At 41.1% G+C, this 144,179-nt stretch overlaps 1 protein-coding gene, 1 long non-coding RNA gene and 1 other non-coding gene across 3 annotated transcripts; all 3 read right to left on the reverse strand.

The window, feature by feature from the left end:
* Window positions 1–3,540: 3,540 nt before the first annotated feature.
* LOC139161395 (uncharacterized) lies at window positions 3,541–25,484 on the reverse strand. The gene is made up of 3 exons (XR_011558102.1): window positions 25,310–25,484; window positions 19,384–19,416; window positions 3,541–3,796 (listed from the first exon to the last, which is right to left on the reverse strand). It is a non-coding gene; the product is annotated as an uncharacterized lncRNA (long non-coding RNA).
* On the reverse strand, window positions 24,748–24,819 carry TRNAT-CGU (transfer RNA threonine (anticodon CGU)). The gene has a single exon. It is a non-coding gene; the product is annotated as a tRNA-Thr (tRNA).
* A 5,155-nt stretch (window positions 25,485–30,639) lies between the features above and the next one.
* RAB11FIP4 (RAB11 family interacting protein 4) lies at window positions 30,640–104,888 on the reverse strand. Its single transcript, XM_070740459.1, has 13 exons — window positions 104,770–104,888; window positions 79,059–79,279; window positions 69,008–69,196; window positions 61,827–61,961; window positions 59,208–59,243; window positions 58,481–58,580; window positions 51,849–51,952; window positions 50,617–50,757; window positions 47,696–47,777; window positions 44,598–44,735; window positions 42,363–42,518; window positions 40,820–40,963; window positions 30,640–38,063 (listed from the first exon to the last, which is right to left on the reverse strand). Exons 2-13 carry the CDS (start codon window positions 79,196–79,198, stop codon window positions 37,947–37,949), a joined length of 1,482 nt encoding a protein of 493 aa, XP_070596560.1. The 5' UTR covers window positions 79,199–79,279; window positions 104,770–104,888; the 3' UTR covers window positions 30,640–37,946.
* Between the last annotated feature and the right edge of the window lie 39,291 nt (window positions 104,889–144,179).

The following is a 144,179-nucleotide window of genomic DNA, read 5'->3' on the forward strand; positions in this document are numbered from 1 at the left end:
TGGGCAAGCCCACCCCAGGAATGGGGTGGGGGAGTCTGCCCTGGAAGGAGGTGTGTGACTGGCAGTGGGTTAGCTGGGGGCTAATGCTGGTTGCCCTGGATTTTAAAGCAGAATTTGCTTAACCAGACAACCTTTTTTCTTCTATCCAAACCAGTTCTAAAACCAGTTCTAAAATTTAAAATCCAAAGTAGGCAGACAGTATTTTATTTATTTGTTTGTTTGTTTGTTTAGTCAGGCACATATTAGTTAACATGTATAGGGATAAACATCATTTGAATACATAAAATGAATACGAATAAAAGGGAACATTAGGACAGGGAGGGTAGGTGCACTTATGCACGCTCCTTACAGACCTCTTAGGAATGGAGTGAGGTCAACAGTAGACCGTCTAAGATTAAAATTTTGGGGGTTTGGGGATGAAACCACAGAGTCTGGTAGTGCATTCCAGGTTATGTTTCCCTAGGACATTTCTGTTGGGGTTGCTGTTGTGGAGGCCAGGGTTGGAGTCCAATAGATAGGAAACTGGACCTAACAGTTTTCTCCCTCAAAAGGAAGAGTGGTATCTGGAGAAGAAGGAGGAAGGAGAACTAACCAAATGGACTAAAGGTGACCTCCCCTTGTTTTTCACACCACCAGAGAGCAAAGAGCAACAGAAGTACACAATCACATGATGCTGCCCTGTTGTGAAACTTTTATTGCAGATTGTGCCTATTAATGGCAAATTACTTATAGGGATCACCTTGTAGCTTCAGATGTAATTACAACTGGCACACTGACCAAGTGCTTTTGAAATATTACAACAGGATTAACAACTTGCATATATAAATAATATGCACAGACAAGAACACTCGTTACTGGGGAAGGCCATTATCCTATAATAATCCCAACTTCCTGGAAAGCAACAAAACATGAAGAGGTTATTCACTCTGAGATTTTCTCTGCTGGGGATTTGGGTCTATGAGGTTGTTTATTTAAATACTTTAAAATTGGAATGTGTTTCCCCAAAAGTCAGCATAACACATCATGATTGACATCTACAAAATACTAGTTTATACAAGCTTCTTTTTCATGTCTATATTTCTGGGGGAGACTATTTTATCATGTTAGTGATTTATCCAAGTAAACTGCTGTATGAGCATAGAAAAACTTTTCCAGATCTTTTAATTTCCAATTGAAATGTACATTGAAGAGGTCACCGTTAAAATCAGAATAAGCACCCTAACAGGAACAGGGCACGATTAAAGAATTTTATTTCAGATTTCCTTTAAATTACTCCAAGCCGGTCTATTCCCATCCATATTCTCTTCCTGCTGCAAATCTTTGTGGGAATCGGTCCCTTAATTTCAGTGGATTTAACTTTTGAGATGGCTAGAAAGCTTCCTGGATGAGATGAAGGTTCCAAACAACTTCATCTCCCATAACTTCTGAGCTGAAGCAGAACTCTGAGAAAAGCAATTTCCCTCATTTCTCCCCAAGCGTAATTGGAATTTGGAAACCCCCAGGGTCCCTGTCATATAGAGCTGCAGGGCCAGCCAAGTATTGCTGCATGGTGTGTGAAGAGTATATGAGAGAGAGAGAGAGAGATTGTAAAAGTGGGTGAAGCTAGAATAAAAAAGGAAGAGGCTTAAAACTAAAATTTGTTTCATTCAAGCTTTAACAGAATCAAATGAAAGCAATATGATTACTCCACGTGTATTATAATATTCCTCCTCGGCCACATTAAAAGTTACAATCAACTGGCTGTTTTTGACCAGCAAAATTTTGGTTGTATCCGTCCTCTCTAATGTCCCAGCCTGGAACTAAGTTACCTCAAAACCTATCAGTTTTCCTTGAAGAAATGTGTCTGACCTATTTTTTCCTTTTTTGTACAACATTTATTCAAGAACTATATAAACATTTTAAAGTCATAAATAATAATTAAAACTGAAACAAAAATAAAAAGGCTGATCTTCCCAAAGTTCCCGATTCTTGGCTTGCCTTACTGATTAACTGGAGTTTTAAAAAATTGTTAATTCAATTCAATTCAATTTATTAGATTTGTATGCCGCCCCTCTCCGAAGACTCGGGGTGGCTCACAACAATAATAAAAACAATATTCCAGCGAAAACAAATCTAATATTAAAAAGCACATAAAACCCTATCATATTTAAAAAAGCAAACAACATATACATACCCAAACATAAATATATACAGTATATATACAAAAAATGAGAGTTCTAAATGAATAGTTGACCTTCTTAATAAATCAATTATTGATTTGCAAGCCTGATTATGAAGCACATCTAGAGCCTTTACCAAGTGACAGCAATTTGAGCCTTCTCTGATCCCTCACCTGTCCTTGCCAATCCGTTCTGGTGCTGGTGAAAGGCTTGCTGGAGGAAGGTAGCAGAGAAACACTTTGAACGATTTTTGTTAAGTATTGGCCCTTGTGAGTCTGGCTTCACTTGGGAATTAGGAGTCCTCAATATTTATTATTACAATATTCTACAACTTTGCGTATTTATGACACAGAAATGTGTTAAAACATTGTAAACTGCTGGCTTCCCCTCCATGGAGGATAGGCTGTTATTTTATTCCTTCCTCGTGTAATCAAATCTGATTTGTTAAACCATGTTCAATTTGAAATTATGGAAAAAAGGATAAATTTGGATAATGAAACTGAGTTGGGACAGCTGATGGGACAGTGGGACAAGGTAAGACGATATATGACGAGCAGAATCCGAGACCAAGCTACAAGAAATAAATTGGAATCACTCTATAATATGTAAACAGATATATTGCTCTTGGGTTAAGTGGACTATACAAGAAATACCCCCAATTTGGTGGTGGGGAATGTGTGTATGTCGGGGTGGTGGGCACAATTCGCTACGCACTGTTTTATGTTGTGTGATGTTAAATTGTTAAAAATCAATAAAAAATATTTTTTTTAAAAAATCTGATTTGTTAAACTTGATCAAAGTTTAAGATCCAAGAATCTGCCTGGAAACCCAGAAGTGCTGTGCCTAGGATTCAGAAGAATGGGGTGCTTTGGTAAGATCTTTTGGGAACCTTGGAGGAAGTGGGGCTAGTCGATTCAGCTTCAATCCAGACTTGGACATTCCTTGACAATCTGGTCCTTTCCTCTAGTTCTTTTTTGGGGGGGGGGGCTTTAAAAATTGCTTTCTCAGACAACTGGTGGTACTGAAGGAGACAGGAGTCATGTTCAGGGGCTGGTAGCAATTCAGTGTTCTTTGGAGGGGCCCCGGGAACCTGCATGATACACTTTTCAATGGTTCCTTCTTTCTGCAATTTGGCCTGTTGTTCAGGTTATGGCCTGTTTTAGCTCACTGAGTTTAGTGGTTTTTAAAATGTTATGGAATTGATTGTTTCTTCCTCCAGAAAATCTCCCCTAATTCACTTGATTCTTTTTTTTCATGGAACACCTACTAATATTGGACATTTCAGCCTTCTTTAGCCAAGTTCTTGTTTTATTACTATTGTTATTGGCAATCCTCCCTTTGATTTAATTGTTTATATTTATTGATAATGTCATTCATACAATCTCTTTTTGGTGTTGTCGTACATATTTCTGTGAAAACCATCACCGTTGTGTTTATGTTGGTGCTGAATCTCCCAGGTAGAGTTTTATCCTTACCTCACAGCTTCATGTGGATTGGACTAAACATTCAAATAATTCAGACTGTATTTTCCTGTATTTTCAGGCGTAATATCTTTTTTTTACTTCTAACCTGGCTGCAAGATTGAAAATCTGTGGCAGTAAAAGTCCAGCCCCTCTGGTTATCTGTGGCTTGCAGAGCTGGATAAGGATGCAATGAAAGAGAACATCTTTCAGTACAAGTCCTTCTATTACACAAGTGATGAGTCATTAATAAACATTGATATAATCACTTCCATTTGCACCAAAATCCATCTGTCTGGAATTTGGCAGTGGTTCCCCCACAGGAAAGACTGCATTTGCTGCATTTTAAAAACAAATTATATCCCCAAATAACAGGGCTATAGACACATCCCCCTCACACAGCCAAAGCCAGATTTTAAGGAAGAGTAACTGGAAACGTCCTGCACCAATTTCACAGAAATTTGGCAGGCTGGATTCCATCCAAGAGGCACAGGGTGTCTTTAAATTTCTTCCCCTTCAGTTGAATTTTTTAAAAGTTGCCATGTTCATTTCCTTCATATTCAACAATGGCACAATTTGGTCTAATGGTTAAGGCAGGAGTTGGCAACCCACGGCTCCGGAACTGCATGCGGCTCTTTGGGCTTCCTGCTGGGGCTCCCTGTCCCATCACTAGCTGGCCTTGCCCTCCCCTCCCTCACTTGGCCTGAGAAGGTAAGGGAGATAGCGTGAATGGAGAAGCGACCAGGACTGATTTCTCTGGTGCTGGTTGAAGAACAAAACCATCCTTGGCCGAGGCTTCCCTTCAGGCGACCCTCCTCCCCCTCTCGCGATTCCCTGGCTGGCTCAGAAGGTGGCAACTCGCTTAAGGAGGGTCTTTGGATGCAGCTTCTCTCCTGCCCTAAGGATCTGGCCATTGCCTTGCCGTGTCCCCCCGCCATGCAGCTCTTCGGCCAAGCGGGGTGGGCGTAAGCTCCAGCCCAAAGCAGTAGGAAGCGAAGGCTGCCTTTGTTCTGATGACCCTCCTCCCCTTCCTTCTCTCATACGGGGAGAGACATGGCAAGACGATGGCCAGATCCTTAGGGCAGGAGAGAAGCGGCCCTGTAGATGCCTTCATATGCCACATTTGCGAATAAGGCAGCCTTCATTTCCTGCCGCTCACGCCCTCTTCACTCAGCAGAAGACTGTGGGCAGGGGGGACGGGGGACGGCAAGGCAATGGCTGGGTCCTTAGGGCAGGAGAGAAGCAATGACCAAAGACCCTCTTTAAGCGGGCAGCTGCCCCACCCTCTGTGAGCCTTTGCTGATCAAGGACGCTCCTCGTTTGCGGAGGGTCTCCCCACACGTGCCACAGCCAGCTAGAGGGGGGGAAGAGGGTCACCCGAAAAGAAGCCAGGGGTGGTGATCGTTTCTCAGCACACAGAAAGAGGGAGAAAGAGATGAGAGAAAGGGAGAGATGAGGGAGGGAGAGGGGCAGAGAGAGAGAGTTGACAGAGAAAGATGAGAGGGAGAGATAGGAGAAGGAGAAAGAGCCTTGGTGAAGTGGTTAGAGTGCAGTACTGCAAGCTACTTCTGCTGGTCACCGGCTGCCATCAGTTTGGCAGGTCGAATCTCAGTAGGCTCAAGGTTGACTCAGCCTCCCATCCTTCTGAGGTCGGTAAAATGAGGATCCAGATTGTTGGGAGCGATAGGCTTACTCTCTGTAAACCGCTTAGAGGGGACTGAAAAGCACGGTGAAGTGGTATATAAGTCTAAATGCTATTACTATTGCTAGAAAGAGATGGAGAGAGAGAAAAGAGAAATATACCTTTATCTCATAGAAAGCAGAGCCACAAAACCTGGGTAGGCGTAGCTGTAGGGAAATCATGTGACTCAGTGGGAGCGATGTTGAATTGGCCACGCCTATCCAGGTTTTGTGGCTCCAGGTGTTTTGCTTTCTCTGGGAAATGGGTCCAAATGGTTCTTTTGAGTTTTTAAGGTTGCCAACCCTGGGTTAAGGTATCAGGCTAGAAACTAGGAGACCAGGAGATTTAATCCTGGTCTTAAGCATGAAAAACTGGTAGGGGGATTTTGATCCAGTGACTCTCTCTCAGCCAAACCTATCTCACGGGGTGGTGGTTGTGGGGAAAATAGGAAAAGGAAGGAGGATTAGGTATGTTCTCAGCTTTTAGTTATTTATAGACAATAATAAGAGTGGGATAAAATAAAATAAGTGAAACTAATTTGGTCACAAGATCAAACAAGAAAGTTGATATACACTATGGGACTTGGCTGAAAGAGACTGTCCACTCTTCCTTTTCTTGTAGATGTAGATTTATGTGTATTAGCAGAATTGGGAATAGGATTCCCTTTGAGAGATAGTAGAATAATAGTTGTTAGCTATTGCCCTGTTTGAATCAACCTATATCATAGCATTACCATAAGCAGAAAGTGCTTCTTGTCCAATCATGAACAAAACCAATTAGGTCAAATTCCAGGAGTTCTTGCAAAAGTCCAGCAAATCTTGTGCAAGAGTAGAGGGCTTATTTTATCCTCTCCAGTATTTGCTGCCCTTGTTAGGAATTTGGTAGATTTTAGATAGCCAAATAGCAAAAGCAGAAAGACATACCATATTTTCGGTGTATAAGACGCACCTAGATTTTAGAGGAAGAAAACAAGGAAAAAATATTCTGAACTAAATGGTGTGGTATTATATTGTTTAATAAAATACCAGTGTAGCAGAATACCTTTTACAACCATGTATACTGTTTAACACCATGTAAACTTTTTAAAACCATGTACAGTGATCCCTCGATTTTCGCGGTCTCGATTTTCGCAAAACGCTATACTGTACCACGGTTTTTCAAAAAATAATAATTTAAAAATAGTCCGCGTTTTTTTTTCTACACCACGGTTTTTCCCGCCCGATGATGTCATACATCATCACCAAACTAACGTCTGCCATTGCTGATTGGCCGAAATCTCGGCCAATCAGCTTTGCCATCGCAAAAAAAAAGCAAAAATTTTGCCCGACTGCTGATGGACAGAAATCTCGGCCAATCAGTGTTGTTTGCCCCGCGTGGTTTGGAGCTTTTGGAACTTGTTAAGACTTGTTGGAAGATGGCTCCTAAACGTTGCACGCGGAGCGGAGGTGGCGACGCTAAAAAGAGCAGGAAGATGCTGACAATTAAGGAGAAAATTGAACTTTTGGACATGCTGAAAGAGGGACGCTCTTATGTAGATGTTGGTCGGCATTATGGGATCAACGAATCGACTGTGCGATACATTCGCAAAGACGAAAAGAAGATAAGGCAAACTTCTCTGATGACATTCAACAAGGCTGCAAAAAGAATGGTGACGCCTAGAAACAAACGCCTTATGAAGATGGAAGCTGCTTTGTCCGTGTGGGTACAAGACTGCCGCAAAAAGAGCATTGCTTTGGATACCAACACCATAAGGACAAAGGCACAGCAACTGTACAACCGTCTTGGAAACACAGAAGGAGGCGATGCAGATGAGGGAAACCCAGGTGAGGGCTGGGGTTTTTTATTCTGTCATTATTTAAGTGCTTTTTAAGAAAGGAAGGAGGGAGGGAAGGAGGGAGGGAAGGAGGGAGGGAGGGAAGGAAGGAGGGAAGGAGGGAGGGAAGGAGTTACAGTACTGTATGCTTTCATTCAAGTCACTTCTCTCTCCCTTTCCTGTCATTCTCTGTAGATGAAGGTGCTGGTGACTCTGAAGACCCCCAGCCATCAACATCTTCTGCTTCTTCAGCCCCAGCCACATTCACAGCAAGCAAAGGGTGGTTTGAGAAATTTCAACGGCGCTATGGCCTGAAGAGTGTGTCATTGCATGGAGAAGCTGCCTCAGCAGATACAGGTGCAGCCGAAAACTACGTCCAGGGCACGTTTAAAGACCTAATTGCAGAAGAGGGCTACCTTCCAGAACAAGTGTTCAACATGGATGAAACAGGCCTGTTCTGGAAGAGGATGCCTTCACGGACTTTCTTGATGCAAGATGAAGCCAAAGCCCCTGGCTTTAAGGCCATGAAAGATCGAGTGACTTTGATCATGTGTGGGAATGCAGCAGGCTTTTTGATGAAGCCAGGGCTAATTTATAAGTCACGAAATCCAAGAGCACTCAAGAACAGAAATAAGAATGCATTGCCAGTGTACTGGATGCATAATCCTAAAGCATGGATTACAAAACCCCTCACGCGGGACTGGTTTCATCAGTGCTTCATCCCACAGGTGAAGGATTATTTGGCTGCCAAAGGACTCAATTTCAAAGTGCTTCTCCTAATGGACAATGCTGGAGGCCATGATGACCTGGCACATGAACATGCTGGGGTGCACGTCGAATTCTTGCCACCAAACACCACATCGCTTATCCAGCCGATGGATCAAGGTGTTATCCGCGCATTTAAGGCACTGTACACGCACAATTCTCTTGGAAGCATCGTGGAAGCAATGGATGCTGATGAAAACTTCACATTGAAGGCCTACTGGCGTCAGTACACGATTGCATCTTGTTTGAAGAACATTCAGAATGCCTTAATGGACAATGAATGCCTGCTGGAAGAAATTGTGGCCAGAAGTGGTGCATGATTACAAGGGATTTGCTCCCGAAGAAATTCAAGATGCTGCAGTCCAGAACTCTGTGAAGCTGGCACAGGCACTGGGTGGAGAAGGCTTCGTTGACATGACACCAGAGGAAGTCAATGGTTTGCTTGATGAGCATGGCCTACCACTGACAGACAAAGATCTGGAGGAGCTGACCAGGTCAGCGAGTGAAGAAGAGGAGGAGGAAGCGGAAGCTGACCAAGCTGAGGAAGAAGAAGATGTTGGCCTAACGCTTGAGCGGCTTGCAGAACTGAACAGAGCTGCTGCAAATGTACAACGCATGGTGGAACTTTGGGATCCCAACATGACTCGCTCTATACAGTTTAAGGCCTCCCTTGACAACACCTTTGCACCATACAGAGCCATGTTAGCCCAGAAAAAGAAACTGCGCCAATAACTGCCCATAACTATGTTTGTCACGAAAACCAAGAGGTCTGTCACACCATCACCTGCAGTGTCCATTGTAGAAATGGTGATAGAAGAAGATCCTGAGTTATCCTAGTTATGCTAACCCCCCCCCCCCAAAAAAAATGTAAATATGTAAATAAATATTGTTATCATTTATAATAAGGATGACTAAGTGTCTTATTCAATGTGTACAGTACAGGTACAGGTAGAGGTAATGGGAAGGGGAAATGGTAATTAAGGGGATGGGAAATGGTAATTTGTGGGTTAAAAGTGTTGGGACTGAGTGGCATACAGAAGAATGAATGAATGAGTGAATGAATGAAATTCAAACACAGGTGAGGGCTGGGGGTTTTTATTCTGTCATTGTTTAAGTGCTTTTTAAGAAGGGAAGGAGGGAGGGAAGGAGGGAGGGAAGGAGGGAGGGAAGGAAGGAGGCGGACATTCTAAAAGCCGAGAAGCCGTTGCCGCCAGCGCTGCTGCAGGAGGACTCGTGCCCCAAGAAAGCCGGTGAGAGGGGCGAATCGGGCGGGCGGGGGGTAGCGGCGAGGAGGCCGGAGGCGCTGGGGGGGTGGCTGACATTAAAAAGAACCATTGACAGCCTCCGCACTTTCATCGCTCCCCGGCTCCACCATCTGCGCATGCGCGGCCATGGAAAAAGGGTGCGCATGCGCAGATGGTGTTTTTACTTCCGCACCACTATATCGCGGATTATCGATTTTCGCGGGAGGTCTTGGAACGTAACCCCCGCGAAAATCGAGGGATCACTGTATATACTTTTTTACAAACTTCAAACTTGACAGCTTCAAGACATGTGGACTTCAATTCCCAGAGTTCCTCCTTCAGTCATGCTAGCTCAGAAATGGGAGTTGAAGTCCACAAGCCTTAAACTTTCCAGGTTTGAAGACCCTTGCAATCCTAACCCCTAACTCAGGGGTCTTCAAACTTGCCAGCTTCAAGACTTGTGGACTTCAGCTCCCAGAATTTCTCCTTCAGTCACAAGCCTTAAACTTGCCAGGTTTGAAGACCCTTGCACTCCTAACTCAAGGGTCTTCAAATCTGGAACTTGGTCTTCAAACCTTCACCGAGGCCATGGCGCATGCCTCGGTCACGAGTGAGCAGTCCCCTCTTATCTGCTCCCCCGATGGGGAGACCCACTTTCCCCCAGAGACGGGTGCTTCCGCCATGGCTCAATCGGTCACATCCCTATGAGGACCAGAGGGAGGCGGATCTCTGGGTCAGACTACCTCTGTCTCCCTTGCGACGGCCCGAGATTGGGAGCGGGACACGGGACTGCCCTCCTAGCGGCCAAGGAGCAGCGCTGCCGATGCAGTGGCTCATCTCCGCAGGCTACTTCCCCACGCAGGGTTTGGTGTAAGGATGCCACTGAGGGACAAACAGCGAGCAGATGGATCGGCCTGGACTTCCCTCCGAGCAGATTTGGAAAAGCAAATATAGTTCAAAACTTTTTTAAAGAATTGTATAAAGATGATAATATTGAAGAAGAAGCCGTATTTAAATACTTAGAGAGTGCAGAGTTACCACAAATAACAGAAGAGCAACAAGAAAAGATGGAGAGTCCAATAACAATGGAAGAACTCCTTATAGTTATTAAAAAGCAGAAAAACAACAAAGCCACGGGACCGGACGCTATCCCGGCAGAGTGGTATAAAATAGAAAATGAAGTATTAAGAAATAATATGCTCCAAATTTTTAATGAATGTAGAGTGGATGGTAAAATTCCTAAATCATGGTCGGAATCTTTGATAACTTTAATTCACAAACCAGATACACCAAAAGAAAAAATTAAAAACTATAGACCAATATCTTTATTGAATGTAGACTATAAAATTTTTATAGCAATATATGCAGATAGATTGAAAAATGTGATAAATAGCAAAATTCACTCAGACCAAAATGGTTTCCTTCCAGGTAGACAAATTAAAAATAATCTTAGAACAATTATTAATGTATTAGAGTACTATGAGCAACATTCAGACAAAACATTATCCTTAATGTTCTTAGACGCTCAAAAAGCTTTTGATAACGTGAATTGGACATTTATAAAGATGCAATTAAATAAAATGAGATTCGGCCCCAAATTTGTTAATTTAATAGACGCTATTTACTCAGAACAAACGACAAAAATTATATTAAACAATGAACAATTAGAAGCATTTAAAATAAATAAAGGAGTGCGGCAAGGATGTCCCATATCACCTCTTCTTTTCATTATGACTTTAGAAGCACTCTTAATAAAAATAAGATCAGACCCAAAGATAAAAGGTTTAACAGTTAGAAAAGAGATTTACAAAGTCCAGGCTTTTGCAGATGACTTGACTTTTATAATGGAAGATCCGTTAGTCACAGCACCAAGATTAATCCAAACAATAGAACAATATGGTAAGGTGGCAGGTTTGAAAATAAATAAAAATAAAACAAAAATTATAACTAAAAACATGAGTAAAATACAAGAAAGCAATCTAGAATGTATTACTGGAATGCAAATAGTTAAAAAAGTAAAATATTTGGGAATATGGCTAACAGCCAAAACAATAACATTAAAAAATGATAATTATATAAAATTAATTAATGAAATTAAAAAGGATCTAGAAATATGGAACAATTTAAAAATATCATTTTTGGGAAGAATTGCTACGATCAAGATGAATATCTTACCTAAGGTATTATTTTTATTTCAAGTGATCCCAATTAATCCAGGGGCCAACTTTTTTAAAAACTTAACAAATGTGGTTAAAAAATTTTTATGGCAAGGGAAAAAGGCAAGAATTAAGATAAATATGTTAGAAGACATAAAAGAGAGGGGGGGGTTTGCGCTCCCAAATTGGAAACTATATTATCAGGCAGCCGCTTTAACATGGATTAAAAATTGGATAACTTTAGAGGACATGAGAACATCAATATTAGAAGGACATGATCTCATGCTTGGCTGGCATGCATTTGTGTGGTACGATAAAGATAAAAACCATTCTTACTTTAAAAGACACACGCTGAGAAAATACTTATTTGATGTCTGGAAAGACATAAAGAAAAACCACTTTTTAACAATTCCAGATTGGGTTACCCCCTTGGACGCAATAATACATCCAAATTCCATTAATGATACAAGAAATATAAGATATAAAGACTTGTTAGACAATCAAATGAAATTAAAATCTAGAATTAAACTACAAGATGAAGGGATACAAATTGATTGGTGGCATTATGCACAGATTAGATCCAGATATCAGAAAGATAGTACACTCTACATATTTAACAAAAGTAAAAACCTGTTAAGTGAGTTAATCACTAAAAACCAAAACAGAGTAATTGGAAAAATATATAAATATTTGATTACCCACAAGAATATTGAATTAACATTAAAAGATAGTATGATACATTGGTGTAGAAACATAGGTAAAGAAATTGATTTAGATACATGGGAGAAAGTTTGGATGTGTAACTGGAGAATGACAAAATCAGTTTCTTTGAAAGAGAACCAAATTAAAATGTTTTATAGATGGCATCTCCCACCAAGTAGATTAGCAAAAATGTTCCCAAAGACATCACCTCTGTGCTGGAAATGTAAGAAAGAAATAGGATCCTATTACCATCAATGGTGGACATGTAATAAAGCTAAAATGTATTGGAAAATGATAGAAAAAATGACAAAAGAAATTACAAAGCAGAAAATAGATTTCACCCCGGAGTTTTGTTTGCTAGGAATTACTAACCAAAATTATAAAAAAGAAATTTTGTACTTGATTATACATATTTTTACAGCGGCAAGGATTATATACGCGCAAAACTGGAAAGGGGAAGATATCCCCAAAGAAGAGGGAGTTATTGCAAAAATATTAGACTGCGCGGAAATGGACATGATGACAAGACGCTTGAACGAACAGGAAGAAACCAAATTTTACGCAACATAGAACAATGTTTATGAATGGATAGATAAGAATAAAAAAATAAAGAAAGAAGAGTAGCAAAAAGTATAGATATCTTAGATGATTTTTCCTTATTAAGATTTATATTAGATTTAGTTTACATAGATAGAATAGAAATTTGTTTTTTCTAAAGATTTTTCTTGACTTGAAATTAATTAGAAATTTTTATATGATATTAAATTTTTTACTAGATATTTTTTGTATTAGTAGTATTGAATTAGATATTCAATTGTGTATTCCTTTTTCTGTATCTGCAATTATACTTTTGAGAAGAGCAGGGATGATACATCCCTACATTGTATGTTAAATGTTTGTAAGTTTGTTTGTCATTTTAAAGAAAATCAATAAAAATATTTGGAAAAAAAAATAAACTTGCCAGGTTTGAAGACCCTTGCACTCCTAACTCAAGGGTCTTCAAATCTGGAACTTGGTCTTCAAACCTTCACCGAGGCCATGGCGCATGCCTCGGTCACGAGTGAGGAGTCCCCTCTTATCTGCTCCCCCGATGGGGAGACCCACTTTCCCCCAGAGACGGGTGCTTCCGCCATGGCTCAATCGGTCACATCCCTATGAGGACCAGAGGGAGGCGGATCTCTGGGTCAGACTACCTCTGTCTCCCTTGCGACGGCCCGAGATTGGGAGCGGGACACGGGACTGCCCTCCTAGCGCCCAAGGAGCAGCGCTGCCGATGCAGTGGCTCATCTCCGCAGGCTACTTCCCCACGGAGGGTTTGGTGTAAGGATGCCACTGAGGGACAAACAGCGAGCAGATGGATCGGCCTGGCCTTCCCTCCGAGCAGATTTGGATGATTCTTATTCACACACACACATAAACGGATTTTATCTGTTTAGGGGTCTGCCGGAGGCCACTCTGCAAATGAAATGGGCTTTTTTACCACATTTCCCATTTGAACGGAGAAGCTCCGCACCTGTAGAAACATACCACTGAGGGTCTTATTTTGGGGAGGGGAGACACTGCCTATCCTCGTCTGCAGCCCTAACTAGCCCCCAGCTCACTGGGAGGAATCGCAGCTGTGTTTCACTTACTTTGACCATGTCAAAGAAGGGGAATTCATTGAAGAAAGTTTGGAAGTTAGGCCATCAAAGAACTTGGCGGCTGGGCACCATAAAGATGACACTGCCAACCAGAGCATAGAAAAACTTGAAACAATACAAGATCAAAAGATGTGGAAAGACCTGGCCCATAGAATCGCCAAGATTCAGGCTCGACTCATCATCACCCTAGGGCTACCAAGGACAGTTCAAGGGCAGCTTGAAATTCTGGGGAGATACTATTCCAAAAAGCAGGCATTATAAAAGGGAAAGTGCCCTTCGTGAGTACCATCAGGCAACACTGCTAAACACACTAAACAAAGCATGCCTGCTCTGTTGAAACTTATGCAACAAAGAGAAATGAATAGGAGAGAGGTTCTATAGATATTTTTATTTATTTATCAAAATTTTAAAACTGCCCACCTTTCTCAAAGAAGGACTTCATGGTGTACAAACAAAATACTAAAAATACAGAAGCTACATATAAAATGTAAAAAGATCCAAACAATGTTAAAATTAAAGATGGGAGAAGGGCTTTGAGGCGCTAATCAATCCTACAGACACATTCTTCTCTGCACCCCAAGGAAGACGGTGGAGTCACATTTTAATGCCTTTCCTGAAGGCCAAGAGCAGAACTGCCCTCACTCCAGGCAATGAATGTTCCACAAAGTGGGGGCAACAGTAGAGAAGGCTCTATTCCTGGATCCTACCAATTTGAGTTCTTTGGCTGACAAGGTCCGCAACATACCGTTCTTGCCAAATATCCAGATCCTGTGCCATGAAGGGTTTTATAGGTGGTAACCAGCACCTTGAACTGCATTCAGAATACTTCAAATACTACAAGCATTACACAGGGTCACTGTGATGCATAGTTCCCTCTAAGCTGAGCAGTGAGCAATCGCTCCCTTAAAAATCATCATCAACTCAGAGTTTTCCAAACCTGCCCAGAAGCCGAGAGGGAAAGAGTGAGAGGGAAGGAGAGAGAGAGGAAGAGAGAGAAACAGATAGAAAAAAGAGAGGAAGGAAAAGAAAAAGAATGGGAGTAAGAAAGAGAGAAAGAAAATCAAAATCTAGTTTGAAACTAGCTCAACTACTTAAGTGGCATTTTGATATTGATAGAGTTGCCCTATTATGAGCTCACTGTTAGAGACACACAGTACAGTATTTTATTTTGAAATTCTCGGAGGCAAAACAGGGTGGGTTTTTTGTTTGTTTGTTTGTTTATTATTTATTTATTTAGTATTAATTAATTTATTTATTTATTTATTTATTTATTTATTATTTCTGTGCCGCCCAGTCCCAAAGGGACTGCCGCTCAGACACTATACTTTTCTGCCCACCCCCCCAAAAAAATTAGAGGGAACACTGCTGTGATGGGCTCATAATTGCTCACCCCACCCCATTGTGGACTGGCCACAGCTTCCAAGTGGTCTTCAAGTGCAGACCCATGTAGAGCATATTGCAATACTCTATGCACAAGGTGACCGTGACATCAGTAACTGAGATGCTTTCATTCCCAGAAAGGGTTCCATTTATATGTAACATAATCTCTGCAAATTCTATCCCTTCCCCCTGCTTCAGACCCAACGGTTTCCAATCACTGGGAAAAGGTCTTGACCACAACACCAAGGGTTAAGAAATATAGCAATTACTTTTTTTTAAGCCCTATGGACATTTTTTTTTTTTGGCTGAAAATTGATAAAAATGATTTTATTTAAAAAGTGATTTCTATATTTATTTGTATCCATTAAAAAGGGTTGTGTTTGGGATGAATTGAAAGAGGGGCACAGAATTAATAATAATAATAATTTATTAGATTTGTATGCCGCCCCTCTCTGTAGACTCGGGTATATTAATTATATGCCGTGACTGCTGTAGAGAAAATTGGAAGCAGTTTCTTTGATTTCTCTTTTTCTCAACGCTACGTTTCTTACTTCTATATTTTTCATGCTTATCTTTTAACTTCAATAAAAAATATTTTTTACAAAAAAAGAAAACCAAGAGAGTTGAGCCTTGTGGCACCCTACAGGTTAGGAATCACAGGCTCCAGCTCTCTTTTGTCAACATTGACTGGAATCGGCCGTAATACCAACAACAACACTGGGCCTCTCGTTCTCAAGCCCTGTAGCCGGTTATGGTCAATAGTATCAAAGGTCATTCAGAAATCAAGAAAAACAAGAACAGTTATACCAGCCCTATTCTGGCCCCACCAGAAGTCATCCACAAGCGCAATCAATGCCCTTTTGGTACTATGCCCTGGCCTGAAACTCAAATGAAATTGATTCAAATAATCCATTTCTTCCAGGCCCTCTGAAACTGCAGTCTGGCCATGTTTTCAACAATCTTGCCCTAAAATTGAAGGCTGGAGACAAGCTTCACTTCTTTTTCTTTGCTTCTTTAACTATAATTATTAATTTATTCCTTCCCATCCATTTTAATGGTGCCAGTTTTATATATGCAGACACTCAATAAAATATTATTAAATAAAACTCAAACTGAAAGGAATATTGATGACTATTTTTTCCTGGCACTAGCCATGTAAAATTAACACCTGCTAGGACAGGTGATAGAAATGTATACACAAGGTCCCTTCTCTACCTCACTATAGAAAGACTTTTTCTCTTGTCCTTCCATTCGTGTTTCTATTACAAGCATACAAAGAAGGACTTCCTTACCCTTCTAGCTGGAGGAGACAGCCCCTGCTTCCAAGCTTCACAAGTAGAAGCCTCTCTGACACATGGGTCAGCATTGGAAAAAAAAAGTCCTTTAAGTGATTTCTCCTATTCTAGTAATTTTTTAAGATTATTTGCGTTTGCAAAGCTTTGAGTTTTTTCAGGGTTGTATCTTGATTTCGCCACAAGGAGGCAGGTTTACAAACAACAATACATCTGGGAGAATAGCAGGGTAATGTCCCTCACAATATTTCTTTATGAAAATTGATTGAATATAGCCATTGTAAACCCTTCAAAACCTTTATCCAAGCAATTGAGATAAATTAGACAGCTTCTCTAGACTTGGAAGAATTACCAATTTCATCCTTCATTTTTCATTTCATATTTGTTTGTTTGAAGCTACTGTAATACTTGTATATGTACTTCCAAGGCTATGGCCAACTGTAGCTGATCTTGGAAAAGAAATAGTGACAATCCTGAGTTATATTTGGATGGAGATCCAGCTGTTGATTAGACTAGATTTTTTATTAAAATCCTGGAAGAAGAAAATAAGGATCACTTCTGTAATGGCTGCGAAGAAAACATTAACATGTATGGGCATCATCACTAGGAATCAGGTACTTTATTTTTTTATCCCTGTAACTCTCTTCTTTCACTCAAGCCAATGTTTTTTCCACATTTGCATGATGAAGATAGACATGGCAGCTAGAAAATGCTTAATACATTTGATTAAATGGCTATTTCTCTACTAAAGCTTTGGGCCACAACAACATGTAACTTCTATTCGAACTACACCCCACAGAAGTATACAAGAGAAGAGAATTTGTCCCTCTCCTAATTTGAATTCCGAAAAGTTCCAGCCAGTAGAAACTGGGCTACAACAACATCAAGAGAGTCACAGGTTCCCAGCTGGCTTGACAGCCTCTACTGTCCATTAAGACCCAAGCTTAGCCCAAAGGCAATTTACCTTGAAGAAAGTCCTCTGGATAAGTGGAAATAGAATTTCTGCTCAATATGTGTAGAACATAAGAAGAGCCATGCTGAATCAGGCCAAAGCCTATTGAGTCCAGCCTTCTGTGTCACACAGTGGCCCACCAATTGTCCTTGGGGATCTTGAGCAGAAAGAGAAGGCAAGACCCTCCCTTTCCCCTGACCCCCAACAAATGGTACTCAAGGGAATCCTGCCTGCCTCAACCAACAGAGAGGCGGCACATGGACACCTGTTTCAATAACCACCAATACACTTGGCATCCATGAATCTGTCTAATCCTGCCTTGAAGCTATCAAGGCTGACAGCTGTCATGACCTCTTATGAAAGTGAATTCCATAAACCAACAACCCTCTGGGTGAAGAAATATTTCCCTTGATTTGTCCTCACTTTGTTACCTATGAGCTTTATGGAGTGCTCCCTTGTCCTAGTATTGTGTGATAGAGAAAAGAACTTTTCTCTATCCACCTTTTCTATCCCGTGCATGATTTTATACACTTCGATCAAGTCACCCCTTAAACACCGTCTTTCAAGGCTGAAGAGACCAAGGCATTGTAAGGGAGGTGCTCCATTTCCTTTGCCATTTTTTGCACCTTGTTTCTATACAACAGGCTTAAATGTCTGTCACTACGTTATGTGTTTGTAAACCACAGAAACATATTGTATGGCCATATCACTTATGAAAGGCGATCACAGCAGTCCTCACTGCTATTGTTAACACAATCCCACCAGGGTTGAGGTTGAATTGAATTCTTATTCACCCGGTGTGGATTGGACACACAAGAAATTTGTCTAGGTGCATATGCTCTCAGTGTACATAAAAGAAAACATATATTAATCACAACACTTAATGATTGCCATAGGGTACAAATAAGCAATCAGGAAACAATTGATATTAATATAAATAGTAAGGATACAAGTAACAAGCTACAGTCATACAGTCATAAGTGGGAGGAGATGGGTGACAGGGACGATGAGAAGACTAATAGTAATGTAGCCTTAAATAGTGGGAGGGCCCTGCCCTCCCAAATCCAAGTATTCCTTGTCCCTCCCAGCCTTAATCCTTGGTAAGGATTGGTGAAACAAGAAACTGCCTCCTCTTTAACTCCCCCTCCCAATTTCTCTCATTTTGGCCATCCTGCACAGCGGTACTCCTCTGTGACATCACTAGCACCAAAGTAGACGCCCAGCGCCTTCAACAGTGTCAGCCAGCCCCCTTCGCAACCCTTGCTCATATTTGTGGATGTTTTTCTGGGCTCCGCTGAAGGCCTATCATTTCACTCAGGTCTTCCATGAATAAATGCTAAGGGTTTTTTCCTCCCTCCCTCATGTAAATAAATGCATGCTGTACTATATATGCTTAGTTATTTATCAATATAACTAAATTCATAAATACTGTATTATCAAGTCTATATTTTTGTTGGTTATATTTAAACATTTTTCTTCTTTCAACTTTTTTTCCTGCACTGTATGTGCTGATCATGTGGGAATTCAGTATATTGAATAAGGAATGGTAATAATAAGTTATCCTTACAGATTCTGCTCAGTCGTCTATATTTTAACAAAGAAGTAGCCATAAGCATGTATTTGCATGACACTACACCTGTACGTTATAATATCCCAACAGTTTATCAATCAAATTTAACAGAGCAATTATATAAATAGTATTTGGGGGAAGGAAGAGCCTGAACGTTCTTGAGATTGAATTAAAAAAAGTAATACATTTGTTTTAAAAAGAGTGAATTTCTGTGTCTGCAACACTTTAAGCCCTTGAGCAGTTTAAATCATAAGCCCAGGGCTTTTTTATATCTTTTCCACATTAACCTTTTGCTTCATGCGTGAGGGCTGCAGTTTGGTTGCTTCTGGGCAGACTTTTTATTAATCAGTGATGGGGCAAAGAAAAGGAAGGGGGGCAGCCCAGATCACTGTACAGTACTGAAAACCAGGCAAATTCTAGGCTGTTTTCCAGATTCTCTGCCTTGACGGTGTTTACAGATTGCTTTTGGTCTGCTGAGTCATCCACTCAGAACAAGGTTGGGCTGCAGAGTACAGGGACCAGGGCACCCCACTATCTCTTTAGCCTTTCTCCCATTTTTCAGCACTTACCATTGTTCTGCCGGGCTCTCTGGTAGGAGCCTCCTGAAAATGCAAGGATACAAATTTTAGATACACACACGTTTGAAAATTCAAAACAATGTCCTTTATCACAAAATTCAAAATAAACTAAGCATTCTTTTTGTATTGCAAAGAGCACTCACCCCAAAACAACCGGGCAATCTGTACAATTTCCCCTAATCAGTCCTTACGTACTTAACTAGCAGTTGTGCAGAAACGTCACACCCCTTCTTCTTCCACGAAGTGAAACACCCACACACTTTGCGTTGGTTTCAAAGACGTGAAAAATCAACAAACAAAGTCAAGGCACGATTCTTGAAGAACTGCGATCAGATAATCTTCCACAATGACCAAACTAGCACGCTACTATTTATAGCAGCAGCCCTAATTACTGAAGTCCCACCCAAACTCTCTTATCTCCTGTAATATGTCAATTGGTCTTTTCTACACATAACTCTGCGCCTGCGCGGGTCCAAGACTTCCTCATCCGAAGCGACTGAAGATAAGGAAGATTAACAGCCTGGGCTGTGTGCCAACACCCCCTCTTCCAAGTCACTCTCACCTTCTTCTTCGTCCGAGGAAACTGAACTCCCTGATTCTATTGGCAATAAAACAGGCCTATGACATGTTGAAGTTTCCCCTGCATCCACCTCCACATTCCTTGGGGCAGGAGCTGGGCCAGAGCCAACCACAACAACTATAGTATTTCATCCGAATAAAACTGTCCCTCCAAGCTGATTAAAAACAGGTTACTAAATTGGGTTGGGGTATCACCCTTCTTCATCACTCTGACATTTACTCTTCTCTTTTCTATTCTATTAGAGTGAAACCCAAGTGACCTCTTATAGTCACACCAATTCAGTGGCATAATGAGAAACTTGGAGAAAGTGGTAATCTTTGGGCATTTGAGGGATTTCTTAAGACTATCTATGTGAGTATTTTCCTCCATGTCCATATTTAACCCCTCCTTTAAAAGAAAACAACTCCAGAATTGAAATTTTACACACACATACCTCCAGAGACATCTCCAGATTACAAAGTCCCCCACTGAGTTGCAGATTGTGGATTTTCTAATTGCCCCCTATCTCAAATGTAACCTGAATTCTGTGAATGACAGCCCCACTGTGTTTTTCTTTTTACTATTTTGCCTGAGAAAAAAATCCGGGGAGCTCCAAAACTTGCATGGGATTTTGTGATTTTGACTCTGCCATTCCAGACAAAAAGATTTGCACAGCCACTTGCCTGGAATGGTAGAGAGCAGAGATGTCAAATTTGATTTCATTGAGGGCCACATCAGGGTTGTGTATGACCTCGGGTGGGCCGGGGTGGTCGTGGCCAGCTTGATATCACTCGTGTCAGGGTTGTCTGTGGCGGCCCAAATGCTCTGCCAGCGAAAATGGATTCCTGGGCTCCATTTTTTGCTGTTGTGGCCTCCTGCAACCCTCTGCCAGCAAAAACGGAGCTCATGTTTTTTGATGGCAGCAGCACCCTGTTTTCAAGGTGGCCCAGCGGGCCAGATCTAAGTACCCCGGGCCTTGATTTTGACACCCCTGGTATCGTGTCTCCTGCTTGAGCAGGCAGTGGACTAGAAGACTTCCAATTCTGCTATTCTTTTCTGTTCTGAATTGACCTAATGAAGACAGCACTCTAGTAGGGTTTTGAAAATGGCCAATTCTGGTGATCACATTATCCCGTAAGACCATAAATGCTGATTGGGAGATTCCTTTTTTACACAAACACATATTTTGGAACCGTCTTCTGCCGCACGAATCCCAGCGATCAATAAGGTCCCACAGAGTTGGCCTTCTCCAGGTCCCGTCGACTAAACAATGTCGTCTGGCAGGCCCCAGGGGAAGAGCCTTCTCTGTGGCAGCCCCGGCCCTTTGGAATCAACTCCCCCCCGGAGATCAGAACCGCCCCCACCCTCCTTGCCTTTTGTAAGCTACTGAAGACAGAAGCAAGGGAATGTGCCAGCAAATATAATTTCTCCTTTCATAATACATGAGAATTAAAGCAAGATGTTGCCATTATAGCCAAGCTGGGGTTCAGGATAGAAATATAAATGAAAGTATCCCGAAAGATGGCTGTCCACCATGCTCTTGAACACATCAATCCAGTCAGGGCGGGTTCCTCTTACCTGCTTACCAGTGCGTGCATCATAACAATTCTCATGCGTGCTATGCTTGCACACGTTCCCACCGCATGATTATGCGCAGGAAGCAAAAAGGTGCCAACATCTCATCAGGTGACCCTGTTTTCAAGGTGGCCCCGCGGGCCAGATCTAAGTATCCCGGGCCTTGATTTTGACACCCCTGGTATAGTGTCTCCTGCTTGAGCAGGCAGTGGACTAGAAGACTTCCAATTCTGTTATTTTGGCAACATTTTTTTTCCATGCATGTACGGAAGCTAAAAAGCACTGAAACTGTGCACGCACAAGCGCCCTCTCATGAGATTTTACTTCTGCGCATGCACAGGAAGCAAAATAAAGCCAAAAATTTAAAAAAAAGAGATGGCTCTGCTCAACAGACCTATGAAGACAGCACCAAAGCCGTCACACGCAAATTGTGCAATCCGTGGGGCGCTACCAGAATGGAGCAGGGCACACCAATAGGAACCCACCATTGAATCCAATGTGTCATAAAGTAGGCCCTAACCATATGATCAAAGTTGTGATGCATGTAAAAGGGGCAAGGCTTTTACTGCAGTGTGTCCCCACCTTGACTTTTCTGACCACCCTGAAGGGATGTCCACTCCCTCCCTTTGCAATTTATTGCACTGCTCTTATTCATAGGTATTTCACCTCCTCTTTAATATTAATGAAGTCCTCTTTGTAACTGTCATAAGACACACATCATTAAGGAGTATCATTCTAATAGACAACACTGCCAATTAAAGTTGATTTTTCCACTGACAAATTTTGACCTCCCCTCCCCCCCAGTCCTCTCACAATAATGAAACCGAAAGCAAGCAAGTCATTGCTTTATTTGGAAACCTCCAACTCTTAATGACTATGAAACCCAGGAGAAAAACCTAATCTCAAGTGACACATTTTTACCAACTAGATTTTTGTACTACTGGTACCTTGAGAGACTGAAACAACTCCTTTTCTATCTCTCTGTTATTTTTATTCCTTTGTTTTTACAGTATAAGTAACTCAAGGTGTCCAAAATTGCTTTTTCAAGAAGCAACTTGACTTTTTTTTTTCTTTGAAGACAGTTTCGCTTCTTGTGGAAGAAGCTTCTTCAGTTCTGACTTCAGCCACAACACAAGAACTTTCCTGGATGAGAAGGGAAACGTCTTCAAGGAAACCCAAAGGTACTTTTTCAAATGGCAACTGGGTTTTCTTGTTTTTCTTTGAAGACTTTTCACTTCTTGTCCAAAAACCTTCTTCAATTCTGACAAGAAAATTCAGTTGCCTCTTGAAAAAGCACCTTTGGGACAACCTTGATTGACTTGGATGACTGAGAACCTTCATAGACATGTAACTGAAGTCAGTGAATATACCGAATGTGCCTCCCTCCTCCTAATTTTCCCCACAACCCTGTGAGGAGGGTTGGGATGAGAGTGAGTGATCCAACCAGCTTTCATGGTTTAAAGCAGGAATAGAATTCAAAGTCTCCTAGTTTCTAAGCCAGAGGTCTTCAAACTTGGCAACCTTAAGACTTGTGGACCCCTGTTCTAAGCCAACGGTGTTGTTTAATGTTTTTTTCTGTTGTTGTTTTTTTGCTTTCTGCATTGCATTTTCTTGTTCTTTTTTTTAATGTAAATAATCTACTTTTTTTTAAAGCACCCTTCCCCATTAGACCAAATTGGCCAACATATTCCACAGCTCCCTTGCCGAATTCCGACTCGTGCCTCCCTTTTGCGTACTCGGAAGCATAACTTACCATCTGAAGCATCCTAACCCACTTTTTTAAGCTAACGAGCACCCGAGGGCACAGCGGCTTTCCCCATACCAGAGGTCCCAAAACTTGGCGACTTTAGGACTTGTGGACTTCAACTCCCAGAATTCTCAAGTCAGCTATACTGGCCAGAGAATTCTGGGGCTTGAAGTCCAGAAGTTTTAAAGTTGCCAAGTTTGAAGACCTCTGCCCCATACACACATGTCAGTTTAGCATGTGCGGAACCATCCCGCCTCCGTGGAAAGGCAAATCTTTCCCTTACATAGATCAATCCCTTCATGCAGAGGTCTCCAAGCTTGGCAACGTTTTAAGTCTTGTGGAGCTGAGGAATTCTGGGAGTTGAAGTCTTCAAGTCTTTTTAAGTCTTGTGGAGTTTTTAAGTCTTGTGGACTTCAACTCCCAGAATCCCTCAGCCAGCTTCTGCTTGCTGAGGAATTCTGGGAGTTGAAGTCCACAAGTCTTAAAGTTGCCACAGTCTGAGACCTCCCTGCCTCAATACTTATTTTTTTATTTTATTTTATTTTAGATAGATAGATGATAGATAGATAGATAGATAGATAGATAGATAGATAGATAGATAGATAGATAGATAGATAGATAGATAGATAGATGGGGCACGACCCATTTTTTTCGGATTGAGAAGACGGACAGACACACACACACACACACACACACACACACACACACACACACACAAAGAGAGACAAAGACACAGGAAAGAAAGATGTAATGTTGTGATTTGCCCGAAGGTCCCGCAGCCCCGCCGTGGAGAAATCTATTTTTAGACGCTTGTTACTGTTTTTTAGGAAGTTTTCCGTTATATCTTTTTATCTGTATTTGGCTGTGAGCCGCCCAAAGTCCTTTGGGAGTTGGGCGGCACATAAATTCAAATAAATAAATAAATAAATAAAATCCTAATCCTGTTTTGCAAAAGCAACCCAGCAAGAAAAATCGCCTGGCTGTTCTTCCTTTCAAGAGTCTCGCCGCCACTGAGGGAAAACTAAAAAACCAAGAGCAAATTACGGCTCCTTTTCTTTTTTGGTAACCGCCTAATTTATAAAATCGTCGGTGAGAATCTGCCACCACGGTCAGGCCTGACGTTCTGGCCGTTCGAAATTTGGCAATTGCGCGGACGACCACTAGATGGCAGCGGTGGCTTCCGTTATCTTTTCTGAGTGACCGATCGGGCTTCTGCAATTCAGGCCTGACAGCGCTTAAATTTCCCCACAGGAACCGCCTTCCAGTTTCTCTCTCCTCGGGATTGTTAATCCCCCAATCTCGTATTCATCCCCCACCCCCCTTCTTCAGATTTAAGCCCGTCTTCCTTACTCCGTATTTCCGCTGGGGTTATTTTTCCCTCCATTAGGGAACCCGAGTAAAAAGTGGCCTGAGAAAGGAAATCCCGCTTCATTCCCTTTCGTGACAGGCCGCGACGCTGCGCCGTCCCAACGTGAGGCACGGACGGGGTTCGAACCCGCGATCTTCGGTTTACGAGACCGACGCCTTACCACTTGGCCACCGCGCCTGACGGGCTAGCAGCAGGGAAAAGCAGCCAGTGGAAGGAAGGTTCCGGATTCGCGACTTACACGCGCCTCGTGCTCGGGATCCAATCTAAGCAGGCCGACGTGCTTCTATTTTGGGGTGTTGCTTTTTTTCCCCCCTTGTTCCCCTCTCGCCCTCAGTTTTGGAATCCCAAATCCCAAAAGGAGCAGCCCCGGCCGCCTTTCCCCGTCAAACGGCGCAGCTATTTTATTGCAAAACCAAGCAGAAGAAACAACGGCAACCCGCGCACGCCGCTTTTCCCCCCCGAGCGATTGCGATCCTCAGTCCACTCGGTCCCCCTGGCCGCGTACGAGTTTTCCTCCAAAGCCCCAAATGGCGCGCAGAAGCGAGTCCCGGGAACCTTTCTCGGTTTCTCCTGAGGATACGGAATAATCCGCCGAGGCGAAGGAGCCCGGGCGCCCTTCGCACCGCCGGATTTCCCACCGTGCAAATGCAAAAGGAGGCCCGCTTACGGTTTTTGGTTTTTTTTCGGGGATACCCTGGCTCCGGCTTTTTCTGGCCGCTCGGAGTCGCCGGTAGCGAGGCGGATTACAGTTTCAAGACGAGGGGAAGCAGCCATTTTTAACGGCGCCGTACAATGGTGGGAGACGGGCTGCAGCGCCGACTTGGCAAGCGGGAGCGGCGGAATCGCTACGCTTCCACTTAACGGGAGCGACGCGCTTCCCTCACCGGGCAGGGCAAATGGATGATTATTAATTATTTTAGGTTTTTTTAATTTATTTATTTATTTATTTGTTAAATTTCTAAGCTGCCCAACTCCTTCCGAACTCTGGGCGGCGTACAACAATTTAAAAACAAACAATTAAAACCCCTCAAAGTAAAACCATTCATTTCTTCTTGGCCGGAGCTAGATGGTATTGCTCAACGGCCCACCTGTCTATCTGTCTGTTTATCTATCTATTACATTAATAATAATGTTGTACCTCATGATTCTTGACAAAATGTCTTTTATGTACGCTGAGAGCATATGCAACAAAGACAAATGCCTTGTGTATCTAATCACACTTGGCCAATAAAATTCTATTCTGTTGTTGTTGTTATTTATTAACAATAATAGTAATGTACCTCATGATTCTGGACAAATGTATCTTTTATGTACACTGGGAATATATGCACCAAGGATAAATTCCTTGTGTGTCCAATCACACTTGGCCAATAAAGATTTTTAAAATTTATTTGTTGTTGTTGTTGTTGTTGTTGTTGTTGTTGTTATTATTATTATTATTATTATTATTATTAAAGCTGTTCTTTGATGAATCGTTGCTTCTAGAATCTGAGCTGGGCTCTCTTCAGACGAAATGAATTCTTCACACGGGAGTCCTGACAGCTTCCGGGAGACAGTATATATCTTCTTTGGATTTGCCACATGTTTTATATGTTTAAGGTGGTTTGGGTTGCAGAGTTTTGATTTGCTCAATGAGCAGGAGTTTCAAGCATGAGTGCCACCTAGGAGTGGGTATCTCCGAGCATGTGCAGAGTGCATTTCTTTTTCCCCTTTATGGAAGACAGTACTAAATAAAGGGTTTTTTTACAAAATTGTGATTTCTTTCTCTTTTCCTCCTCAATTTATACTGGTCTTTTTATTTTATTCCTTTATAAAATTACTCAATTAAAGGCAGTCCTAAAGTATGTTTTGCAGTGGTTGTTTTATTGGTTTTCTGAAGAAAATAGCTTGAACTATTAAACTAAGTGACAAAGCAGCATATCTGAATAGTTGCAAGCAAATGAGAATCTTTCTGCACGCTAGGTGAATAAACTTGTTTTCTCAGAATATCTTCCCACTTTAAAAAGTTATGGAGGATCCCAAAAAATGTTATTTGAATGGGTTATATCGATCAATATTTACCATATTAAAAATGGATCCATTTGCTGCTGCCACTGCTCCTCAAGATTGTTGGATGGGGCCTTAAAGTTATATTATTTTTTCAACATAAATATTGGTGAATAATTTTGATTTCAAGGACCCCTGAAAAGATGTTAGGGAACTCTCAAGGGTTATAACACTACACTTTTAAGAAACAGTGCACTACATCGGGTCTGCAAACTCTGGCTCCGGAGCTGCATGTAGCTCTTTGAGCCTTCTGCTGTGGCTCCCTGTCGGGTGATCCCATCACTGACTGGTTCTGCCTCTCTCCCTCCCTTTCCAGTCGCTCCTTGACTAGCCTGAGAAGGTAAGGGAAGTGGCGGGAGATGGAGAAGTGACTGGCACTGATTCTTCCCACATCCACAAGTTCATCACATGGCCCAGTCTGATTCTGCCAATGTGTCCAGTCCTCCCATTCACTTCCAGGCAGGTGCTGAACAAAGGATGACCTTGAGAATCTTAAAGGAATTTGTTATGGCTACAACTTTACAGCCCTCATTTGGCAGCTTCTCCCAAATTCTCCAGCACTAATACATTCTAATATATGTGACAGGCCAAAGTCTCCAAATCAAATGATGGCTTCCACCTGACACCCAGCCTCACAGAGCTGGCAAGGTGGTCACGAGAGGAGGCTGGCTGGAAATGGCCCTGAAAATGGCTTTGTGCAACATTTGTGCTCAAGGCAGCCTTTGCCTCCTGCTGCTTGGGGCTGGAGCTTGCGCCCATCTCTGAAGAGCTGCTGGCGGGAGGAGGGAACATGGCAGGGTGATGGACTGAGCTTTAGTCCAGGAATGAAGCAGCCCTATATTTGATTTTGGGCCACGTTTGGCTCAAGACAGCCCCCATCTCCTGCTGCTTTGGGCTCGTAACTAAGTCACATCCTGTTGCTAGGACGAGTGGTACAGAATCACATTGTGGCTCCATGTCATAATGGACTTAAGGAAGAGGAGGGGACACCATCTCCCCCAATGTGAAGCATGCTGAAGTTCAATATGCTGCACAAGGCACTGTGAGAGTGCTTGACGCCTCATCAGAATTGGGGATGGGGAGAGGGGGGGGAAGAAAGACATACATAGAGACACAGAGGGGAGAGACATAGACACAGAGAGAGCTACTGAGAAGGGGGAGACGGGAGAGAGACAAAGAGATGGAATGAGAGGGAAAGAGATACACAGAGATACAGGGGGAGAGATAGATACAGAAAGAGGGAAGTGAGGGAGTGGGAGAGAAAAAGGGAGGGAGAGGGGGGGTCAAAGAGGGTTTTGTGGCTCCCGGCGTTTTTTAACAACCAATTTTCTGCTCTAATAACTGGCTGGGTAGGTGTGGCTGGGGTCATGTGACTGGGTGGGAGTGAGAGTTGGCTACACCCACCCATATTTTGTGACTCCCTGTGTTTTCTTTTCTGTGGGAAACGGATCCAAATGGCTCTTTGAGTGTTTAAGGTTGCAGATCCCTGTACTGGATCTTGTGGAAAAAGCAGGCCTGCTTTTGAAGAGATACCCTTATACTCAAGATTTTTATGTACAGTAATTGGAATACTCATGTTGACATCTAACAGCAAAGATTGCCGCTTTGAATAATGAGCTGTCTCAAAACAGTTCATAGCTATTAAAAATAGTTGATTGGGTTGAGTTGGTGTCAAATCTTAGTTCTACAAAGCACAATTGTGCGCCAGTTCTTAAAAATAACAGGTAAACAACAATGTTGTAATAGGATGTGTTATTACTCTATTCATTTACCATCCTATACTCTGGATATAGGTTCTGGTTCCCCATTCTTATTACTGCCTATCAATCAGGGGTGAAATGCTACCGGTAAATTTTAATTATTCCCCAGAAAATAGAATGGATGGTTGCAAACTTCATTCAATGGTGGTCAATATCTGAAATAAAAACTATGATTACTACAAAACTGAGATTCTAATTGTTGGCCTATTTGGTGGTCGGGATAGATAGATCAATTGGATGGAGCTGCTGACAATATAAAGGTTTATTTTTAATTAAAGAAACATTGTTCCACAAATATGGCAGGTTCCCAAAAGCAGCAGAATTAGATATACATTTAGGTTGCAGCCTCAGACAAGTCCAGACACCGGAGCTTTGTTCTCTTTAACTATATTTTTGTGTTACTCCTTCTGTTGCACAGGAAATTAGGATGACCAAAGTTTTACTGGAAAAAAATAAATCAAGAGTTCCATGATAGTGAGAGATGAGCAGTAAGTTCAAATAATACTTGCTTATGATTCTGAGCAACAATTTCTAAGGTATCATTCAGAAGTAATAAAAATAAAATAAAGTGTTTTTGAGGCATTGGTTTAGTGTTTTCCAACTCATTTCATCAAATATTTTAAATTCCAGCAGGGTCATTCAAATTGAATTCTGGCATAATAATGTCACATTAGAAGACACTTAGCGGCCAATTTTATTTTCTCTTGATGACCTTTTGGCAATATACAGATCAAATTATGCTGAGGAAGGGCAGGCTTTTGCAAAAGAGGAATGGGTTGTTGGATTCTGTATCCCAGTCTCTCTGCCAATATGGGAATAACAATGAACTAACTGCTTCTTTGCCTAATATACTGGGCTATGGCATTTTATTATTGGGAATAACGAAATACAACTTGGGTTTTTGAACTGTTGTAGGATTCTAACTTCTGTTGTGGCCCCTTGGTTCGGGTCAACTCTGAGCACGTGAGAATAACCTGTTCAAACATTGTGTTGGTTTGCTCCAACCATGGTTAGCTCAATAAATCCAGCTGTTTGACATTATAATCCAGCTGCATAAACCATGTTTTGGTCCAGCACTGATGTAAGAAATGTTCTTCTGGGTTCAGCTCCAAGTGGGGGGGGGGGGGACACTGGATTCATGGAAGTTGCTTGGAAATAAGGTTTAATGGTGGACAGGAGCACATGGCTTGAGCTCCTGAACAGAAAAGGTGGATCACATGCTTCCAGATGTGAAGAGAAAAAAAGGGAGAAAAGATGCTGAGTCCCTTGGGTTTCCTGTTCCTGTATAAGAAATGCACTCCGATTGGTGGTCAGACTCCCATGGCGCCATGCAGAGGAAATTCTATAGGCTGTTTTTGAGTTCAAGTTTGACTGACCCTTGCTGGGTGGTGGTGTAATAGCAATAGCATTTAGTCTTATATACCGCTTCATAGTGCTTTTACAGCCCTAAGTAGTTTACAGAATCCGCCTATTGCCCCCAACAATCTAGGTCCTCATTTTACCCATTAATGTGTTTTCCACAGAAATCTTGAGTTAAGTTCAAGTTAAGGCAGACCGAGATTTTTTTTTTTTAAAAAAAATCATGTTCTTAGTAAATTATCAACGTACAATCTTAAAAACATTGATGAAAATCCCAGAAGTTTTGAAACTTATTCTGAATTGGGGGTAGATTTGGTGATACCACTGAAGAACATTAACTAATGCAATAATGAGGTCCTAACTCTGAAGATATGCTCAGCTTGGCAAAAGATGCTGTACTAAACTGACATATTAAGATGAAAACATCAGGCAACAGGAAAGCTTTTTCTGCTGTTCTAGAAAGCCACTGTCAATTTGAACAGGCAAAGCTGATTGAGCAAAGTTTGGTGTAAGGCAATGTCCCATAATATTCAGAGTAGTAATGCAATTTTGATCCCCAGGCTGGGAAAAAAATTACTCCTGAAAGCTGGCAAATATTTAAGTATTTGCAGTATATTTTTTCTGGCATTCAACATAGTTTATTAACTCGGCAGTCTTACAATTTAAGGCAAGATGAATATTCCCTTATGGTGGGATGAATGAAGGGAACTGAAGATGAGAGAAGGGCCTTGGCACTCAATATTGAATTGAGGGAGACTTTGCTTCAGTTCACCTGACATAAAGTGAGGAACCTTCACAATCCCTTTTAGAATGAAATAAATAACATATTTAATTTGGATAAGCCATCAATTTAATGTGCTGTAAACTCTAAAACGGACAGAAATGATGCAACCCATTATAAATAAAGACAACAAATCAGGAAGGATCATAGTTTGTGTATGTGACAGCGAATGAATGTGAATTGGATTTTTACAAAAGGGCAAGAGATAATTCCATTTAACACAGCAATGCTAAAAGAAAATAGAGCTAACCAGTTATTTCACTATGTGCTCAGGACAAAAATTAGTGCATCTAAGTAAAAGAAAGGCATTCTGTACAAAATGAATACATCTTTTTTTTTTTTACATTCTAGTGAGGCACGTGAAATACAAACTTAGTTCTATTTTATATATACACATTTACAGTAGATTGTTCGGGTAGGGATGGCAAAATAAAGATCAAATAAAAATAAAAGACTTCGAACATATAAAAACCTGTGGCCAATAGCATAAATTTCAATAGACATGAATTCTGTACACAGTCAAATAGAAGGCACAAAAATACTAAAATCATGCAAAATAATTTTTTAAAAATCCAGTCCTTACACATAACTACAATCTGTGCAATAAAGCGAAACTACAATAGTGGTTCCCACAATAAAAAAATACAGCAATTCTCAATTTCTATCAGTACCAAAAACACATTGGAAATTGAACATAGCTACTACCTTGTAACATACAGATCAAAGATGCTTATTTTCCCCCCTGCCCTGCTCATTTTGACAGACCAGCTCACTAATTTCATAAATTGGGGTGAGCAGTGATAAATCTGAACTGAGGATTTGCATAATTATAGCTCCATTCTTTAATGGTGAATTATTTCCATCTTTTCCTCTTGTAATCTTACATATGTACATGTATGGACATTCTGAACAGCCTCTATCTGTAATTCTAAGGTGTTGACATGCCACTTCAGAAGTACAAGGATAACACTGGATTACATTTTCCCCAAAAAATGATCAGAAAGCAGGAGCGGAACACACTCTTATTTTTTCTATCATCAACAAGGGGAATCTAGGATTCCGGAGAAGCTATGTGTTTTGTTTTGTTTTGCCAGGAATACAATCACAGCCAAAGGGAAGTCAACTTGACCCCATTTATCAGCCAAAGAGGGAGTTGCTACAAGGGCCTCACTTTGCCAGCTACAGGTGACCATTGCTTTGGGAATGCAGAAAAGGAAAGAATATGTGCAGCCAGTCTTTTGTCCTAAAGGAAGAAGAGCCACCAATGCTATTTAAGCCAAAATACCAGAAGCAGCTCAGATTTATAACCTACAAGTTTGTTTTAGCCTCTTTTCTTTCTCTTCATATCCCAGAATGAAAACTCAAAAGCCAGATAATAGTTGTCAAGGTTTACATCATTATTTGAAAGTCAAAATTCAGAATCTTTTGAGTTTTGGAATTCAGATTGTCTGATCAATTCTTAAAAATTAAACAATTTGATAACATTTTAGATTTCACTGAGAAATTTAAGCTTGTGCCCTACTACTGGATAGGAAATTTCTAATTCATTTGTTGTGGAGATTAATAATGCTTTCCTAAAATTCGCAATTTTAAATAATGGACAGGAAAAGTGACTAAACCTCCCACATTGTACAATTCAAAGTAGAGCAGTTCAAATGTATCCTGTTCAGTGTAATATGCAACTGTATTTATGATTTCAATGAAAATAAATCAAATCTACATGGTGGTCAGGATGTCTTAAATCCTATTAAAAGTTTTGAAAGTTATTGTTTTAACCTCAGGGATTACTTGTCCAGTGAACACTTGTTACCTTTAGAGAAGCCGTTGTTCTTTTGTTTTTATATTATAGAATAGAAACTGAATCCAATAACTAGGAAAAGGGACGAGAACCTATAAGGGAGACTGAAAACCAAGTGTCTCAGTTTCAACCAGCTGTTCTTCAACCTTAGCAGAATTTTGAAGTTCTGGATCAGGTAAAAGCAAACTTTGTTCTAACTATATTTGGATTGTCACATCAGTGCCTTGCCCCATTGTTTAAATACACAAGAAAACCTGGCTCAATAGACAAGCATACACTAATGTACTTTAATCTAAGCAAATATAAACATGTTCCCACAGCGTGATGAGAAATTATGTTGAGAAAATGAAGTATTGGTAGATTCTAATTAGTAAATCCCATTTGCTAAAAGTGACTCCTATCTATTTAGCAGCCTCTCATACTCAGGTTTGCACATGGATAGGTTTACTTCTTTACAACATGCACCTTGCACTGGAGATTTGTAAGTCAGGGGTAGACAAAGTTGGCTCTCCTATGGCTTGTGGACTTCAACTCCCAGAATTTCTGAGCCAATCATTCTAGCTCAGAAATTCTGGGAGTTGAAGTCCACATGTCATAGAAGAGCCAACTTTCCTTATCCCTGCTATAGGTGATGACAAATTATTCTGCCCAAAAGAAAGCATCAGAAATTTAAGGGACCACTGCAAATAAAACCTTGTGTTCTTCAGAGCACAGAAAGATTACTACTGTTTGAAGCATGACATTGATCTTGTCCCTACTTTGGTGACCTCTAAAATTTGTGGACTTCCAAAATTCTTAGCAGCTGAAGTCTTTTAAAAAACCAGTTCCAGTGACAAAGATCCTGCAATTCACAGTGAACATCTGTAAACTTTAAAATTAGGGCACTTTTCTTAGCAAACAAGTTTTGTGCCTATAGATTAAAACCAATTTTAACTACCAAGTATCCTTTTTGTATCCTACATGGTAATCTTTGTTTTATAGCATTAATCTATCTATGCCTATTCAGAAATAGTGACTTTCTCTCAGCTAGAGACCTGTCAGTTATAGTTTCAATGTAATCCAGCAATCCACACTGCTTTCATTTTCCATTACTAAAGACACCCAATTCTTGTAATTTCTGATCTTATACTTGAGTTTAGAAGCATCTATTTTTGCCTAACATGATGGTGGTGGATGGAAAAATTAAATTCTAATTTCAGCAATGCACCCTGCTTTCATTTTCCACTACTAAAGACACTCAATTCTTGTAGCCTTGGCTCAAAGGCATGAACCTGTCTCAAAATGTCCCATCATACTCAAAATGTCCCATCGTAAGTAAACAGCAGGAGTGGATTCTAACTTACTTCGCTACTGGTTCGCTTCCTTGGGCACTGTGTGGCACACCTCGTGCGTGTACAGCGCCAAAGAAATTTTAAAAGCCAAAAACTAAATGGCAACTACATGCACAGTGCCAAAAAGTCTGACCCCCCCACCCCCCATAAAACCCCAAGATGGCAACTGCATGCACAGTGCTGGAAACTCAGCTTCTGAATAAGCTCAAAAAATTTTTTTTAAATTTTTTTTTTAAAGATAGTGGCACCCATTGGCCGGTACTGACTGAACCAGATCCATGATGTCATTGTGACATCATCAGAGGGTCGCTACCAGTTTGGGCGAACTAGTCTGAACCAGGAAGAACACACTCCTGGTAAAGTTACCCTCTGTTAATGTGCTGCGGCCCCTCCTTTTTTGGCCTTATTACTGCATTATTACACAGTGTTGTATTGCTGACTAGCTTTTCAACAACTCCTGATCTGAAGCCATGCTGGAAAACATTAGTATTTGTAGAAACATATGTCCAGGTACATGAATTCTAAACAAGTTATGCTGACAAGCAGGCCTCAGGTATCTGCATTTATTCCTCCCAACATCTTGTGCTAAAGCAAAAGAAATCATATAATATAGACAACTGGGTAAATAAATTTAGCTGGCTCCTAGAAACATCATCAAAACATTGCTTCATATTTCTATGGATCATCTATGACCGAAGAAGAAAGCAAATGGACACAAAGACTCATTTACAGGCAATCATGAATACTGTGTGAATTGATAGCAAAGGATTAATTTAGTACAGTCTCTTGACATTATAAGAAAATTCAGCCTTTCTTGATTTGTTGCTTTCAGGAAGGACTGGATGATAGTTTACCCTGAGATGCACCATCAACCTAGGAGGCACCACATTGGGAAGGTTTCTCTCCCTCAATGCTTGCTAATACAAACCAATTTAATCTGTAAGCAAAACTGCCTTTCTGCCACCTCTTGGAAACCACACTTCACTTTCCTCAATCAGAATTACTCTTGTGTTTCATATAAAACCCTTCCTTCAGTTTCTATTCCTTCACCTCTCCACCTCCTAACACGTGGGTGGAGATTTCTCTCTCTCTCTCTCTCTCTCAGAACTTCTCACCCTCAATCTTCTCCAAAGTCAACATGCCCAATTCTTTCAGATACATTTTGCCTCCTACCCCGTCAACTCAACTGACAAAGTCATCAGCTCCTCTCACCATGGAGATATCAGCAGGATCAACCAAAAAGAAGCTGGAGTAAGTAGCCACTCTTGAAAGGCAACCTGTAAAAACATACATTCTCCAGTGGTCCCTGTTGTTACATAAAGCATCAGCTCCCTTCCCAGGCAGACAAAGGAAGCATTGTGATAGTTTGCGGATTGGTGGATATTGTAGAAAAATGGGAGAAATGGTTCCATCTGGAACAGGATTTCTTTTAGGCTATGCAAGGCATGGCAAATCCTGACTGGGAAAAGAATTCAGGGTTCTCCTTTATTTGATCATGACTTGAAGAATTCAGTTGCATTCCCACCAAATGCAGGAGGTCAAAACCAAAAGAGGTATTAGAAGTTTAGATGTTGAGTAACAAGTAATGTTTGGCTTTAGCCAGAACCACCTCACATTAAGTATTAGCTCACTTGGTACTAATTAGAAAACACAGCCAATAAACACAAGACTATGACCCCACGCCAGTGGTGTATTAATCATTAAACAGACTAAGCATGTGCTTAGGGCACCCAGGCCCAAAGTGGGCACCACAAAGTTGAGAAAGAAAGAAAAAAGATTTGTAAAAAAAAAAGAAGATAAAAATTGATTCTGGGGGCACTGAGATTTGTCAGTGAGCCTTAATCTGCCACTGTCCCCCCCCCCCCAGTTTATTTGATTTGCTTTATATGCTGCCCCTCTCCAAGAACTCGGGGCAGTTCACAACATATATAAAAAACATAGTGGTACATCTAATCCAATTAATGTAATTAAAAACCCTAAAATAATTTAAACCAATTTATAATCACAGTTCCCCACCCCCCAAGCAGATTTATACTTCTGCATACTTGTTTGAATGCAAAATACTTAATGTTATAATTTAGATACCATTCTGACACATAATTTGGAAATGAGTATCAATGCTTAGAAGCTTCAACAGATACAGTAACCTCAAATCCCATCTTTTTATTCTTTGAATAGACTCTCAAATTAATTACGCAAGCTTTACTTAGGACACCATGGGGAGGGAGACAATTTGAAAGTGGAAATGCTTATGAAAGAAAACAATACATACTGTATGAACCAATAGTTTTTTTTAAATTCATTATACGCAGTTCCCTTTTCACGTGGGATGAGAAAGCCAATCTTGGGGCTTCCTAGATATTTTTAGACTACAGATCCCATCATGTTTGGACCCCACCTATACTGAACGGGGCTTATGGAACTGTAATGCAGATATCCATGGAGGAAGACCATGAAGCCTGCCCACAGGTCATTACACAGTCCTCTTCTCTCACATACATGTGACTGCACATATTCATACACCAGAATTATTACTGCAATACACACAAAGCCTGGTTGTTGTTGCTTTTTTGTTTAATCAAAACACATCTCAGACAGGAATGGAAAAAAAATATTTAAGTGAAAAGACAAAACTCATTTTCGCCATGGTCCCTGCACATGCCTTCCCCTAACTTTACAGATTTCCTTTGAGCATGCCTGGGTAGTTATATATAAAACGTCATGAGGGCTTGCCCTGAAAACAAATGCTTATGTTACAGAAGCAAAATTGAAAGAGGAGGAGGAGGAATAAGAAGAAGTGGTGGTGGAGGTGATGATAGCTTGAACAACCCGAATCAATGTGAGAGTATTTATTGATGGCACAAAGTGAACTGAGTATTTTCCTGTAACTGCAGGAAGCTGTGATGCTCGATTAACAGTCATTTCTGGCTTTTCTGCGCTAATCACCCCCAGTGAAGTAGGCAAAACTTTTCAGTGAAACTCCAAAATGGCATCTAATAAATATTAGCATGTATAAACAAACACCTTTTTCCTAAACTGTAAATTTTTTTTAAAATGTTACCTTGTCTTAAGAACAGGGTGTCACCCTCGAGTGCCTAAGAAAACCCAATCTTTCTCTACTTCTTAACTGCTTTATTAGCAGAGGGTGCTTTTACAAATGCTGACATGAAACAATATAAAGCAAAGTGATTTAAAAACAATTGGTTTCTATTTGTTATGGTGGCAGCCTCGAGTTCTCATCGATGAACAAAAACGTTGCATGGAACCAAATAGCTCTTTGCAACTACCACTTTTTAATGCTGTTGCTGAACATGAAACAGCACTGAGACCGTTTTGTAGCCCCAATGCACATTTATGATCCCGCCACTAGATCCTTGGTGATCCTCCCATCACTAGATCCTTGGTGATCTTGTCATAACACCCAAAAGCCAGGGAACGCACCTCAGGAATAGTTCGGGAAAATATGAAACCCCAGGACCCATGATTTTTTTTGGGTACCCCAGATTCCCCTGGAATATAACAGACTGGCCACTACCCCAAAGGATCCGTAGCCAATGGGGTTCGAGATGTAGAAACTGCTTTCTGATTAAAACAGCCCTGGTTCAAGCAGAAGCTTGCAAATTATCCGGAATACCCACTATGCATCACACATACATTCTGACCCAAGGAGCGGACTTCAGAAGCATAACTCGGGCAAAGTTAAAACAGCACAGCCAGCAGCACCAGTGAAAATTCAACCTGATAATACAAGATATTTCCGTGATGACGACAGGGAGGCAATTCATAAAGACAGGTAGGCTAGGAAAAGGCCTGGCACAAGATAGTTTCCATCGGTTTTTATCTTTTCATCTAGAGGTAGTATCTTTTTTTTTCTTCTGTCCAGTATCTAAAACAGTGCAAAATCTAGTTTTGTAATTTCTCAATTATAATCCCTAGCATCCTCACAGAGAAAGGGCATGGAAAATGGATCGATGCAAATTATGAGTCACAAAATATACTAAGCTCATATAAATACGCCCTGTGTATCCACACAAGTTTTTTTTCTATTTATATATATATATATATATAATATATATATGTGTGTGTTGTGTGTGTGTTTGTGTTTTGTCTGTCGTGTGTATTGAGAGTTATATATATGTATATATTTATAAGTTCATATACAGTAGCAAATAAGGGATATTTGGATCTAAAGGCATCGTATCTGACCACCTCCCTTCCCACCCCAATCTTCAATTTTTTATTTCCAGGATGGATGGGTTGTGGTCTAAGATGGCCAGAATGATCTTGTCCATATATTGGCGCAATCTGTAGTTGATCTCCTCCTGTTCTTTGAGGGCTTCCATGAGCTGAAATGGAAAAAAAAACCAACTAGGTTAATACACCCCCCTGGGACCACAACTACTCTGTGTCCATTTTACCAGAGTGTTTTCAGTGTACTTTTTTCTTTCCAGATCATTTTAATGGTGATTCATTTGGATGGATGGATGGAAGAAAGGTGGCCATTTTTTCACTCTCGCTCTACAAATTGTGGAAGCCATAATTAATTCAACACCATACTTCCAAGCAGAAGCATCACCCAGTCCTTGTGCCCAGTTGCACCTTCTCCCCCCCTCCCCCCCGAGGCTGAAAATTTGGGTACATCTTATACTCCAAAGATAGTTTTTACTAAGCTTTTTTCAGCCTTAATGAGGTGATCTTCCATGCTTTGCCTGCTTTTTTCCATCTTCCCTTTGCCTGCTTTTTCCATTGCTGCTCCCTCCAACAATCAGCTGAGTCTTTTTTCAGCCCTGAATAGGTGCTAACAGTGATCATCCCTGTTCCAAGCAAGTGATTTTCCACCTTTTTTCAGCCCTAACCAGGTGCTAACAAGTGAAGTGATCTTCCCTTTGTCTGTTTTTCCAATTGTTTTTCTCTCTGAAGAGACAGAGAAGTGAATTGCTTTAGAAACTGTTTTGTATCCCAAACCAGGGGATAAAAAGCTAGCACATGCACTCAAAACCAGCAAACTAATACGAGCCTATGGAGAGGGGCGGCATACAAATCCAATAAATAAATAAATGATGAAGCTGACCAGATTAAAGACTTGCCAGATAAATATCTGGCAGGCCGATTATTTTTCCCCTATTTCCTTCCCAAAAGCTAAGGTGTGTCTTATACTCCAGTGTGTCTTATACTCTGAAAAATACAGCAATTTATGCTCTTTATTGGAAGTCACTAAGAATCAATGTATACTTTGGTATGAATCTCAATTCTTGGGCATGTAAGATGGATATAGACTTAGTCATCTGTCTTCTCAAGGAGGAAAACCACCCTAATGTCCTCTAAGTCTTTTGGACAACTGCTAGAATTTTGCCACTAGCCACTGCCTTTGAACTACAGTGATCCCTCAAGTTTCGCGATCTCGACCTTCGCGAAACGCTATATCGCGATTTAAAAAAAAAAAATAATTAAAAAAACCCCACTTCCGCGTTTGGCTTCAGGACTCAGCTGGGAAGCGGTGCGGCTGTTTTAAAAGGTCGCAGCCGGCCTGGGGGGCTTCCCAGCACCCCCCCCGAACCCCCAACCTGGGTCTTCCCGGCCGCCCACGCAAAGGGGAAACCCCGGCTCCTCGCTGATGCCCGCCACTCGCCCGCCCGCCAGCAAGAGGGGGAAGACCCAGGGAAGGTTCCTTTGGCCGCCCAGCAGCTGATCTGCTCGGTAGCGCAGCAGCAGCAGCGAGGAGCCGAATCGGGGTTTCCCCTTTGCGTGGGCGGCGGGGAACGCAAACTCCACCATCTACGCATGCGCGGCCATAGAAAAAAGGGTGCGCATGCGCAGATGGTGTTTTCACTTCCGCAACCCTACATCGCGAAAAATCGATTATCGCGAGGGGTCTTGGAACGGAACCCTCGCGATAACAGAGGGATCACTGTATTAGGGGTTGGTGCACACATTTGTCAAGGGGGAGGTTTTGGCCTTTGTTCACTTTGTCTTGTGTGACAATTGCACCCATATCTGCAGATATTGCTTACAGTCGCTACTGCCCTAGTCATTTCTAGATTGAACTACTGCAACATACTCCACGTTGGGGTTGTCTTTGAAGAGTGCCGAGCTTCATCTGGTGCAGATTGCAGGGGTGCAGTAGATATATGCATTCCCAGTTTACAGCACCTCATATTACATCTCGGCTCCAAAAGCTGCATTGGTTACCATGATGCTCAACCTGAGCTCTGCTCCTCTCCAAGATCTCACCTATTATTCCTGCTGGTCACCTATCTCAGCACACTGAGTAACAACTAAGGCAGAGTTAAAAAATAAGTCTGAATCATGCCAAAGACCATTCACTTTTTTCAAAATGAGAAACTTGCATTTGATAACATTGCTTTCCATATACCCATATTTCCATATAGAATAGCTAGGGCAAACACTATTTATACTCTCTAAATACACAGTTGCCAGTTACATCTTCAAATTACAGTATCTGATAACAAATCTCATAACTTTTGCTCAAGATTTACTTGCACTAGATTTAAAAAACAAAAACAAAGGCACTAAGAATAACTTCCTGAATGTGTGATGGGGCTGCTGCACAAAAGGATAGAAAGCTAAATCAAAATGCTGTGAGCCTAATCAATTGAGACTTGAAATGAAATACTGGGGGGAGGGAAGGGGGAGAGGAGACTGGTTGAAGGATAACAGGACCTGATGGTATCTAATTCTACATTGTCAATACATTTGTGTCTCTCTTTACTGCCATCCAGTGGTCATACAGATTTCTGCAGCCCAGGTCTGGAAGTCCTAAGATTCAGGAAAGTCTCCTAAAGAGTTCCTGTAGTGGTGCACAGAAACAATTTTCAATGAAAAATAAGTTTGGTGTATAAAAGTATCACAAAAGAGAAATTTTTAAAATGTCAAGAATTTTAGCCAATTTTGATGCCTCTGTATGGTGATGTCATCCCAGCTAAACCCAATAAAGTATCCCAAAGCAAATGTGGCACTTCTAAACCATGATTTTCAAATGTCAGATTTCCCCCACCAAGTTAGGCTTTAGCCAAGTTGATTGCTGAGAGATATTTGGCCAGCCCAATCATTTAATTAGCTGCAAAGACCTTTACAGCTTTACCTCGTCCCTGGAGGCAGAGTCAATCTCAGCTGCCAGTGACTGGGCTTTTGTCTGTGTTGCGAAAAGGTTCTTGGCTTCATAAAGGCTGAGGCTAAGGATTTGCCCATTGAGGTCATCGTTCTGGTCACGGAGTTTTTGATTCTCCTGTCGAGAGAGTAAGGAAAGAATTAAGGGATTAAGGCACCTGGTTACAGGGAGTTCTAGCCCAGCCTGAGCCACACAAGCTAGTTGGTAATCTTGGGCCAGTCCCTCTCTGGGTCTACGACAACTCACCACAGACAACTCACATGGCCAACTCGCCACAGGTCAAGAGTTACACTAATATCAAAGAAATGGTGGACTAAAAACGTTAAAAGAAAGGATGCCGAAAGAAATGTAGATGACAAAAATTAAAATGATTTAAAATAAATAAATTTTAAATAATTACATTGAATTGTTGAGCTGTCCTGTGGCGAATTGGCCCTAATGAGTTGGCCGTGACAAATTGGCCATGACAAATTGTCCCATTGCTCTCTACCTTAAAAAGCAGGCAAGCACAAATCACTTCTAAAAGCTTGCCAAGAAAGCTGCAAGAACAGACTGGAAGACTGATTTGGAATGCCTTTGCACAGATGCACAAGGCAAAGTAGGAGCCATTTACTTAGCACCTGAAGGATACTTCACACAAACATTTGCTAATTTTCCTTCTCCACCCCTCCACCTCTAACTCTACAAGTACAAATATCACAACTTTCAAAAAGGAGGTCTACCCAGCTTCTTCTGAAAAGGAAGTCTATGTAAGTTCTTCACCTCTTTCAAGGAAATTAACTGCTGATTTTAACAGATTATCTATTGCTGCAGGAAAAGGAGTAGTTATTTGCCTTCAGAATGACATCTAATACCAACTTTTCCCCAAATGAACTCTCCTGTTCCTATTACTCTAAGCAAAGGAGGACAAAATAGGGGAAATTGACAATCATCTCTAATATGGGCGGGTGGGGAGGGGTAAGGGTTTGGGGGGACTTGATTTGAAACTTTGCTATAGAAAGGGAGTGATCCTTTTCAATTTCAGTAACGTGCTGTGTGTTTTTTTTTTCAATTAAATCAGCAGAACCAGGATTTTAAATAGAAAATGTAAATAGGTTCCCCACATCCAGCCCTATGGCTTTTATGCAGTCCCTCTGTCGTTTCAAAGGTGAAATAAAGTGCACCTAAAAGCTTTGCTCTATTTGGCAAAACACAAAACCCAGTTGCAATCCCAATAGTTTCATAGCCATGTGGGACAGTAAAACTAAAGGAGCTGTAAGCTTATAAACAGAAAAGAGGTGGAGAAAAATCTGTGCCCTGACAGAAGATGTTGAGTGATAACTCTCCACAACCCCAGGTAAATGTTACAGTCAGGTCTTATCTATAGCCTTGTGAATACTAAAATCCACATGCTGAAAACTTTGGCAGAAATGGAAGTATTTTTAATTGCAGACAATCAAAAGCTCAGGGGGGAATTGAGAAATCTTTTGGGTTCCTAAGGTTTGTTGTGCTTCCTCCTTCTCCAGCGGTTCCTGACCTGTTTTAGACGTTTAATTTCATGTTCCATTTCCACTTCTCTCGTCTTAGCGTTGAATTCACTCAAGCTGGAAGAGCTTCTTCCTCGACCGGGACGCTCACAGTCGAGCTTATACAACTGAAGGTGTTCCAGCTCCTTTCTCAGATCCTCAATGAGCTGCAGAAAAAAAATCAGGGCATAATGAACCATTGTGGCTAGGAAGAGATCAGGATAATCTGGAGCACAGAGCCAATTCTGGCTCTCTGATTAAAACTGAAAACTAATGTAGAACATGAAGAGTGCAGGGATATTCTTGGCTTCAGGGCTGACCATTTTTATCTATCTATCTATCCATCTATCCATCCATCCATCCATCCATCCATCCATCCACCCACCCACCCATCTATCTATCTATTAGATTTGTATGCCGCCCCTCTCCGAAGACTCGGGGTGGCTAACAACAATAAAGAAGACAATGTAACAAATCTAATATTAAAAATAATCTAAAAAACCCCAATTTAAGAGACCAATCATACAAACAAGCATACCATGTATAAATTCTATAAGCCTAGGGGGAAGGGAAAAATTTCAATTCCCCCATGCCTGACAACAGAGGTGGGTTTTAAGGAGCTTGCGAAAGGCAAAGAGGGTGGGGTTGTTGAGATACAGGTAGCCCTCAACTTACAACAGTTTATTTAGTGATCATTCAAAGCTATGACGGTACTGGAAAAAGCAGCTTGACCATTGTTCACACTTGCAGCATCCCATGGTCACCTGATCAAAATTTGGATGCTGGGCAAGCGATTCATATTTACGTAGTGTCAATCTTCCGTGACAAGCAAAGTCAATGAGGAAGCCAGATTCACTTATTTATTTATTCGATTATTTTATGCCGCCCTTCTCCTTAGACTCAGGGTGGCTTACAACATGTTAGCAATGGCACTTCTTAACAGAGTCAGCATATTGCCCCCACAATCCGGGTCCTCATTTCACCCACCTCGGAAGGATGGAAGGCTGAGTCAACCTTGAGCGAGTGGTGAGATCTGAACCGCTGACTTGCAGATCTAGTACTCAGCTTTAGTGGCCTGCAGTACTGCACTCTACCCACTGCGCCACCTCAGCTTTCTTTACAACTTAACAACTGTGTTGCTAACTTAGCTGCAGAGATTCCCTTAACAACTGTGGCAGGAAAGGTTGTAAAATGGGACGAAATCTCACTTAACAGCTGTCTCATTTAGCAACAAATGTGGGGCTCAATTGTGATTCTAAGTCAAGGACTACCTGTACTAGTTATGGTACTAATTACCTGTACCTGAAACAAAATTGCAATGGTTGTTCCTATGCTGGCAACCTTTTGTTCGGGCTATTGAAATGATCTGGAAAATTGAGTTACCTCCAAAACAGGACACAGCTAGCTTGCTTGCAGGGACTATCTGAGTACCATGGTGCTTTCGTATGGTGGGTTTGCTTTAAGAATCTTGACTGTAAAGGTTTCACATGTTTAATGTTTTATGGCTGTTTTGTTGTTATTGCATAGTTCCATTTATTGCCACTGAGCTGGCTTCTTCTGATTTTTATCTTATCTGTTGTGTTGTTCTCTAAATAAAATCTTATGTTTTTATATTACTTCAGGCAGCTTTTACACAGACTAATTTTGTATTCTTTTTCATCTGCTTTTTATACCGTAGTTTTATAGAGGTAGAATTTGTGTATTTTTTAAACAATGGTACATCATTGAGAGGACATCAGCTACTGGGCAATATTATAAATATGTTTTTCATTACAGGAAAAAGACATTACAAGACAAATAAAATAGTCACAAAAATCAAGGGTAGAAAAAACTCAAGGGCAGTATTTTACCGGTCTTTTTCCAAGTCTAAAGGATGTCTAGAGAAATGTCATAGCAGAGTACATACATAAGAAGGTTGCCATACAAGGAACAATTTCAATTTAAATCAATTCAATTTTCAACTTTCCAGATTTATCACCATGAAACCACCAAGCCATCCTCTGGGAATAATCACTAAAGCATATCTGAAAGGGCTTTGAGGTTTTTAGGGATGCATTTTTGAAAATGATTTCTAGCCAGCCATTATTCCTAACACTCCTGCCTCAGTGACACAAGGCCTGATTTCAAAACTACATTTTAAAATTTAGATTAAAAGCATGATTTTGTTAAATCTTAGTGTAAAACATCAGCATCAAGAGGGGACACGGAAGATGTACTGGTTGTATGCCAACAAAATTGTTACCAACCTCCTGAGTGGCTTCTCTTTCCTTGTTAAATTCCAGCCTGTTCTGCCTCAGTTTATCCATCATCCTTTTATACAAGTCCATTTCATCCTTCAGCCTCAGACTGGTATCTTCTAGTCTGTCAGACATTCGCTGCCTCTCCTGATGGACATGGAAAGGAGGTTACAAACTGCAAGCAATTTTAATGGTAGTTACAATGTACATGGAGAAAACTATCATGGTAGGTTAGGTAGGTTGCCAACATGGGAAAATTTCTGAAATGCGGGTCTGTTCAACTTTTCAGAACTTCAAGAAGAGAAACATGTCTAAGCCATGCAATCTGTTGCTCAGCCCTGGGATTCTCATTTTTAGTTCATGAAATAAGTTAGTTAGGGATCTGCAGAACAAAACAGACAATGGCTAGCTGTTTTCTAAATGTCAACAAGACTGCTATATTGCCTTTTGTTCTTTAAACTGTACGCCTCTTTCTCTTTGAAGTTCTTGTCAACACTGTCCAACCATAACTTTCTTATTATTCCCTTGTTTTCCCCCCATATTTTGCAATTTTATTATTCCTCCAACCCCCTGAAGATACTATTTACTCATTTCTCTATTCATCCTGTTTATATAGGACCCTTTCATTCTTGATACTACTGCCTCTAATTTTATCACACTTTCTTAAGTCATTCCCAGGTGCAATCAATTTTCAATTCCATACAAGAAGGTGAACAGAAATGTTTTTACACTTAACCATTTTGCCTTCCTTTGACTGAACTACATTCATCCCTTGCAAGGCTATATGGTACTTACTCCTTTCCAACAGCATTTACACTAACTCTTAATCCTCATGGCATGGCAATTTACTAATTAGAACATTTATAGCATTGTTGGCAAAACTTTTCCGTACCAAGTGCCAAAACAGGAGCATACGTGTGTGCCAGAAACCAAAAGAGCAGCCATCAGGTGGCGCATGTGCACACCAGGAAGATAATTTTCAAATTTCCGACATGCGCCCCAGCCACCTGGTCTTCTGGTTTCTGGTGCACATGTGCAAGAGAAGTGGCTGGTCTTCCAGTTTCTGCCGCTCTCATGCATATGAACACCACTTGGATGGTGTTCTGGAACCCAGAAAAGAATTGGGCAGACGGCTCACGTGCCCAGAGAGATGGTTCTAGGGGCCACTTCTGGCATGTGTGCCTAGGTTCACCATCACTGATCTAAAGCATCAATTCTAACAATATCAAAAGCTATAAAAAGTTATCATGGTGTGGGATTTGATCCTAGCGAATTATTTTGCAATGTAACAGCAAAATCAGCAGAGTTAAAGTCAGCAATCACAAAGAATGCCAGTCATTGCTATAGAGCTGTAAAGTCATACAGGAAAGGGGATGATTTGATACTGTAAACAAATTATAGTTACAGAACAGACATAACTTTAGAGACACACATTTTATGAAAGTTCCCTACTATCAAATCCTTCTTGGCCACAGATAAACCTCAGCCTATGATTTACTAAACAAAGTACACAACGCTACCAGACCCCAAATATGGAACCACATAAACATCTGCTCTTCACAGCTATATTTTTCACAGGCACTCAAGTCACATGCCCATATAAAGCAGTGGTGGATGCTACTTTAATCGTTTTCTGCAAAATAGCTTGGTATTATAGATAATCCTATGTATACTGTTTGTGAATTAGTTCAGCTGGCTTCCCAGAGCACCGTCATGCAGATATTGTTCTAGGACAGTGATGGCAAACCTTTTTTGGCTTGGGTGCCAAAAGGCTGCACGTGTGTGCTCACACCCACAATGCAATGCTCTGCCCTACGCATGGGCACAACCCCCATGCTGCCCCCCCCAGTGTATGCGCACAACCCACCACACTGCTCCCCCGTGCATGCACACAAGCCTCACTGAAGCCTCCGGACTTCCAGTAGGTCGATTAACCCTTTATTCGCTCTCCCCAGGATTCAGGAAAGCCTCCTGAAGCCTGGGGATAGCAAAAAATGGCCCAACAGGACATCCAGGACATCTGAGTCCTCAGAGAGGGGCGGCATACAAATCTTAATAATAATAATAATAATAATAATAATAATAATAATAATAATAATAATAATAATAATATTATTATTATTATTAATTAGATTTGTATACCGCCCCTCTCTAATAAATAATAATAATGATGATGATGATGATAATAATAATAATAATAATAATAATAATAATAATAATAATAATAATTATTATTATTATTATTATTATAATATTATTATTTATTAGATTTGTATGCCAAAGACTTCAAAGACTCCGGGCGGCTCACAACAACAACAACTATTATTATTATTATCATCATCATCATCATCATCATCATCATTATCCGTAAAGAAGGCTGAAAATCATCTGGCCAGTATGTGCATGCGTACTGGAGATGACATAGAGAAACGTCTTGTGAGCCCTCAGATTTGGCTTTGTGTGCCAACTGTGGCACACGTGCCATATGTCACTGTCCTAGGAAGTTGATGTTTCCCAAATTCTGTAAGAAATGCCAAACTGTTCTTAATTAGCTCTGAGCCAGGAATCTGGGATCCATGTTTCCATACTGCCAATCTATGTGTTAGCTGCAGCCAATTCAAACAGCTGACCAGACGAAAGATAACAATGGTATATCTCAGTGCTGCTTCCTCAAGGTATCTCTGATAACCTATTTTGTCTCCTATGATTGCTTCTACTCAGAAATCCCTTTCCTGGTCTTCTGGTCAAACATGTTGGCTCCACTGGCAGCAGTCCTGCTGAGTGAACAACATCTTTAAAAACAAACATGCAAGATTGAAACCATATACCTTTTAAAAGCCCAGAACTCTACTAAGCAACTCTGCCTCATTTTACCATTCTTGGCTTACCCTATCAATGTAGGAGGATTAAAGGCCAATATTTTATAACTGTTTTGTATATGTTTTGCTTCCACTGCCTGATCCCCAGCACTGCTGCTGCAATGCAATGTTATGTCTTGACCTATAAACCAGTCCACCCAGAGAATTAAAAATTAAGCTGGCTAGGCTGACACTACAGACTGGCTTGGAATAGGGGGATATATAGAAAACATTTGTAAACTCTCTTACCTCATCCAGTTTCTCCGTTTGTGATTTCAGTCGTAGGACAGTGGTTTTGAGCTCACAGTTTTCCTCTTCCAGTTGCTGAACCCTGGAGGCAAGGCAGAAGTTTGGTAATTGAATATCTAGGGGGAAAAGCTGTTTATCTGTTCTGCTAGGATACAGCTGAATTTGATTGACCAGGAGCAACATATGAGAAGCCAGCAGTAAAAACAAACATGTATCAGTTCTTGAAGATACCCACGTTTCTTAATAGCTGATGAATTTTTGAAAAAATAATTTTCTCATGTTCTTTGTTGTTAGATGCAAAGTCGTGTCCGACCCATCGTGGCCCCATGGACAATGGTCTTCCAGGCCTTTCTGACTTCTACAATCCCCTGGAGTCCATTTAAATTCATGACGACTGCTTCAGTGACTCCATCCAGCCACTTCATTCTCTGTTGTCCTCTTCTTCTTTTGCCCTCAATCTTCCCCAGCATTAGGCTCTTCTCCAGTGAGTCCTTCTTTCTCATTTGGGGGCTTTTATCTTCAGGATCTGGCTTTCTAAAGAGCAGTCATTGATCTCCTCTAGAATTGATCGGTTTGATTGCCTTGCAGTCGAAGGGACTCGCAGGAATCTTGTCTAGCACCATAGTTCAAAGGCCTCAATTCTTGGGTGCTCAACCTTCCTTATGGTCCAACTTTCACAGCCATACATTGCAACTGGGAAAATTAGAGCCTTGACTATACGCACTTTTGTTAGGAGGAGGATGTCTCTGCTTTTTAGTATGCTGTCTAGATTTGCCATAGCTTTCTTCCCCAGCAGTAAGGATCTTTTAATTTCCTGGCTGCAGTGCCCATCTGTGGTGATCTTGGAGCCCAGGAAAATAAAATCTGTCACTACCTCTATTTCTTCCCCATCTATTTGCCATGAATTGAGAGGGCCGGGTGCCATGATCTTAGTTTTCTTTCTGATATTCTAAATCAGTGTTTCCCAACCAGTGTGCTGCAGCACACTAGTGTGCCGCGAGACATGGTCAGGTGTGCCGCAAAGAAGGAAGCTCAGCTTCCGGTCTCGCAACTTTTTGCTGAGGATGCAAAGAGCAAAAAGTTGCGAGACTGGAAGCTGAGCTTCCTTCTTCGTGCCTTCCAAGTTTTCCGGCAGCTGCAGTGCCCCGCCTGGCTGGAGCTTCCCTGGTGGCAGCAGCAGGTGAGCTTTGGGGCCCGGCGGGAGGGCGCTAGCAGCAGCGGCACCAGGAAGTAGCTGTGGGGCGGCTGCTGTGAGCGATTGGCAACAGTGTACACCATGCCACAGCAGCAGCATTGGGCAATAGCTGTGGGGCGGCGGCAGGGCGGTCAGCTGTGAGGCGGAGCTCCGGAAGGGAGGCACCGACGGTGGCGGCTGGATGGGTTGCTAGACGCCGTAAATGCTGGCACTGGCCCGCTAGCTGGGCCGGGACGGAGGCTCCAGCCCCATGCCCAGCGCCAGCATGTATGGCGTCTAGCAACACATCCAGCTGCTGCCGTTGGTGCCTCCCTTCCGGAGCTCCACCTCACAGCTGACCACCCTGCCGCTGCCCCACGGCTACTGCCCAATGCTGCTGCTGCGGCATGGTGTACAAGAAAGAGAGAGAGAAAGAAAGATAGCAAGAGGGAGAGATAGCGAGAGAGAGGGGGGAGAGAGAAAGAGAGAGAAAGCAAGAAAGAGAGAAAGACAGCAAGAGAGAGAGAGAGAAAGTGAGAGAAAGACAGCAAGAAAGAGAGAAAGAAAGCAAGAGAGAGAGAGAAAACGAGAGAAAGACAGCAGGAGAGAGAGAAAGAAAGAAAGCAAGAGAGAGAGAGAGAGAGAGAAAGCGAGAGAAAGACAGCAAGAGAGAAAGAGAAAGCAAGCAAGAGAGAGAGAGAGAAAGCGAGAGAAAGACAGCAAGAGAGAAAGAGAGAGAAAAAGCAAGAGAGAAAGAGAAAGAGAGTTAGAGAAGCAAGAGAGAGAGAGACACAGCAAGAGAGAGAGAGAAAGCAAGAAAGAGAGAAAGAGAAATGGTTCAAGAGTATACACACACACACACACACACACACACAAGGGGGGGAGGAGGCAGGGATGGGAAAAGAGAGGAGAGTGTCTTAGAGTGTTATTCTGTGTCATTTTGGTTGGGGGTGTGCCCCAGGATTTTGTAAATATAAAAAATGTGCCGCGGCTCAAAAAAGGTTGAAAATCACTGTTTTAAGTTGCATCAAATAATTAAATAAATCACTCTTCTTAAAGGGGTGGTGGTACTTCATACTCCATTTCCTTTGCTCGAGTATACATTCCCAGCCATCCCCAGAAATATGAGTACCCAGAGGAAATGAACATGTAGCAAACTGAGAAACTCAACTGTATAGTTTAGGATTATTCAAATAGATACCATTGGATATAGTTTAGGATTAATGAAATGGGCAGCATCGATAGTGAGATGGGAAACATATAAATTTAATAAATAAATTAAAATGGTGGGGAGGGGGGTTCCTACATTCAGCCATAAAGTTTAATAGGCAATCTAAAAGTACTCACTCTTATCTCTGCATAATCTGGGGTAAAAAAAAATAAAAAAATGTTACCAATAGGGATGTTTGCAAGATAGCTGCATTATGTGTAGGATGCTGCTCCATTCCTCTTATTCATATTTGTATTTATGTTGAATTGGTTTAATAGTTTTATAGACTTATTTTAATGTAATACTGCACCTTTGTGAAGATGAGTGGCTATGTACACTTAATAAATTATTGCCTTTGAGTATCTGGATAGGATCAGTGGGCTTTTCAGCCACTGCAAGGGAAAAAGAGAAACCATGACAAATGCACATGTGGAATTACTCCCAATCTGAAATGAACGGGGAGAAAATCAAGAAGCACTCTGACCCCTTCGAGACTAAAGCCAATGATAGTTTAAAAACAGTTAAGTGGGCTGTTACCGTGTGTTTAGCAGCTCAATCTCCGTGCTCTTCTCCTTCTCATATTTGCTGTAGGCTTCTCTGTGCCTTTTGATCTCTTCTTCCAGGATCTGCTGAGCTGACGTCTCCTGGTCTTTCAGCAATTCTTCTAACTCATGCACTCTGGTGTAATTAAGCCACAGAGATTTCATTCAGTTTGGTAGCAACACATCTGAATGACGTTAGCCATCCACCAGATTTGGCATTTTCTACAAAAGTGGTTTTCTCTTTATATGGCCTTCTCCAGTCTGCTACCAGAGATGCAGCCTCTTGCTAAGTGCATTCATGATACTCTGTTTACTAGCATTTCTGCAAATAATAATGAGTCACATCCTCCCATTCCCGAGCCTCTGAAACCACAGTCCGGATATGTTTAGCTCTATCTCTTATGATGATATTATTACATCACTTGAGATCTCTTGAAAGGCCCTCAACTCTAAACACTCCCCCAATGTAAAACATTGACCTGATATAACGTTTTGACACATATTAAACTACTGACTATATTGAGAAAAATATCTCTTTCTTGGATGGAGAAATAAAAATAAAACATTGCTTCTTTTGTCCATCACGATGCATATTCTCTAGCCTTTATTGAGAGCACCTTGCTCTGTTAATCCAGAGGGGCAAAAAACCCCAAAAACCCATTACTGAAGGAGACTTTCTCACCAGTTTATAGGTAGTCCTTGATTTATAACAATTTGCTTAGTGACCGTTCAAAGTTACAACGGCATTGAAAATGTGACTTGACTGTTTTTCATATTTATGTCTACTGCAGCATCTCTATGGCCACATGATCAAAATTCAGGCACTTGGCAACTGATCTGTATTCATGTCTGTTGGGTCCCGGGGTCATGTGATCACATTTTGCAACCTTCTGCAAGCAAACTCAGCGGGGAAGCCAGATGCACTTAGCACCCACTTTACGTTACTAATCTTACTGAAATGATTCACTTAACAACTGTGGCAAATAATGTTTTAAAATAGGGCAAAATTCGCTTATCCACAGAAATGTTGGGCTCAAATGTAGTTGTAAGTTGAGGATTACCTGTATAATGTTACCCCGTTTTTAAGCAATTCCCATTCAAGTCAGAAACGTTTTCATTTTCAAAAGCAGACGGGAAATAAGTTAGAACTGAAGAATTTTAATGAGAGTTCCCATTTTTTTTTTTGCAAACTTGCAAAAGGACAGAGAAGGTAGCAGGTAAAATTACCTGTGAACTAGCTGTGTATTTTCCTGCTTCAATTTGCTCTTCAGGTCCCCATTTGTTACGGTATCATTTTCCAGCTCTGTCACTTTTTTTTCTAAGTAAGTCACCTGCAAAAGAATATAGGATGTGAGCTAAGTCCCTAGGACTGTGATGGTGAAACATTTTTTCTTGCATGACAAAAACGGGAGTGCGCGCACTAGAGCACATGCGTGCCAGCATACAACTCTCCCACATGTGCCTAACCCATGCATTTGTGCCCTCTCCCATTGGGCTGTTTTTCACTCTAGGCTTCCCTGAAACCTCCAATGTGAAAACCAGCCCAACGGGCAATTGGGAAATTTGGGAAAACGGACTTCTGGTTTGCCTGTAGGGTTGATTTGAAGCCTTCTGAAGCCTGGGGAGGGTGAAAACAGCCTTCCCCAAGGCCAAAAATCAGATGGCCAGTGCCCGCATGCGCACTAGAGCTGATATAGGGCATCATACCCTACATGCCCTCAGATATGGCTCCATGTGCCACCTGTGGCACGCGTACCAGAGATTTGCCATCACGGCCTTAGGAAATTGAATAGAGGAAAATGAAGTCAGAATGGATCTCATCCATTCCTTTAGTATCAAACTGTCTTTCTAGATAAACTTTGCATAATTCTTCCATTCTTCCATCTTTGATGTAATTAAGTCACTTACCAGTTGTCATATAAATTAAGCCTAGATTGTACAAGAATATCTCCGGGACTGCCTTCTGCCGCACGAATCCCAGCGACCAGTTAGGTCCCACAGAGTTGGCCTTCTCTGGGACCCGTCAACTAAACAATGTCATTTGGCGGGACCCAGGGGAAGAGCCTTCTCTGTGGCGGCCCCGATCCTTTGGAACAAACTCCCCCCAGATATCAGAGTTGCCCCCACCCTCCTTGCCTTTCATAAGCTCCTTAAAACCCACCTCTGTCGTCAGGCATGGGGGAATTGAGACTTTCCCTCCCCCTAGGCTTATAAAATTTATGCATGGTATGTTAGTATGTATGGTTGGTTTCTAAATTGGGGTTTTAAATTAACTTAAACTTAAATATTAGATTTGTTTACATTGTATTATTATTGCTGTGAGCCGCCCCGAGTCTGCGGAGATGGGCGGCATACAAATCTGATTAATACAGACCAAGCTGCACCCATTACCCTAGCTTCCGTACAAGAGATAATGATTAATATGCAGAAATCAATGGATCGGAAGTATGAATTAATGATGGAAAATATGGGTGCAATGAAGGAAGATATCAAGGAAGAGATCAAGAAAATTGACGATCGTGTTGGACAGCTTGATGAGAAGATAGCGATGATGCATGGAACCCTCACACAGAATGATGAAAAAATTCAAAAAATTGAGGAACAAAATGATAGAATGGAAACCAGGTTGCAATACGCAGAAAGTAGGACAGAATACATCAATACAAATCTGGAAGAGGCCATTTTAAATCTTGAGCTTGAAAAATCAGCATTCTTCTTGAGGTTCCAGAATATTAGCGAATCAAGTGAAGAGAACCTGCCTCAGATTATGTCAGAAATTCTTGCACCCATCACAAATAAAACCCCACAGGAAATGTATCAACAAATGGATGAAATTTACAGATTATCTACAAGTTACGCAAAAAGAAATCGCCTACCCAGGGAAGTACATATTAGATTCACTAAGCGTACTATAAGAGATGAAATCTACAATATGTCAAAGGAAAATCCTCCATCATATAAAGGAAAAGAGATCATAGTCCTTCGTCAAGTTCCTAGACGAGTGCGTGAAAAGCGGAAACCCTATCAAACCCTAGCTAATAAACTCAACAGAAACAAGATACCATTTAGATGGCTGACACCTGAGGGCATGCTTATCTCCTTAATTGACAAAAAATACAAAATAACTTCGACAGAAGATGCAAGAGACTTTTACGATCAAGTCATCAAAAAGGTAGATGAGGAATGTATTAGGGAGCAAGAATCAAAAGATAAATCTAGCCTGGATGAAATCAGCTCTGAAGACACTCTCGCAGATAAGGAAACTGGACTTAAATTAACGGAAGAATATGGCAGAGACGGCCCAACAACAAGATCTCAAGCGGAGGCGAGAAAGGAGAAAAGAAGAGAACCAGCAAACTAACTTACATCACAAAAAACCCTTACCGAATAATGAAATAAGACTATTCTCTATCAATATCAACGGCCTCAACTCTCCTAGTAAAAGGAAAAAAACATTCTACAAAATTGAACAACAAAAAGCAGATATAATCTGTCTCCAAGAAACGCATGTAAAAAAACAAGACCAATTAATCTTAAACCATCCCAAGCTTGGAGAAATCTTCTCATCCCTTGCTGAAGTCAAGAAAAGAGGCGTAGTACTATACATTAAACCTAAACTTAACCCTAAACTAATTTACACAGATGACAACGGACAGATATTAATAGTACAAATTACATCAGGAACAAAAAAAATACATATAATTGCAATCTATGCTCCCACAATAAATCAATCCACTTTTTATGCAAAGCTACATCAAAAAATCACGGAATTAAACTTAACAAATATAATAATAACAGGCGACTTCAATGCAATATCAGACAGGAAAAAGGATCATAAAAGCACTAAGCAAATGAAAAAGAGAAAACAACTACCGACAACTTTTGAACAACTTACAACTGAATTAGCACTAAAAGACATATGGCGTCACTTTAATCCAAACAATAGACAATATACTTTTTTCTCTTTTCCTCACAAGTCATGGTCCCGCATTGATATGGCCTGGGCTGATTTAGAATTTATCAATGAAGTAACAGACATACAAATACTTCCAAACTCCTGGGCAGATCATAACCCCATACTGTTGAAATGGAGAGATTCAACTAATAACCATTCAAGACGATGGACTATGAACCAAACAATATTTAAAGAAGAAAACTTTCAAAAAATGTTAAAACAACAATTGGGTGAGTTTCTCCAAATTAACAATGATGGTAACACTTCCACACAAAACCTATGGGACACAATGAAAGCCTATGTGCGAGGAACCTATATTGCATACCAAAATAAAAAGAAAAAACAGAAACAAAACAGCCTATCCACACTAAAAATAAAACTTCAGAACCTTGAAAAAACCCTACAAATGAAACCAGACAACGCCGAAATTTTAGGAGAATTGAATATTACAAAACATTACATAAACCTGCAAACTCAAGAAGAACTCTCACATAAATTAAGGATTGCCAAACAAAAGCACTTTGAATTTGCAAACAAACCTGGGCGATGGTTAGCCTCAAAACTCGCTCACCAAAAAGCAGATAAAATTATAGAGGCATTATATGATCATACAGATGCTTTAAAAACAACACTCAGCGATAAAAAACAAATAATTAAATCTTTCTTTGAGGAATTATATAAAAAAGATGACGTAAATGAACAATTAATAAATAATCTATTCAAGAACTTAGAAAATACAGAAAAAGTAAATAAGTAAGATCAGGATATGCTAAATGACAAAATAACATCAATGGAACTAACTAGTGCCCGGTATGGAACTATACCGGGCACAGACGGTATACCTGCCGAATTCTATAAACAATTTCAAGAAATTCTGGAGCCTATAATGTTACCCCTTGTTAATGAAATTCTCGAGGGTTCAAAACTTCCTTCCTCCTGGAACGAGGCCTACATAACTTTAATACCTAAAGATACACAAAATAGAGCGCACATTCAAAATTATCGTCCAATATCCCTGCTTAACTCAGATTATAAAATCTTTGCATCCATCATAGCCGAAAGATTTAAACGAATATTAACTGTTAGAATACATACAGACCAAAATGGCTTCCTTCCGGCAAGAAACATAACAACAAACACAAGGATTATTTTGGACTCTTTAGAATACTACGATAAAAACATAGATAAACCAGTAGCATTCCTATTCGTAGATCTACAGAAAGCTTTTGATAGTTTATACTGGCAATTCTTTACAACACAAATAGCGTCAATGCAATTTGGTAATAAATTTACAGAACTCATTAAAACTATATACTCAATACAAACAGCCAAAATACTGATAAACAATGATATGACAGAAACAATAAGTATAAAAAAAAGGAGTGAGGCAGGGCTGTCCCTTAGCCCCCCTGATTTTTATCTTTGCACTAGAAGTTCTACTAAATAAAATAAGACACAATAAGGAAATCCAAGGATTAAAAATTAAAAATGAACATTATAAACTTCAAGCTTTTGCTGATGACATGGTGTTCATTGTACAAGACCCCTTAAAATCTGCATCTATCCTAATTAATGAAATAAATAAATTTGGAGAGATTGCTGGATTAAAAATTAATAGAGAAAAAACAAAAATGATAACAAAAAATATGACAAAACAGCAGATATTGAAATTAGAAGAATCCACTAAAATAAAAACCGCCAAAAAAGTTAAATACTTAGGATTATGGATTACCGCAAATTGCAGCACTATCAAGAAAGACAATTACGATAAACTAATCAATGAAATGGACAAAGATTTTTGCAGATGGTCGAAACTCCCACTCTCTATAATGGGGAAAATTGCTGTAATTAAAAGCAATATACTTCCTAGATTTCTATACCTTTTCCAAACTGCACCCATTAAATTAAATAGGACCTTTTTCAAAAACTTACACAAAAAAATTCGCAAATTCATATGGACAAAAAAAAAAGGCCAGGATAAAACTTAAGGACCTACAAGACCATAGGTCAAGGGGTGGATTTGGGTTACCAAACATGGAACTATACTACCATGCCTCAATTGTAAACCTACTGAAAGAATGGATAATACTTAAAAATTCTAGAATATTAACACTTGAAGGCTATGACCTTCAATCCGGGTGGCACAAGTTTCTGATGACAGACATAGATAAAATACCAACATATTTCAGATCACACTACATCCGAAAAACCTTAATTAACACCTGGCACTTCATTAAAAAAAACCACTACCTCTGCATCCCAAAATGGATTTCACCAACAGAAGCCATTATATACCCGAATGCATTAACCCCTGATAAAATTATAACATACGACCAACTACTAAACGAAAATAATGAGCTAATCCCTAAGCAAAAACTCATGGAAAAAGGTATTAAAGTAGATTGGCTACACTACCTACAAATAAAATCAAAATATAATGAAGATAAGAACAAATCAGACTTCCAAAAAAATAACCCCCTCGATAAAATAATTTTTGGTCCACAAAAAAAGCAAATATCAAATATATACAATATCCTCCTTCAACACGATACTGTTGAAGAAATAGTTAGAGGATCTATGATAGCGTGGTCACAAAACTTTGGGTACACAATTTATTTAAATGAATGGGAAAAAATTTGGACTGCTAACTATAAACTAACGATGGCAACCTCATATAAGGAAAACCATTATAAAATGTTCTACAGATGGCACTTGCCACCTGCTAGACTTGCAAAAATGTATCCAAATCTATCACCATTATGTTGGAAATGCAGAGAAAAACCAGGTACATATTACCACATCTGGTGGACATGTGAAACCACCCAAAAATATTGGGAAAAAATTAAAACTATACTAGAACAAATTACTTCTCAGACTATCCATGCGAAACCCTAACTATTTCTACTAGGAATCACAAGACAAAATTTTAGTAAAGAAAACAGATATATTATAATCCATATTATTACAGCCGCACGGATTTTATATGCACAATTTTGGAAGCAAGAAAAACCCCCAACTACTCTATCACTCTTGATTAAAATAATGGAATGCGCAGAAATGTCCAAACTAACAATGGAACTGCAAAACAAGGATGAGACAGATTTCTACAAAGCTTGGGATAAATGGTACCTCTGGTTAAAAAAAAGGAATTATCTAAAAATTACTCATCAAGAAAAATATCCAACAAAAACAACTTGAAAAAATAGCAATTTACATCACAAATCATAACATCAAACTGAAACAACAAACTGTAAACATCGATCGACACGAACTCCAACTTTACAAAGAAAATAAACCCCTAAATGAATTATATATATTGGCACTAAAAACTACATTCAAAACATATCGATAAAGCCTTAGGGTAAAACACACCAACTACGAGATCAAACTACAGGCCGCAAATCATGAAAGACCCAGCTCTAACGCTGGTTTTCGCCTCTCTATCCCCCCCTCCTTCTTTTCCCTATCCCCCTTCCTTCTATATCTACTTCCCTCGCTTCACAACCCCCTTTTCCCATTCCCCAATTACTACATAAGTAGAGTGTAAAAAATGTACAATATGCATATCTCTTTTGTCTTTCTGTATTTGGTTTTTATTGTATATATTTAATAAATTTATTTTCAAAAAAAAAATCTGATTAATAAATAATAAATAAATAAAGTACAGGCTTCTCAGACATCCTTACCAGAGAGTTCAATAATTCCTCACCAGATAATTCAATGATTCAAATATGAGCTGCAACTGCAAATCTCAGTGTTTTTGTATTGATCTAGGTCAGGGATAGCAAACCTTTTGGAGCTCAGTGCATCAGAAATCTGGAAAAAGCCTTCATTCTCGCTCTTTTGTACATGAACCAATTCCTCAGTGTCGTTTTTCCATGAGTGGGGTGAAGAAACAGCTTACCTTTTCAGTGATATCATTGTCACATGAATCTATGCTGTCTCTGAATAAGTCCTCTGTGCTGCCATTACTACTGCTGAAGTTGCTGTTGTGAAAAAGTTGCCTGTGAGGACAAGAAGAGATTCAAACTTTTTGGAAAGCGCCTCATTGAAAAGGGATTTCAGAACATGATTTCATTGGGATATCTGCATTAAGCCATGACTTGAATTCATAGTCTCCCATTTTCTAAGTCTGGTAACTTAAGCACTAGACCAAGCTGGCTGTTCTGAGAGTAGGCTTATCCCCCTTCGCTGCATTCTGCCCACTTTTTACAGTGCTGAGGTGTCCTTTAGATTTGCAGTGGAAGTAAAAGAAAACCTTAGGAAATGCAAAATCAAGATAATGGAATCATATCTATCCTGTATCTTAACTGCTTATTTAGTCACTGAGGATTTTTTATGTCCTCAAGAAGAGAATCCAACACACACCCCTCCCGCCTTTCCAGGCAACATTTCAAAGAACACAAAAAACTGAATTTGTTTTAACTTCTGCCATTTTAGTTCTGATACTGATCGACAAAGTACTTTGAGTCAGAAAAAAGGTTGCCTTTACCACTCATCAAAAAGTACCCTGATACAACTGAATTTAGACATTATTCAAACCATGTGGCTCTTCCTTCCCCATGCAATTGTCTAAATGTGTTTGCAACTGTAAATGATTAGATTTGATAATAATCTACCGTGCCTCTTACCTGCCAAAAGCTGTACTAGAGATCTTTCTGTTCGGGCTGGAATAATAATAATAATAAAAAAAGATACAACAGATTTTAATTGCAATAAATGTTCCCATTCCAATAATTCTGAAATATAGCCGAGCCATTAAAACATAATAAAACTACAACCTCAAAACTTCCTATTAGACAGCAAGGCCACAGAATTTGGTGGATAGGCCCCTGAATCAGGTGTGGAGGCCTGTGCCACAGTTATTTGCTCACAATGAGACCCGTTTTACCTCAGGCTGAGGTAAGCAGCACTTAAAGGATTGAGAGTTTATCACTCATCAGCTTCCAGACCTTATGAAAGGACGAAAAAGGCTACCTGGCGATGCTTTGATAGCACATCAGAAGTGATGTGATGAACCCCTTTTCAGTTCAGTTTTTGATTTTGGAAGAGTTAAAAATGGATTGGCAGTGGCACCCTTGAAATCACTTTAAAATGCCCCCCAAATGTAACACAGTTTTGGGAATAGGTCCCAATTGGCGTGTTGTGCGGAGCTGCACCTTGTTCAGTTTCCCTCATTGTTTATTTTGAGGACAGGTAGCTTCTGGGTAAGCTCAAGATGTAGTATAGATTGATTGTGCTGTATCTATGTAAGAAGGATCTTGCCTGATCAGACCAAATGTGTATCTAATCCAGCATCCTGTGCCCCTCCAGGTTTTTCTGGAAGCTGGCAAACATCACCTCAGTAGTTTCCTGCCACTCTTACTTCCCAGTTTTTGGCACTCAAGTGTGATTATATTTTTGCTTCTGAAGAAAACATGTCGCTCTCATAACTGATTGTCATGGATGAGTTTATCCTCCATGAATTTTATTCTCTTTTAAAGCCATTCTCATTAATATCATCATAACATATATCAATGACTTCTATAATTAATGTGCAAAATGATCAATGGAATAAATAAATTCAACATTGAAAGGCACTGAACAATAAGAGAGCAACTTTCTATATTTTAAATCTGTTAAACATGACAATTAAAAAAAATTTGGATTACTGATTTCTGAAATGCCAAAATACATTTGGAATCTTTCTTTAATTCAGGGGTGTAGTTTTTTTTAATACTGAGGTATGTATTTTATCATTGTATTCTTTTATTTTTTGATATTGTTAGCTACCATGTTTGCTGTCCTTTGGGACAGAAAGATGGGTGCAAGATAAATGCTGAAGAAGGGTGGTTAAGAAATATGAAATATAAATACATATGTACATTAAAACCAACATTTGAAAGGGTATTACTTGATGGAACTGAGAATAATGGTGGGAATGGTGTCATTCATAGGTTGGTGGCAAAAGAACAGTAATAGAACAATTATTAAAATAAACCTCAGTATAAAATGGAAGAAAAAGAGCCAACAACGCAGATTCTGTTCCACTATGGGGGGAAAAGTAATGTTCTTTCTGTCAATAAACGATCAGAGTTAATACATAAATGAGAATCTGAAATAATCAGAATAATCATGCTCAGACTGAATTCGCTATGGTAATACTTGAAATTCAGGGGAGCAAAGAAACTCAGTGGTTGCTGTCCAATGGCTGAATCTTGGGACCGAGCATAAGATAGGTATAAAAAAAGGCAAATGGTGAAGTCATATCAACAATAACAGTCTCATCCTAAAGCATAAAATCTTACACATTTTCCCCTAAACTTGGCCATGGGCTGAACCTGGAATTTCCATGCACGGGGGAAGGGGGGGGGGAGGAAAGACGCATGAATTCTATCACTCTGCCATGTCCCTTCCTATTAACTATTTAAAGGACTTACATTACATGATGGGAAAAAGACCAATCACTATATATTCACATAAAACACAGGGAAATACTGTCCTTAGACAAATATAGCAAAGAGTGACTCATTTTTCAATGTCGCAGTAAACACCAGCCTTTTTAGTGTTGTTCCAGCATTAAGATAGTATAGTATAAACTGAGCTTCAGTTAAAGTCTTTGGCAGCATTCAGGGTGGGACAGTGGTGGGGTTCAAATTCAACTACCAGTTCTGTGGGTGTGGCCTGGTTGAAGTGGCTTGGCAGGCGTGATAGGGGAAGGGTTACTGCAAAATCCCCATTTCCTCCTGATCAGCTGGGACTTGGGAGGCAGAGAACAGATGGAGGCCAGGCCAGTCAGAGGTGGTATTTACCAGTTCATTTCTGCTACCGGTTCTCTAGAACTGGTCAGAACCTGCTGAATAAGAAGCCAACACCAAACACAGTAGCTGAGCAACATAGCCACCGACCAGCATGTATGTACTGTAGACTACAGATATTCAGAAACCCAAAACATGAACCAAATCAACAAGGCCAGATATGCTGGCTTATTTCTCAAAACTGTGGAGGCACTTGTGCTTTACTCAATGATTAAAAAATGTATATTTTCAAGAGAGCCCATCCTTTTAAGAGCAAGAAATAGATTTCGCTTACTAACCCTAACTCTATTTCCATAACCACAAAATAATTGGTTAACTACCATCATTTATAAAAGGGTATCTTCCCCTAGAAAAGATTTTTCACAACTCCACGCCCCCAGAGATAGCTGAATATACTCATACCCAACATTCTTTCCAACAGATTCTCAGTGAAGCTTCATTGGGCTTACCCACCTGTTGGCTTTTAGGTTTTTCAGTCTGGCTTCCAGATCATTAAGGAGATTGATTTTCTTGCAGCACTGGGTGCAGTAGATATCTAAGAGCTCACTGTTATAGATATGCCTCATTTTCCGTGGGGTCTGACCAGCACTGTTGGTGGAAAAATAGTTAGTTACTAAATCAGATTCTACAGGCATTATGAGCTCAAGCTAAATTCTGGTTGTTTTTGTTTTATTTTCACATGAAACTCTGTACTGCTCCTTATGGCTATAAGTACATAGTTGCTTTTAAAAAACCCATTATTCAAAGATTTACAGGCAATTCCTTACTCTCAGAATGTTCCTATATGTCTATGCTAAACACTCTGTGTACATTCCCCTTTTTTAATCCAAAGGGAAGACTTGCAACAAAAACATCTCTCTTCAAGCATTTAGTGACTATCAATTAAACACATTATTTATGTCAGTTTTTAAAAAAATATGAACTTCAGAATTAATAGTGATGATATTCTCAGCCATGTTTCTGGAAGGAAGATTATCCAGGTAGCCAGCCTCTGGGAACAACCCACTTCCTTCACTACATCAATTCTCTCTCAGGAGGAAAACTGGGAAGAAAAATATTGTAAAAACTAAATTGTTCTCCAGATGGAAGGAGGAAGAATGGATCTGACTTTCCACTATTTTTCTCAGTGTCACTTCTACTCACAGGCATGAATGAGGAGAGTTTCTGGAACAATCTTTCTCAACCTTGGCAACTTCAAGGCATGTAGACAGAATTCTGGGAGTTGAAGTCCACATGTTGTCATGGTTGAGAAGAACCGTTGTACCTACCTGAACGGTCTTCTCGATGCACTGGAAGGAGAGTCCAACATGGGTAATTCCTCTAGTCTTATTGGTAGGGACTGAGTTTAGATTAACATATTAATGAGGTACCGTCCCCCTAACTGCCCCAGGAAGTCACTTTTAAAAAACGAAGGCAATAGAATAGGTAAACTAAACAACATTTATTGAACAATAGTAACTTGTAACTGTCAATTGAACTGGAACGAATATTCGCCCCTGGCCCAACTGGCCGGGAAGGTTTGGACTCTCCTTCCAGTGCATCGAGAAGACCGTTTAGGTAGGTACCACGGTTCTTCTTCACTGCACTGGAAGGAGAGTCCAACATGGGATATACCCAAATTTTAGTTCCATGGGAGGGAGAAGGCTGGACCAGGGGCACAGGAGAGGTGCACATCCTTTGAAGAACTTGCTTCCCAAACGATGCCTCAGCTGAGGTGAATGAGTCAAGTTTATAGTGTCTTATAAATGTTGATGGTGTTGACCAAGTGGCCGCCTTGCAAATGTCCTCAATGGACGCCTGGGTAGTCCATGCTGCAGATGTGGCTGCACTTCGGGTAGAATGAGCTGTAATCCCTGTTGGTGGAGATCGAGAACTCGCTTTGTAAGCTTCCACTATGCAGCTGCGAAGCCAACAGCTAAGTGTCTGTGGTGAAACCTTGAGTTCCATCTTAGTCTAAGAAAAGGAGACAAACAGTGGCTCGGATTTCCTGAGGGTTTTAGTCCATCTAATATAAATCTTCAATGCCCTGCAGGCATCTACATTGTGCCACCTAAGTTCTGATGGGTGGCTACCATGTGTACAAAAGTCCAGTATTATGAGGTCTTGTTAAAGGGTTAAATAAGGTTCAGGAGGGAAGTGTTTTTAATAGGAAAGTGAACACAAGAACAAGGGGACACAATCTGAAGTTAGTTGGGGGAAAGATCAAAAGCAACGTGAGAAAATATTATTTCACTGAAAGAGTAGTAGATCCTTGGAACAAACTTCCAGCAGACGTGGTTGGTAAATCCACAGTAACTGAATTTAAACATGTCTGGGATAAACATATATCCATTGTAAGATAAAATACAGGAAATAGTATAAGGGCAGACTAGATGGACAATGAGGTCTTTTTCTGCCGTCAGTCTTCTATGTTTCTATGTCTTGTCTCCTATGGAATAATGTATTGACCTTTGGCATAAAGACCGGATCTAGACGTAGGATGACTCTATCCAGGTGGAAGATACAAAGGTCTTGATCTGACCGAAAGGGCTGACAACTCTGATACCCTGCGGGCCGAGGTTACAGCTACGAGGAGGACTGTTTTAATAGTTAAGAAATGGAGAGACTGTACGCAATGGCTTAAATGGTGGTCCAGTGAGGGCTTGTAGGACAAGTGAAAGGTCCCATGTAGGGAACCGGCGAACTGGAGGAGAGTGTTTGTTAGAAGCTCCTCGAAGGAAGTCCTTGATCCATGGGTGGTGGGCTAGGGAACGGCAGTCCTCAGCCTTCAGGATCATGGACAGGGCTATCACTTGTCTCTTTAAGGTATTTGGAGCCAGTCCTTTTTCCAGACCGGCTTGGAGAAATTCCAGGATTGGGATCAAGGTGGCATCTTGCGGAACAATCTGGCGTTCTGTACAGAACTTGCAGAAGGTGGACCATGTCGCCTGGTAAATCCTCATCGTAGACGGGCGTCGGGTGGCCTGCATAGTGGAGATCACCTTGTCCGGAAGTTGACGGCTTCTCAATCTGTCCCCTTCAAGTGCCAGACAGTTAACTGGAACCACTGAGGCTCTGGGTGGAGAACGAACCCTTGGCTGAGGGCTACCAGGTGATCTGGAATCCTCCACGGAGGGGAAATCGACAGATCCATTAGGTCAGAGAACAAAGGACGGCGTGGCCAGTGGGGCGCTCCCAGTAGAACCTCTGCCTGTTCTGCCAGAATCTTGTCCACGACTTTCGTAATGAGGCATGTCGGCGGAAAGGTGTACAGTAGATTTTGGGGCCAAGGTGAGCGCAGGGTGTTGATCCTCTCTGCTCCTGGTGACGGGAACCGGGAGAAAAACCTTGGAAGCTGGGTATTGACATGCATCGCAAACAAATCCACCTTGGGGTTGCCATATTGGTGGACCAGTCTCTGAAAAAGTTCTGATTTCAGTCGCCATTCTGCTGGATCCAAGGTTGCTCTGCTCAGCCAGTCGGCCTGGACATTGCAAGTTCCGGCTATGTGTTCCACTGACAGGGATGCTAGGTGCGTCTCGGCCCATCGGAATAAGGCAGATGCCTCCTGCATGAGTCTGCGGGACTTCATCCCTCCCTGGTGATTCAGGTGGGCCCTGGATGCGACATTGTCTGTAAGTACTAGGGCATCCCTGCCTTTTATCATCGGTGCAAATGCCTGGAGGGCCAGGAAGACTGCACTGAGCTCCAAGAAGTTGATGTTGACTGGATTTAAGTCTGCGTGTGACCAGATTCCCTGCGCTATCTGGGAGCTTACATGCGCTCCCCAGCCCGTCAGGCTCGCGTCCGTTGTGATCACAACATGGTCTTGGTTCCTAAATGAGGATCCCCGGTATAGCGCTGGAGAAATCCACCATCTGAGAGAGTTTTGAACCCTCCGGCTTAGGGGGACTAGTTTGTGTGAGTGGCTGATCCTTGCCTTCTGGAAAGGTAGTAGGAACCACTGAAGAGTTCGGATATGACGGCGAGCCCATGGCACAATGTCTATACACGAGACTAAAGTCCCAAGCAGCTTTGATAGGAGGGAAAGCAGTACTCTGCGTCATTGTTGTAAACTGGATACCATCTGGCTGATGTTGGCTAGCCTCTCTGGAGAGAGGGAAATGGTACCTGAGATTGTGTCTATGATTGAGCCCAGATGCAAGAGGCTTGTAGTGGGAGACAACTGGCTCTTTGGTAGATTGATGGTGAATCCATGTTCTTGTAGTGTCTGTATAGTATGTTGTAGGTCCCCTTTGGCCCTTGATGGGGACTTGGACAATATAATTATGTCATCCAAGTAGGCCATCCACCTTATGGACTGGGAGCGGAGACTGCTTGTGAGGACGTCCAGCAACTTTGTGAATGTCCGTGGGGCGGACGACAGACCAAAGGGCATTGCCCTGTATTGGTAATGTGTTCCTTCCAGACAGAAGCAGAGAAACTTTCGATATGCCAGGTGGATTGGAACGTGCAGGTACGCTTCTTTTAGGTCTATTGACGTAAGCAAGTCCTGGTCTCGAACTGAGGCTAAGATGTAGCGGAGGGAGTGCATCTTGAACCTTCTGTATCGAATGAAGATGTTTAGTTGCTTCAAGTTTAAGATTAGTCTGAAGCCCCTTGATGCCTTGAGAACAAGGAAGACTATTGAAGAACCCCATGCCTCCTAGCTGTTGTGGTACTTTCTCGATTGCATGAATGTCTAGAAGATGGGCAATTTCCTGATTCAAGATCCCCCATTTCTGGGGATCTATAGTTACTGGGCATTGAAGAAAGCGGTTGGGTGGGGTTTGAATAAACGCCAACTGCAGTTCTTGTGACACTGTGGCTAGAGCCCACTTGTCTGAAGATGTAGTCTCCCAGGAGGCACTGAAGTACTGACGTTTGCGTCCTATGGGGAGTGTCCTAGAGGAGTCACTTGTTACGCCTGAAGCCTCTCTGGTTGGAGCCTCTGAAGGGGCGTCTTGACTGTTGATGGTTTCTAGCTTTGTCTTGAAAGCTGGATCTATCATCTCGGAAGGGGGGTTGGTTGTAATGACCCTGGGAATACGATCTCGGTTGCTGGGTTGTGCCCGAGGAAGACTCCCAACAAAAGGGCTGCCTTCGGAAGTAAGGATAGCGCGGCGCTCCTGCCATCTGTAAGTTTTGGTCTACTCAACGCCCACGCTCTCGGAGCCACTCAGCTGGGAAGCAGTCCTCAGCTCCTCCGCACTTCCGGGTTGTTATCTGAATGCCGATCTTGCTATCGGCTCAGCTGCGACACGGCTCTCAGAGGGCTTTCCCAGGCGGTGAGGAATCCTTGACAACGCGGCAATTACACAGCTGAGAGAAGCTTGTCTTCTGCCGCTGTGCTCCTCTCGGGATGTGGTTACAGCCTCCTAATGGGGGGGACGGACTCCCCCCCACCTTAGGCTGGCAGACAGGTTTTGCCACGGAGGCCAGTGACCAAGGGCTGCAATCCCATTCCCCAGGACAGTTCTCTCAGAGAGAAGATGCCCTATAAGGGGGAATTCTTGGGGGGTGCCCGCGGAGGGCAGAGACCCCATCCTGTACCACCTGGAAGGTAAGCTAACATTAATACATATGATAAATACAATCAATGAAATAAATAAATAACCTTACACAAACCCAAATCTGGATTTATTGGAGAGCAAACTCATAACGTCCCTACACTAAACTGAGTTTTTAAAAACTGACTTCCTGGGGCAGCTAGGGGGCGGTACCTCATTAATATGTTAATCTAAACTCAGTCCCTACCAATAAGACTAGAGAAATTACCCATGTTGGACTCTCCTTCAAGTGCAGTGGAAAAAGACTGTTCTAGATCATGGATGTCAAAGTTGCCATGCCATGCTGCCATCACCTGATGTTTCATCATGTTTTCACCATTTACAGAGCTTGGGTGGAGATGGCCTGTGTACGATGCATCTGGCCCATGGGCCGTCAGTTTGATACCCGTTCTAGATCCTCAGACAAACTCCTCAGTTGTCCCCCTCCCCCAGCCCTTAATAATGAGATCTGGTGTTGAGGGCTTTCCTCACCCAGCACCAATTGAGAGCATCTAGAGTAAAGAGGGGAGTTATAGTTGTATCTTTTCTCTCTGGGAAGCCTAGAAGTCTCATATCCTTGCAGAATTTGAAGTGGCTAACCCCTGCTTTGACTACCCATACATTGCTAATCAAATTATCTGGTGAACCTTGGGAGTTGGGGGAGTTTCCCGGCTACAAATTTTCATATAAGAAATAGCAATTTCCTATACTTTAACAAGACTAAAGATTCCATACATAGAAACATAGAAGACTGATGGCAGAAAAAGACCTCATGATCCATCTAGTCTGCCCTTATACTATTTTCTGTATTTTATCTTAGGATGGATATATATTTATCCCAGGCATGTTTAAATTCAGTTACTGTGGATTTATCTACCACATCTGCTGGAAGTTTGTTCCAAGGATCTACTACTCTTTCAGTAAAATAATATTTTCTCATGTTGCTTTTGATCTTTCCCCCAACTAACTTCAGATTGTGTCCCCTTGTTCTTGTGTTCACTTTCCTATTAAAAATACCTCCCTCCTGGACCTTATTTAACCCTTTAACATATTTAAATGTTTCGATCATGTCCCCCCTGTTCCTTCTGTCCTCCAGACTATACAGATTGAGTTCATTAAGTCTTTCCTGATACGTTTTATGCTTAAGACCTTCCACCACACTGAATTATCTTGCTGTTCAGACTTTCCATTAGTGTCTTTCATTAAAAATCATACATATGAAAGAATTTACATGCAATCTGCATTATTGTTGTTGTTGTTGTTATTTACTTTATTCATTAATCATGAAACTCAGTCAACTGAACATTTAAAAATGTATCACAAATATTATTGACTTGTGCTAATGGTTGATAAGGGTTGCTGTCAGCGTCCTAAGTATCAACCAAGTACCTTTTAAAGATGTACAATGTTCTGAATAGCAGTTTTTTACAGTTCTGCTTATGTTATTGCAGCAAGCTGCAAATGGTTGATGTATTTTATGTTGTTGTTGTTATTGTTGTTATTATTATATTAAAATTAGATAAGACAATATGATACAATATTTCCAATTCATTGTCTTAGGATTTGAGCAAGATAAAGAAGGCAAAGGCAAAAGGTGGAGTTAGCATTCATGAGCAGCAAAGCAACTGATCATCGTATTTTTCGAAGTATAAGGCTCTGCAATAGTTTGGGATTGATGGGATATAGATCCTTTTTCCTCCCTAAAAGAGGTGGAAAATTTGGGTGCATCTTATACTCCGAATGTAGCTTTTTCAAAGCCTTTTTTTCCCAGCCCTAACTAGGTACTAACGATCTTTCTGGCTTCCTACTCCCTCTGAAGAAGGTTTTTTTAACCGTAAGTCTTTGCAGGCTTGTTTTCATTCCTATTCCCTTCAAAGAATATTTTTTCAGCCCTAACCAGGAGATAAAATAATGTACTGAAACTGAAAAGACTAAGGACGCTAGCCAGATGAATACCTAGTAGGTAGATATTTTGTCCTGTTTTCCTCCCCTAAAACTAAAGTGCATCTTATACTCCTAAAAATATGGTAAGCCGTGGTTATCCTTCTAAGTCCTTCCTCCACCTCCAACCTAAAGTGAGGAATAGCATCTATTAAGGTAGCCAACCTGGAAGAAACCGATGAGCCAAGGTCAGAATAGGCCTGTGTCCTGCTTTCATCATCAAGACAAGGACTGCTGGGGGTGAAGTCTACATCATCTCCTTCTCCGTAGTCTTCAAACTGTTCTTCATTACTGATCAGAGAGGCAGTGGAATAGGTGGAAAGATCAGAAGATACAGGATTCAGAAGATTTGGTCTTGGGAGAAAAAGAAAGGAAACATCACAACGCAATCCTAACAATCTGTTTTCTACTTTCAAATCACAAAATGCTTCCAAAAATATGAGCACATCACTTTGAGAAGATGGGCTCAAACTGGCAGAGAAATGTTAAAACAGCAAGCTAAAACACAAGACAATTCAGTTCTTGAATTCAAAAAGGAGACCCATAAAACTCATTCCTTTGGGGGGGTGGGGTGTCATGTGTCTAATGCAGAGTGACATTGCTATAAACAATTTTTATTCCATAAATATATAGTCTCCTCTCAAGTGTTTTTATGGACACATCCACATAATTTTCTTGGCAATAATACAGAAAGACATTGATGTTTAAACTCATCTAAGAACTCTGTATAATTACAAATACTGTACACATTCTTAATATATACCACATTGTGATTCATATATATATAATTATGAGTTCCTGGAACTTGCTGAAATTTATTCTTCCCTGCCAATCTCTCCTTCTCCCCACAATTGTTTCACATTTTCCTTAGCAGTTGTCTCCATCTTCATGAGGAAGCTCAGATCATTTTTTTAGAATGAGTTCTAGACTCATGAGAGTCTGGGATAGGCAGTCTTTGGTGTGTGAGTCTTTGGCTCACAATGAATAGTTCAGCAAATGCACAAATGCCAGGATACAAATATACTTGCTAGACATATACAAAATCTCAGGCACACAAAGATGCCAACAGCAATTTTTCCAGTCACAGGAAGGAGAAGATAGAATCTTAATATGTAATCCCCCTTTTGACCAATTCAGCTCTTGACCCTAACATACCTAAGTGCATCCAGCTACCAAATACTACTTGGTTCTTTTAAATGACTTATAAGATTTATAAAATACATATTTACATAAGATAGAAAACTCCAGAGTTTTCATGTTAAACTAGGTCTTGAAAGAACTTAATTCATATTCTTATTTATATTTATTTATATCTGTGGCGGCCCCGGCCCTCTGGAACCAACTCCCCCCAGAGATTATAATAGCCCCCACCCTCCTTGCCTTTCGTAAGCTCCTCAAAACCCACCTCTGTCGTCAGGCATGGGGGAACTAAGATAATCTTTCCCCCTAGGCTTCTACAATTTATGCATGGTATGTTTGTATGTATGATTGGTTTTATAACAAGGGTTTTTAGCTGTTTTAGTATTGGATTTTTACATTCTGTTTTTATCACTGTTGTTAGCCGCCCTGAGTCCACGGAGAGAGGCGGCATACAAATCCAATAAATAAAAAAATGAATGAATGAATGAATAAATAAATAAAATAAAATAAAATAAATAAATATATGGGACATGTATGGAGTGACTAATTGGCTGAGTTCAGGAATGTTGTGGAGCTGGAAGAAAAGTACCTATGATGATGCCCTGACCAAAAGATGACTTAGGTGACTTAGAAATTTAATAAACCCATGAACAGATGGTCTGAGGTGTCTATACATTTTTCAGACTTCAATGTTAAAAATCCTCATCTTCTTTAAGTTGGCTCATATACTGGTAGTTAATCTTTTAAACCTGAGAGCTACTTATTCAGGGTTTTGAAAGCTTCCAAACAATGCTTTGCTTCAACAAAACTTCAAACAAAACATTCCCCCAAAGCTGCTTTAAAGCAAAAGTGGTCCCTTTACTTCTAAAAGGAAAATAAAGTGATAATGTTGCAAGTGCAGTTGCTTTTGTTTGCTTCAGAGCCCCTCTCATTCTTCCCCTGCGGAACTCAAGCCAAAGAAGGAGACCAAAAAAGAGTTTTCTCTATAGGCAGAGGTTTTCAAAACTTGGCAACTTTAAGACTTGTGGACTTAGCATAACTGGCTGGAGAATTCTAGGAGTTGAAGTCCACAAGTCTTAAAGTTGCCAAGTTTGAAGACCTCTCATCTACATTGTCTCAAAACTGGGTGGCTTTGCAAAACCTACATCCACCCACCCTTCCTTCCTTCCCTCCCTCCCTCCCCTTCCTTCCCTCCCTCCCTCCCTCCCCTTCCTTCCTTCCTTCCTTCTTTCTTTCTTTCTTGGATTTGTATGCTGCCCTCTCCGCACTCTCTGGCCTGGGATTGATGACTTCAGCAATTATGCTTTGTGATGATGGGGACAGAGAAACTGCCCGTCAAAGGAGGGCAGAAGAACAGAATTGGTGGAATAGGATTTGGGAGGTACAAGCAGAAGACAGGTCTGAGGAGAATTCAAAGTCTGACTTGGGAAACCGTGCCCTCCACCCTAAGACAAATCAGGAATAAATTTAGCTCTGCAATAGGTTAGGATTGATGGGATATAGATCCTTTATAAAGGATTAGATTTTAAGATCACAATTATCTTTTCTTAAGAAAAGCCCACAGCAGTTTGCAGCACTATATATGAGATTAATAGAATAGAATAGAATAGAATTTTTATTGGCCAAGTGTGATTGGACAAACAAGGAATTTGTCTTGGTGCATATGCTCTCAGCGTACATAAAATAAAATATACATTTGTCAAGAATCATGTGGTACAACACTTAATGATTGTCATAGGGGTCAAATAAGCAATCAGGAAGCAGTATTAATAAAAATCTTAGGATATAAGCAACAAGTTACAGTCAGGAAGAAATGGGTGAAAGGAATGATGAGAAAAACTAGTAGATGATAATATAACTACACTATCATATTAAAAACTATATACCATAAAAACAAATATATAAAATAAGCCATGTGATGAAGACAAAAGAGAAAGAAAAAAGGTAGAAATCCTAGAATAAATTCCTTGAGGGGAAAAAAATCTCCAGATAATAGGAAAACAGACAAAGAATTATAAACAACTACCAGTAAGCAAATTAAAAGTTCTCTAAAAATCCCTACATTGTAGCTAACATTTGTATGTATGTGTGTATACCCACATTTAATGAATACTGTATATCAATTTATGTCTCTCAGATTATTAAATTAAATATGTTAATACCTTTGTCTTTCCGCCAAAAAATGACTCTATTTTAAACAGACTCATTACATTTTGAATTCTATTGTCTGTTCCTGGTCTCTCTTCAAGATAAAGTCAGTTCAAATGCTAAAAACTGACACATTTCATTAAGGCAACATTCAGAGCACAGGAGACAAGCATCCTCCCATTTAGTACATAATCACTTTTAGGGCAAGAGTCCAAACCTGCATATATTTAATGTTCTTCACAGATGGAAAGATTCCAGATTTGGAGAATGTAACAAAACATTGATATATTTAACCTTTAACTGCTTTTAAGAACCTAGTTCTCTATAACAATCATGTCCAACCAATAAGAAACATTAAGCAGATCTTTCTCATCGTCTACCTCCTATGTTATTTTAGACTAGGGGTGTCAAACTCAAGGCCAGTGGCCCATGCGTTACTTAGATCTGGCCCGTGGGACTGCCCTGGAAGCAGGCTCCTGAGTTCAAGTTTTCGGCTGCCACGGCCTCCTGCAACCCTCCGCCAGTGAAAATGAAGCTCGGGAGGATTTTCACTGGTAGAGGTTGCAGTAGCCATGGCAGCTAAAATTGGAGCCCGGGAGTCGGTTTTCGCTGCAGAGCACTTGAGCCAACACAGGTGCCCCCAACAGGAATGACACTGAACTGGCCATGCCCACCATGGCCATGCCCACCCTGGCCCCCCACGGTCAAACACAATCCCGACATATCACTCAATGAAATCAATTTTGACACCCCTGGTTTGGACATCAATCTTTTCCAAACCAGAAAAGAGGTTTAGCGATGGCAGCAGAGCAAAAACAAACAGAACCTACAACAAGGTGTAAAACAGAAACTATCTAGGTGGAGGCTGTCCAGGCTAGGTGGCTTTGCTGAGTAGCAATCTAGGAGCTGCCACTTTAGAAGCATTTTAACCAGGAGTGGGAAATAAAGAGTGATGGGAAACTGTCTCCTTCAGCTTGGATCTGTTGCAGTTCAAAGCTTTCCAAATTGCTTCAACAAGATGAACTGGGTGGCCTTTCTGATTCAGTGAACCAAATCAGGTCACCTCCATAGCTTTGTCAAAGCAGAGTCCAGTTACTTTGGACTGGCTTATAGTGCATATCAATACAGCTCTTTGATATTCACACAAAGAAAGGGTCTTTTGCTATCATGCCAACACAACCAGGAGTGTTAGGCAACTACCGTGTTTCCCCTAAGACAAGACCCACCCCAAAAAGAAGCCCTATCAGAATTTTATGATGTCTGTCAGAAGGTTTATATTTGGTGGGAAATAAAGAAAAAGAAATATTTTGAATATTTGATGTTAGTAGATAAACCGTAAATAGCTAGTGACTATTTACAATATATATTATACATAACATAAATATCAAATTCTTTTCTTTTTTATTTTCTTTCTCTATTCTCTCTTGAAAATTTTTACATAGATGTTTACAAATTCTTACTTATGTCTATATTCATTATATCAAAATTGACAGTTATGCATACCATATAGATGAGGTAGTATAACAAAATGATTTTAATATTCTTTCTTTTTTCTCTTATTACAATGATGACTTCCATTTTGAGCGGAGCGACTGTAGCTCCACTAAATGTTACATGGGGTGTTTGTTATGTGTGTCTTTCTTTTGAAAATCAATAAAATATTTTACAAAAAGAAGGCCAATCATGTTTCTGAACACATGCACTCAAATTAAGCCCTACCCCCCAAATTAGACCTAATTAAGATCCTACCCATCCTGAAGTGCAGGGGTGGGGCAAGGTAAAAATTAAGCTGGGGTGGGAATGGGGGGCAGGCATGGAGCTACCCTACTTACCAGGCCTCGCACACCCTAATACCTGCCTCATATTCTTCTGTGGTTGCTTCTTCTGCAGCCCACTTCTTTTGTGGCTGCTTGCCGCTGCTCACATGCATCGCCCTGGCCTCTTTTTCTTGCCATTAGAACCTTCTAGAAAACCCTATGCAGCTGACAAACAGGTTCCAGACTGATACATGAGTTCCCCTGGCATCCATTTTACCATCATAGCCTTCCAGAAAGCCCCTTTCAGCCAATAACAGAGCTCCAGATCAAGCTGTAGCTCTGTTATCGGCTGCAGAGGACTTTCCCGAATTCGGTTCTGTTGGTCAAACAGAAACCAGGGGCACCGCACTTGCCAATCCTGAGCCTGTTTCTGAGCTGCAGAAAACTTTCTGGAAGGCTCTGATGGCAAAATGGAGGCTGGGGATGATGCGTATGAGGGTGGCAAGCAGCGCCAAAGAGGGACGGTAGCCAGCTCCTGCTGGGCCGGGCTGTCGGTGCCACGGTGGTAAACTGAGTCTATTAGATCCACCTGGAAAAAAGCCTTAGCGGGTTTTGGGGGGGGGGTCAAAGGAAAATATTAAGTCTTCTTTTGGGGAAAACACGGTAGGACCAATGTTAGTAACATTATTTTATACATACTGGTGTATAAGTACCAGTGGAAGTACTAGTGTAGTATCATACGTTATACACATGTGTATTTATAAAATAACTATTGGTCACCTCAATTCCTGGACCTATTATTTTGCTGTCATGGAACCAGTTTGATCTAGCAGTTAAGAATGGTGCAGAGAAGAAATAATTCCTAGAATATTTAATGTGCTAGGCTAGAAACCACGAGTTCTAATTCTGCTTTAGGCATGAAGGCCAGATGAGTAAACTTTGGGCCAGTCATTCAATAATCTCGCATTAAGAATAAGTCAGAATCATACGCTTTCACTTTTGTGCTGTAAGGCTTCTATAAACATTAGAGCTGGAAAAAAGACCCCAAAGCACAGAACTCACTGTACAAAATCCGATATATGACTCTTTTTTTACATTTGATTTCTTAACTGAGGAGACTCTCAGTGGTTCTCAACCTTTCTAATGCTGCGACATCTTAATACAGTTTCTCATGTTGTGTTGACCCCCAACCATAAGTCTAGCGCCAATTCTCCCAACCGAGCTTTATACTGATTGGCAGGAAGGTCAGAGAGACACCCGCACTGTAAACACCTGATTTTTCGGATTATAAAAATATGTTTCAAGGTGCCAGAGTAGAAACTTTACCATGGGAAATGTGTCTTTTCCTGTGGTCTTAGGTGACCCCTGTGAAATGGTCGTTTGATCCCCAAAGGAATTCCAACCCCCCATTGAGAACCACTGCTGGGGGACAAACTCATTGTATCATACAGCTGCCATGTGACGTATCATGACATTTTTTCCGTGGAGCTCAGGTGGGTGTGGCCTGCACGTGACACATCCAGCCATGGACCATCAGTTTGACCCCTCTGCTCTACCGCAATGTTTCCTCAACCATGGCAACCTTAAGATGGACTTCAATGCCTGAATTCCAAAGCCGGCAATGGGGAAAATTACTGAGTTAGAATATTGTAGGATTTAAATTAAAATGAAGTGGGTGATGGAAAGGATGTTGAAGATTCCCATGGAAGATGCTTTAAGCTTGAAATCCACCATCTTAAAGTTGGCATGGTATTGAGAAACACTGCTCTAGATTTTTCCAGAAATTAGTAGAAGCAGCAACCATCATCATGTTTGCCAAGGGGCACTGGGTGAGGAAGACATAAGCAGGGGAATTGTGGAAGAACTGAAAAGGCATCTGAAAAGCAGGAATTAATCCAATTATATTTCAGTGCCTAGTCACTATTGGTTTTGTCCTCCATGTTACTCTAACTGTTTCTCAAATACAGTGGTACCTCATGATACGAACCCCTCATCATACGAACTTTTTGAGATACGAACCCAGGGTTTGGAAATTTTTTGCCTCTTTTTACGAAATTTTTTCACCTTACGAACCTGCCATGCCTCCGGACTTTCGTTGCAAGCCACGCGCAGGTTTTTGCAATCCTGGGATCCCCTGAGGCTCCCCTCCATGGGAAACCCCACCTCCTGACTTCCGCGTTTTTGCAATGCTGTAGGGAAATCCCAGGAGGGGAATCCCAGGATTGAAAAAACGGGCGCTCTGCTGGGCAGAGTAGGGGGGACAAAAACGGGAAGAAAAGGCTCATGGAGCTCAAGGGAGAAGAAAGGTGTGGGGGAGATGAGGAGAGAGGGGTGGGCAAAAACGGGAAGAAAAAGCTCACGGAGCTCAAGGGAGGAGAAAGGTGTGGGGGAGATGAGGAGAGAGGGGTGGGCAAAAACGGGAAGAAAAGGCTCATGGAGCTCAAGGGAGAAGAAAGGTGTGGGGGAGATGAGGAGAGAGGGGTGGGCAAAAACGGGAAGAAAAGGCTCATGGAGCTCAAGGGAGGAGAAAGGTGTGGGGGAGATGAGGAGAGAGGGGTGGGCAAAAACGGGAAGAAAAGGCTCATGGAGCTCAAGGGAGGAGAAAGGGGTGGGGGAGATGAGGAGAGAGGGGTGGGCAAAAACGGGAAGAAAAGGCTCATGGAGCTCAAGGGAGAAGAAAGGTGTGGGGGAGATGAGGAAGAGAGGTGGGCAAAAACGGGAAGAAAAGGCTCATGGAGCTCAAGGGAGAAGAAAGGGGTGGGGGAGATGAGGAGAGAGGGGTGGGCAAAAACGGGAAGAAAAGGCTCATGGAGCTCAAGGGAGGAGAAAGGTGTGGGGGAGATGAGGAGAGAGGGGTGGGCAAAAACGGGAAGAAAAGGCTCATGGAGCTCAAGGGAGAAGAAAGGTGTGGGGGAGATGAGGAGAGAGGGGTGGGCAAAAACGGGAAGAAAAGGCTCATGGAGCTCAAGGGAGGAGAAAGGTGTGGGGGAGATGAGGAGAGAGGGGTGGGCAAAAACGGGAAGAAAAGGCTCATGGAGCTCAAGGGAGAAGAAAGGTGTGGGGGAGATGAGGAAGAGAGGTGGGCAAAAACGGGAAGAAAAGGCTCATGGAGCTCAAGGGAGGAGAAAGGTGTGGGGGAGATGAGGAAGAGAGGTGGGCAAAAACGGGAAGAAAAGGCTCATGGAGCTCAAGGGAGGAGAAAGGTGTGGGGGAGATGAGGAGAGAGGGGTGGGCAAAAACGGGAAGAAAAGGCTCATGGAGCTCAAGGGAGGAGAAAGGTGTGGGGGAGATGAGGAGAGAGGGGTGGGCAAAAACGGGAAGAAAAGGCTCATGGAGCTCAAGGGAGAAGAAAGGTGTGGGGGAGATGAGGAAGAGAGGTGGGCAAAAACGGGAAGAAAAGGCTCATGGAGCTCAAGGGAGGAGAAAGGTGTGGGGGAGATGAGGAAGAGAGGTGGGCAAAAACGGGAGGGAAAGGCTCATGGAGCTCAAGGAAGGAGAAAGGTGTGGGGGAGATGAGGAGAGAGGGGTGGGCAAAAACGTGAAGAAAAGGCTCATGGAGCTCAAGGGAGGAGAAAGGTGTGGGGGAGATGAGGAGAGAGGGGTGGGGGAGATGAGGAAGAGAGGTGGGCAAAAATGGGAGGGAAAGGCTCATGGAGCTCAAGGGAGGAGAAAGGTGTGGGGGAGATGAAGAGAGAGGGGTGGGCAAAAACGTGAAGAAAAGGCTCATGGAGCTCAAGGGAGGAGAAAGGTGTGGGGGAGATGAGGAGAAGGGTGGGCAAAAACGTGAAGAAAAGGCTCATGGAGCTCAAGGGAGGAGAAAGGTGTGGGGGAGATGAGGAGAGAGGGGTGGGCAAAAACGGGAAGAAAAGGCTCATGGAGCTCAAGGGAGGAGAAAGGTGTGGGGGAGATGAGGAAGAGAGGTGGGCAAAAACGGGAGGGAAAGGCTCATGGAGCTCAAGGGAGAAGAAAGGTGTGGGGGAGATGAGGAGAGAGAGGTGGGCAAAAACGGGAAGGAAAGGCTCATGGAGCTCAAGGGAGAAGAAAGGTGTTCGCCTCAGCTTTATCTGGCAGCCGCTTTTTTTTTTTTAAGCCTTAATATTTTGGATTCTCCTAATGGGCTTGCACGCATTATTGGCTTTTCCATTGATTCCTATTGGAAACATTGTTTCATCTTACAAACTTTTCACCTTACGAACCTCGTCCCGGAACCAATTAAGTTTGTAAGACGAGGTATTACTGTAGTTGGGCAGGCCCCCCCTGAGGGGGCTGGATCGATGTCGGGGGGGGGGGGGCGTGTGACCCCAGGGAATGTGCTTTTTTACCACAGGGAGTAGGGGTTTTTTGCACCAAACAATAACACACAGCACAGAGTAGGGTTTGCCCTTAAGAGACACCATGGACAATTATTTAACAGGGATGAAAAGGAGGAGAGATAATGAGACAAACGTAAATCTCCTGAAAGCTAAGATGAGGAAATATGAGGAAGTGCATGTGGCTTCACTGTGACTACGGTGGAAGATGAGGAAAGACCAGTATGTTTACTATGTCTAAAAATGTTGGCAGTGGACAGCATGAAGCCAAATAAAATTAAGGCATCACTTAAACACATTACACTCCAATCACACTGATAAGCTGCCTGAGTTTTTCAGTGAAAAGGTGCTGAATATTGCAAACAATTGTCCAGCAGAGATTTTGGGGGGGGGGGGGGGGGGGAACAGAAAATAATTGAGAAACACTGGTTTAGCAGATCTTCTTCTATAGTTACCTCGTTTTCTCTATTAAATCACAGGCGGAACACTATCCACAAATGACTTGGACTAGTCCTTTGACAACTCCTTTGATTCCTTATTTGAAAACCTGAGAACAAAGGGCAAGGAGAACGATCCCCTCAAGAGTAACGCAAAAAGTTAGCAAAAATCCAAGACTGGAAATTAACAAATTGACTGGTCTCAGCTTTGGGTGTCTATCTCTCTCCTGCCCCTTCATATATGATGTAACGGAGAGAGATTTTCATCAGCTGTATTGCCATTGGTAGCCAATGATGTGGAAGCGATGCCTCAATCAATGCCTAATACAGAGAAGGGACCTGGCCTACAGCTGAAGGCATTTTAAGAGAATTTTTTTTTTAAAAAAATCCAATAGTTTTCCCAACAGTATATGTATGTACTCACTTATCTCCAGGCAGGAAGAGGCCATTCAACACACCATCCTTCTCAACCTTGCACACAACTGATGCTTCTGGATTGTGGCTACTTTCAATGGCACTATCCATATCAGACTCATGGTGGACTTCCTGCTGGGCCAGGGTCATGGTGTCTTCATCTGGAAAGAGATCTGATTCGCTGAAGGCACTTTCACGGTCCCCGTAGCTACTCTCTGGGGTTTCAGTGCCCTAGTAAAGGAAAATAAAGGAGAAGGGATGAGTTAGCAAGCACGTGGGATTTCTCAAGGTCTGAGTAATCGTGACAGGGATAGAAGTTGCTTTTTGCAACCATCTGGTTTCTTATACCTTGTAAAACCAGGATTACACAAGAAAGGTCAATTCCCAAGTTCTTCAGAAAGGCAAGATTACTGTGCAAACCTCCCAGGTCACTTCAAGTCACATAGAGACCAGAGGCCCGATTTTAAATCTGTTACTTGTAAAACCTGCCCAGCGTAATGGCCAACTCTCCGGTTTGCTGATCTTTATCTCTTAAAAGCTTTACAGAGCTTTTATATATCAGGAGGAAAAGAATGCCTCCCCCTACCCCAGGGGTCCCCAAACTTTTTACACAGGGGGCCAATTCACTGTCCCTCGGACTGTTGGAGGGCCGGACTATAAAAATAACTATGAACAAATCCCTATGCATACTGCACATACCTTGTTTTAAAGTAAAAAGCAAAATGGGAACATACTGTTTAGAGGGGGGAGAAGATCTGAAATTCATATATGTTTAACTTTTGTTTTTAATTTTCTTTGGTTAACATCTGATTGGCTATACAAGGTTTTCTTGGCTTATGAAAAATGTATAAAGAAAGAAGGAAGCACTTTGGCATAATGGTTAATAAGTTAGAAATATAATTGGTGTTGTACTTTTTGAAGGAACATTAAGGAGGGAATTTAATTAAAAGAAAATGAATATAACTGTATGACAAAATTAGAAAAAAAAACTTTTGCAACTTTTTTGATGATTGATATTAGTTACTAACAAAATACCACATTTTATTCATGGAAAATTAGATGGTACACTGTGTTGTTTGAATGTATGTTTAGAGAAAAATTAAAAAAAATTACCCCCCCCCCAAACAGTCCTTCCTTCCTCTGTCCCTCCATTTCATTCTTCCTTCCTTCCTTTCTTCCCTGTTCCCTCCATTTCTCCTTCTTTCCTTCCTTCCTTCCCTTCTTCATTCCTCTACAGTTCTCCTTCCTTCCTTCCTTCCCTCTCTTTCCCTTTTCTTTCTTTCTCTCTCTCTTTTCCCTGTGCTCTTGTCACTCACTGCCGGGCCGGATAAATGACCCCAGTGGGCTGCATGTGGCCCACGGGCCGTAGTTTGGGGACCACTGCCCTACCCCATCTCATTCAACCCCATGTAGGTTTTAGCACTCTTTTCTCTTGTATTTTTTTTTAAAATGCCAGTGGGTTGAAGCAGCAAGGTGGTGATACTTCCCTTTTTAGACACCGAGATATTGTAAGGGTTACAATAGCTACTTCTGACCCTCAAACCCCAACAAATCTTCCCCAAATGGATCTTACAGGGACTTCCCTTTTTTATGTACTTTTCTATTCAGAAAGGGAGCGAAGAAAAAGATATACAGCGACAGCATTTTCCACTTCTTTATTAGTCAATTAGGTGTCATCAAGTCAGGTTCTGCTTTGAATAAAATGCTGCAAGCCTTTAAAAAAAAATTTTCAGGAAGCTAATCTTGTAATATTAATTTTCCAGGGTACATTGTTTTTCTTCAATTTAATAAAGAAGAGGTAAACCCAGCTGCCCTCTCTCTTGCAATTGCCCAATTAGCTTGGAGAAAATGTATTCAATGTGTTTGCATCTCACAAGGTGACTCTCATAGCATAAAGCAAAGCACAATGGCTAAACAACAACTGACATTCAAATTTCCCCATTTCTTGGTGGGATAATTAGCTCATTCTGAGTACTGGTTGCTGTTTCAATTGGATAATATGCTGTTAATACAATACGCAGGCCAACTACAGAGAAAATACTATCAGGGAATGGCAACAGAATTATTTGAGACAGATGAAGATTTCAATGTTACAGTACCTTCTGTATGAACCAAGATCTTATCTGCATAATTGAAATCTAAGCATTCAAGTTACAGTTTCTCATTCTATGTTGCTCTGATTTTCACAATGTGAAAGTATTTGCATTAATTGGGGATAAGCACACTTCCCATTTTACACTGTTTAGTTTTTTCCTAGTATTTCTCCATAGGATGTCCTAATCAGTCTGATTGTTTAAATCTTCTTTAACACAAACTCCCGCTGGAGTTTATCGGGCTTATTTCTGACTAAACTATATAGAATTGTACTATTCAGTTTTTTTCTCTTGCTTCATATTTTGGAACTATGCACTAAAAATGGATTCTGCCAGCCTGGCAGCCTCAAGTATTAGGCTACATTATTTCCACAGTACGCCAAATCTGTACTCAGATCATTAATGAAGTAGTAAATAAGTATAGGGAGTCACATTTGGGACCAACTCAGTTGTTAAGAGAAATGGCCACTAAGTGAAATCCTGGTTGTCCTTACAATTTTACTTCAGCTTTTCTTTGCATGTCAGCAAAAGTTGTAAATGTGCGGATTGATTGCAAAGTTACTTTTCCTCACTATCGTAAATGCAAATAATCACTATAAAAGGCAGTCACTAAACAAGGGCTATCTCTAAGTACAGTGTGCATGTGTGTATTTGTGTGTGTATATATGTAAATCTACATCAATTTAATCTTACTACTAAATTTTTTCATTTCAAATTCCATATACTTCAGAATGCACTCAAGTCCTAGTGGATTTCCCACACAGGTTAAACATAATAACACAAGAATCACTTATACAGTATTTGTAAGTTTCTCAAAACATACTGTAACAAACTGCTTGACAGCAAGTTCTTTATCTGCCCATTTCCCAGGCAGGCTATCAACAAAACCATTAATGTGAGGTCACATCTAAAATTTCAAAATAAGCAAAGCCGGTTGAAAGAATAAACACATTTTTATTCAGTTCAAAGGTATGCCAAAGATTAGAAAAAGAAATACTGCCAATCCTAATATAATTGTAAGAAAAAGTATCAAGCTTTTAGAGGGGAAAGGGATTATGTCAGCAAGATGTGCATGTACAATCCTAGTTTAGTGCTAATAGTTCTTATCTCTAGTGATAATAAAGCCACAGGGGTTTTTGGGGGGGAAGGGGGGTTTGCTGGAAACAAATAAAATTTATGATCAAGCAGAAAAATAAGAATGCTACTGTGGAAATTATTGGAAAGGAATTGGAAATTATATTACTAAGAGCTAACATTTTATGTAAATCAATGTATTTATTATTATATAAAAATCCAAAGTTAAAACTCTAGCTGTCAGATACACACCTATTCTGCCTCAGTGGCAGCATAATCAGATAAGCCATTTAATCAGCTCTGAATGGTGTCCCCAAGTTTGCTGACAAAATCATGTCTGCCTTTTCTACGGAAACGCAAGAAACTAGAGCCCAGTCTTAAGTCTGGGAGCAATGATGTTTCAAAGGGAGGGAGCTACCACACTGGAGGCCTTTTTTATAAGTGCCATCAAATGTACTTCCTTGATAGTTGGATGGTTGCTTCTTTGTAATATACTCATCATAGAAACATAGAAGTCTGACGGCAGAAAAAGACCTCCTGGTCCATCATGCTAAATAAAAAATGAAAATGGAACCAGAGTTGCTTTTATTGGGTATTATAAAGCAAAAGGATTCAATACAGTATATCATTCTTCATATAATAACTGCAGCCAGAAAAGTATGCTCAACTGTGCAGAAATGGATAAATTAACCATGGAATTAAAAGATAGAGAGAAATCAGAGTACTATAGGATCTGGAATATGTGGTATAATTGGCTAGAAACTAGATGTAAAATTAATACATAAAGAATAAAGAGGAATTATATTAAAATGAAAAACTGTATACACTGTATACCTAAGAACATAACAATGTTAAAGGTTAAAGGTATTGTGTATTTATGTATCAAATAATGTATAAAATTGTTGTGGTTAGCTCTGGCCCAGCTCCTGCCCCAAGGACTGTGGATGTGGGGGAGACACCCACATGCTGCAGGCCTGTTTTGCCCCCCCCCCTTGGTGGAATCTGCTGATGAAGGCTCCTCTGACCAAGAAGACATGAGTGACAGGGAGGAGGAGAGTGTGGCAGACAGCTGAGAAGGAGATCAATTATCTAGCTCCTCCTTGGATTCAGAACAAGAGTTAATGATACAGCCACGCATGCGGAGAACGATGCATAGGCCAGTGTTTCCCAATCTTGGCAACTTGAAGATATTTGGACTTCAACTCCCAGAATTCCCTAGCCAGCATCCACTGGCTGGGGAGTTCTGGGAGTTGAAGTCCAAATATCTTCAAGTTGCCAAGGTTGGGAAACACTGGTATAGGCAACAACAACTGAGAGATTATTATCAAAGAAAATGAGGCCACCTGTGGTTGGGTGGGGCTGTGGTAATTAGTGAGGCTGCTATAAATAGTAGCCTGTGGGTTTGGCCATTGTGGAGGATTATCTGATCATTTTGTTTCATGACTGCTTTACTGACTTTGACCTTTTGTGTGCTGATTTTTCCCCGCTTTGAAACTAAACCAGAGCAAAGTGTGTTTCACTTTGTTGAAGAAGAAGGACTGTAAATTGCCTTACAGCTGCAAGCTAAGTATCACAGAACTGATAAGGGACTTGTACAAATTACCAGTTTGTTTGGAGACCAGTGCTCTTTGCTATACCAAAAGAGGGCTTAGGTTAAGTGAATTTTCATTATAAAGAACATTGTTTTGAATTTTCAAACGTGTGTGTGTCTGAAATTTGTACCTGTGAATTTTGGGGAGGAGTGTACCAAAGAGCCCGACAGAACAAAAATAATAGGCCACAAACTGAAAAAAAATTGATATAATAGGACTGATACCGATATCACACTGCTGTAAAATTGGAAATAAAAATTTAAAGTTCAAAAAGCTGAAGAATTTAAAAAAAAAAAATAGATCAACCCACAACATGCCCTACCTTCTTGCTCTGATGGTTTGGGTAGATAGATGTTAACAGAACCATTAGAAACCTGATATGTACTGCAATGTACTCTTCCAAATATCACACCTTAAAATAATGTAGCACTGGAAAAATACAGAAAATAATTTTTAAAAAGGCATTGGCAAACCATGGTTATTGTAATCCCAACTAAGCATGACGTGTGACCTCAGCTAGATGCTTGGAATGAGAGCTGTTGCAACTACTTATTAGATTGATCGCATTCTTCCTCTGGTTGTGCAAACAATGGGGACTCTCCTCATCCTTCTCATAAAAATTCTGAGAGACAGTGTAAGCTGCCCAGTGGATTCCATAGCTAGGTGCTAGACTCAACTCTTGGTTTCCTCAAAGTGTAATACTTAAGTCCTTGTTAGAATGCAGTATTATAGGCTAACTCACTGCTCGCTCCAGGAGTTTGATTCTAGGAGGCTCAAGGTCGACTAAAATTTCCATCCTTCTAAAGTTGGTAAAATGAGGAACCAGATTGTTGGGGGCAATGTGCTGACTCTGTAAAACTGCTTTGAAAGGGCTGTAAAGCACTGTGAAGTGATATAAGTTTAAGTGCTAGTGCTACACTTCAATGCATCTAATCCTAATGTTAAAGGATCTGGGTATACACTAATTACATTACATAAAACTATGTGCCTCCAAGTTCATGTTGACTCCTGGCAACTGCCTGGACTAGTCCCTGCACTTATCTAAGCAAGCCTTTTTGAAAGCAGTTTGCACTTCCTAAGCAGGAAGGGAAGACAGAAAGGGGAGGGGAGAGAGAGAGAGAGAGGAGAGGGAGGGAGGAGAGAGGCAGGAGAGAGGCAGGAGAGAGAGAGGGAGGAGAGAGAGGGGGGAGGAGAGAGAGGGGGGAGGAAGGAGAGAGGGAGGGGAGAGAGAGAGGGAGGGGAGAGAGGGAGGGAGGAGAGAGAGAGAGGGAGGAGAGAGAGAGAGGAGAGAGAGGGAGGGGAGAGAGGGAGGGGGAGGGAGGGAGAGAGAGACAGAGATCACCCAGCTGATTTTGTCCCTAAGATGGACCTAGATCTTCCAATATCTCAGTGTCCAGCAGAGTGTCTTAAATATTCTGCCAATTCTCACACCACTGTGTTCAGTTCACAGATGAAGGAGCAACGGATATGTGTTTGCTGCCCCTGAGCACTCCACTTGGGAAAGGTCAGGAGAGAAACTTGCAAATACAGTACCAGATATGTTAAGACTATTCATGCTTTTAAACTGGCTGGAGACACCTGAGAATAGTGCATATAACCAAGGAAACAAAGAAATGTATCCTCACAGAAATAAACACTGTTTATTTGAAGCAAAAACGGCCAGGTTCAAATTACCCTATTCTGGATATACCTAATGCTTTAAAGAAAAGTGTAATAATCAGAATTGTGAAAGAGAAGAGAAGAAAAAGATGACAAGCAACAAGATGGATAGATACAGTTACTGTGGTGATAAATGCACCATTGAAAGACCTGGAAAACCCGGTTAGTGACAGATTGATTTGGGGGGGGAAATCAATGTAATTGTTATATGCCAACACCCACTTGATCATAATCAGTCAAGCAATTAAAGAGAGAGATTGTATGCATATAGGAAAAGATAACACAAATGTTCTGAGTCTTGGCAGCCTCCTGTTTGATGTCAAGAGGAAGAATAAAGTCAAAAAATCCAAAACGGGGAGGAGGGAAATTCAAAATTTTTCCCTATCAGTTCTGGGGGTGGCTTGGTGGGCGTGACAGGGGGAAGGTTACTGTAAAATCCCCATTCCCTCCCCACTCTGGGGTAGGGTAGAGGTGATCTTTGTCGGTTCGCTTAACTGCTCAAAATGTCTGCTAAAGGTTCTCCAGAACTTGTCAAAACCTGCTGAATTTCACTCCTGATCCTAGCCCTGAGTCCGGATTGGAAAAGGATGTTTCCTGTTTCCCTTCTTCTTCAGATGAGACTTTCACCTAGAGAGGCCCTCCAGTACTGGATCACCAAGCTTTTTGCTCCTATATCACAATTTCCTATCACATCCCAGATGTTCAGCACACCAGAGGGCATTTCAAATGGTAGCTCTTAACTAAGACAGCCGGAACAGAATTTTAGAACAGGAAACTCCTCCAGAATTCTTTTGCATTTCTAAAAGATTAGAGATTGGAAGATATCTTATGCTGCCACAAGCCCTAATAAAAAATTTGTAACTTTCTAAAATAACACTTGCTATTGCTAGGATCACAGACTTTTTTTCTATTTTGAGAAATGCTGCCTTAAAGCTGTAAGAAACAAAAAACAAAATATTAACTTTTTTTAAATGTAGGATGAAGTTATACACACATCACAATATTCTCCTAGAATATTTTTTTAAGCTTAGCAATGTTAAGGCTAATGTGGACTTCAACTCTAAAAAAATCCCCAGTCAGCAATTAAGGAGTTTAGGGAATTATGGGGAACTGGGAGATTCTGGGAGCTGAAGTCTGCCCATTTTGACATCGCCAAATTTGAAAAATATTGTAGTAGATTATACATTGGTCTCTCATTAATCATATTTATAATACTTCATACCTTGCCTCTTATTCACTTCAAAATGAAAAAAAATGCAAAATGTTGCAAAACTCCACTAAGGACACATTAATATTCAAGTAGTTCTCAAGTTACAAATGTAATGGAGCCTGTCATCACGGTCATAATTTCTGATGGTTATACAATGTCATGGAACTAACCTGCTTTTACAATCTTCATTGGAGTGGTCGTTTATATGAATGCAACAATTGCAAAGCTGCTGCTGTTATCGTTAAACAAATGTGGTAATTGTTGTGATTCAGCCTGAGGCTGCTCAGGGACCAGCTGTTTCTCTGCTGGCTCCATGCCCGGAGGAGGAGGACAGCGAAGAGGAGGGGGCTGAACAGTCGGACGGGGGAGAGGAAAATCAGGAATGGGATGAAGGAGAACAGCATGAGAGCGGGGGGCTCTCCCCAGCCAGTAGCTTGGAGTCATTAGGTGATGACGCACAAGCCGTCATTGACATGCGACGGTCAGATCAAAGAAAGGAGCAATTAAAGAAGTATTATCAGCACTGAATTAGGAACAGCTGGGTTTGGGTGTGGTCCTCCTGAGCAGGGTTTAAAAGGCAGGCAAGACCTTGAAGCCATGTGGAGTGTTATCAGTTTGGAGTTGCGTTATCCTGTCTTGTTTCTCGGGGTCTCTGTTCCTGGCTTGTGGCCCAGCAGCTTTGGAAGACCCGTGGGAGGTGTAGGTCTGCTATCTACAGCCTCGGCTTGGCAGCAAGAATTCTGTATTGCTGCATGGACTTTTGCCTTCGTGGATATATCTGAAGATACAGCATTTTCCTGTTTGTAAGGACATTTTCTGTTACCTGTGTTTTTCTTGAATTTTATAAAACTGCCTTTGCCTTTTACCAGTGTGTCTGGCTTCTATTTTTGGGTTGGTATTGGCTTCTGGAGTGACCCAGACAGAACAGGTAATTAAGCAAACCAAAGGTTTCTAGTTTAGCTGAAAACTGAAAGTAATTTCCAGTTTTTACAAAACCATCGTAAAGCTCAGCCATGTGACCGCAGGATGTCGCAAATGGCTGTAAATACAGCGCAGTTGCCAAGCATCCAAAGCTAGTGACCAAAGTACAATTACACAACTATACACTGTAGAGTTACACAATCCCCAACTGTTATAACTTCAAATCCAGATCACAAGTACCTTTGTCAGGTAAGTCTGTCAAAATGGATGGATCATAAATCAAGGATTACCTACTTTCAACCCCAGATACTAAACTAGACAAAATACAAACAAATCCACTGTATTTATTACTGTACTCTTTCCAGCGGTGTTCTGAAATCTCTTTGCTTTCATAGAGAAAATATGTGGGGCAGAGGGCAAAAAAAATGAAAAATGGCTTTGTGTTCCTCTTACCCGTTTTAAACTGAGACACACGATGAGTTTCGGGTGCAGAAGAGAGAAAAGCCAAAATAGGAGTCATCTGGAATACAGAAATAGGTCAGGAACCATGGGAATGTTTGCATTTGCCCTACCTGTTGTTTTGATGGGGGAGGGGAAGAGGAGACTGTATAACATCCAAGTTGCCATTCAAAGCAGTTATTGGAGAAAGTTTCTTTCAATAAACTAAAGGAATCTCAAATCAGGGGAAAAATAACCTTAAAAAAAAAGACAAGGCAGCTTACATTCAGGTTAAATCAGGGATGAAATGCTTCCATTTCAGGCATGCCTGCAGGTGGTCAGATAGCCGGAAGCAACGGCAGGCGAGGCTTCGCCCAACTGCCCGGACGCCACCATTTGGGTTGTTTTACCATCTGAGCAAGTGCAAAGCGTTTTGCGTATGTGCAGAGGGTAAAGGAATCCAAATGGCGGCATCTGGCCGGTTGGTTGAAGCCTCCCAATGCCATCGCTTCCGACTCTCTGACCGCTGGCAGGCCGGCCCAAACCGGGAGCATTTCACCCCTGAGTTAATTAGGTCATTTAGTATTTATAGAGTGCCCTAGCAGTACTACAATGTTATTCTAAACAAGGGAATGGAAAATATAGTTAGCCAAATATGTGTGCGGTTTTTTCTTTTAATCAGGTACATTTGTTTTACAAGGATCATCCAGGATCCTCACTACTTCCTCTTTGCTGATGACTGTGCCCTGAATGCTGGATCAGAGAAGGAAATGCAAGCCAGTGTGGATAGTTTTGCAGCAGCATGTGACAACTTTGGTCTTCTTATCAACATAAAGAAGACCGGAGACTGAAGTGATGCATCAGCCGGCTTCGAAAGCCAAATACCAAGAGCCTACCAACACAGTAAAAGGGACAAAAGCTACAAGCAGTGGACCAATTTACATACCTTGGCAGCACCCTCTCTTGTGCAGTGACAATTGACATTGAGGTCAACTGCAGAATGGCCAAGGCTAGCTGTGCATTTGGCAGATTAATGACCAATGTTTGGAACCAGGGTGGAATAAGCCTTACTACAAAGCTGAAAGTCTACCGAGCAGTAGTGCTAACTATCCTGTTGTATGCCAGTGAGACTTGGACTATATACAGGAGATATGCTAGGCAATTGAACCACTTCCATCCAGCAGCAGGGTAAGGTGCCTGACACTGAGGTCCTCTCCAGAGCAAGCCTGCCATTCATGGCACCGGACCAGATTATCTCAGGGACCGCCTTCTGCTGCACGAATCCCAGCGACCAGTTAGGTCCCACAGAGTGGATCTTCTCCAGGTCCCATCAACTAAACAATGTCGCTTGGCGGGACCCAGGGGAAGAGCCTTCTCTGTGGCGGCCCTGGCCCTCTGGAACCAACTCCCCCCAGAGATTAGAATTGCCCCCACCCTCCTTGCCTTTCGTAAGCTACTTAAAACCCACCTCTGCCGTCAGGCATGGGGGAATTGAGATCTTCTTTCACCCTAGGCCTTTACAATTCTATGCATGGTATGTATGTATGTATGTTTGGTTTTTATATTAATGGGGTTTTTAATCGTTTTTAGTATTAGATTACTATTGTACACTGTTTTATTGTTACTGTTAGCCGCTCCGAGTCTCCGGAGAGGGGCGGCATACAAATCCAATAAATAAATAAATAAATAAATAAATAAATAAATTCCCACCCTGCTGATGAAAGCCCAGACATGCTGGGCAGACCACGTTGCTAGAAGTCATTGTTGGTCCAAGTCATCCTCATGATCCAATAAAGAACCTGGGTGGGTGAAGATTTAGATAGATTTTATATAATCTCTAAGAAAGCAAGTGTCTATTGGGTTTGGTCCAAAGGGATCTCCTGTCCCCACTTTCTCTCACCCCCAATCCAAAGAGTTCCCCCAACATTGATAATCTGTGCCAAGGTAGAAAGCCAAGCAAATGTTGTAAGAGCTAAAATCTCCTATCATAAAAAGAATAGCTGGATCTATCAACACTTTCTCCTTCCTCACTTTTCCAAGGATGGCAAACCTTTTAGACACCAAATGCCCAAACTGAAAGGTGTGCGTGCACGCATGAACACCTGTGCATGCATGGACATACTGTAAATACATGTGCAGCAGAAACCTGAAGACTAGCTGGCTGGTGGGAGGCGGGGCATCCCAACATTGGCAGCATGGCAACCAGTAAGATCTTTTTCTGTTTCATTGCTTGCAGAGAAACAGAAGCTCACGAAAGAAATGCCGTGGAGATGTGACCTGGGGCAATGGCGCGTGTGCCAGCAGAGAAGGCTCTGCATGCCACCTCTGGCACACATGCCACAGGTTCGCCATTATGGCTCTAGGCTAAAGAGGCTAATTTTGAGTGGCGCTATTCAACAATCTAAAAGGTACAATGCTTGGGGGTCTTTTAAAATGTTTTCTAGTACAGCTTATAGAAGGGACCAGTTTATCACTGCCTACATATTAATTACAGACACATCACAGCATCTGAACATCTTTTACAAGGCCTTCCCTGCTTTGTGACTGCCAAGCACTCTCCTGTAGCACAACTCTTGATTGCTGATATCTCAACAATTGATAATTACCGTAATCCTCAAATGATAACACTGCCCATCACTACAATGCCTTCATTATGAATTCTGAGGCCAGTTGTCTTCTTTATAGTTAATCATAGTCCTATTTCTTTCCCTATGCTCTTTGACTTTCATTATTCGCCCTGCAGAACATATTTGCATTTTTGGCTAGCACAGTAGTGCCATCGGCGCACTGATGATTCAGTTATGCCGATCTTTTTCCAATACAGCCTACACAAACAAACAAACACACACACATTAAGGGATTGGATACTGTAGCCTAGAGGTTAATTCTCTGCCTTACAAGGCAAAGGTTGCAAGTTCAAGTCCCAATGAGGGTAAGGCCAAAATAAGGCCGAAATAGATCTATCCTAGTCTCCCTTAATTTTCAAATTCAGCAAAAACATGTGACACACACAAACACACACACACACACACACACATTCAGCTACCCTCTCTGCATAGTTTATCAGGAGAGAAAAATATATATGTCATAGCACACTGCTGCTCATTCTTGTTCACATAATAAACTGCATCTTTGCTGGCTTAAGCTGTGTTGCTATTTTCATTTAACCAGAGTCAATAACTTCCTGACTGTTGCACTGAAAATACAATCAATTTTTTATCAGAGTAGTGTGTTCAGCATACTGTAAGTTACTGATGTTGCTTCCTCCAATTTTAAACACTCATCTTTTTCCAATATAACCAGTCTATAGAGAATAAGGAAGATGACCCTGGGGAGATCCATAACCAAAGCAATAAGGGGAAAAATATATATCTTAATTTGTTAGTCAGAGAAGGCTGTCCCCAAACCTTCTAGTTTTTTGGCACCATAGATTAATTCAGTAAAAAAAAAAAAGAGTATCCTTTAAGGTATCTTGCATGTTGGTATATTTACTCTAGGAATTGCAATATACTTCTTCCATCTATGATTGATCCTGTGAAGCAGATCCAACGACATCTTTTAGCATTCTAATTTGAGATTGGAATCTACTTCTGAATTTGGGAGCCTTGTTTTCCCATGTTTGTTCCCATCTTTGGTATATCTTTACTGATATTTTTATACTATTGCTCTATAAGCAGCTCTCTGAGATACTCTGTTAAGTTCCTCCAAAATTATTTATATAGAGCCATGGTGGCACAGTGGTTAGAATGAAGGGTTAACTCACTGCTCACTCCAAGAGTTCAATTCTGAGGATCCAAAGTTGACTCAGCCTTCCATCCTTCTGAACTTAGTAAAATGTGGACCCAGATTGTTGGGGGCGATATGTTGACTCTTTTAACTGCTTAGATAGGGCTGTAAAGACACTGTGAAGCAGTATTTGGAAGCCTTATTACTATTGCTATTTTCTTGACTTTGGCTTCCCTTCTTGGCAATTTCTACCATCTATTGTTTTAATATCCAATGTTTTTAGGGGGGGGTTGCCATTGGCAGTTTGTTTTCACCTTCATTGTTAGCAACCTCTTTTTATACCATATTTTCTTGCATTGTCTATCAGTGAGAGTCAATACTTCAAAGTAATTCCTGATCTTTTTGAAAATGGTGTGCGAGTGTGTGTGCAAGATCATATTGTGGACACTGGGTAATTGTTTTCTTTCACTGTAGTTCAATTTGGGACTTGCACATTATGTATTCCACAATCAACCAGTGGCCATATCTATCTTGTTAATAAAACAGAGCTCTTCCACTCCTTGTTATAAGTCATGTTGTCAGCTTGATTGCTGGATGTCCCATCTGACAATATCCATGTATACAGGCATAATTTTCTTTGCTTGAAGAAACATGTTGGCAAAGTAACCATTAGACAATGGAACATGCGTTCTGTACAGATTACACAAACATTCCTAATAATGCTCCTGAAATCTGCAGGCACCAAGTTAAAAAATACAGACACTATATTGCTTTTGGTTTATTGTCCTGCTTTGGCATGTGGACATTGTTCACACTTTGGGGGTTTCATACCTTAGTTTGCTAAGTGCTGCTGTCAAACTACTAAATGTGGACATATATTCTATAACTGTGTATTGGGAATAAAAAGGAGCTTCAAGCAAATAGCATGATAAGTGTATTTTTGTCACCACATTTATGGGCTCTGCTGAAACGAATCAATCAATCATGAGATGAATTGCTGTTTCTTAGGCTTTTGTGGCCGTCTGTGCATAAAGAATAAGAGGGGGGGAAACTGTGGTTTAAAAAATTGCTCTGTTTTCTATGAGAATTTTTAAAAAAACATTTTCATTAAAAACAAAAACACAACAACTTCTCTGTAGTTCAACCAGTAAGTAACAATTGCTTACACCGCAACTTGTTTCTGTGGCCTTAAGGTAAAAAAACAAAGAACAAGGACATTCTTGTAAAGATTTCAGAACATTCAAGGTGTTCAGTTACATTCCATGAAAACACTGCCAATTCTGAACGTTCCAAAGAAGAGTTCTGAATGCTTTCTCCCAAGCTTGAAATAATGTTTTTATATCCCTTGCACATTCTTATAAATCATACAGTTCTGTATCTACTCCAGAGGTGGGTTCCTACTGGTTCTAACTGGTTCTATAGAACCGGTGGTGACGTCACAGAGCCGGTTCCATTAGTGCCGGTCCCGCAGCCACTGCCATCTTGGTTTTGGCTTCTACGCATGCGCAGAAGCTGAATTTTTGGCACTGCAAAATGCATGCCTGTGCGGCACAACCATATGGTGCGCGAGGAAGCAAACTAGCGGCAAAGTAAATTAGAACCCACTCCTGATCTACTCCTAAATGAAAGCTAATATTTTTTAGCTTCTAAGCTAATTTATGTTTATATCCTGCACTTAATTCAGAGAAAAGAAAACAAGAATTCCAAATAAAACTGAGATAGCAATACTGTTTTGTTTATTAATAAGTGGAATTAGATTAGATTGTTCCAACCATTACCCAGCTCAGAAAAAAGAAATGTGGCATACTCATTTTACTATTAAACACAAGAAAGAACTGTCAGGGTTCCAAATAACATCGAAAATTAAATCAGAATCTGAGGCAAAATATTCCTCAAAGTTCCAATTTATTAACAGAGCCATGTTGGCACATCTGGGACAAACCCAAATTTAGGGGTTTCTACACCCAGTTGAAAGTTTAAGCCCTTGTTGCAACACCTTGAAATGTATCACATTGACCAATCTTCATCTACCAACTTGGCAACACCCATCTCCTTCCATGCTGGTGCAAGAGTGCAAAGGCAAAGGACAATCAAGAACAGGGGTAGGCAAAGTTGGCTCTTCTATGATATGTGGATTTCAACTCCCAGAATTCCTGAGCTAGCATGATTGGCTCAGGAATTCTGGGAGATGAAGTCCACAAGTCATAGAAGAGCCAACTTTGCCTTCCCCTGATCTAGAAGGAATGTGGTATGGCTACATGCAGTCATCCCTCATGCAATGACCCCTCCCAAATTTCCAAAGCAAAGAATACATTTTAAAATAGCATAAATTGTGGCAGGCCAAAGACCCCATATAAAGTGGCTTCGGCCTGACAAAAAAACTCTTTATGCAGATCCAGAATAATATCTCCGTACTTGATGTCAATGTGTTAGTTAATTTTTTTTAAAAAAAGATGAAGAAAGGAACAACTAAATTAGAATTACATTTTTTTAAAATCAGGGTTGTTAACATGCATTTACTAACATGATATGGAGAATATCGGCCTCCTAAAATATTTATTTTCCCTTAGGAAAATACAGTACTCCATATCCTCTCATGGGAATATAGGAAGTTAGCACCCATCCCTCTCCTAGAAGAATGAAATATTCTAGGAAATATTAGAAAGGCAGAATATTATATTTCCCTGGATGAGAAATGGAGAAGCATGGCTTTTTTAGGCAGGAAGCAGACTCACTCTTAATAGCCCCCACCCTCCTCAATAGCCCACAGCAGATATCCACACTTGATTGTTAAACTTGATTGATAAAGAAAAAGCTAGCATCATTCATAGGCAAATGCCCTCACCTAAGACCCAACAAAGGTAGGATTAGCCCTCTAGCCATCAAGCAACAGACCTCAACACATGGCACCTGGGAAGATTACATCACCAAGCAAGGCTCAGCCAAGCCTGGGACTCAGGACAGCCTACAGAGTTGCTTCTGCATGGCCCCATGGGGGTCTGATAACCAATCAAAGCACAAGCTCAAATTCAAAAGCCAGCAGAGGGCATAAAACCCAGACACTCTCAGCATCTCTGCCCCTTTTTTGGCCAGTATCTCAAGCTATGTGATCCTATTCATCAATAAACCAACTTTCCAAGCAATCTTTCTCCCATCTTGGAACTGAACCCAAATGGACATTTCTTCCAACAGGAATACATAAAGTTTTTTTAAAAAAATTATGTTAAGATTCATTCATTCATTCATTCATTCATTCCTTGGATTTATATGCCGCCCCTCTCAGAGGACTCAGGGCGGCTTACAACATATAAAAGAAAAAACAATACAAGTGTCCTAAATCTAATTAATTTAAACTATCTAATCTAATCTAAAATCCCCAGTTACACTAAAAGGTCAATAATTCCCACTCAAACAACAAACATACGGTACATAACATTCATCAGCCAGGGGGCTGGAATCCAATAGCCCCAAGCCTGGTGGCATAGATGAGTCTTCAGATTCTTGCGGAAGGCGAGGAGGGTGGGGGCAATATGAATCTCTGGGGGGAGCTGATTCTAGAGGACCAGGGGCCCCACAGAGAAGGCTGCTCCCCTAGGCCCTGCCAAGCGACATTGTCTAGTTGACGGGACCTGGAGAAGGCCAACTCTGCGGGACCTAACCGGTTGTTGGGACTCATGGGGCAGGGGGCAGTCCTGCAAGTAATCTGGTCCGATGCCATGTAGGGCTTTATAGGTCATAACCAACACTTTGAATTGGGTCTGAAAACCAATCGGCAGCCAATGCAAGTCCACGGAGTGTTGAAGAAACATGAGCATGCCTAGGAAGGCCATGACCGTTCACGCGGCTGCATTTTGCATGATTTGCATTTTGAACAATACTTAGGTTCACTGAACAATCTATGTATACTTTTCAATCCTACCTTTCCCATTTGAAAATGGTGCAAATATTTTCTAAACAATACTCATAAATACCATAATCTCAATTAAGGGTAGAGGAATCTAATTCAGATGCTGCTGAATTATAGCTCCAGTTTATCTCATGATTGGCTATGCACTGGACCTGCTGAGAAATAAATTCACTGGTATCTGAGTAGTCACAGATTCTACAGCTCCGATATATTGGTGCTTCAGTGCATTTGGGACAACTATCAGTACTTAAATTTCAGCGTAGAGTTGAATATGCCATTCCTCTGAATCCCCACTTTTTCCCTCAACACCTACGCTAAACCTGTAGCTTTTTTTTCCTCCAGCAAGAAGTAACCTTAGTAACAGTTGTGAAAAATGCCTAAGGTACAAAGCAGCCATTACAGCACAGAGCTATCTTCCCACTGCAATCCTAAAAATATCCCAATATTCTAGGGCTAGGCAGATCAAGGATGAATAGGCAGCAAAGATGGAAGAGCTTTCCAAAGTGAGACAAAAAGACTCTGAACCAAAAGAAGTCACAAGGAGGACGACCCAAAAATTGTTAACAGCAGGATAAGACCGTAAAGGAAGAATCAAAATTCTGCATCTAATATGTGGAAACATTTATACAGAAAAATGCATAAAGCAAGGAGGATCAAGGAGAAGAAACATTCTGTGATAATGGGATGGAAGAAGTGACAGAAGCTCACATAATTGGGTAGGAGGGTTCCTCCTGGTTTTGACAAAGAGTAAAAAGAATGAAGATGATGACAAGAATTCTGTTCAAAGTGAGAGACTACACTCCAAGTATAATAGAGCAGCAGAATAAAATCTGTAGGATTATTGCTGCTGTTCATAGGTTTCTATAGGGCCATGATGGGAAACATGTTTAGTTGGCTCCATTGCTGAGGCAGCCGTTTTTATTCTCCCTTTGCCCAGGTTTTGAGTATTTGTTTTTATAAGGTTTATTTTTTTTAATATCGACTTTGTATTTTCCACATTTCTTGTTTCTATGTGCATTGGGTTCAATTGTATTCTGTCCAGAGTCGTGTTCTGCGAGATGGTAAACTCTATAAATTTGGCTAATAAATAATTATTATGACTAATAAAATCCAGAGGGCTGGAGGGAAGAGGAGTCCAAAATCCCATATTCTACCTCATCAAAATTGTTCCGACTGACTGTGAAAATAACTGAAATTCTTCTAATTATTAAACTAAAGCTTTTAAAGATCTGCCTAAAGTTTCTGCAAGGTTTTTTTTTAAGTGGTGTCCATTGAGTTTGCTCCAGAGCTGCATAAAACACTCCCAGTTCTTTAACAGAGGACAAACCTCTTTGTAACACAGTGAGACTAAGTTTTACTTGATTTAGAGCAATTAGTGGGAAAGCATTTGCTATTATGTGAGATCATTGTAGATTACACAATGGTGCTCCAGGGCCTGAAAAGATTACCAGTCCCTTGCTATAAACAGGTTGTTCAGATCCCCCAAATCTCAAAGGATGTTAACAATACTCCTGATGCTTAAAGGTTTCCGCACAAATGGTTTCTCTCTCCCTCTCCTGCTCATGATCAGATGAGTCTCACCACAATCCAGATTTCTGTACTTGTGGGAGAGAAGAAATGATGGGCTTGGCATGTGGTCAGAGCCACAACAAAGAAAGAGTCTAAATTAAGTGGCTATGACACAGCCTTCTACTTTTACCTTCAGATGGTTGATCAAAAGCCAGGTACACTTTATAGTAAAACTCCTTTTGTTTGGTCTGCTGCTCTTAGTAGCAAGGTTATGGCATTGGATTTCGCCACAGAAAAATTCTATTCCTCAAATCAAAATTCATGAGCTGAGGTCTTAGTTATCTAGTATTCATCCCACCAGCTAAAACAGCTAGCTTCATTTTTAGCTATGAATCCTTCTGAAGAGGCGTCTGTGGCATTTACTCAGCCGTTGCTCAAAACAGCCCACACCTCACCCCCCTTTGCGAACTTCAAGAAAAAAATATTGAGAAATCAATCAGGGCACACTGAAAAGATTTTGAAGAGGAGGAGGGGGTACTTCCTCCGCACCCTCAACATTTGTTAAAAGGACTCCCCTGCTTCCCACTTTACAAAAGAGCCCTTTCAACTCAAGAAGCTGAATCTGGAACCATCCCTATGACAGACTTCACCTGGGCAAGCTGTAAGTTCTATGACATCACCTTTAGCTTAGCTTCAAGTAAGATATGAGTGCTACACAAGAAAAAGTATTCAACACAGTTGAATCTCTTCTATATTTGATAGTAAACATCCTAAAGACAATTTGACGACTTTATGGAAACAATCAAGTTTCTTGGCAACAATATGGAAACTGTTTCTTCCAACAAACAACATAGAGTTCTAGATCCTAACCAGGCACTGATTCTGCTATCCAGGCAAGCCAAGGTCAATCTGGTGGTTCCATCTGGTATCATGCATGTTTTAGTATTTCCCAATTATATATTGCTTAAAAGATAGGAATTTAAATTCCAAACCTATGATGATTTTTAACTCAATACAAGCAAGATGATACAAACACTCTATATGCTTTTGATCTGGGTTAATTTATTTATACCGGCTACTACAATTATAACTGTAACAGTGCATGCACATAAACCAATTTTAAACTCCATATGGATGGCCATATTTGCACTGAAAAGACCTATCTATCCTAACTTAAGACTTAAAATTACAGCAGTATGCACCAATGTTCATAAATTTGTTTAACATATTTTCTGCACCTTTGCAAAAGGTAACAAGTCACTTAACTTTTGGAACTTATTTAAATGTTAACTATAGCTTTCCGCCTTGACACAGAGGATATAACTATGCACTTTTAAGATTCACAGAAATCTATCACAGAATTTGCGTGTTATTCACACACCATAAGGTGACGCTTGTAAAAGTATTATAATAAAGTATAAATATTGATAAAGTATGTTTGGAAGCATTATGAAGTATTCAGACTGCAAGGTGAAGAGAATATCAATTTGGAATAAGCTAAAAATAAAAATGAAGATTGCTCTAAATATGAAAAAAATATTGAGTAATGCTGGTTTAAAAAAGCACAAGCAATTTGATTCTTCATGTGCAATAATAAGTCTGTTGCTCAAATATGAAAGTATATTATGATCAGGTAGAATTCCAACAACTGATTGTAAAACTAAAACTTACTTATTCATATTTTTATCTTGATTTGCCATACTGCTTTGTTAGGATAAAAATCTGCTATTTTTTTTACTTAGTTCAGCTGTTCTTCTCTTTTAAAAAGTGGCCATAACTTGCCATCATACTGGAGCACAGTAGGAGTGTTATATACATGTATTTGGCCCATTCAAAGATCATGACTGATCATTTATCTAAGTCTCAGTGGCAACTATGAAAAACAACATTGTATTTATTCTATTTGAAATGTAGTGATATGTGATATACATAATGCAAATAACATATAACTATGTTAGCTGTTAAACAAAAATTAGTAGCCCATGAAGACAGGAAAAAAAGATAGTGGAACTTTAGTTTAAATTACAGAATTGGAAGAAGTAAGGATGGAAGGCTGAATCAACTTTGAGTCTGGTGAGATTCGAACTGCCAAATTGCAGTCAGCTGTCAGTCAGCAGAAGTCACCTACAGTACTGCATTCTAACCACTGCACAACCACGGCTTTAAAAATCATTTTTAAAGCCCTACACGGCAGGGGGCCAGGCTACCTATGGAATCATCTTTGCCCCAGTGTTTAAATTGCCCCTAATATAATGTAATTGCCTCCTAATTTAATTGTACATTGCTGAGAGTAACTCTGTGAGTGAGATGGGCAGTTTCTAAATTTGATACATAAACCAATCAATGGGGGGGATATAAATACAAATATAATTCCTCCCATATTTCATTATAACTTTTTTAAAAATACAGTATAGGTCTGCATCAGAAAGGCACAGGAAAGGGAGGGACAGAACTCTTGTATGTAAAAGGAGAGAAATACAGACATTTTTATGATTCTCACTTGCAACAGTAAGTCAACCATCTCTCAACCAGCTACAGCATATGAATTCGCAATGGACACCAGGTCCATGAAGGAGGTGAATTGGCTACATGAAGGAGTAGTCATTGTTTCTCAAACCCCAAAGAGCAGCAACCCTGATCAGGGCAACTCTATCCCACCAGCAAACATTATTTGAAAGCCAATTCTTCTTTGCAGAACAAACAAGAGCAATCCCTCCCACATTCACAACCTCTTGTGAAATTTAGTATTTCCAGTAGAAAAAGAGGAAGGCAGGCAGCAGAATGATTGCAATTTTCAGTCTGGTGTGTTCTTCATTTACTTTACTAATTCAAAAGGAAGTTGAATTAGAAATGTGACATAACATGGAGTTCAGCTCAGTTCATAGGTAAAGAGATATGAACCTCTGAAAATGTTGGGCAGAAGAGACCATTTCTGACCCACCAACCCTAATATTCACTCTTCCTTTCATATTTCCATGGAGGGTGGATTTGATTTAAATCATAATTTTTAAACAGCAACAGTCATTATCCCACAGCGGCTCCTCCTCTAACCTGCTGTTGACTCACAGCCCGTCCCAATATAGCCTCATACTATATAAATACACAACATTCCATGTTGAATAAACTAAATTATTAATGTATCTTAAATAGAAAACTACCTTTAAATATATTTTAACTCCAAATGCAATTTATTAAAATAAATTTGATAAAAATCAAATTATGGCCAGATTATTTTTTTGCTTTTATTTCAATCTTCAAAAAGTTACTTATTAAATGTGATTTATCAAATTTGAAAAAATGTAATAGCCATACCAGGAAATCCAACCAGAAATTTTTTGTTTCTAATTGCACTAAACTCAAGCTCCGGGCTCAATTTCAAATAATGCATTAAATATCACTATTACCACATTCAACAACTGTCATAATTTAAGCCCATTGCCTTTTATCTTACTCTTTCTCCAAAGCAACAATATTCAGTGCCTTTTCTTGTTGCTTTCATGTATTTCTCAGTGACCTGTGGAAAAGTGAGCATCTGGTCCACACATCCCTTGCTTGGCCTGAAGCCATATTACATTTCCTCAATTTTGCTGACTGTCTTGTCTCTTAGCTTTTCAATGAAAATCCTGCCAAAACACTTTCCGGAGTGCACTTTCACCATCCCTTCTATAATTTTTGCATTCACCCTTGCTACCATTGCCTTTCATATAGGAGAAAACTTTCTTCTGATTATTAGGCAGATTAAACCTCCAGATAAAGCACACTGGAACCCCCTGGTCAGAAATATTTACAGTATTTCAGCTTTTACAATCTCTGCCAGCAGTCTCACCATTTCCAAACATGATCATATTTATGCTTTCCTTCCCATCGTTGTTTGAGACAAAAACTTAAATTTTTGATTGTTATTCCCAGTTTAGCATTTTCACTGAGTTATAAAATATTATAAGATACAAAATGCAAAACTAAATAGAAAAGCAGTGGGAAGGAAGAGGAGGAAAAATAAGAAAAAAGGGGGGGAAACATTGATTTCCTACTCTCAGTTGCAGTAAAATAAGGCATTAGCATCAAACCAAAACTTTTTGCTTTTTCATAATATGAACCAGCCATTTCTATAAATTTTTGATCACTATTCCCATAAACATTCCTAAAATATTTATTTGAATATTCTCCCACTTCAGTTTCATTACAAATAATTTATTTTTAATTCCATTCACACTTCTGGCTTGTTTAGCCAATAGAATCTGTCTCTATTTTCTGTGTTTTTAAAGTTAAATCATTCCTTATTATCTCCCTTAAGTACATGTTTTGCAATTACCTTTTTTCACTCTGATTTTGTAGAAGTCATTTCCCTTTCCCTGTTTTTCCTGTTCATAGCCTCTTTCACTTTATCTCTACATCTCATCCTTCTATAATCCTATTGTTCTTCCATCCATAAATAACTGATTCAATGATACTTCTAGATTTATATTTTTTTCTCTTTTCTAACCAGATTGTCACTAGTCACATTTTTATTCATTCTTGAATCTCCAAATGAATAGACACATTTTTTCTACTCATCTTTGTGTTTGTTACCTAGCGTAATTTTTCACTCAGTCCCAATCAAATTAGAATGTAGCACTATTTCCCCCCAAACCAAGTGATAATTCCTTCTATAATCAGAATTTACTGAAATAGAATGTTCAATTATCACCAACCTACAGAATCTTATTTTTATAAGCCCACAAAATCTATTTGACTCAAATCTTTGTGTTCTAGCATATATTTTAGATCTATATCTTTTCTTTAATTTCACTTTCTAATTTTAGCATTTACATCTCATATTTAACATACCATGTCCATAATCAGCTGGATACCAGCCTCCAATTGACATCATAACTGGTTAATCAATTTAATCAGTCAATTTCATATAACGCCTTGTAGTAATATAGAGAATCATTTAAGCTACCAACCTTAGTTACACACTTGTTATATTCAGTATCCCATGCTAAAACATAGATAGCGTCAATTAGATTAGTCACATTACCAAACAACCCAACTCCACCCTAATCCCATTCTGTTGCTCCTGTAAACTGAATCAAGCACTTTGCAAGGTAACATATTGTCCACAACTCAACAGTACAAGCAGCACACTGACACACACTCACTGCCAAACACCAACATACAAAATAAGACCAAGCAAATTTATATCAGGAACGCTAAACTAACATCAACATCAGAAAATAAAAGAAAGTTATTGCATATTCTTTAGATGCCAATAGAATTTACAGTCACAGAGAAAATGACTAAACATCCGAATTGGGCAGAAATGCAACCTCTACTCCTCTATGTTGTGAAACAGTTTCATCCATTTCTTAGAAGCACTTCCCACCAACTACAACTCAAACATTAAGCTATATAGTAGTTTGCTTCATTTTCATTTTTAGCCAGCTACATAAGTCAACAAGGCTTTTAAAATCTGTTGGCTGAAAATCTAAAATGGAAGCCCAGGAAGTAAGAAACACTGCTTTTTCAAGCCTATTCAAACAGCACTTGCAAACACAGGGGGTACATTTAAATACATCAATCTTTTGCAGAATATATACGCGGACAAAAATGCTTTCCCACTCACCCAGCCAGTTTCACTTTTGACTATTATGTGGTTACAATCCACTTTCTTCACACATATATATACACACCCACCCTTTATTGATAGGTATGATAGAATTAGAATCTATTAAACTGGAAAAGCAATCAACTACCATAAAGATCACCCTGGAATCAGGCTACTTAAGGCTCAAATAATGTGTGGGTCATGCTCAATAAGAATGCACCTGACTAATGCTGAGCAGGCATACCTCACAGAGGTGATTTGAAAAAGCAGAATTTATAAAGGATTTTTGAGTATTGCCGCAGAAGTAGATGACTGCACACACACACACACACACACACACAGCCTCAACATTCTTGCTAGAAACTATCAAGTTATTTCTATAAGTGTAAATATAATATCTGTTACCTTTTTAATTGTAAGCACTAACATCAGTGCCATAAGGACAAAATACTTTGTTTAACTGTTGCCAGGTCTGGCAACAACCCATAATGATATATAGGAATGCTTTTGATTTCTCACAGCATATGCATAAAACATGCCTGCCTATAGCGCAAACATAAATTAATGCAGCACCCTTCCAGCAAGCACACATACAGGATCAGCACAGATTTTTACCAACAGAGGAGAGAGCAAGTAAGGCAATTCCTAGCCTATTCAACTAGCAGGGAGTCTAGAGTAGTCATTAAATGAAAAGAAATAAATCCTACACTGTCAAGGAAGCATTTGTCCTGGTATAGTAAGAGATTCAAGCACTCGCAGCAGAATTTTAAATGTTCTTTCCAGAATCGTTCCAAAAGCCAGCGTATAGGGGAATCTTTAAAAGTTACATTAAGATTCACATGCAACTTTGCCCATTCCGAAACTATCAAAATGCAGATGGAAAGAGGCTATTATGTGCCTCTTTAATGCCTGGATGCTTTGCTCCTCCCCAAGGGGGTCCCAACAACAGACAACCTCACAACAGCAGCCCTCAAAGGTCACACATTGGGACTTTCTCTCTGTGTCTCTCACTCCCCTCTCTATTTCTCTCCCTCCCCTCCTTTCTCTTTCTCTCTCCCCCCTCCCTCCCTCCATCTCTACCCCTCCCCTCCCTCATCCCCCTCTTTCTCTCTCCCTCCCCCCTTTTCTCTCCCTCCCTCCTCCTCCCTTCCCCTCTCTCTCCCCCTCCCCTCCCTCTCTCCCCCTTTCTTTCTCTCCCTCCCTCTCTCCCTCCCCCTTCCTTCCCCTCCCTCTCACTCAGGTTGTGTTGTCTGTCTTCTGCTCCCAAACCAACTTGTGTCGCAAATTCAGAAATACACAGCACCCCCACCGACCCCCATTCCGATATTCCGCTTTGCCTTTGCAGGAGCTGCTACCGCATTGGGCAGTCGACCCTTCTCCCCCACCCTCCGTCCCGCTCCCTCGTGTCCGAAAACTAACCAAGCACTAACAAAAGAGGATTCCCCCCCCCCCCATCTTCTTATTTCCCCCTCCTGGATTCCCCCCCCCCTCCTGCCGAAGCTTTGAGATCCCCCACCAGAACAATTTTTTTTAACAGGCTGCGGCGAAAGGTGGTGGCGTTGAACAGGCTAGCTTCCCCCCCCCCTCCTTTCCCCCAGATCGGGAGGGCTAAAAACTCGCGCGGCCAGTCGGTGCAGTCCTGGACGCTTGCCCGGGGTCAGATGCGTCGGAAAGAGGGATGGCGCGGCCAGAAGTTTTGGATGCCCGCAGAGACCGGGAGTCGTGGGGAGGGGCGGGGGGGGGACAAGGAAAAACGTGACAAAGAAAAGCAGGTCACTGGAAGCCGCCGGTCCGGCCAGCTCAAACCAGACCCATAGGCGAGGTGAAAGTGTGTGTGTGTAAACAGCTTCCACACAAAGAAGCCAGCCTCCCCCCCCCATCGCCCTCAAAACTTCCCAAGAAAAAGGCGGCAGAGGGTCTCTTTTCAACACACACACCCCATTCCGTCTCTCCGCCTCCCCTCGCCCCATTCATTCCGGCAGCTCCATCCCTTTTTCTTTTTTACCTGGCTCGGCGGTTCCCGTCCGCCTTCTCCCACAGCCGCTCGGAGAGTCAAAACGAAGCTCAGCCCGCAGCGCCGGCCACAGCCGACAGCCTCCCTCAATCTCTCTCTCTCTCCCTCCTCGACTCGCTCAGCCTCACCACCTTGGGCAACAGTTGGTGGTTGCGCGAAAGCCACGCCCCCACTCGCCCCCGCCCCGCCGCGGGTTGCTGTTGCTAAGCGCCCCGAGCGCTTCCATTGTACCCGTCCGGTGAGGTCACAAATGGCGGGGTTTTGCGAAGATTCCAAAAAGGGGCGGAGCCAGGAGTCCGAGAGGTAATCAGCACTTGGGGGTGGGGGGGAAAAGAGGTCAAGGCCAATTGCTTGGCCGGCCGTTCGTCGTTGCTTCGCCGACGGCGTGGAGTTGGGCGGAATCGTCCGACCCTTTGGGAAAAGGAAGCCGAAAGCTTAAAGAGGAAGGAATGTGGCAGCTGGGGGGTTTTTCGGGGGGGGGGGGGGCTGCGGTGGCGGACAGTCGGGTGCGAGTCCGACTGACCTCAATAAGGCAGAGGTCTTCAAACTTGGCAACTTTTAGACTTGTGGACTTCAACTCCCAGAATTCTCCATAGCTGGCTGGAGAATTCTGGGAGTTGAAGTCCACATGTCTGAAGTTGTTAAGTTTGAGGACCCCTGTCATAAAGCTTGAATTTTGGATAGTAGCAGGGCTAAAACGCACTGCAGAAAAAAACAGTTGCTGCGAAACTGCCTTCCATTGAGGATCTGTATACTGCACGAGTCAAAAAGAGGGTGGGGAAAATATTTACTGACCCCTCGCATCCTGGACATAAACTGTTTCAAGTCCTACCCTCAAAATGTCATCATAGAGCAAGACAACTAGACACAAGAACAGTTTTTTCCCAAACACCATCAGTCTTCTAAACAAATAATTCCCTCAACACTATCAAATTATTTACTAAGTCTGTACTATTATTTCTATTTTTTTCTAATCATTCCTACCATCCATCTCCTCCCACTTATGACCATATGCCTGTAACTTGTTGCTTCTATCCTTAGGATTTTTATCAATATTGATTCTTTCCCAATTGCTTATTTGACCCCTATGACAATCATTAAGTGTTGTACCTCATGATTCTTGACAAATTTCTTTATTTTATGTACACTGAGAGCATATGCACCAAGACAAATTCCTTGTGTGTCCAATCACACTTTGTCAATAAAGAATTCTATTCTGTTTTATTCTATTCTACTTTTCCTCTCCATTTCTTGGATGGAGTAAAATAGGGCATTTTACAGTCAGCTAAATTTAACCCTATTTGCAATCTTGCGATGGAAGAGGAACATTCTGAGGAATTGTTAAAAAAAACATTTTCTTTCTCGAGACGTCTTCTTTTTTGGACTTGCCTGCAGTAAAATCCTTAATATTTTGATTTTGAATTCATAATTGGGGGCCTTTGCTTCAGTGAGATTCAAAATTTATTTTACTTGGTTAATAAGAAACAGCCTTGTATCTTAACAGCGTTTCCATGTTCGATTTTTGGTATGCATGCTGTGTAAATTCGGTCAAATGTGGTTTATTTGGAAAACCATATTTGAGTAAACCAGTTAAATGAACCATTTTTCCTCTTTTTTATTGTTGTAAATCTTAATGAGAGCCAGTTTGGTTAAGGCATCAGGCTAGAAATGAGATATGATTTCTAGTCCTAACTTGGGCAGAAACTGTATGACCTTGGGCCAGTCACTTTCCGGAAAAAGGTAATGGCAAATCACTACCAAAAACCTTTGCCAAGAAAGCTGCAGAAAGTTCTCCAGGCAGTTTCCAACAACAACATAACATAACTGAATGGAAGAAAAAAAACCTCAATACAATAATATTTGTACAATATTGAAGATTACTAACACTCTACTGTTACATTGTTGAGGATAAGAAAAATATGTCAATATTAATTACAATTTAGAATGTGAGTGTTGAGGGTGCTCCATAACTGCTGGTTTTCAAAAATGGATTGGAATAACTGACTTTTTCGTCCAGAATTGAAAATAATAATAATAATAATAATAATAATAATAATAATAATAATAATAATAATTTATTAGATTTGTATGCTGCCCTTCTCCAAAGACTCGGGGCGGCTCACAACAATAATAAAAACAATATTATAGTAGAACAAATCTAATATTAAAAAACATATAAAACCCTATTATTTAAAAAAACAAACAACACAACATAAAACAAAATATAAAAGAGCCTGGGGGAAAGGTGTCTCAACTCCCCCATGCATGCTAAAAACACAGACTGTGTCAAAGTATTTGTTACAAAAAAGTTTTGATCTTAAACCAATTAGTACCGATATTAACATCCCCATTGTTTTGTTACTTGATGTTTTTTTGCATATATCAGTAAAAAAAAAAAAAGCATTGATGAACAAGTTTGACAGCAGTTAAACTGCCCAAAAATATGGAATAAAAAAAAGAAGAAAAACTATTGATTTTTCTAGCTTATCTCTTTTTCATACATGCTATCTCTATAAACATTTCAGCCCCCTTAAAAACCAGATTAAACATTTTTGCTATGTTATTTATCTGTGTCAAATGAGCCACATTGTTGACAGTCCTTTTTATATTAATGTAATTAGGGAAGTAGTGGCTCAGTGGCTAAGACGCTGAGCTTGCCAATCGGAAAGGTCGGTAGTTCGAATCCATAGCGTGGCATAACGGAGAAGTAAGCTCCCGTTACTTGTCCCAGCTTCTGCCAATCTAGCAGTTCAAAAGCATGTAAAATGCAAGTAGAAAAATAGGGACCATCTTTGGGGAAAAGGAAACAGCGTTCTTCATTCTTTGGCGTTTAGTCATGCCGGCCATATGACCACGGAAACATCTTCAGACAACACTGGCTCTTTGGCTTTGAAATAGAGATGAGCACTGCCCCCTAGAGTCGGGAACACATATATATGAGGGGAATTTACCTTAATTGGCAGCAACCAGTAGTAATTTTACCTCAACTTTGACTTAGAATCTTATTTAGTTTCACCTGGAGATAGTGGAATTTGAATTTGGTGAGAACTTTGGTTCCAAATCATTTTTTCTGTCACTCAACTACTCTTCTTTCTCTCTTGGGGCTCATTCTTGCCGGGAGCCTTATCTTGTAGAAACTACTGTTTTAAAAAGTCATGGGGAGCTGGCAGCATATCATCCTTTTCCTCGAAGGCTGACATTTAATATGCCTTCTTTTTAAAATGTGAATGCAGAAGGTAATGGGCTTGGTTAGTGTTTGGATGGAACAGTTCCAGTGAAAGCCCATAACTGAAGGTCAACTTGGCATGTTGATAAGCTACTCTGGAAGAAAGCATACACTTGAAACTATTTCCAAGGCATGTCCATGTTACACCAACACTCCGCAGTCTGCATTGGTTGCCGATCAATTTCCGGTCACAACTCAAAGTGTTGGTTATGACCTATAAAGCCCTTCATGGCATCGGACCAGAATATCTCCGAGACAGCCTTCTACCGCACGAATCCCAGCGACCAATTAGGTCCCATAGAGTGGGCCTTCTCCGGGTCCCGTCGACTAAACAATGTCATTTGGCGGGACCCAGGAGAAGAGCCTTCTCTGTGGCGGCCCCGACCCTCTGGAACCAGCTCCCCCCAGATATCAGAGTTGCCCCCACCCTCCTTGCCTTTCGCAAGCTCCTTAAAACCCACCTCTGTCATCAGGCATGGGGGAATTGAATTTTTTCCCCTTCCCCCATGGCTTATAGAATTTATACATGGTATGCTTGTTTGTATGATTGGTTTCTTAAATTGGGGTTTTTTAGACTACTTTTTAATATTAGATTTGTTACATTGTTTTCTTTAATGTTGTTAGCCGCCCCGAGTCTTCGGAGAGGGGCAGCATACAAATCTAATAGATAGATAGATAGATAGATAGATAGATAGATAGATAGATAGATAGATAGATAGATAGATAGATAGATAGATAGATAAATATTTCCACAAGGCTTCCCAGAAGGCTACCAAGAGAACCAGTTTGGCCTAATGGTCCAGGTTAGAAGCCAGGAGACCATAAGTTCTAGTCGTGCCTTAAGCATGAAGGCTAGGTGACCTCGGGCCAATCAATCTCAGCCCAACTCACCTCCCAGGCTTGCTGTTATTAGGAAAATACCGTAGGAGGAGGAAGAGGAAGGATTAGGTATGCTTGCTGCTTTGAGTTATTTCTAAAAATAAAAGCAAGATACAAATATATAATAAAAATATACTCTCTCAGTGATAAAATGGCCCAACTACTTCTACCCAGATCAACATGGTTAGTTTAGGTAATCTGTCTACAACTTAACCTACTGTATCCATAATAGTATTATCTCCCTTGAACTCAATCCTTCTCACATGTCTTAAATCTTGGCTTACCATTCCTGCAAAATATATATTACAATACTCTTGCTTGTTTCCCACTCCCCCAAGGTCTGATTGCCCTCTAAATGTTCTTCAAATACTTCCTTAAATATATCTCTACATTAAAACAGCTTAATCCAGTATCTTTAAAATTTTGCTGTCAATTTGTTGCACATATGAGCAGGCATTCACAAGTTCAACCCTGATGCTTTTTTTTTTTTTTGCATTACAAACACTTGTCTGAAAATGAAAACTTAAGCAGCAGTGATGTTATATTCAGTAAACAGGTATTTAGAATCTCTTCACATTCTGTCAGTTCACAAATACCAAGCTTGCATGTATGACAAAATTATGTTTTAAGAAAAGTGCATTACATTTTGAATATAGTAATTCGATGTTTACTTGCTTTCTCCAATATTTACAATGTTTACTCCTCTTCCTCTTCAGAACAGTAGGGGAAATAACTTATGTCTATAAAATGCTTTGCTAAATTAGGAAAAAGTGCCTCATTGAGATAGATGGACTAACACGTGGGCATCCTTTTATTCAATTTATATCCCTTATTCAGATGAAATACAACAGATTTTTCTCTCTCCAAAAGAATGATGTCAGCCTTCTTAGGTACACCAGACAGGAAATACAACCAATGAGCTAATTTTACTTTATTGTAAGGTTAAATTAACAGAATCTTGCAAGTACAAAAGTACAAATGCCCACCATCTCCTTTAGAGCCTTCAAACTTAGGGGAGGTCTCCGTCCATTATGAAACAGCCAGCTGTGCCTGCTCTTATCCGATGACTGTTCCCTAGGCAGCATCTCTTTGCCCTGGTTTTTATCACATATTATTCCACTCTGAGAGATAGTTTGGGCTGAAAGAAAAACTGTCCCAAATAAGTCAATGAATCTCTGTAAGAGAAGGTAGACTACATTCTGATTCTTCCCACTCCTAGCCCAACACCTTAATATTTATGCCACATTAATGGATGCCATTAAAATCAACAGAATAGCTTTGATCAAAATCACATTAAGTTTATGCATGGTTTTTAAATTTTAGTTGGCTGTATTTGGTTAGCATATGAAGCCATATGTCATGGTCTACAAATCCCCAAAGTTGAGTTTACAGAGCAGGGTAAACCAAACCAAAAATAAATCACATTAAGGTTTGCTCATAACAGGTGAGCTCATTCAGTGATCACTGACAACCAATCAGTTTTATCACACAAATATACGGTAAGAGGCACTGCTTATGAAGTTCATCACTTCAGTGGAATACATCAGAAGTCGAGACTACAAAAAATTACCCGAACATTCTACACTTAAACCCCAGATTCTTAAATATGTAGCCAAGCAAGTCCTTTGTTAAATTCAATTTTACTTGGAATATTTGATTCTTGAGGTGCAGTGCAGACGCAAAACTAAAAAATATTTTACAGCAAGTCTCCGGAGAGGGGCGGCATACAAATCCAATCAATAAATAAATAAGCATGGATATGCATGCCCCACCTGATAAGGCATTTGGAAGAAAGCTGATTCCCTTTACATGATCTTAGGAAAATACACATTTGAATGAAAGAGGCACCAACAGGGCACCCTCAGGCCTCAGCTGCTCTGAACATGTTGCTGTACCATGTTATCACCTCTAAATCAAATATGTATTTTCCTGGAATTGCATAACTACAATGCAAATAGGGGAAATGTAGCTTCTTTAAGGAGGCATAAACAGGTATGCTGTGCACCAAAGTCCTGCTCCTCCCTATTTCTGATCATCATTTGTCTGACCTTTGGAGTAGTAGGCTACCAAAAGTACTTACATTAAAGATGACCTGCTGTGTGAAACAAAGGTGATTGGTTCTCAGTGCATGCCTCTACAGGTAGTCCTCCACTTGCAGCCGGTCACTCAGTGACCATTTGAAGTTATAATGGACACACCAAAAACTACTTGTGCCCCATGGCAAACAATGGATTGACTTAATGACTGCGGTATTTAATGACCCTAAGGTTCATTTAGCAACCATGATGATTTGCTTAGAATTGTCAGCAAAAAAAAGCTATGAAATCAGGTTGGTTACATGATAACCCACTTTATGTCTGTAAATGGGCAGGCTCCATTCTGATTGTAAGTTGATACACAACCAGGCCTGCTTCACTTTATTCTTCTGCTTTTAGTAACTTCCTTTTTTTGTGCAGGGGATAGATAGCATTTCTCAACCTCTGGTTCCTTGTTGTGCAAACCATGTGTTTGCTTTTCTACAAAAATATATGGGAGAGGAAGTGAAAACAAAAGGAAGATGAAAACGAGATAAAACAGTTTGAAACAAAAACTTTCTGATAAAGTTTTATCCTTCAAAGCATCTTCCTAACTTCCGAAATCCCTAACATTTGGGATGATCACCTTTACTTGCTTGGGAATGAATTCAAAAGGGAAGATGCTCTGCCTTTCACTCTTCTCCTGAAAAAAATCTTCAGAAATACCCAGTTGTAACATATGTGGTCCAAAGGCTACAGTTTCTTAATTTAATAAACCCAAAACGGACCAGATCGTGTTTTGCTGAGTTACATCAATTGGCTCACATAACACACTTTAGTATAAAATACAGTAATCGTAATAGCTAAGTTTGTTCAAGGCATTGAACTATCAGGAATACACAATTGAAATTTTGTTCTTTGTGTCTTTCTTGCCAAAGAAGCCATTCAGTGTCTGTCTTGTAGAATTTTTCAATAAGGGCTGGGGGAGGTAATTGTACTCTGACGTAATCATAAATATGGATTTATTTTTGCCATTGTTATAAAACAATTTTTTTCCTAATATGATTGTATTTTTGAAGAATTTGCTTCATTCAGCATGAGTAAGCATGGACTGCATTTCCATAGTACTACTGTTTCATCCCCGTTTCCTTTTGATTTCACAAAGTGAGATAGTTGGCTTCAATGAGGCTACCCTGAAGCTGCATCCAATGTTATCTTCCCCATGGACCACATGGAAATCAAAGAGGGGAAATGCCAGGGAGGTGGGAATTACGCTTCTTGGTTAAATTGATGGAAGCTGTTTCATCAGCAGAAGATGGCACTTTCTATATTTTCATTATACACTCTTCACCACCTTTTAGAACTTGTTAGAAATGAAGCTAATAAATAATCAAAATAGATAAATGTAGAAAACATGACAGATGTGTTGAGACTTCAATTCCCAGACTAATTATTTATAGGTTGCCATTCCAAAATTTTCCTCCATTTTATTTTGCAACTGTACGCTTTTGAGACATTTCCACTGTTCAGATACTGGAAAATAGAGTAGAGAAGAATCAAGCTATTCTTTTTCTCCACTTGCACTGCTACGGAGAGTCCAACATGGGTTATACTTCAGCTTTGCTGGAAGGGACTGAGTTAAAAATTAGCATAAATAATTGGTCCAACCCCCCTTGCTGCCCTTACCGGGTCAGTCTAAAAAACTCAGTCATAGTGAAGGGACACATGAGTTTTTTCTCCTGACTCAGTGTAGTCAATTGAATTAGTTAATAAATATTTACTGTCTTTCTGTTTTGAACCTGTTTTAATTCTTTCTTTTCTTTCCTCTTTCCTCTATTCCAGATGCAGTGGTTGCTGACATACCTCAAGAGGAAACAGTGATTAAGATCGGGCCCCTGCTCTGCGGAGTATTGCCTGCCACGCTGATCCCAGGTCGGAGCCTCTTCCCCGAGGGGTACTGCTCCTAGGACCGGGAGTCGCCAGAGGAGGGGGTCCCCGGCCTGAGGGCCATACCCCGCTCAGAGCGACCGCCGAGGCGAGCTGGAGACTAGAAGACCTCCCAGCCTTCAAGATTGCCGCCTGATTCGGAGGAAGGAAATTGAACGCGGAGGAGCAAGCGACCCGATTACAGGGTGCGCGGAGAGCGGTATCCGCGAAAAAGCCGATCATGGCATAGAAATGCCTCGGCCAGAGCCAGCATGGCGATTCACACAGGGCGCCGCCATATTGGCCCTCCTCCTCCTTCAGGCAACTTCCGCCCGCCTTTTTCCCTGAGGTGTGATTGACACCGAGTGTCAGGAATAACCAGGATTTCCTGTTTGAATCACAGGAAGGGGCAGGAATAAGCGGCGACGGCCATTTTTTTGGTGGAAATTGCCTGACTCACGTTGCCTCCTCTTTCTCTCTATCGGTAAATAAAGATAATTTCTAAAACGATGGCTGAGGTTCCACAGCAAGGAACAACAGAGCCACTGGCCGCCAAACCGAAGGAGAAGTCCCATTCCTCCAAAAGTAAATCAAAAGGTACACAGTCCTCCTCTGCCCTCAGAGAGGCAGAGAAAAGGATCAAGGCCCTGGAGGAACAGTTAGAGGCCCAGAGGCAGGCTCCAGGACCTCGGCCTAATACTCCAGCAGGTCCAGCCCAGACCCCGGCAGCGAGTATTAGCGCTACCCCCCCGAGACTCCCGGAGGGGATGGGGGCGGCTACAGACAAGGATTGGTCACCGGATAGGTTTGGGGGCCCAATGCAGGTGACTGAAACAGCCAGGCCCGAGTTTGCCATACCTTCTACCTCATGGCACATGGCCCCACAGCCATTACCATCGGCTACCTTTACCCCGACAGCAGCGGGACTACGTTCATCCCCTGACACATGGCAACGCATGCCCCCAGCCCTGCAGGACATGATTGCTTCGGCATATTCGCATGGCATAGTAGCAGGAGTTCAACAATATACCTCAACTGCTGTCCCTCCTACTCCTCCTCAACCTCCTCAACCTTCTCCCTCTGTTCATAGGAACATATGGGCAGCCCCAGCGCCTGAATCCCCGGCACATGATTCCTTTCAAGAAGATGCCGGGTTTAGGGGTCAGGGTTCTGACCCAGATGATGGGCTATCTGAGGATGAGACGGCACCCCCAGAACCACCAACTTATGCAGGCCTTTTCAGGCCGTCTATCTTTAGGGTGCTGCTCAACAAAGCAAGACTGGCAGTCGCTTTGGGGACAACAGACAAAACCGCTGACTCACCAACGGTCCCTCTACCGGCCAGCAGGGTACTCTCAGAACCGCAGAAAGATGCAGATGTCATACCTGCTCCCAAGCTGTTTTTGGACAACATTAAAAGACCGTGGCAGCACCCAGCAGTAGCCTTAGGCCCAACGGTTTCAGAACGCAAATTTTATGCGTTTGACCAAGATCTGGAAATTTTGCTGGAGTTCCCATCTATCGATCCACCCATAGCGGCCCTGGTGTCCAATGCCCTGGTCCCCTCTGATTTGGCAGACGGTCTGAAACCAGAGGATCGAAGGGCAGAAGGCCTAAGCAAAAAATCCCACCAAATGTCAACATGGGCCTTGAAGGCAGCTTCTGCGGCCTCCTTTTTTAACAGGGCCTCGGTGGTGTGGCTCCAAGAGATGCTCGCGAAACTGGGACCGGAGGAGGGCCGCCTCAGACAAGATCTGAACAAACTTTTGGCGGCAGCAGAATTTTCGGCAGATGCCACTCTATCCGCAGCTCGCTTCTCCTCAAGGGCCTTGGCAGCCAACCAATCATCGCGCAGACTACTTTGGCTCCGCTCATGGCAGGCGGACGCGAAATCTAAGTGGCGCCTGGCCTCAGCACCATTTGACGGAGCCAAGCTGTTCGGGGAATCACTCGACAAGGTCCTCGTAGAGGATAAAGACAAGAAGAAAATCATGCCTAAAACTTTCAGACGGCAGGATAGGCGCACCACACCTTACTACAGGCGCCAGCCCTTTCGGGCGGAACCTTCCCCCAACTCACCCCAGGTCGGAAGGTCCTACACACAGGGGTCGTTCACCCAGCCCGCATACAGGGGTAACTTCGGTGATCGGAACAAGCAGTTCCAACAATCCAAAAGACCATTCAGGGGCTCTAACAGGGGAGGCTACCGCCGAAATAAGTGACTCCTCAACTTCCTTCCCCATCGGAGGACGGCTACAACACTTCACCGCCTCCTGGGAAGCTATATCTACCGAGAATTGGGCAATAAATACAATAGCCAAAGGCCTCACAATAGACTTTATCCACAAACCTCCTACCAGGTTCTTACAGTGCCCAGTAATTCACAACATCCACAAGCGCAACCTCCTGCACCACGAGATTTACCATCTATTGGAAATTGGGGCCATAGAGGCGGTTCCTCCTCACCAGGAAGGACAGGGCTACTACTCGATTGTCTTTATAGTACCCAAGGCCTCGGGAGGTTGTCGTCTCATTCTCAACCTCAAACAGCTGAACCTTTACGTGAGATACCACAGGTTCAAGATGCACTCCTTGAGGTCAATACTAGCAGCTATCCGCCGTCAGGACTGGCTAACTTCAATAGACCTCAAGGAGGCATATCTACATGTCCCTGTTCATCAGAAACACAGGAGATACCTCCGCTTCTGCTTCGAAAACAGACATTTTCAGTACAAGGCCATGCCATTCGGCCTATCCTCAGCTCCCAGAACATTCACAAAGTTACTGGACATCCTCACCGCCAACCTCAGGACCCATCCTTTACGCCTCATGGCGTATTTAGACGACATAATTATACTATCCAGCAGCCGCCACAAAGCTCAGCTCGATGTGGAGGAGACCATCCGGACCTTAGAGACTCTAGGGTTCTCGGTCAACTATCAGAAAAGCCATCTTGTACCAACCAGGTACTTACCTCACCTGGGCACCCACATAGATACTACGTCAGGCAAGGTTTTCCTGTCACCAGAACGCCAGCTCAAGGTACACACGTTAGTAACAGAATTGCAACACAAGAGAACTGTGTCACTGGCTTTTCTATCCCAGTTGCTGGGAGTCTTCATATCTTGCATAGACATTGTACCATGGGCCAGACTACACGCCAGGCCTCTTCAGTGGTTTCTCCTTCCCTTTCAAAGGGCCAAAACAAGTCACTCTTCCAAACAAGTGTCAATACCATCAGAGGTGCGCCGGAATCTTCCATGGTGGAAATCATCAGCCCTTCTACAGGGATCAACCTTTCTCCCTCAAAGGGAGATAACCATCACAACAGACGCAAGCCTCCTGGGCTGGGGCGCCCATTCCAATGCAGGAGTAGCCCAGGGCAGGTGGAGCCCGGAGGAGCTCGCATCTCCCAACATCAACTTCCTAGAGCTACGAGCGGTACGTCTGGCTCTACTACAGTTTGCCCAGCAAGTGAGGAAGCAACACGTGCTTATCCTCACGGACAACGTGGCAACGAGGGCCCATATCAACCATCAAGGAGGCACGAGATCGGGCCGCCTCATGCTCGAAGCTCAGACCCTATTCAGATGGGCAGAACAACACTTGGCCTCCCTGAGAGCAGAGCACATATCGGGCATATCCAACATCCAAGCAGATTGGCTCAGTCGGACGACCATCGACCCGACGGAGTGGAGTCTGGAGACCGACCTGTTTCAGGAGATCACTCACAGGTACGGGACACCGGAGGTGGACCTTTTCGCTACACACCTGAACAATCAGCTGCCCAGATTCTTTTCCCGCTTCCCGACACCAGGGGCGGAGCAGGTCAATGCGTTGAATTGCCCTTGGCCGGAGGGCCTACTCTACGCCTTCCCCCCGGTGTGTCTACTCCCCAGAGTAATCAACAAAATCTTCCGGGAGCAGGCGGAGGTGCTACTAGTAGCCCCATATTGGCCCAGACGTCCATGGTTCGCGGATCTGATGGAACTATCCATTACCCCACCATGGAGAATCCCACGCCACAAGGTGGTCCTGACACAGGGGTCAGTATACCACCCCGAGCCCCACTGGTGGAGTCTTGCCGTGTGGCGCTTGAAGGGGAGAGACTACGGAGAGACCTAGTACCGGAAACGGTGATCTCCACCATTCAGGCCGCACGCAGGCCATCTACCACCAGGATCTATCAAGCAACCTGGAAAGCATATTGCAACTTCTGTACAACTCAGGGCCGTGATCCGCAGTCACCCTCGGTGATACAAATTCTTGAATTCCTGCAAGCAGGCCTGGACAAGGGGCTGGCACCCAATACCCTACGACGTCACGTGGCGGCTATCGCTACCATCCTCAAACTAGACTTTGTTCACCCAATCTCCAGACACCCTTGGATTCGAGACTTCATCAGGGGTGCAGCGAACATCAGGCCTCCACCGGTACATCGCTTCCCAACCTGGGATTTACCTCTGGTGCTACAGGCACTCACAGGCCCTCCCTTCGAGCCCTTACGTGACATTCCTTTGAGACTACTTTCCCTTAAAACTGCATTCCTCACAGCAATAACATCAGCAAGGAGGGTCTCGGAGCTGTCTGCCCTGTCGGTTAGACCGGATTTATGTATCTTCCACACAGACAGGGTGACCTTGCGTTTAGATCCGGCTTTTCTTCCCAAAGTGAACACGGTTTTTCACAGGTCACAGGACATCATCCTACCGGATTTTTGCACCCAGGGCTCACATCCTCTAGAATTACGATGGCACAAACTGGATGTTCGTCGAGCCATAAAAATTTACATACGAAGGACAAGTGCCTTCCGCAAATCGGAGGCGTTATTCGTTTCTTATTTCCCGGCTTCCATGGGGAATAAGGTGTCCTCAAAGACCATTAGCTGTTGGATCCGCTCCTGTATTATCATGGCATATAAATCCGCCTCCAAACCAGTACCAGGGGGCATCACGGCGCACTCAACAAGGAGCGCAGCTACATCAGCAGCTTGGGCGACTCAGGCGCCGATCGAGGACATCTGCCGAGCAGCAACCTGGGCTGCGCCCAACACCTTCATTAGACACTACCGGTTAGATAAGTTTGCTTCTGCGGAAGCAGCATTTGGACGCAGGGTACTGCAGCGAGTGTGCTCAGAGACTGCGCCCCTGGTCCAGACTTTTCCCCCCCCTAAAGATGGAGCTTGGGTATATCCCATGTTGGACTCTCCGTAGCAGTGCAAGTGGAGAAGAACCGTTGCACTTACCTGAACGGTCTTCTCGCTGCACTGCGAGGAGAGTCCAAACCCACCCGGCTAATTTCTCTTTGGCCCAGGGTCTCAGTTTTCCATAGACTTCCATTTTTTAAAGTTTAACAGTTCATTGTGTTAATAAAAGTTATTGGTTTACGGTCACTATGACTTCGTTTTATTATAAGACTGACCCGGTAAGGGCAGCAAGGGGGGTTGGACCAATTATTTATGCTAATTTTTAACTCAGTCCCTTCCAGCAAAGCTGAAGTATAACCCATGTTGGACTCTCCTCGCAGTGCAGCGAGAAGACCGTTCAGGTAAGTGCAACGGTTCTTCTCACCCACTTTGATTGAATTAAAAAAAAAATCCTACATCTGTTCCCTAGATTATTAAAAGAGTTTTCCCCCTTGAAATATTTGGCTATGTTATAAACAAACAAACAAACCATAAATTGCATTTTCTATTTTAAAAATGCATTTAAGTGTGAAACCTCTCAAGATGTTTGATAAGCTAACATTATTTTAAATCCTGCTAGATTATGAAAGCCAAAAAAAGCAAAATGTTCCAATGACTTGAATTGCATGCTAAAACAAATAAGTAATAAATATTTTAATAAGGGAGAACTTGACTGACAATATATTTTATTTGTGATAGAGTCACAGATATGATGTCTCCGTGTATAATGCATGAACTGTTGTACTGCTCATATCAGGTTATACAATTTATGTTGTCAACTGCATAATTAAGAATGTATGGACATCTGGAAATCTATTTAGCTTATTACAAAAATATGACACTCAATCCCTCATAGTCTCTCTCTATATTTATGTTTATGAATGTGATGAAGCTGTAGACATTGGAAACCAATTTTCCCTTAGATTGCACCAAAGCCCTTTTCACTCCTTCATTTTTATTAGGTAACATTTCAAAAATCTGATCGGTCACTATAATATAAATTCCCCAAACACAATTCTTAGTCTTATGATTTATTTGCAATCTGTATGGAAACTCCATTGGTTTGATATTCTGAGCTAAAAATCAGGATGTGAATAAGTATCATGCATTCAGCTTTTCATTGCTCTTTATGTGGGTGAGACATCTAGCTGTGACTCAGCACTTAAACATATTTTCTCATAAGGCATAATGGTAGGTTTATGTTCTTGCAAACAAACTCTGATTTCAAAGTGAATGTGTTCCGGTATAAAGCTGATTTCCTGTTATAGCTTTCTTTTTTAAACCTTCAAGCTCAGTTCATACATTGTGCATATGCAAACCATGATTACCACGGTGCCTAGATTCACAAAACATAGATAAATTCATTATGGTTTAATGTAATATGTGAACCTAGAGAGTGAGATTGATGATTAAATATAATAGGTCAGCAAACATTGTCTAAAATACGTTGAAAATGAAAGGGGTCCAGCCAGTGGATAGAACAGTTGAAAAATTGCCCTCAGAGCATTTTCATGAAGTACAGTGGTGCCTCTACTTAAGAATGCCTCTACTTAAGAACTTTTCTAGATAAGAACTGGATGTTCAAGATTTTTTTGCCTCTACCTAAGAACCCGAGCCTGGAAAAATTTCCTAGGGATGAAGCGGCACGAAGCCCCTGCCATTCCCCCTGTGTTTTTGTTTCTGGCGCAGTGTATGGGAGGCAGCCTCACGCCGGGTGTATGGGAGGCGCGTGCTCCACCTCGCCACCTCAGAGTTCCTCTTTTTTTTAAAAGCGTTAAAGTTTTGGATTTTTTTGATTCCCCTTACCTCACCTTCTTCCTTTGGCAGCGACTCTCCTCCTCCTCTTCCTCCTTCTCCTCCCACCCAAATTCTGAGCTTTTATTTCTTTCCTAATGGGTTTGCACACATTATTTGCTTTTACACTGATTCCTATGGGAAAAATTGCTTCTACTTACAAACCTTTCTACTTAACAACCTGGTCACGCAGCGAATTAAGTTCTTAAGTAGAGGTACCACTGTATATTCAGCTGTGGGGTCCTTGGTTCTCTCGAGCTTGGTGGTTTTCTTAAAGCAATTTCGTTACCCAACTAGGTAACATCATCAGTGCACTGATGATGTGATCTACTTTGGTAATAACAATAGCAACAGCACTTAGACTTATATACCGCTTTACAGTGCTTGCACAGAGAGTAAAAACCCAAATGGTGGTGTCCGGCAGGTGGGCAGAGCATCACGCTCCCTTTGTGACCAGCACTCCCTTATGACTGGCAGGCATGAGCGAACTGGGAGCATTTCACTCCTGATCAAAGGAAATTTGTTTTAACATGTAAGATATAGCATAATCTAAACCAGTGATGACGAACCTACGGCATGGGTGCCATGAGTGGCATGCAGAGACACATCTGCTGGCACGTGAGCTGTTGCCCTAGCTCAGCTCCAACATGCATGTGTGTGCCAGCAAGCTGATTTTCAGCTCACACAGAGGCTCGGGGAGAGCGATTTTGGCTTCCAGAGAGCCTCAGGGGGATGGGGGAGGGCATTTTTACCCTCCTCCGGCTCCAGGTAAGCATTTGGAGCCCGGGGAGGGTGAAACACAAACCTACTGGGCCCACCAGAAGTTGAGAAAGAGACCATTTCCGGCCTCCAGGGGTGTGGGAAGCTGTTTTTGCCCTCCCCAGACATTGAATTATGGATGTGGGCACTCACACACGCGCCACAGTGCACGCACACAAACTCTTTTGGCACCCGAGGAAAAAAAGGTTCACCATCACTGATCTAAACTGTTAAGCAAATTTGGATTCTATGTATACGCGAATAGCTAAGTTCCATTACTATACATTTAAGTGTGGAAAAAAGTCAGAATGGACGATATTGTTATCTTATTCCTTATTTTGGTTTGTTGTTATCTCCCAGACAAAGACTTCAGAGTTAATGTGTGTTCTAAGCATTAATAGGTTAAATAGGTAAGTGAGTGAATAAATATATAAGAAATCATTGTTCCCATTTCTAGCAGTGTGCAAGTCCCCAGATGCTGATGCTGCTTTGCAACTCCCACCATATGTTAACATCATGTTGCTTAGAACTTAACAGGAATTGGCATTCAACGTAGCTAGAAGGCTGCCTGTTGCCAATCATGGATTGATCGGTTTGATGAACCAGCATGGTTGAAGAATTAGTTATTACCAAACAGCAGAACCCATTTGAAATGACATTGGGGAGGTTATCTTAGAAAAAAAAATATAAGCAAAAAGGAGGATGATACACACAGCAAGTTATTGTAAGATGTATTACAGTACTAAGAATGCACTGAATAATAAATATTGGCAGCATGTTGTTTGGATAATAAATATCCCAAACAACATGAACACCCATAGATCGGGTAACTGCACAAATGACACCTCTGATACCTTCCCCCCTCCAATTTGGGGAAAAGCAATGACAATAGAAAGAAAGCTACCGGTATTTCTTTCTATTTTGATCATTCAAAGTGCTAGTACTAGGAAAGTTGGCCTGTGCCCTAACTAAAGGAGAATACAGCTCAGTTGCTTCTTAGTGAATCATTCATGCTGGATCATGGTGTGACAATCTTCAGAGAAACCCAAATGAGCATTGTGAGCATGCCAACCTCAGCAGCTGCCCATGGTACGAGCACAGAAACACAGCAGAATACAACAAAAATGTGCTGCCTTTTTTAAAAAAAAAATCCTTTGAAGATGAGGAGAGGAGATGGTGGAGTTCCTGGTGCTCTCCAAATTTGGTTGTTTGCTTGCATTATGTTTCATGACCCAAATAAATAACATCATCAGCATGATGGTGGGGCTATCTATCTGTTTCCATATAGAACTTGCCTTGCGAGATTTGCTGGGGTTTTGTTTAGTTTTATTGCTTATTTTGAATGGTATGTAAATGTGGTTTATTTCTATGTGTCTCTTGATGGATGATTTGTCTGAATGCCAAGCTTCTACAGATTCCTTGGCTGTGGCATTATTGGATTTGGCTTGATCTAAAATGCTAATAGATTCCCTGCTGAAACTGTGATTGAGTTGGTCCATCTGTTGTGAGATTAAGATGTCATTCTTCTGACAGGTATCTGGTGTTCATGGATGCGCTCTGCTAGTCTTTATACCTGTCTGTCCTTCACAGTGGTATAGTGACTGTATAGTGACAGTCCTTGTTTTAGATTACGGTACTCTTGTTTTTAATTCTTGGGCTATTGGGTCTTTTAGTTTGCTTAAGATGTTTTGGAAGGCTTCCAGGGAATTTGTGTATATATGCACATATGTCATACATTTAACCTTTGGGGGAGATTTATATAAGAAAGTCTTCAGGTTGGCATAACCTAACCCTGGAGTGGGTTTTAGATATATCTGTGCTGAACATCCCCTTTCCCCAAAAATATGTGGGAGGAAAAGGCTATTAGACCTTAAGTAGCTTTGAAAGTGCTCACAGAACTCTTTTGAATATGTTAGTACTGTGTGACTGTTTGGGTTTTCCCATATATAACTTAAGCCAACAATGTATGGTTAAAGGAATTAGCACATTACTGCTTTAAGAGCTGGTGTTGCAATCAACTATTAAAAGGGAGTCTGCAGCGTCTCTCTTTCTCGGAGCCTAAAGCTTTGAGACCTTCCCTGATATCTCTCTGATGCTGGTTTGTCTATATGACTATTCCATTGTAAGGACTATGTATTGCAATGTTAGTCTATAAGGCTTGAATTGTATATGTATTGACAATTTTGATTGTTGTATTTGTGAACAACTAGGACTGTTACTGACTACGATATTTGTCTAATGTAAATTATATTTATAATATTTGTCTAATGTAAATAAGATTTAATATTTATATGTATGTTTGTCTGGTTATTTGAAGTACTGCTCATATCTCTGGAATATTAACTGGATATCCTCCACCTCCACGTTTTCCGTTGTGCAGGGGTAATACAGTTTATTCCTCAATCTCTTACAGAATTGTTCAGACAATACTGTTTCTTCTTAGAACCTAGTTTCCTTATTTAAGGCAAATGAGACGTTCAACTTTTGTGCCCCTGCTAATGGGAAGAAACTGTCACAAGGAATGGGCTAGCATAGGACATCTGCTTCACCTTGGCACCTGTAATATAGCCATGCTAGGGCCATAAGGAACATTGGGAGGAACAAGACAATGGACATCTGCTTAGCTAGCAATTGCAGAATCTTATGGCCTGATTGTTCCCCGAAGAATGAGGTCATTAGGAGACAAGCTGTTAAATGCACCATTCAAGTAAGAACAGCCAAGCTTCTTTTTAATGGAGATGTCACTGCAGTGAAACATACATTAGGGATCACCTCCTTGAGACAACACTAAGGCTCCAATAGGACTCTGGACTTTCTGATTTAAAATTACTTTCACCAGCTAATGTGGACATGGGAAAGACCAATTATACGAAGATATATGCAGCTGCGAGAGCAATCATGGGCTTCCCAAGGTATGCCCATGTTACACCAACACTCCGCAGTCTGCATTGGTTGCCGATCAAATTCCGGTAACAATTCAAAGTGTTGGTTATGAGCTATAAAGCCCTTCATGGCATCGGACCAGAATATCTCCAGACCACCTTCTGCCGCACGAATCCCAGTGACCGATTAGGTCCCACAGAGTTAGATTAGATTAGATTTATTGGATTTATATGCCGCCCCTCTCCGCAAACTCGGGTCTTCTCCGGGTCCCGTCAACTAAACAATGTTGTTTGGTGGGTCCCAGGGGAAGAGCCTTCTCTGTGGCGTCCTTAAAACCTACCTCTGCCATCAGGCACGGGGGAATTGAGACATCTCCCCCGGGCCTATACAATTTATGTATGGTATGTTTCTGTGTATATCTGCTTTAATAATGGGGTTTTAATGTTTTTAAATTATTAGATTTGTCATGAATTGTTTTATTGTTGTTGTGAGCCGCCCCGAGTCTACAGAGAAGGGCAGCATACAAATCTAATAAATAATAAAATAATAATGGTACATGTGAAAAAGTGTTATTTTTGGAGAGTTGTACAAAATACCATCATTCCCAGTTCATATGCATTAAGCCTAGCTAAGAGTCTAGGACAGTGATGGCAAACCTACGGCATGGGTGCCACAGGTAGCATGCAGAGACATATCTGCTGACCTTGATCTTGGTGGTCCCTGAGGTCCAAAAGGTTGGGGATCCCTGCCCTAAGCTTTCCATTATTTAATAATCTTTCAAAGCTCATTTTAAAGAAGTTGGGAGTTCCAAGACACCAAAATATGCCAGACCAAACAGTAAGTCCTGAGCTGGGGGATGCATTTGGAATTTCGAAGGCAAATCATGAGCATTCCTTACAAAAACACTGACATGGTGGACATATATAAAATGTCATTTACAAAGAAGCAAACTATGGAAATTGTTCCTCAATCCCTTCTTCACTCAAATATTTTCTACTGCCCACCTACCCTTTTTCTGGGTAAATTACTAAATAAAATATTATGGATTCAGAAGCTTTCCGTCTACCTCCCTCCTCCCACCCTCCCTCTCTCATTTTTATTTAAAAAAAATTAAAAGGAAGATCAAAAATTAATACAGTACACACTAACAGAAAGTAAGAAAAAGAAATTAAAGTGAAAGAATAATTATAAATTCAGTATTTTCCTCTATTTTCTCTCTCTTTTTTCTATAATCTGTCCGTCTCACCATCAAACTCATAGATTATAAATCCATGTTTTTCTGTTTCATGTAAAAGGTCCATAAAAGTTTCTAGTCAGCAATAGCCATTGATACTGTCTTAAAGAAGTCAATTTAGCCATCTTAGCAAGTTCCATTCTCTTCATAAACCAATTCCTCCTTTGTGAGCAATATTGACTCTTTCACACAATAATCTCACTGTAGTTATCATGCACAAAAACAAAGTTGCATAATTTCCCCCCCCCAACTGTTTATCTAACAATCCCAAAAGAAAAACCTTTGGTCTCAATTGTGCACTATTTTTTAATTCATGCACAATTAATGAATGCACTCTGATTTTTTTCCCCCATTGCTCCATCTGTATATTATAACCAACAATTTTAGCCCACTTTATCACATATTCTTTCACTTATTCTGTTTTAAATTTCAATACAAATGTATCCATTTTAGCAACTAACACAAGAACAAGGGGACACAATCTGAAGTTAGTTGGGGGAAAGATCAAAGGCAACATGAGAAAATATTATTTTACTGAAAGAGTAGTAGATCCTTGCAACAAACTTCCAGCAGACGTGGTTGGTAAATCCACAGTAACCGAATTTAAACATGCCTGGGATAAACATATATCCATCCTAAGATAAAATACAGGAAATAGTATAAGGGCAGACTAGATGGACCATGAGGTCTTTTTCTGCCGTCAGTCTTCTATGTTTCTATGTTTCTATGTAACTACGTAGTCATCGTTTTGTATATTGTTCTGAAAAGAATTGAGTTACATTATGACCTAACATGATGTATAAATCCAACATCAGTTCTGATCTAGCCCTAAGGGGATTCAGGATGATCTATGAGGCTCCCAGTGAGACATACTGTATATTTCTTTTGCCTTAACCCCATTCTCCCCTCAGGTAGAAATTGCAGGTTTCAGATTTGCAAATCTGTTTGACTGAAGAAAGATTGATCCTGGTTGGTTTGTTTTAGCTAACCACAGTAAAAATATATGAACCTTTCCCAAGCTCGGACTGGAGAGGAAATTGCAGTTTATTGAAACCTCAAAATAGAAGCTTTCCACCAATTCCTCTTCTTCTGTCTGGAGGAAGGGGGGGGGGAGAGAAACTGTACAAGCTGAGATTTACCACCATGTGTTGACTGACACCTTTCAACTGGGCTACAGCATAAAAAGACTCCGCTGTCTGACATACTCTGTGTATTTTCTTATAGCTGCTCTTACTAATATAGAAAAGAAAGCACTAAACTGCACAGTTTCTCATTTCGCTTCTAAAATAAATGTTGCATGCCAATGTGTATGAATGTACTATATACAGTATGCAGAATTCAATAAAGCACAAAACTGCCCCCAACTTAGGTTAGCTTTTTACCAGCATTGACCATTATTCATTGGATATGTCTAAAATATGAATCAAATGGGCTAAAGAAAATCCCCACTGAGCACTTTGGTTCCTGTCAACATCATACTTAGGGGGAATATACTTCAGGTCTATTAAATTGCTTTACATAGCAGAGTCTACTACGTGTATACTACTTTTGGACTGCCTCCACAGACATGCAGTAAAATATACAATATGATCACCAGGTGGATAAAATAAAGTAAAAAGAAAGGGAAGGGCATAAAATGTACCATTTAAAAAAAAGAGTGCCTTAATTATTTTTACAAATGATTCATCCAAAGTTGCAAGTACAGAAAAAAAACCCCAGTGAGCTGTTTCAAACAGCTGTTTTATTTATTTAGATAAATAAATTAAAGTAGAAACACATAATCAGCAGGACGATTCATTCTCTATCCTTATGCTGTTATATCCATGTTCCTTATTTAATACTGGGTTGAACGTAGCAAGCCAAATTTAGTTTCCACTGGCAGTTATCTGAAATTGGAGGCTTTGGTATCAAACTAAATGAGAACCGACATGCTAGGTGAGATGAAAATGAGCATTTGATGGACTCATATACAAAAAAAAAATTACCTACCAAATGGAACAATCTGGAACAATCTTTGGACAATAGGGCACTAGGAAGGGTAGCTGTTTCATTTTTTTCTTTGCACACCTGTCCCCTGACAATCCATCTTTCCCCTTGGACATTGGAGTAATACCGGTAGCAATAGCACTAAGGCTTATCTTGTCAAGGATTAGTTCAATCCTAGGTTATATTACCATATAAGATAAAAGAAGCATGTTAAACAGTAATGAATGCTGGGTCATAGGGTGTAAATTGCAACCTGATTGGGCCAGAGCATTATAAAATGCAAAGCAACTTTACAATGATTGTTAGCTGTTGGCTGTTGCTGCTGTTGGTAGTAATAATATTGTTAGTGGTCTGGCTGGAGCAGTGTTGAGCGTGAGTTAATTATTGAATTAGAGCTGTAGTGTTGATATGGAGAAACCTGGATTGGTTCAGTATCTACATGTAAGTAAGCTTTACTGCATATAGTTAAAGCAAAGTTTGTTCCTATAAATAGAAGACTAAGACAGAAGGTATTTTGAATGCACTGAAGAGTAAAAACTGTTTACTACAATTTTCTACAAAAATGTCTTCGTTATTTTTCTGCACTGGTTTCTAAATTGCCACACTATAAATTGTGGTATCTTGTCAAGTCCTGGTGCGTAGCTCTGTATATACAGACATATCTACTGCTTCACAACCTTCTCTAAGCAGTTTGCAGAGCCAGCATATTGCCCTCAACAATCCGGGTCCTCATTTTACCCACCTTGGAAGGATTGAGTCGACCTTGAGCTGTTCAGAATCGAACTCCAGACTATAGGCAGCGTCAACCTGCAATACGGCACTGCATTCTAACCACTGTCCCACCACGGCTCTTATGAGATGCCTTTCTTCAAAGCTCTCTGTCTACAGCTTTGCCTGCTATTTTTCTTGCTGCTATGGTGGTTGTAGAAGCAGAACCCCCCACAATTTGGCAGTCTCTATGGCATCTCACCCAGAAGATTTGACACACACCCCGCCCCCAATATCAGGCCTTCAAGTCCAGTAGGCATTTCTGAAGCGATGGTTTCTTCCTGATGGCTGCCTTAATTCCAGTAAGAAAGAAGCTGCCTCTAAAGCAGAGCCATGTGGCCTAGGCTGCAATAATTTGGAAACCACCCAACGGTCTTGATGACTGTTGAGTTTTGCAACCCAGATCTGATCACCTTACTATACAACTTTTGTTTTATCCCTTTTGTGCTGAGTCTCTTCGGAGTTTATTGCTCCGTGCTTAGGCTATGTGCCTGTCAGGAGACGCATAGACATGCTCTTCTGGTCGTTGAGTATTATGTATGGCCAGAGGGCCACCCACTCATAGTCAGCCCAAAGTCTTCAAAGTACAAGAATAGCTCTGCACAATTAGGATTAGTCTGGGATGAGAACACAGTGTGAGTTTATTTAGCATGATGAAATTGCTCTTGGCTTTTTTTCCTCCCTGTCCAACAAAACTGACTGCATTTCGTTGTAGCTACTGTTCTGGTGCCCTGCATTTGTAATCATTCTTGGTTACTTCCTATCTAAATACAGTGGTACCTCTACTTACGAACTTAATTCGTTCTGTGACCAGGTTCTTAAGTAGAAAAGTTTGTAAGAAGAAGCAATTTTTCCCATAGGAACCAATGTAAAAGCAAATACAGTGGTACCTCAGTTCTCGACCACAATTCGTTCTGGAAGTGTGGTCGAGAACCGATTTGGTTGAGAACCGAAACAATTTAAGATAAATTCCTCTTCTCAGTTGTCTCTCCCTCTAGCTTGCCTAGCTTGTCCCCATCTCTCTCTCTCTCTCTCTCTCTCTCTCTCTCTCTCTCTCTCTCTCTCTCTCTGTAGCTTGCTGGCTTCCATCTTCAGTTCTCTCGCTCGTCCACTTCTGTCCACAGCTCTCTCTCTCTCTCTGTAGCTTGCTGGGTTCTATCTTCAGCTCTCTCGCTCGCCCGCTTCTGTGCCTGGCTCTCTCTCTGTGTGTAGCTTGCCGGCTTGTGTCTTCAGCTCTCTTGAGTGTTCGAGTTTGAAATATTTGTTCGGATTTTAGGGCAAAAGTTTCTTGAATTTCCTGGTCAAATACCAATTTGTTCGAACTGAGAAGCGTTCAAAAACCGAGGTACCACTGTAATGTGTACGATTGGGGAAACCACAGGGAGGGTGGAGGCCCTGTTTCCTCCCAGGAGATTCCTAGAGAGGCCCCACAGATGATTCCCCCTGCCTTTTCCAGGCCTGTTTCCTCCCAGGAGATTTAACGGTTACAGTTTCCGAGGCTCAGGTTTGTACGTGGAAAATGGTTCTTGAGAAGAGGCAAAAAAATCTTGAACACCCACCAGGTTTTTATCAAAAAAAGTTTGTAAGTGGAAGCGTTCTTAGATACCACTGTAATGAGCAATACCTCCCTTTGTGTTAAGCTGCATCAAACACTGCACTAATGAAAATTCAGAGGGGGGGCATGTGATGATTGAGAAAAGAGTTACATACTAAATCAGACTGACCCTTCCAAAGTCTTTATCCAACTTTATTTGCCATAATCTGTTAAACATTATTTTTTCCCTATACCAGTCCTTTGAAAGTTGCATGGGCACAATTATGCCAATTATTTCTCATTCACTCAACCAAGCAATTCAGCACGCACCTCCCCCCCCCCAAAAGACTTTGTAGGAATTAAAGTGAAAGCTTCTCCTTACCCACTTCACAAACTAATATTTAATATATTACAACCTGGGATGAGACTGAAAAAATACTATAATATAAATGAGATGACATTTATATCATTCATATCCAGGTATTTGGTGAGGCAAGCGAATATTGAGAGAAATACCTGATGTTCCCATCTCAAACTAATCCTTAATCAGTTTATATTTAATCTCCTGAAACTTCAATAGTTGATGACTGGTACATGTAACCTAAATATTTTATAAATTCATCACACAGAAGAATTGGAAAAATTTCCCCTAATAGGTTTCTGGTATGCAACAATAAATTGCAAGAGGCATCCCTTATAACAAATAGTTTGGGCTTACTTTGATCAATCATCAGGAATAGTATTTTAAATTGCAAATTACTCCTTAGGCAAATGCATTGCCATTTGTGAGCCTTATTGTGTGACAAATTTCTGATCAAACATTTGTATCAAGCCATTAAGATTTCCCAGTGCACAGATCCTATGTTTATCTGTCACTATTATTTTAAAACATCACAAGTCAAAATAAGGCAGTAATGACTAATTAATTGACACGTGACATTTCTTGAAAGTGGGTTTTTTAAAAAAAAGGAATATATGGCTTTGTTTCAGGCTTCATTATGCAACCCACAAGAGGCTGTTGTAAAACAAGGACACAAACATGCAGCCCTCTTGCAATTGTGTTGTAATTTAAGAGATTATGCACTGGAATCATTGATCTACAAAGCACAGCAGTTGTCATGTTATCTTTTTTAACAGCTAAATTATATCGATCTGGCAAATAAAAAGATTCCATTCATAATTTGCCATCGCCCCAACAGAGAAGGCCTAAAAATGCCATACCTCCTTCCCTTTGAATGTGATCCTTTGGATTGCCACCTAAGGCATGCAACTCTAGAGAATTTTTGATGATGATATGCAAAAATGCTTAGATTGTTATTACCATTAATGATGATACATACATAATTCAGTACCATGAGCCGGGGTGCCGCAGCAGGTAGAGTGCTGTACTGCAAGCCACTGAAGCTGACTGTAAATCTGAAGGTCAGCGGTTCAAATCTCATCACCGGCTCAAGGTTGACTCAGCCTTCCATCCTTCCAAGGTGGGTAAAATGAGGACACGGATTGTGGGGGCAATATGCTGGCTCTGTTAAAAAGTGCTATTGCTAACATATTGTAAGCCACTCTGAGTCTAAGGAGAAGGGCGGCATAAAAATCGAATGAATGAATGAATGAATGAATGAATGAAGCTCTCCAATGTCATTTAGAGGTCATCCAGATATTTTAAAAGGGAGGACATGATCGAAACATTTAAATATGTTAAAGGGTTAAATAAGGTTCAGGAGGGAAGTGTTTTTAATAGGAAAGTGAACACAAGAACAAGGGGACACAATCTGAAGTTAGTTGGGGGAAAGATCAAAAGCAACGTGAGAAAATATTATTTCACTGAAAGAGTGGTAGATCCTTGGAACAAACTTCCAACAGACGTGGTTGGTAAATCCACAGTAACTGAATTTAAACATGCCTGGGATAAACATATATCTATTGTAAGATGAAATACAGGAAATAGTATAAGGGCAGACTAGATGGACCATGAGGTCTTTTTCTGCCGTCAGGTTTCTATGTTTCTATGTTTCTATGTGATGTGTGATGGCCACTAACCTAGATGGCGTTAGAAGGGAACTGGATACATTAACAATAGTTTTACTAAAGGCATTTAAAATTACCTATGCAATTCAATTCTAGCTCTAAACTGGGACAAAATATGCTTATAAATATGTTGTTGCAGAAGAACAGTGGTAGAAACCCCCCCCCCCTCACATACATGCAGACCTCACTGAAGTCTCCGGATTTCCGGTAGGTCCATTGGGCTGTTTTTTGCCCTCCCCAGGCTTCAGGAAAGCCTCAAGCCTGTGGGTGGCAAAAAATGGACCCAACGGGCCTACCGGAAATTTGGAAATGAACTTCTGGTAGGCCTGTTGGGCTGTTTTTCACCCTCCCCAGGCTTCTGGAGGATATCTTGAAGCCTCTGGATGGTGACAAATGGCCCAACAAGGCCTACTGGAAGTCCACAAATGAACTTTCGGTAGGCCTGTTAGGTCTGTTTTTTGGCCAGATACAGGCTCTGGAGGCTTTCCTGAAGCCCGAGGAGGGCAAAAATGCCCTTGCTCCCACCCTCTGGAAGGCAGAAAATCAGCAGGTGCACTGGAGCTGATATTAGGGCAATGCACATGTGCCATAGGTTCACCATCACGGATCTAGGACATAAGTATGGACTCAATAAGTAGAATTGGAAAAACAGGACCTGAGTGTGTTCTCCCTCTCTCTCGATGGTGTAGGGCAGCCAATTGCTTTATACAGTCAAGCTCTTTGGGGAGGGAGGAGGTATCAGATTTTATACTGTATTCCAATTTTGAACCATATTTAATTCAGTGTCTGTCTGTCTGTCTCTCTGTCTTTCTGCGCCAGCTTAGGAAGCTCAAACTTCCCAAGGAAGTTTCTATAGAGGAATCATTGAGTCTGTCATCTGCACCTCTATAACTGTCTGGTTTGGTTCTGCAACCCAACAAGACCGACACAGACTTCAGAGGATAATCAGAACTGCCAACCTGCCTTCCATTGAGGACCAGTATACTGCACGAGTCAAAAAGAGGGCAGGGAAAATATTTACTGACCCCTCGTATCCTGGACACAAACTGTTTCAACTCCTACCCTCAAAACGTCGCTACAGAGCACTGCACACCAAGACAACTAGACACAAGAACAGTTTTTCTCCCCGAATACCATCACTCTATTAACAAATAATTCCCTCAACACTGTCAGACTTTTTACTAAATCTGCACTTCTATTTCTACTGGTTTTTCTCATCATTCCTATCATCCTTTTCCTCCCACTTAGAACTGTATGACTGTAACTTGTTGCTTGTATCCTAACATTTTTATTAATATTGATTGTTTCTTCATTGCTTATTTGACCCCTATGACAATCATTAAATGTTGTACCACATGATTCTCGACAAATGTATCTTTTTCTTTTATGTACGCTGAGAGCTTATGCACCAAGACAAATTCCTTGTGCGTCCAATCACACTTGGCCAATAAAATTCTATTCTATTCTATTCTGTCTGTCTGTCTCTCTCTCTGTCTCTCTCTTTCCCTCTTACTCTTTCCCTCCCTCCCTCTTCTCAGTTTTATAATTGTCTCTCTTGACATTCCCCATTCCCAATCATCAGAGGATTTGGGCTGTACATGTTAACAGCTGTAAATGCAAATTGCTTTGGAGATGAACTAATTTTCAGTGTTTAATTGGCAATGATAATGATTTAATGTCTTTGATTTTATTAGTCTCTCTGGACTTCCAAAGCTGACATGCTATGATAAAGGGGCTTTGTTATTCATTAACACATGTGTAAACTATCTCCCACACTGAAAGCACCTAAACATTTTCCAGGAGTTGATAATGACCCCACTTTAAAAATTCAGCATGAAACACTAACCTAGTAGCATTATCTATATTATAGGAAGGATAATTTGGAATTTGAGATGCCTTTTGATCTTCTCTTAGTAGCACTAATTAGAAAAGCATTCCTTAAACTGCCTGTATTCAAGAGAAGCCAAAAGAATTGCTGGCATTTCTCCTATATTTGAATGGATCGGTTTAAGAACAAACTAGCTGGTGCAAGGTAGAAATGCAATCCAAAGTTTGACAATAGCAGATGAAAAAAAGCAAAAGGCACACTTCCCTTCTGTGATTTTATATTCTTTTTATATTATGCAAACAGAGTGATGTGGTTATTTGAAAAGAAGAGCAACACATAGTGTCATTTTTATTCTAGTCAGTTAGTAACTCTAACTTTTATATATGGGAGGAAAATATTTCTAGCTGTGAAAATATATTCTGATGACTCAGATGTTGAGGTTAATAAGAAAGATCTCACACAACTGTATGAAGAATTTAATGAATTTGGCAAAAACAATTCTAAGGTCTTGTAAAATAATTATTATAATCCCGTCTCTTTTATTTTTCAACGCTGTTTAAAATCCCTTACAATTTATTAGCCTTTTCATGATTAAGACATTGACACCAGATTTTGCAGCCATTATTTCTTTTTTATGATTTCAGGTTTCCTTGAAAAAGATTCATGAAAGTATTTGGAGAACAGGTAAGAACTTGCTGTTAGCCCTATAACCATTCCTGCCTTTAAGATGGCCAAGAGTTAGGTTAGGCCAAAAATGATGCAAAACACAACGATCTGGAAAGTGACTGTGATCTTCTATGGCCACAAACATGTTTTTATTATTGTCTTCTTCAGATTTTTGGCCTCAATTAATGTTGAATGAATAATCCTATATTCCCAGTCAGGGGAGCTGGGATTCTGTAAATTATAATCTCAATCAGAGGTGAAATTCAGCAGGTTTTGACAGGTTTTGGAGAAACATAGCCAAAATTTGGAGTAGTTCGGAGAACCAGCAAATACCACCTCTGACTGGCCCCAGAATGGGGTGGAAATGGGGATTTTGCAGTATACTTCCTCTACCATGCCCACCAAGCCACACCACGCCCATCAAACCAAGCCCATAGAACCGGTAGTAAAAAAATTTGGATTTCACCACTGATATCAATGCATTTGAGGAGACCACCTGGGGAAGGCTCTTTTAGCAAATAAGCGTCAACACTCACCAAATTATTATAGTCTAGACAAGCCAAAGGTCCCAATTTATTTTCCAAGTTGACACCATTTTTATTTACTTCATTTATTCTTTATTTCTTTAGAGCCTCAACAGGAAGCGGTTGTTGGAGCTAAGTTTCCACCACAAGAAAGAGTTGGCAAAACAGCTGGCTGAATTCAAATTGGATATGACTGAGAAGCAGGACCCCTGATTTAGTGCAATATTAAAAATGCAAATAATTTTTCTACTAACATTTTCTCATGGACCACCAGTGGTCTACAGACTACCAGTTGGTGGCCACTGCCTTAGGGAATTCACAACCCAGTTTAACATACAGTTTAGGAGTGTGAAATCTTCCTCCTTCCCCCCCTCCCTTGCCTTCTTCATAGGGCATAGCAAGGGCTTTGTGCCTAAGGAGGGGCTAGAACACAGGATACTGTATACCCATTTTATAGCCTGAGGCCTTAACCACTACAGCAAACTGATTTCCTTTTAAGTACCCTACATTTCTAGTCTTTCATTGAATGGTGGAAAGTGGGGAGAATGTGTTGAGAGTCAACCACCAGCAAAACAGTCAACCTCCTGTGGCTCACAGTTAACCATTAACTCTTAAGAACAAACCAATTACAAAGGTGTCATTGAAATACATTTATCAAAAGGATCAGTTCTAATTCCTGTAGCTCCAACTGTGCTTACCAAATGCCAGGATGTTTGCTATTTATTATTTTGCAAATGGCCTGCTCTTGGATTCTCCCACACCCCAATACAGTATCTATCAGCTCTTTCTGAAGTTTCTATTCCATGCAACTAATATAGTAGACATTAAAGCTTATAATACATGTATTTGTCTGTAAAGTTACCACAAAACTCTGTTGCTTTTGCTGCAGCAGACCTCACTCAGTGACCTTTTGGCAAACTGTTGAGGTGAGTTTGTACATGCCAGGTCATGTAAACATAGCTTCACATTCATGCCTCATGCTAAGCTTGGTTAGTTTGAATTATGCTTTATGTTGTTGTCAGCATGGGTTTTCACTTCTACGCAGCAAAGTTGTTTCAAGAACAAACCCAGGATTACACTCTGCATTTTACTCCTTTTGGACTTCACTACACCCCCAACAGCCTTTATGTAGTGTATAGCTATCCTAGCAGCCCAGGTTATGGTGCATAAGATGGTGATCATATATGCCTTTCAAATTGTTGGAAGAAATAGCCATATGGTTCAGTTCCAAGCGAGGAGAAAGAAACTGGAGGCTGATTGGAAAGATGGTTTAATGATGAAGCAGAACCATATGGGTAGTTCTGATGCAGCTGACCAAATGGAGTTGAGAATGTGGGGTTTTTATACATTCCCTTGGGCTTTGCACTTGGGTTTCCTATTCCTGTGCATGAATATGTTTTCTATTGACTGTTGTCAGACTCCCATGGGGCCATGTAGTTTGTCTGAGCTATGTTTGTCTGAAGTTTGCTAGGGGTGGTACAACTGGGATGATGCAATGAAGGGGCTTGGGTTCTGAAAGAGTGTTACATAGAAACATAGAAGTCTGACGGCAGAAAAAGACCTCATGGTCCATCTAGTCTGCCCTTATAATATTTTCTGTATTTTATCTTAGGATGGATATATGTTTATCCCAGGCATGTTTAAATTCAGTTACTGTGGATTTATCTACCATGTCTGCTGGAAGTTTGTTCTAAGGATCTACAGTACTACTCTTTCAGTAAAATAATATTTTCTCATGTTGCTTTTGATCTTTCCCCCAACTAACCTCAGATTGTGTCCCCTTGTTCTTGTGTTCACTTTCCTATTAAAAACACTTCACTCCTGGACCTTATTTAACCCTTTAACATATTTAAATGTTTCGATCATGTCCCCCCTTTTCCTTCTGTCCTCCAGACTATACAGATTGAATTCATTAAGTCTTTCCTGATACGTTTTATGCTTAAGACCTTCCACCATTCTTGTAGCCCTTCTTTGGACCCGTTCAATTTTGTCAATACCGTTTTGTAGGTGAGGTCTCCAGAACTGAACACAGTACTCCAAATGTGGTCTCACCAGCACTCTATATCAGCGTTTCCCAATCGGTGTGCCGCGGCACACTAGTGTGCCGCGAGACACAGCCAGGTGTGCCGCCAAGCTCCTAGGGAAAAAGGAGAGCTTAAGGAGAGCCCTGCCCAGCTGGAGATTCCCTGGCAGCACCAGGTAGAAGCCGGCAATGCAGCACCCTTTTCCAGTGCCGCGCAAGGAGCTGGGCGTTGGAGTTTGGGGTGGGGAGCGATGAAAGTGCGGAGGCCGGCGCCGCGGCTGCCCCCACCCCCCAGTGCCTCCGTTCCCCTCGCGCCCCTGGCTTCTCGCCGCTGACGCCCACCCGCCCGCTCGATCTGCCCCTTTCTCCAGCTCCTCCGGCGAGCGCTCGGAGAAAACCTTCTCACAGCGGAGGTCGGAGAAGGTTCTTTGGAACGTCTGGGGTGCGTGCGTGCGCCAGCCTACCCGGAAAAGCTTTGCCGGCCTCCGCAGAGAACGAAGAGAGAGAACAAGAGAGAGAAAGAAAGGAAGAGAGAGAAAGAGATAGCAAGAGAGACAGAATGAGAGAGAAAAAGTGAAAGAAAGAGACAGCAAGAGGGGGGAAGGAGGGAGAGAGAAAGAGAGCCAAAGAGAGAGGAAGGAAGGAAGAGAGAAAGAAAGAGATAGCAAGAGAGACAGAATGAGAGAGAGAGAGAAAGAGAAAGAAAGAAAGAGACAGCAAGAGGGGGGAAGGAGGGAGAGAGAAAGAGCAAAAGAGAGAGGAAGGAAGAGAGAAAGAAAGAGATAGCAAGAGAGACAGAATGAGAGAGAGAAAGAAAGAAAGACAGCAAGAGGGGGGAAGGAGGGAGAGAGAAAGAGCAAAAGAGAGAGGAAGGAAGGGAGAAAGAAAGGGATGGAGAGAGAGAGAAAGAGGGAGGGAGAGAAAGAGGGAGGGAGAGAGAAATAGAGCGAAAGGGAGAAAGAGAGATTTTTTTGTCCAAACTTTTTTGCGCCCCCCCCCCCTCAATGTTCCCCAGGATTTTGAAAATGTGAATAATGTGCCGCAGCTCAAAAAAGGTTGGGAAACACTGCTCTATATAGCGGGATCATAATCTCCCTCTTCCTGCTTGTTATACCTCTAGCTATGCAGCCAAGCACCCTACTTGCTTTCCCTACCGCCTGACTGCACTGTTCACCCATTTTGAGACTGTCAGAAATCACTACCCCTAAATCCTTCTCTTCTGAAGTATTTGCTAACACAGAAATGCCAATACAGTTAAGACTGTTGTCTTAATCCCATCATCTTGGAGCTGAAGATCTTTTGTTTTGTAGGTAGGATGGTCCAGACTTTTTTACTGGGCACAAAATATCTGCTGGGGTCAGGGAGCTGGGGCTCTGAATTTCTGTCTCCCTTAAGATTTTTAAAATTCTCTTTTAGGATAAATATTTTTATTTATTTATTTATTAGATTTGTATGCCGCCCCTCTCTGAAGACTCGGGGCGGCTAACAACAATAAAAAAAGACAATGTAACAAATCTAATATTAAAAAATAATCTAAAAATCTCCAATTTAAGAGACCAATCATACAAACAAGCATACCATGTATAAATTCTATAAGCCTAGAGGGAAGGGAAAAAATTTCAATTCCCCCATGCCTGGGTTTGTTCTTGAAACAACTTTGCTATGTAGAATTGAAAGCCCATGCTGACAATAACAAAAAGCATAATTCAAACTAACCAAGCTTAGCATGAGGCAGGAATGTGAATCTATGTTTACATGACTTACATGTACAAACTCAGATCAATGGTTTGCCAAAAAATCACTGAGTGAAGTCTGCTGCAGCAAAATATTTCACTCTTCTGGGAGAGGAGTGGGTGCTAACTTTCTACAAAATTAACACACTGGTCAGGATACCATATAATTTATCTAACGAAGTGGGTTCTGCTTTATGAAAGCAATGCAATTCATAATAAAGGTCTTTCAGCCATTCTTAGGCTGTTCCTTGTCCATATTGCAGTGATATAAAGAAAGGCTCTTCAGTTAATTTCCATGGCCATAATGGTTAACCTAGATCAGGCCAGAAATAGAGCCTTACCTGACCTCCTTTCGCTCAAGGGAAATGTAAGGGAAGTCACTGCAGGAACAAGCAACCTATGGTTCATGCAAAACCAGAAATAGAAGAGGGGAGGAAAAATCTCACAGGTATCAGTTTAGAGAGCCAGTTTGATGTGATGGTAAAGTCACCAGGCTAGAAACAAAAAGACAGTGGTTTTAGTTATTCTTAGGCCCCACCCAACTGGGTGACCTTGGGCCAGTCATTGTGTCTCAGCCCTAGGAAAGATGCAATATTTACTGACCCCTCACATCCTGGACACAAATTGTTTCAACTACTACCCTCAAAACGTCGCTACAGAGCACTGCACACCAAGACAACTAGACACAAGAAAAGTTTTTTTCCGAACGCCATCACTCTACTAAACAAATAATTCCCTCAACACTGTCAGACTTTCTACTAAATCTGCACTTCTATTCTACTAGTTTTTCTCATCATTCCTATCACCCATTTCCTCCCATGTTGACTGTATGACTGTAACTTGTTGCTTATATCCTAAGATTTTTATTAATATTGCTTCTTCATTGCTTATTTGACCCCTATGACAATCATTAAGTGTTGTACCACATGATTCTTGACAAATGTATATCTTATTTTATGGACGCTGAGAGCATATGCACCAAGACAAATTCCTTGTGTGTCTAATCACACTTGGCCAATAAAAAGTCTATTTTATTCTATTCAATAGTAAACCACTTCTGAAAAACCTGGACAGGAAAATTGCAGGGACTTGTGCAGGCAACCCCTGCAGTTGCCAGGAGTCAAGACTGACTTAAAGGGACCCAAGCAAACAGACAGACAAACCGGATTAGATATAGTAGACTATCTTTTTCCACTTTTACTAATGAAGACCAACAGTAATGCAGTTCAGATAAACAGAAACAGCATGCTTGTCGTTATAAGTTCAGTCAATTCTTTTTTTACACAGATAGAGTACACATTTGCAGTCCCCATACTTGCTGAAATGTTCTTTTATCCATCTGTTGAACTCGTAACACTTGTATATTTGTTCATAGAAGACTTAAGATAATACTGTTTCCAGGGTAATTCTGATGTAACAAAAAAGGAAAGTGTAACTTGTTGCATCTTCTAAACTGGCTCTCCATGGGCTGGATGTGTCACATGCAGACCATGCCCACCCCAGCTCCGAAAAGGGAAAAACTGTCATGATATGTCACGTGACAACAACCTGATGCAGTAAGTTTGCCACCCATGTTCTAGATTTATACCGTAAACTTTAATGACTTAGAGTTCATCAGATATAAATACAAATCGCCTTTTGCAGTAAGCAATAGTACAGTTTATTTACAAACTAAATTCGTTCCATGACCAGGTTCTTAAGTAGAAAAATTTGTAAGAAGCAATTTTTCCCATAGAAATCAATGTAAAAGCAAATAATGTGTGCGACTAGGGAAACCACAGGGAGGGTGGAGGCCCTGTTTTCTCCCAGGAGATTCCTAGAAAGGGTCTGTGGAGGCTCTCCCCACCTTAGCCGCCCCGAATCTTCGGAGAGGGGCGGCATACAAATCTAATAAATTGAATTGAATTGAATTTCTAGCCCTGTTTCCTCCCAGGAGATTCCTAGAGAGGCCCCACAGAGGCTTCTCCCCACCTTTTCCAGCCCTGTTTCCTCCCAGGAGATTCCTAGAGCGGCCCCATGGAGGCTTCTCCCTGCCTTTTCCGGTTACAGTTTTGGAGGCTAGGTTTTGTAAGTGGAAAATTCTTGAGAAGAAGCAAAAAAATCTTGAACACCCAGTTCTTATCTAGAAAAGTTTGTAAGTAAATACGTTCTTAGGTAGAGGTACCACTGTATACCTGTTGAGATTACCAGCCTCAGCAGAACCCATGTCACATTTGACATAACTTGGTTATGGTAAAGACATTTATTAATCACTTTCCTTAGAATACCACAACTGCCCAATTTTATCCTTAATAAAATTCTATGTAAACAGTGCAAACTCTAATCTGGAGTTTATTCTATAAGCCACACCCTTTATACGTCAAAAAGAAACTCGAATTATTACACTGATAAAGGAGGTGATTAATGTTAGGTATTGTACTGTTTTATACTGTTGCTGTAAGTATAGTCTCCCCTAACTAATTATTTTATGAACAGCCTCTGCAAATAAATATCTCTTCACCTTTCTTTCCCTTGGACCTCTCCTTTTATTCTTTTTCTCCAAATGTGTATATGTGCATGTATGTTATTTCTCATGATAATATTCCACGCGTTTAACAAAATGTATCCAAGTCCACACAAAAAAACCGATGCTATAACGGTGCTACGAGGTGCTTTGCCATTTGATCAGAAAATAATTGGATCAGCATGTGAACTATGGAATTGCAGGCAGCTTATCAGTGACATCCTGGTTGCCTGTTCCTTATCATGCTATGCAAACAACTTGAAATAGAGTTTTTACTGCACTGCTTGGCTGAGGCTTTCCTCCTTCCTTGATTTTTGCTGGCCCTGGTTAGCCCTGCAGGCATGCCTTTATTCCATTTCCCCTTCTTCTTATCCCAGACTTTCCTCTGACACCTAGCCTTAATCCCCCCTAAACCCTAAACGTAATTGCTCTATATTTAAAGTAGGGATTGCCATCCTAAAATATAAATTTTAGGAATATTGGCCACAAAGATAAAGAATCATTTAGCTCTATGGAACCTTCTAAATTAATCTGCACAATTTACTGTCATAATTCCTCCCTTTGGCTGTGCAAGTTAGTCATTGTTGCAAGGCAGAAGCTGGAATTGACTTCAAAGAGATTTGCCAAAAACATTGGTTTTAGTGGCTCTTAAGCACTAGGTGTGGTCATTTCTAAATTCCCAATGTATTCATCAACTTCAAAATCTAGTCTAAAGCAGGAGTCTCCAACCTTGGCACTTTTCAGACTTGTGGACTTCAACTCCCAGAATTCCTCAGCCAGCAAGTCCACAAGTCTTGCCAAGTTGCCAAGGTTGGAGACCCCTGGTCTAAAGTATCTAGGTGGAAAAGGAGAAAAGCAAGGACATCCACAGTGGGGATTAATGATGTCTAAATGGCAGACGTCACAGGGCAAACAATCCCTCTTTCAATATGGGTGTAATGCATAGGATATATATTAAAAAGAGTTTGCCTTCATTTTGGCATGGTTCATCAATATGCCCACCTTATGGGCATCCTTGGGGAAGAGGATCTCATTACTGTTCACAGTTATGTAAAAGAGGGGATTGTAGCAAATGTATTAATATGGTATAATTTATTCAAGCCGCAGGGCAGAATCCATAAATTCCTTTGGCATTCTGCAATTCATTAAAAAAAAAACCTACCTTAAACTAAGCAAATATAGAAGGGATTCTAGAGAAGGTAAGAGTATTTTTTTAAATTGCTCAGATTAATGTAATTAATAATGTAATGTAAGAAAATTAAGATTGTAGAATTTCAAAGAATTTCCCCATCTCTCCAGAATATATTTTAAATTCAGATATACTGTAGATAGGTAGGTAGATAGACAGACAGACAGACATACTAGATAGATAGATAGATAGATAGATAGATAGATAGATAGATAGATAGATAGAGATAGATAGATAGATAGATGATAGATAGATAGATAGATAGATAGATAGATAGATAGATAGATAGATATCAAAATAGGTATCAAAGATAGATGATAGACACATGATAATCAAATAGATAAGCTCGATAGATGATGAATGGATAGATGGATGTATGGATAGGAAGGATGGACGGACAGGCAGACAATCAGATAGATCAACCAACTGAATCTGCAGCTTTGGTGACCATCACAGGGTAAAAATGCATGCTTAGTGGCAAACGTGCTAGGGTTGATTATTAAGGGATTTGTTTTCTTTATTCATGAGAAGTGACTTCTAGTGTTCACAAGGAGAAACAGGAAACAAGCAGCTTCAAGTAAGGAAAGAAATAAATAAAAATCCTCTTGAGGCATTTTCAAGATGAAAGGATAAATAACCCAGTTGGAAAAAAGGTGGCGGCCGGGGTGGGGGGGAGGGTTCGGGGTTGGGAAGGAAAAGGGGAAGGAAAAGCAAGTAAATAAAGGCCCTCAATATTCATCAGCCCAGTCCCAACTGGCATTATCCAAGGGTAATGCTTTATTTAGCAAGTGCAAGAATGTTCATTGAAGCATAATGGTGAACAGAAAGAAGAAACAGGGTTTGTCCTGGGCCTTCTGAATAGTTATCTCACTTAATATATTCCGGGGGGGGGGGGGATCTAATACAGGAAACTTGAAGGAAAAGAATGATGATATATCAAAGGTAACAAGCTTTACTTTTGTAAAGATAAAAAAACAAGCTATTTTTTCTGTCAAATGATATACAGTGGTCCCTCGATTTTCGCGGGTTCGAACTTCGCGAAACTGCTGTACTACGGCTTTTCAAAAATATTAATTAAAAAATACTTTGCATTTTTCCCCCTATACCACGGTTTTTCCCACCCGATGATGTCATACGTCATCGCCAAACTTTCGTCCGCCTTTAATAAACTTTTTTTAAAATAAACTTTAATGAATAAACATGGTGAATAATAATCTAAATGGTTGCTAAGGGAATGAGAAATTGCAGTTTAGGGGTTTAAAGTGTTAAGGGAAGGCTTGTGATACTGTTCATAGCCAAAAATGGTGTATTTACTTCCACATCTCTACTTCGCGGAAATTCAACTTTTGCGGGCAGTCTCGGAACACATCCCCCACGAAAATCGAGGGAACACTGTATAACATATATATAACATAAGATATAATACTCTTTTCTAAACTAATCCAGGATGTATTCAGTAAAACAAATTAGAATGACTTGAGATAATTCCTCCCGGAACACCCATGGTTAGGCTATAAGGCAGTAAGATAAGAATGAAGCCCAAGGGTGAAACTACTGGAGGACAAGATAAGATAGCCATGACTATGGAGACAATTGTTATGCTGACCCTTTAGAATATAGAATAACACAGAAAACGATTTAGCAGAATAAAGGGGGGTGGGGCGGGATTATAAGGCGTGGTGTGTATTGTGCAGAAAGTATAAAATGTATGGATTGTAAAATGTGCTTTTGCACTCCTTGTACTCAATCCAATTTGGGAGGAGATTTGGAGGCCGCCTTTGCAAACACTTTTCTCTCTCTGAAATAAACCTTTGAAGTGTGAACCAGATGTGTCTCTGTATGGTGAGTATTAAAATAATTGGCTATCGTATCTCACAACCTGGAGAAGAAGCTGGAGTTCTAATAGCAGCATTGCTGTCTCAGCTGTTTGAAACAGACCATGTTCCTGCTCAGGCAGGGGGTTTGACTAGATTACCTGCATGCTCCCTTTCAACTCTAACAATAAATAAATGAATGAATGAATGAATGAATGAATGAATGAATGAATGAATAAAATAAAGAATCATCATCATCATCATCATTATTAAGATTTCTATGCCGCCCTTCTCCACAGACTCAGGGCAGATAAATACAAAATAGAGCATATAAGAAATCTAAACTTAAAAATATGATCTAAAACCCCAGTTCTTGAAAACAATCATCCACATTCATCCCATCGTAAGTTACACATTCCTATCATCGGCCGGAGCTAGATGTTAACACTCAACATCCCCAAGCCTGTGTTCAGTTCTGGAGACCTCACCTACAAAAAGATATTGATAAAATTGAACGGGTCCAAAGACGGGCTACAAGAATGGGGGAAGGTCTTAAGCATAAAACATATCAGGAAAGACTTAATGAACTCAATCTGTATAGTCTGGAGGACAGAAGGGAAAGGGGGGACATGATAGAAACATTTAGATATGTTAAAGGATTAAATAAGGTTCGGGAGAGAAGTGTTTTTAATAGGCAAGTGAACACAAGAACAAGGGGGACACAATCTGAGGTTAGTTGAGGGAAAGATCAGAAGCCACATGAGAAAATATTATTTTACAAAAAGAGTAGTAGATGCTTGGAACAAATTTCCAGCAGACCCAGTTGGCAAATCCACAGTAACTGAATTTAAACATGCCTATTTTATCCTAAGATAAAATACAGGAAATAGTATAAGGGCAGACT

Source organism: Erythrolamprus reginae, chromosome 2, assembly GCF_031021105.1.
Source record: "Erythrolamprus reginae isolate rEryReg1 chromosome 2, rEryReg1.hap1, whole genome shotgun sequence".
NCBI lineage: Eukaryota > Metazoa > Chordata > Lepidosauria > Squamata > Dipsadidae > Erythrolamprus > Erythrolamprus reginae.

Excerpts from the sequence above, each read along its gene's own strand:
- RAB11FIP4 (XM_070740459.1), bottom strand. The coding sequence starts at position 79,198 with ATGACCCTGGCCCAGCAGGAAGTCCACCATGAGTCTGATATGGATAGT. Across the intron at positions 50,758-51,848 it reads AATACACAGCTAGTTCACAG|AGTGCATGAGTTAGAAGAAT; the intron begins GTAATTTTACCT and ends TAATTACACCAG. Across the intron at positions 47,778-50,616 it reads ATTGAGCTGCTAAACACACG|GGTTCAGCAACTGGAAGAGG; the intron begins GTAACAGCCCAC and ends CCTTGCCTCCAG.